At 42.3% G+C, this 144,179-nt stretch overlaps 2 protein-coding genes and 1 pseudogene across 4 annotated transcripts; all 3 read right to left on the reverse strand.

Moving 5' to 3' along the window:
• Positions 1-4,297: 4,297 nt before the first annotated feature.
• Positions 4,298-6,861, reverse strand: LOC123513286. Its single transcript, XM_045270363.1, has 4 exons — positions 6,815-6,861; positions 5,920-6,128; positions 5,450-5,546; positions 4,298-4,720 (listed from the first exon to the last, which is right to left on the reverse strand). Exons 2-4 carry the CDS (start codon positions 6,035-6,037, stop codon positions 4,342-4,344), a joined length of 594 nt encoding a protein of 197 aa, XP_045126298.1. The 5' UTR covers positions 6,038-6,128; positions 6,815-6,861; the 3' UTR covers positions 4,298-4,341.
• Positions 6,862-16,585: 9,724 nt separating this feature from the next.
• Positions 16,586-18,275, reverse strand: LOC123513287 (annotated as a pseudogene).
• Positions 18,276-20,267: 1,992 nt separating this feature from the next.
• Positions 20,268-116,074, reverse strand: LOC123513288 (RNA-binding protein 34-like). 3 transcript variants are annotated; one of them, XM_045270365.1, is made up of 9 exons: positions 115,919-116,074; positions 112,567-112,667; positions 87,113-87,650; positions 49,441-49,511; positions 48,076-48,260; positions 34,570-34,688; positions 26,272-26,358; positions 23,873-24,019; positions 20,268-20,401 (listed from the first exon to the last, which is right to left on the reverse strand). In XM_045270365.1, the coding sequence occupies exons 2-9, from the start codon at positions 112,605-112,607 to the stop codon at positions 20,324-20,326; spliced, it is 1,266 nt and encodes a 421-aa protein (XP_045126300.1). In that variant the 5' UTR covers positions 112,608-112,667; positions 115,919-116,074; the 3' UTR covers positions 20,268-20,323. The 3 variants fall into 3 exon arrangements, with proteins under 3 accessions (XP_045126300.1, XP_045126301.1, XP_045126299.1); XM_045270366.1 differs by having other exon boundaries at positions 115,743-116,022; XM_045270364.1 differs by lacking the exons at positions 112,567-112,667; positions 115,919-116,074 and adding an exon at positions 95,273-95,409.
• Between the last annotated feature and the right edge of the window lie 28,105 nt (positions 116,075-144,179).

Genomic DNA, 144,179 nt, shown 5'->3' on the forward strand with positions numbered 1-144,179 from the left:
GGGTACTAGAGGTCGTGATTCACCATCCAATGTTAGGTCCTCCTTTGGGGAAGGTTTTGGAGGCGCGGGTGGTAAGCCGACCGGATTCTCGCCAAATGCGCATAATTCCCCCTGGTGTACATACTGTAAGAAACCATGTCACACGATCCAGAAATGTAGACACCCAAATTGTAAGGCCTCTCAACGTCAACCTTCTTTTGTGGTCCCTAAACCTAACACCTTTGAGAACAAGAAACCAGTGGCCCTAGCTAACCCTGTCAACTGTCCTCTAGAACTTTATGACTCATATACATATCAAGGTAAAGTGTCCCTGACAAGGCAATAAATGTCAAGGTTCTGCGTGATACAGGTGCTGCCCAATCCATCTTAAGGGAAGATGTCATCCCTAATATCAAACAGGCTTTCACTGGGGAGAAAGTGATCCTTACAGGTCTCGAATCACAGCTCTCCTATCCCTTGGCTAAAATTAGCTTACAGTGCCCTTTCATTTCAGGAGAGGTTGAGGTAGCCATTAAACCTGGTGACCTGCCAGTACCTGGGGTACATCTTGTACTGGGTAATGGTCTTGCGGGTAACTTGGCTGTTCCAAACTTAATTGTTCTTGATTTTCCTTTAACAGAAAGTCCCACTAAGACCCTGGACGAAACATCCCCACATTTCCCAGTGTGTGCAGTCACCAGGTCTCAGTCCAAGTCCCCTGCCCTTTCACCACCTCCTCCACAACTTCTACAATAACATCATTTCAAAGGAGAATTTGATTAATGCTCAGGAACAAGATCTCACTTTGGCTAAGATCAGACATGTTGCCAGTGAGACAAAGGATATGTCTAAATTGCCTTGTCTTTATTATCAGGAAGGAGTCCTGATGCGTGCCTACAGACCTCCTGAACTGAAACAACTAGACACCTGGTCAGAAATACATCAAGTTGTCATCCCCTTGTCTGTAAGACCAGCCATTATAGAACTAGCTCATGATGGATTGTCAGGTCATCTAGGCATCCAAAAAACCTACAAGAAGGCTCTTCAACATTTTTTTGGCCAGGAATGAAAAAGGATGTGTCACACTATGTAAAAACATGTCACATATGTCAAATTGTGGGTAAGCCTAACGAACGCCTTGTGCCAGCTCCTCTGACGCCTATTCCAGTTCAGACGGAGCCCTTCGAAAAGATCGTTCTGAACTGCGTAGGGCCCTTACCCATAACCAAGCGAGGAAATCAGTATTTGTTAACCCTCATGGATCCCACTACCAGGTACCCTGAAGCATTCCCTCTTAAGAACATCACATCAAAGACCATTGTAAAACATCTAATACATTTTTTTCACCTCGGTAGGAATTCCAAAACAAATTCAGTCTGACAAGGGTAGCAATTTCACTAGCAATTTTTCCAACAGATAGTGAATGAGCTAAACATCGACCATGTTACCTCCTCGGCTTACCACCCCAATCCCAAGGCTGTCTGGAGCGGTTTCACCAAACATTAAAATCCATGATGAAGAAGTATTGCTTGGAGCATCAAGGAGACTGGGATGAAAGTATCTCTTTCCTTCTCTTCGCTTTAAGAGAATCTCCTCAAGATTCTTTAGGTTACTCCCTTTGAATTACTCTATGGTAGACAGATCAGGGGCCTCTCAAAATATTAAAGGATCAATGGTTTACTCAAAATACTCCTTCAAGCCCCAGTGTGTCTGACTACATCAGTAACCTTAAGAATAAAATCAGTGAAGTCAGATCTTTTGCTAAATCAAACTTCCTCAAATCTCAAACTAAAATGCAACAGAATTCTCTTCCCAAATCTGTCATGAGAAGTTTCAAACCAGGAGACAAGGTTTTACTTTTTCTCCCCAATCCAGGCAATGCTCTTCACAGTAAGTTCATGGGACCTTATGTTGTGGCTCAAAAACTAAGTCCATTAAACTATGTGGTCCACACTCCTGACCGTCGTAAGGATTCCCAACTAGTTCATATTAACCTAATGAAACCTTACCACTCCAGAGAACCAGAGGACGACTTGTCTGGTAGGGAAGGAGTCTGGTCTTGTGCCTCACGAGGAAGAGTCCGACATCGAATTCCTCTTCTCGTCACCTATAGAACGTCCCTCAAACAGCCAAATCATGTCCAACCTTGATGAGGTTTTTCTTTCCTTAACACCTTCACAACAGTCTGATCTTAAAAAGTTATTGCTATACTTGTCAGAAATCACAGGTGACCTTCCAGGACTTTGTACTACTATCCAACATGATATAACATTAATATCTAATGACATCAAGCCTATCGGCCGATTTCTTAAACAGTGTAATCCTGGGATACCATGTAGAAAGTTAGGTGGACACACAGAATCCGATTTCTTAAAAGCATCTGACGCGGTTCTGTGCCTGGCTAGGATCCCACAATATTGGAACATTCGGGTGTTGACCCAGCACACAACGTCGGACAAGGATACCCACCCGAAAGAGAAAGACGAAATGTAAGAAATGTATTCATGATGTATAAAATCGCTTCAGAATAAACAATATATATGTTATTTTTCTAATTTTGTTAGTATTTCTCTATTCTTTCAAAGCAGTAACCCTATAATCACTAGTAAAATGTTTTAAGACAACATGCATGGTCGCCTGGGATTGCGGCGCGACACAAGCAAAACAAACTTCATCTGCTGAGCTGCACCAAGCTGGGAATTACTTCGTAATAATGGTACGTATAATATATAAATATATGTAAAATAGTCAAAATAAGGAGCATCATGCAAGGAGTGTCCGAATGTTGCAGCATGGTTAGAAGTGAAACCATCAAACCCACCTGCCACTCTCGGAAACAAAAGTTACTACGACGCCTCATCATAGTACTACAATTAATTCCAGTTATTTATTTTGCACTTTCGGCCCTTTTACAAAAGGTTTTAAGCTCACACGTCCCTCTACTATCAGCAGTAGGTATGACAGGTTGATTGTAAACACCACAACCCCACTGATTAGTAGGTTAGCTTGATATGCCGTGGAGGGAGGAGAGGGATTCATCCCCGGTTAAAATTAGGTTATTTTTGTTTAATATAACAGTGGAAAAGCATAACAGATAAACATATGTACATGAGAGAGAGGGAGCGATGTAAACGCTGTTAAAAGTGAAAGAGCTGTGAAGAAGGACCGGGGAAACAAGGTGAATGGGAGGGACGTGGATAATATTAGGTGGAGTTGCGCTTTTTCTATTACCAATATAATATTCTGAAACATATTTTGTCTTGAAGTAGGCACGATTAGGTCAGGTTAGGTCAAAGCAAGGTAAGTTAGGTTAGCTTACGTCAAGATGAGGTTTATAGATTTACCATTACCACATGATAGTCTAATTTACTATTATTATAATCATTTGTTGTTAGGTTAAGGTAATTGTCATTTATTACATATTATTATTATTATTATCATCATTAGTATAATTGCCTGTACATGCCTGTACATGAAGCACATACTTAATGCATTACTTTGTTTTAAATACAGTTAAGTGTATATGTAATCATGTATTACCTATTTCAGGCCTGAGAACTTTTCTGTGGCATTGTTAATCTCCTACAAGAACTTAACTATGAGGAAATAGAAGAAATTCGGCGCTTGAGATTACCACGTACAGTACTACGGGATCGCAGTGACCCAATGGTATACCTCACGGAAGAGGAATTCATCCAAAGGTAATTATCCCATTCGTGGTAGTTATATGTTTCTATCTATTTATAATTATATATTGGCATCTTTTTTTGTGGAACATTTCTGAAAGATTAAAAATTTCAACAGGTATCGACTATCAAAGGATTAGTGATGTGACATCAAGCAGAAACTAAAACTAGTGTCTTCACAGCTACAGCAACGTGCACTGAGAAATTTCAGAAATATGATATCAGAACTGGAAAATGAAGGTAAACAATGTGATCAGTTTAACAGTGGTCGCTATACTGAACAGGTACAATACCTCGCCTCAGATTTTGACGGGTTTTCAAGATAGAGCAGCAATGGAACCTGTTGCAACATATATGTATCATACACAGTCTTACCCTTCCTACCCATATTCTTACCTAATACTTATAGGGAGAACTCTACCAGTTTGTGCTATTTCACAATAGTTTATGATCTTTTATTGATAAACTTTCCATCTCTGTTCTTTCAATGTATATTTGTGTGTATAATTTCTAAGTGGAAGATGACATATACAGAGAAATGTACACCTCAATGGGCAATGTAATGTTTTTATGTTTGGTTGTGTTGTGGAGATACAATTAAAATGTACAAGTATAAAATAAAATAACAATACTACACTTCAAGTTATTCTTTATTTTTATTTTCTTCAGTGGTACCTTATGGTAGTGGTTGGTGTATACCAGCTACCCTTTCAAGGGCTGCAGCAATTCTCTCTGCAGCAGATGCCATTCTGTCTGCCGCCGACCCAATTTTATCGGCAGCAGAAGCTACGCTGTCCAGCGTTGTCGCCACTTTTGCAGCAAGGGCCTCAAATGTTGAGGCCAGTTCATCACGAAAGTGTTTCTGCTGCTTGGCACACCTGCCATAAGCAGCATATTTGCTTTCTGCTGCCTTCCTCTTTCGTCCTGTGAAGGACTGGTTTTGGGTGGCAGCTGTGGCACTACTGCTGTGAGCAGAGCAGGTGCCTTTTTTTAGTACAGGATGAGCGGAGGTTCTAGCACCTGGGAGGTCCACATCATTTCCGCATCTATAAGTTCTGCAAAATAGATAAAACATATAAGTTACACATCTTGAAATATTTTCACTAATCCCCACTTCACCCCATGCTCTATTCATACATACATCTTGTGGGGTATACATACATTATACATACATTCATACATTCATATACATTCATACATACATCCTCTCACTCTTGCCATCTCGAACTCTCTCACATTACCTTATCTAACTGACCAGTCTCAGGCAAAAATTTTAATTACTTGTATATTTTGCCTATCTCTTGTATGAAGTGTCCAGGCTTGACATTCATATAGAACAATCTTTTAAAAGCAGGACTATATGGAATGTTGATTAGCTGTGATAATGGGCATACAGTTAGTTATTCATATTTTAAGTAATAGCAATTAACAATACTTTCTTCTCATTGGTTATTGAAAGTACAATTTATTGGTTGCTTTTCAGTTATAACACCCATCGGGCTAAATAAGTGGATACTAAAATATAGGATTTTATGGAAGAAGTGTTATGATGGCTTGAATGCCTTGAGAACATAACAAATTGATAAATTTCCTCGAAGGCAGTTAGTACTGAAGGCATTCAAGCCATCATAACACTTCTTCCATAAAATCCTACATTTTAGTATCCACTTATTTAGCCTGATGGGTGTTATAACTGAGAAAGCTTAACCAATAAATTGTACTTTCAATAACCAATGAGAAGAAAGTATTGTTAATTGCTATTACTTAAAATATGAATAACTGACATACCACAGTCCTCACTCCTGATGATAAGTGGACTGCCAGGGTTGTCCAAGACCAGATCTTGTGCTGGCTGCTGTCCTGCAGCTTCAGGTGTGTCAGCTGTAAACACAAAATTATATATTTATATTATATTATGATATATTAAGTAAAAAGTTTGTTTTACATATTCCACATGCATGGGAAGCCAGTTCTGTGGCTCAATGTACCTCTGTGATGAACAATTGCACGTTCTTGCTAGCAATTATATTTACTTGAAAAACATTGAAACTACACATCTGGTTAGGTTAGGTAAGGTTAACAAAAATGTGTAATTGTTCATCGTCGTGGTATTGGGGCAGGAGTGTCGGTTGTGGGGCTGGTGTGACAAGGGTGTGGGACCATAATGACTTGAAAGCCATGCATGCACTCCTGTTTTTTTAGTTTTTATTTTAAACATGTTAAAAAGTTCATAAAAAATAGGATTTCAACTCACCACATTCCAGTGCTGTGGAATTGAGTCGGGCCAGTACGCATGCTTCTACAAATTCACTATCAAAGATGTCATCAGGTACTGGCAGCCTATTATTAAGGATCAGCTGTACAATCAGCATTACCTCATCAGCTGGTTTTGGTGGGGCTGGTGGTGGCCCACCACCAGTCTGATGGGTTTCCCGGATGTACCTGCTGTGATCCTTCTTCACTCTGTAAAAACACACCCATTAATTAATTATTTTTTACTTTATTTATTTATGTATTTATTTACTTAGTTTTGTTTTTGCAGACACTACTACATTCAAAGCTACATGAATAATCTTACATTATGTTAGGTTATATCATTTAAGTTTGTGTTATGTTAAGCTAAGTTTCTTAGGGTTGAACATATTGAACAATGATGTAATGAATTAGTGAATTTAGTGATATGACACAAAGTTATCCTAACCTAACCTATTAATAGTTTGAGGAAGAAAATGCATCTGAGAAAAATGTCTAACAAAATGTGCACTTCCTAATATCTAACTAGTTTTCTTCTCACACAGTTTTCCTGTTTTGTAAAATAATACTGTTTGCTTTGGTCTGGTTTGGGTTTCTTTAGGTTAGGCCATGATTTGGTTAGATTGAGGTTAGGTAAGTTTGTTAAGTTATATTTGGTCACCTCTCAATATTTTTCTGGTAGATTTACATGTTTTTGACTGATTTATCCTAACAGATTTCGTTGCAAATCTACCTAGTTTTCATGGGAGGAGGGGGTAATACTAGCCACCTTTACCAATAGTAGTAGAAATACAGTAGTAAACTAATTCCTAAATCATAACAATTACATCAAAGCTTCTCATGTTTTCAACCTTAATTTACCAAATGGTGCATGCTTTTCCTCATTTTATACTTACTTATTCTTTAAGTACTCCCAAGTCTTCTTCAGCTGATGAGTATTCTTGGGCTCCGTGGAGAAACATACATTGAAGTTTTTAGTTATTGTCTCCCACGCGGCTTTTCTCTCCAGTATACTAGTGTAGTTTGAAGGTTTCGTGTGTACCACAGGGTGATCTCTAATTTGTCTCACGAGATACAACTTCTGGGCGTAAGAGAGTGGTGTGCCTTTTAGGTCCCTGGTAGCCATGGTGGTGTTGAGCTGCAAGAAGCGTGTACACTCCAGCATGAACTGGTTGAAAATGGCGCTTTGTTTACATCAGCTGATACACAGGCCTGCCAATCTTCTACGAGGAGGGGTACCAACACTTGCGAATCGTCCGCATTTCTATGGGATGCTAGAGTACGAGTATCGTTGTCTATCTAACAACACACGGGTCGGTGCGCCAGCGTTTAAGAAATCAAAACTTAGGTTTCGGGTGCTACCACACCACAGTGGTGTGCTGACCTACGAAACGAATTTTTAGATGTTTAAGAAAGCGGCCGTATAAGACAACCAGCCTATTGCATTTCACCCATTAAAAGAGACTTGATGAAAAAAGAGGTAGACTATCTGCTCTGTCATCACCTTGCAAAACATAGTATATAACCCTGGGCTTCTCCCTGCCTGTTAACATCTAAGCCAGATGGTAGTAGTCGATTTTGCACCGACTACAGGAAATTAAATAAAGTGATGGTGCCAGACTCCTACCCATTGCCCTTTATAGAGGACCTTATAGATAGCATAGGAGTAGCCAAATTTGTAACCACCATAGATTTACTTAAGGGTTACTACCAGATTCCCCTCTCGGACGAGGCCCGAATAATATCCGCCTTCATCATCCCCTTCGGACTATACCAATACACAGTGATGCCCTTCTACTTGTCAAATGCTCCCGCCACCTTCCAGAGGTCTATAAATTACATCACCCAGGACTTGGAGGGAACATCAGCCTATCTGGACGACCTGGTGGTGACTTCGGACGACTGGGTGACACATCTGACCCGTCTCCGGAGGCTGATGGGTCAGTTGCAGGAAGCCGGTCTTACAATCAACCTGGCCAAGTCCACCTTTGGGAAGTCTACGGTGGTCTACCTGGGACATGTGGTGGGGAATGGCAAGGTTCGCCCCAAGAGAGCCAACATAGGGGCCATCCTTGGCTTCCCTGTCCCTACCACCAGGAAAGCTCTCATGAGGTTCTTGGGGATGGCTGGTTTCTACAGACGATTCTGTAGGAACTTCTCCACCCTGGCCGCCCCCCTGACGGACCTTATCAGCACTTCCGTCCCCTTCCACTTGACCCCGACCTGTGACCAAGCCTTCCAACATCTCAAGGCGTTCCTCTCCTCGGAGCCAGTGGTCTGGACGCCAGATCACTCCCGCCCCTTCCATCTACAAGTGGACGCGAGTGGAGTTGGAGTGGGTGCTGTCCTCCTACAAGCGGACCCCACAAGCGGCATCCTCCATCCCATCGCCTATCACTCCACCAATTTGAAGAAACACCAACTCAACTACTCCACCATCGAGAAGGAGGCTCTGGCACTCGTCCTGGCACTCCAACGTTTTGAGTGCTACCTTCATCCTCGCCAAACTACGAAGGTCTTCACCGATCACAACCCTCTGGCCTTCCTTCACACCATGAAGAACCGAAACCAACGCATACTTAGGTGGGCCTTGTTAACTCAACCCTTCAACTTGGAAGTCCACCATATCAAGGGGGTGGATAACATCATCGCTGACGCCTTATCAAGATCTCCCGTCTCACCTCCTTCATGAGTCCATTACGGAGGTCTTAGGGGGAGGAAATGTTACGGCCCGCCCGTAACATACTCCACTACCATCACCTCCTCTGCTTGCTACCTCGTTCGCCACCTCTCCACCTCCCCTTCCACGTCACAGTCTCATGAACCTTCCACGTCACCGTCTCATGAACCTTCCACATCACTGTCTCATGAAGCCCCGCTACTGTCCCGAAGTTGGATTCACATGGCCCCATTTGACTCAAGCGGAAGTGTTAAGCAAGCTCCCTGCTTTCTGGAAGTCAATCGAGGTCAAGGCCTCTACCAGTGAACACAACACCTCTTGGACTACCGTGGGATCCACCTCACCCAGCACTTCACCACTGCGACACCTCATAAGTATCACTTCCCCTCGTCCGTTTTTTCCACATTGCCTCCATATAGGATTAGTATTATTGTTAGGTATTAAGTTGGGTTCTTTATTGTTGTATTTATTTATGTGTTATATATATATATATATATATATATATATATATATATATATATATATATATATATATATATATATATATATATGTGTGTGTGTGTGTGTGTGTGTGTGTGTGTGTGTGTGTGTGTGTGTGTATGTGTGTGTGTGTGTATTTACCTAATTGTATTTACCTAATTGTAACATACGGGAAAGGAGCTATGCTCGTACTGTCCCGTCTCCATATCTACTAATGTCCAGCTTTTTCTTAAAATCATGAATATTCCTTGCGTTGACCACTTCCACGTCTAAACTATTCCATGCTTCCACCCTTCTATGAGGGAAGCTATATTTTTTCACATCTCTCCTATAAGTGGCCATTTTAGTTTTTCCCATGCCCTCTCGACATTCTCTCATTCCACATACACAGATCTTCCCTATCCATTTTTTCCATGCCAATCATCACTCTGTATATTGCTATCAGGTCTCCCTTTCTCTTCTGTTTTCCAGGGTCAGAAGTTGCATTCTGTTCAGTCTGTCTTCATAAGTCAAATCTCTTAAGTCAGGCACCATTTTTGTTGCAGCCCTCTGTACTTTCTCTAGTTTCCTTATGTGTTTCTTTAAGTTCGGAGCCCACTGTATTGTTGCATATTCAAGCCTTGGTCTTATCATTGCAGTAATTATTTTCTTCATCATTTCTTCATCTAAATATACGAACGCCACTCTTATGTTCCTCAATAAGTTCAATACTTCTCCAATTATTTTGTTTATATGTCTCTCTGGCGATAGGTCATTGGTAATTGTCACCCCAAGGTCTTTTTCTTCATGACTGGTTTTATGTCTTCATTTCCTATCTTGTACATACTCCTGATTCTTCTTTCACTCTTGCCAAACTCTAATTTCTTGCATTTTGTCGTGTTGAACTCCATTTGCCATGTACAGCTCCATTTCCATATTCTGTCCAAGTCTTCCTGGAGTAGTTCGCAATCTTTGTCACATCTCACTTTTCTTAACAATTTTGCATCGTCTGCAAATAGGCTCACATAACTGGACACCCCATCCACCATGTCATTTATGTAGACCGCAAACATTACTGGTGCCAACACTGATCCCTGTGGAACTCCACTCTCCACCAAGCCCCATTCTGATGGTCTGTCCTTAATTATTGTTCTCATTTCTCTTCCTACCAAAAGTCTTCCATCCATTTTAGTAAACTGCCATGCACTCCTCCTACCATTTCAAGTTTCCAGATCAGTCTCCGGTGTGGTACCTTATCAAAGGCCTTTTTTAAATCCAGATATATTCCATCAGCCCAACCATCTCTTTCCTGTATTACATCTATCACCCTCGAATAGTAACATATCAGGTTTGTCGTGCATGAACGCCCTTTTCTAAAACCAAATTGACACTCACAAAGTATGTCATTTTTCTCCAAGAAGTCTGTCCATCTATTCTTCACCACCCTCTCACACATCTTAGCTACCACACTTGTAAGTGACACTGGTCTATAGTTCAATGGGTCTCTCTTGTTACCTGATTTATAAATTGGGACAATGTTAGCTCTTTTCCAGTCTTGGGGCACTACACCTTCCCTTAATGAGGCATCAATTACTTCACAAACTTTTTCTGCCAGTTGCTCCCTGCATTCTCTTAAAATCCATCCTGATACCCCATCAGGTCCCACAGCTTTTCTCACTTCTAAACTCCCCATCATATTCTTGATCTCCTCCACAGTTACTTGAAACTCCTTCATAATCCCTTTCTGTTCCATTACCAGTGGTTTGTCAAAAGCAGTCTCCTTTGTGAATACCTTCCGAAAGCATCCATTCATAGCCTCTGCCATTTCCCTGGGATCCTCACTGCAAACTCCATTTACTTCTAAACTTTCAATACTTTCTCTATTTTTGATGTTGTTGTTCACATGTCTGTAAAAAAGCCTTGGTTGGTCTTTACATTTATCAATTATATCCTTTTCTTGTTTCTTTCTTTCTTCTCTTCTAATCAACACATATTCATTTCTTGCTCTTTTGTAACTTTCCCACTGCTTAATCCGTCTTTTCCTTCTCCACCTCTTCCATGCATCCTCTTTTCTTGTTCTAGCCTTTTCACATCTATCGTTAAACCAGTCCTGCTTTCCAACTTCTCTATGTTGTCTTATTGGTACAAATTTTTCTCACCTTCTTTGTATATTTTTATAAATTCCTTCCACTTTTCATTTGCTCCTTAGCACTCTTGAATTTCATCCAATTTGTCTCTTGAAAGAATTTCTTTAGGTTTCCAAAATCTGTCTTGGCATAATTCCATCTTCCCACTTTATATTCTTCATTTCTTCTAGATTTCTCTTCATCTATCACCTTGAACTCCAAAACTGCATGATCACTCTTTGCTAAAGGGCACTCCACCCTCATCTCCTCAATGACCATTGGCTCTGTACTAAAGACCAAGTCCAGTCTTGACGATGCTCCCTCTCCTCCAAACCTAGTATCTTCTTTGACCCACTGAGTTAACACATTTTCCATTGCCAGTGTCAATAGTGTATTTCCCCATGTTGTCTCTGATCCTCCATTGACCAGTCCTCCCAACACACCTCTTTACAATTAAAATCTCCCATCATTATAGTTCGTTCACAGCCACCCAACATTTCTTCCAGACATGTTCCTGTATCTCTTATCATTTCTTCATATTCCTGTACTGACCATGCATTTGTCTTAGGTGGTACGTACACCACTATGTAGTGCCTCTTTTTCCTTCATTAGTTTCTGCTCTGATCTTTAGCACTTCTGCCTTTCCCATACCTTCTTTCACTTGATCCACCTTTATATCTTTTTTAACCAGCAACATCACTCCTCCTCCCATCTTACCTACTCTATTTCTTTTCCAAACATTATATTTCCCTTCTCCAACCATCATCAGGTCTTCTCCCTCTCAGTTTTGTTTCAGTAAGACCCACAATATCTGGGTTCTTATCCCTCAAGTAATCGTTGAGTTCTAAAATCCCGATATCACTCCATTTATGTTGGAATACATTACATTCCGCTCATACGTAAGTTTCTTTAGTCCTTTCTTACTGTACTTTTCTGGGTTATGAACCACTTCCTCAGTCTCATATCCAAGATTCTCCAGAAAAACTCTTTCTTCTCCTCTTCTGTCCTCTCTTCATTTTTTTCAAAGCCTCCTTTCTCAACTCATTTAACATTTCTCTTTCCTTTTCACCGAGATCTCTTCTCAACCAAATCTTCCTTGTTGTTTCCTGCTGGGCTAACCTCCATGACTTCTCCACCAATTCATCTACATCCTTTTGTGACTTAAATTTGATTCTTACTGGCCTCATACCTTCTCCTGTGAACTTTCCAATTCTATGGAAGTCCTCTATTTCTTGTACTAGGTCTTTTCCCTCCTCCTGCACCACATTAATGATATTATTTATCACCTTTTTTATGTTTTTCTCTCTCCATTTTACTCGGTGTCTTATCCTCCTCCACACCAAATATCACCACACATCTCTTTTTGTCTACAGTTTCCCTCACCAATGTCTCATTTGACTTAATAACCTTCACAACTTTCTCAGCAATCTTCTCTTCTATGATCTGTTGATCTATAATTTCAGCAAGGCCCAAAGTTTTCTCCCAGACTCTTTGATTTCCTTTTCCAGACTTGCAACTTTGTAATTTACCTCCTTTCTTTCCACTTCCTAACTTTTTTCCATTCAGCCTGCTTCTCCATCACTTTTCCTAAAGATTCTCCACATTTGTCGCAATTCACTTTAATTAACTTAACTTCCTCTTTCAGTACTGCATTTTCTGTCTTCATTTCAGCGCACTCTTTCAGCACATTGTTATGACTCTTTTTTCCAGTTCGCCATACTTTTCAAATATTTTTCAATTTTTCCTTCTAATTCCAGAATTTTCTTGACATAGACGCTCTTTTCCATTGTACCTTGGAAGCCTGTGAAGTCTAATTTCTCTTCCGAATATGCGGCCGCCATGTTGCGCAGATGTAAACAACTCCCAGCTGATGGTTCCAACGCAGGTTACAGTTAAAATTCACCTTCCCTGGACATTACTTGCTTCTCAACAGTTAACATATGGAGACGGGACAAACATTACATGCTTCTTACCCACCTTAGTTACTCTTAGGCAACGGCAACAGTAGTAGTAAAGATGATTTCTCCGGAGCTCTTTTCTTGGTGTACATTAACGATTTAGATATAGGAATTAGTAGCAAAGTATCAAAGTTTGCAGATGATACTAAGATAGCATGTGCAGTACAGGGTGAAAAGGACAATTACAGAATACAACGAGACCTGGACAGGCTGATAGCATGGGCAGACAGGTGGCAGATGGAGTTTAATTCTGATAAGTGTCAGGTTATGCATTTAGGTAAAGACAACACAAACTTTAACTATGAGATGGAGGGATGTTGGCTAGAGGCAGTAGAGGAAGGAAAGGATTTAGGAGTAGTGATAGACAGGACTATGAAATTTTCAAAGCAATGTTTAGAAGCAAGAAATAGGGCAAATAGGATCCTGGGTTTTATAAATAGAAATGTTATAAAAGTAAGGAAGTGGTGCGTAGCTTATATAATTCCTATGTTAGGCCCCATTTAGAGTATTGCATACGGGCCTGGTCACCCCACTATAGGCAGGATATCAACATGTTAGAAGCAGTTCAGAGAAGAGCAACTAGGATGATACCAGCATTAAAGCGCCTGGAGTATAGAGATAGATTAAAGGAATTAAACATGTTTTCATTTGAGAGGAGATGTATAAGAGGGATATGATAGAGTTATTTAAAATGTTCTCAGATACAAACTACATAGATGTGAGATCTTTCTTTACCTTAGAGGAGGAAATAGGACTAGAAATCATGGCAGGAAGATTAGAAAGCAAGGCTGCAGGTTAGATATAAGAAAATATTTCTTTAGTCATAGAGTGGTAGACTTCTGGAATGCATTGCCAGAGACGGTTGTAAATAGCACTAGTTTGACAATGTTTAAAAACAGATTAGATAAGCACTTAAATTAATTAGATTTATAATTATGTATAGCACTGCATGATAGTTTTTATAAGAAATTTACTATAGTTAAATAAGACATGATCCCCATGTATGGGGACCACAAATTGTAGAGGATTTCGCTGCAGGACTTAGCCCTGTTAATGGCCCAAATATTTAGAATTAGTATATAATGTATTGTGTACTGTAAGTGTATCTTTAAGTACTGATGACGAGGTCGCTGTGCGACTGATACAGGATAACCTAGATGGGCCCTGGTGGCCCTTTGTTATCCTATTATTTATGTTATGTTATGTTATGTTAGCTCAGCGACCGCGTCTTCTGTGTACCGTACCGTACGTGTGTGTGTGTGTGTGTGTGTCAGTTTCATGTGTTTCCTGTTATATCTATGTGTATGTCAGTTTCATGGTTATTCGGTTATTAAATAGCTTTTTAAGTACCCCCTTTGCATATCCTCACCAGTTGAACCTGCAATGTTTTTTTTTTTATTGTTATTGTTCACCGGCTCCCCAATGCCAATCTTACCCGTTTAACCGGTGAACGTAACACATTACATAGCATTATCTTGGGTTTAATTTTTTTAACAGATTTAGTTGTCAACTTTTTAACATTCTCCAGTTTCTGGGCTGCCTCATTTCTCAGGCTCTCATCGGCAAAATTCATCACTATTTTTTTGCCATCATTAGCAAACTTTGTATCATTAATTTGCATTCCATCCAAAGCATGAGAAACTTCATTCTTCAGATTTGCTTCAGAATCCTGAGTTACCCCTACAACAAGCAGGTTCTTTTTCATCCTCCTCTTCCTCTTCACATCCTGCCAAGGCGTGGAATTTTCCGAATCGGCAGACAGCGACTCAGCAACTCCCGCCAAGCCTTCTGTTGCCTCATCGACCTTGATACATATCTCCTACATTCTTGCCATCTTATTATCAACTATTTCCATCATCTTGTCAGCTTCAGCAGTAATACTCTTCAAATCAGACTTAAATCCCTCACCATCATTGATGAATTTCTTCAGAGCCGACACCTCAATGAAGCAAACATCGCACAGATACCTCACGTTGCAGATATTTTCAGATTTAATCCCTGCCAGATTCACACATTTCGTATGAGCCCACCGGCTACACAGACAACATTTAATGAATTTTGCTGGGTCTCCAGAATCAGAGCTACACTTATAACAGGACGAAGGTAATAATGCTGGAATGGCATATTTCTCCGCCATCTTGGAGTCTTCCACTCCTTTTCACTTATTTTCTATCTACCGGCAACACTTTCCATAAATGTTTTTTTTTTTTTCATCACAGGACATTCATACACTACTGTGCTCACTGAGAAGACATTGGGAGCCTTTTTCATGCAATAATATGCGTGAAAAGCGGAGCACCACTACAGAACTAGCAAGTATATGCGCACGCACCTACTGTGTCTACTGATGTAAATGAAAAAAAAAAAAAAAAAAAATATTAACCTAGTGGACTTATGGTTAGGTTAGGTTAGATTAGCCACTACTGTAGCAGGGAGTAGGTTACTTATAAGGGTTAGAAGTCTCACTTTTTTGTTAGGTATCATTTATGCATCTATATATTATATATAGACCAGGATGATTTACATACCATATAAAGTGAAAAAAATATATTAACCTAGTGCACTTTTGGTTAAGTTAGATTAACCAATACTGTAACAGGGAGTAGCAAATTAATGATACAAAGTTTGCTAATGATGGCAAAAAAATAGTGATGAATTTTGCCGATGAGAGCCTGAGAAATGAGGCAGCCCAGAACTAGCAAGTATATGCGCACGCACCTACTGTGTCTACTGATGTAAATGAAAAAAAAAAAAAAAAAAACTATTAACCTAGTGGACTTATGGTTAGGTTAGGTTAGATTAGCCACTACTGTAGCAGGGAGTAGGTTACTTATAAGGGTTAGAAGTCTCACTTTTTTGTTAGGTATCATTTATGCATCTATATATTATATATAGACCAGGATGATTTACATACCATATAAAGTGAAAAAAATATATTAACCTAGTGCACTTTTGGTTAAGTTAGATTAACCAATACTGTAACAGGGAGTAACCTGAGAACCTAACTTAACAACTAATGTAGCAGGGAGTTGGTTACTTATAATGGGCTAGAAGTCTCACTTTGTTGGCTGTTATTTTTTTTTTTTTTCATTTATCTATTGTTGCTTCATGTTTTGTTGCCTTTCCCAGGCTAACCTAACCTAACTTTTATTTTTAGAAATGGAAGACCTATCAGCATAAGTTCTTGGAGACAAGACAGCATTTGCTTGTTCTCCAAGTGAAACATATGGAAGCAAGACTGGAAGAAGCAGAAGAAAGGAAGGAAGGAGCTAGGATTAGGACATGTATAGCAAAAGTAGAAATTGAACAGTTACAAGAAAGGAAGGAAGAGGTTAAAATTAGAACAGAAATAGCAAAAAAAGAACTTGAAAAGCTAAACAATAGTTAAGCCAGATCCCTTGGAATACGATATTGGGTAATTTAAGGAATGAATCAAACTATGAATTACATTTTGTTTTAATTAACAATGAAGATAAAGGTTTTAAAAGAACATACACACTGAACAGCAGCAAAATAAATTTGGCATTCCATGAGGATGATGAAGCATTGCTGTACTCGAGCCCAAGTGCAGACTGCTGTGTTGCACCCTAAATACATACAATAATGATGGTTTCACAGAATGGATGGTGAGAGTAATCAGAATGTAACTGGAAGATGTTTTATGTCCAGTAAGGGAGAAGAATGAATTGTGGAGTGGTGGAAATGGTGAAGTACAGCACACTGAGATAGTTAGGACATTTGGAAAGAATGGATGAGTGAATGTAAAGGTGAGAGGACTGAAAAATGTGAGAATGAAGTACAAGGACAAGTGCAAAAGGAGAGACTTCTGCCATGGCCATCCCCTTGAAGGAGTTCAAAAGAACCGGTGGAAAGGGTGGTGTCTTAATGATGCTTAAAAGAAATCTCAAATTATTTGCTGCTGCTTCACTCTGCCTTCTACATTTCCTTGTCTGTGTGCCAGAACCTCATTAGGGATGTTATTGACATTTATGTTGATGTCCCTTCCCTCTTGTGGCAAAATCAGCCTAGCTTTTACAGCAATATTGTGCAGTACCACACAAGCAACTACAATAGTTTTAGTTGTATCTAAGTTTGTCCTGACTTTTTTGCCTAAGTACCCAAACCTTCTTTTTAATACACCAAATGCCCGTTCAATAGTGTTTCTGGTTTGGGCATGACTATAGTTATAGGCTCTCTCATGGGCATCACCTGGAAATGATACAGGTGTCATTAGATACCTTTTTAAGGCATATCCTGCATCTCCAAGTAGATGATACCTGGGGTTTAAATTAAGCCTACTGTTTTAAAAAATCCGGCTGTCATGGACACTCCCAGGCCAACGGGCAACAACATTGTGAAATTGTAAGTCTGGCCCATACAGCTTGGACATTTAATGAAAAATACCCTTTCCTACACCTAAACATCTCAGGGTTTTCCACAGATGGTCTCAGTATAGAGATGTGTGTGCAGTCAATTGCCCCTACCACACCAGGCATTCCACTGATATCATGGAATTGCTCCACTGTTCGCCGCAGGTCATTGCCAGAAGGAGGTTTTACGTAACGCTGGCTCAAACCAGCGATTGCTCTTGATACAACCTTCAGACATCTGCTGACTGTTCTTTGTGACACATCATGGCAGTCCCCTAAGGTCATTTGGTGGTCTCCCGTTGCCATGCAACGGACTGCAGTCAGGGTCTGCAGTTGTGGCAGAACAGGACAGCCTGTAAAAAAAGGAAACTTATATGGTGACTGCAAATGTACTCTAACGTACAACTTCATGAAAGGAATCAATTGTTTTTACTTTACATTAAATTATAAGTTACATCTGCTAAATACAAAGCATATATGCCATGAAAATTTCGGCAACATCATTGCATACTATTATAAATTAGAAATTATATTACCTCTTGTGTCAGTTGGGGCAGAAAGTTAGTCTGTAATTTCTTCAATGAGATCATACATTGAAGTTCTGTCCAATCGGAAGCAATCCACAAACTCATCACTCATTGCAGTGAACAGGTTCATCGGATCTGAAAATAAACTGTAGTTACGATTTTTATATCAAATAACATTAAACACAAGAACACAAAAAAGTAAAGGAAGCTAGAAGAGGCCGACAGGCCTAAACTAGGCACTCCCTGTATTAAAACATCCTACCTAGTTTTAGCCATCACTCTCGTCCAGGTATAGGATGTCATAACTATCCCCATTGTCCGCCGCCTCATAAACTTTACGGTAAAAACTCAACAGTTTCGTAAGGGAAGACCTCCCCTTCGTGAAGCATTACTAACAAACAGAAAAAGAAACAGAAGATATAGTTTGTCGCCACATTTTACCTTTAACAATCCTGCGACGTTTACGTCCAATAGCTCCCTCAGCATCTGGCTGATCTTCCAGCTCCTCATCCTCCAATTGATCCAAAAATTCCCAGCCATCCCACAACTCCTGATACTCGTCCATGTTCAAAAATATCTGTATGAAGATATATACAAATTATAACACACAAGAAAACACCAGGTATATTTCCATACCCAACCTACCAGACCTAACCAACTAAATGCTGACTGCCCAGGAATCAAACCCCGGCCCATGGATTTGTAGATAGGCATGGAAACTATTACACCCCCTGTAAGGTTTCCTAGCCTAACCAAACCTAACCTAATGTAAAAATTTGTGGAAACTTTTTGCTGAAATTATCCTATCCTAACATAATAACCTGCTAGCGGAAACCCTCCCTACACTATACTAACCTAACAAAACCTAACCTAATGTAAAAATTAATGGAAAATATTTTCAGCAAGGTTAGGATAATTTCAGTAAAAAAATTTCCATGAATTTTTACAGTAGGTTAGGTTAGGTTTGGTTAGGTTAGGATAGTTTGGGGGAGAGGGGTCCAAGGGTGCAACCCCTCCAGCTAGTAGGTTATTATGTTAGGATAATTTCAGCAAAAATTATAGCATGGATATGTTCTCAGTTGCTCCAATAATGGGATGAAAATAACCTTAGTATGGCCCTCACCTGACATGTTTTTTGGGATGGTCTACTCTGAGCACTGAGGGCCACACTCAACCTTTTTACCTGCTCATGTAGGTACACTCTGCTGTTAAACAGATAAAATCTAACAATAGGATAGAGAAATGCATTCAGCTTCTCCAATAATGGGATGAAAATAACCTTAGTATGGCCCTCACCTAGCATGTCTTTTGGGATGGTCTACACTGAGCAATGCGGGCCACACTCGATCTTTTTACCTGCTCATGTAAGTACACTCTGCTATTAAACTAATAAAATCTAACAATAGGATAGAGAAATGTACTCAGCTGCTCCAATAATGGGATGAAAACAGCCTTCGTATGGGCCTCACCTGGCATGTATTTTGGCAGTCTACTCTGAGCAATGAGGGCCACACTCGAACTTTTTACTTGTTCATATATGTAAACTACATCGTTAAACTGTTAAATACTAATATCATGACAAGGAAGTGGGTTCACCTGGTTCAATAATGCGAAGAAAAACACTGAGGAGAATCAGCGTCAGCAAGCGGGGAAGGGGGAAGAGGCGGGCTGCGCTGCTCCTTCGCCGCTCCCCTTCCCCCGCGCGGCAAAGGATTCTCTCACGGCCCAAAATGCTCTATGTTTACGGTTTGTGTGACGAAGGATCCTCATGCCCGGGGAAGGGGGAAGGGAATGTTTATGTTTGTGGCCGTTAATCTTGCTGCCAACATGGTCCCCGTGCCATCTCGGAGCACCAGTGCTCCCCAGTGATGGTCGCCCCTTACCTGAAGAAGCGATCCCCACCCAAGGGTGCGACACAACGGAGTCCATGAGAGACGAAGATGCGTCACCAACAGCAGTCACTTTGCCAGCACCAGCAGCCACAGCAGTGCAGGCAGCACCAGTTCCCACACTCGCTCCACCATCACCACACACACACACACACACACACAGAGAGAGAGAGAGAGAGAGAGAGAGAGAGAGAGAGTGTGTGTTTGTGTGTGTGAGTGACTGAGTGATCGAGAGAGAAAATTAGGTAAGTTAACACTTGCATATCTATCCAGTATATGATACCCGAGTGTTTTCTGAGGCTCCAGTCTGAAGTGGTTAAAGATAATAAAAATATACCAACACATTTCTTTTATTTTTTATTTACTGTATGTGAAGACATTTTACACCCTCTGCCTTCACTTCACTCCAGCCAACTTGTGAGCAATGGCTTTCTTCTTCCTGTCCTCTCTGGTGAATTTTGCCTTTGCTTTCATCTAGTGGAAGAAAAAGAATCATTACAAATACAGTATACAAAACAGTGTGATACATTGTATTAAACTGATTATTGCTGATTATTTGAAAGTTATCTGCTGTTACTTATATTATGAGAATAAAGAGATAAAGAATGCACTCTTAATTGTAAGTTTTTGGGTACAATGTCATGCTCATCTATCAGTGATCCCAAAAATCATTATCAACTTTCTTGTCTTTTCCTTTCTCTCAAATATATTTTTTGGTACTTGATGTGTACCTTCAGTGTTGTCATAATCCTTACAATTCACTACAAAGAACTTGGCACTGGAGAACTCTGCACTTAAGTATCCCTCAATGAGTATTCACAAGGATATGATTTATCTTACCCATACTTTCATCATTGATATACTCATCAATGATAATAACCTCCAAAATAGAGGATTGTATATGGCTGGGCATATTTGTAACTACTCCCTGAGGTGAGCACCACTACTATTTCATTATTTATTTATTTATTTATTTGTGTGTGCAGGAAGTGAACCAGCAGTGATTAAAAAATAAGTTTAGAATAAAAAAAAGGCCCACTGAGGAGCCAGATCTGTACAAAGACAAAAGCATCAGCCAAAGCCAGAGGATAAGTGTCTTGCAACCTTCTTTTTTAAAGAATTCAAGTCATATAGAGGTAGAAATAAAGAAATAAGCAGGAAGCTCCAGAGTTTACCAAAGAAAGAGTTGAATGACTGGGAATACTGGTTGACTCTTGCATTAGAAAAGTGGAAAAAATATAGGTGAGAACAAGAAGAAAGTCTTGCATAGCAAGGCCATAATGCCTACCTAAACTGAGGTCATCTTATAAGCCATCAAATATGGTAAATAGCCACATAGTTTGAGAAATCAAGAGATAGTTATACAGCATAGATAAATTTAGTATGAGAGTAAATTTGTAGTTAATATTGGTTTTGTGTCCTGTAATCTTTATTTTTACATAATATGTATTTATATCCAATGCTTCTATACTAGTAATATGATAAAGAAGCTGCAATAGTTTTTGTGCAGTGTGTATCTTTGGCAATGAATAAAAATAAAAATCACATTAAAACTTGAAAAATATGAACTATATGGCAATTTGCTCTTAATAAGAAATAATAAATAAAAAAAAAATTGCTGCATTTTCATACACATAGCTGAAATTACAACAATTCATAAAAAATTGAAAATGTTACCTTTTTTCCATCTGAAACTTGAGTTAGGTATATATATGTCTACCATAGATTTATTTGATGAAATTGGTGATTGATCATGCTGTGGTTTGTAAGGTGATGATCATTTTGAAGCAAATTTTTAAAAAATTTGGTTAATTAATAGGATGAATAGTATTATGTAATAGAAATCAGAGAAAGAGGTGGACTGTTATGGAGGACTTGACTCCAGACGCACATAATGATAAAATTGTTAGAGGGATAATGAAGCTATTAATGAGGATAAAGATGACCTTTTCATATCTGAATGAAGAAGACCAAGATTGGAATATGCAGCAGTCTTGTGGTCTTCTTATAAAAAGAGAAACATCACAAAACTGAAAAGACTTCAAAGAGCTGTCACAAAGATGATTCCTGAGTTGAGTACAGTAATACTCCGCTTAACGAACATTCGTCTAACGAATTTCCGGTTTAACGTACTATATAAAGTTAGAACAAAAAGTCCGCATAATGTACAACCACATCCGTTTTAGTGAATTTTCTGGGTTTGAATTTGCCAGGTGAATGCAGCAGCTTCGCTGTGATTGGCTGGCTCCCTGCCTCTGTCTCTAGCGCTCCTGGAGCTGGATCCAAGATTCTTTAACAACGTCAGAGTAACCTCCTGCTGCGAAATGGCTTCCATGAGCGCTTGGAGGGACAGTGACAAGGTTGCTATCAGGTTGCTCTGAGGTTGCTGGGAACACCACCTATGGGGGTGGTGTTACTGTCTTATATATGCATTTATGTTCACAAAACAACATTTCTATTAGCTTTTTACAAACCTTGCTCCCAAGAAAGGATTGTTTTGTAATGCATAAAGTGAAATCTTACATGGAATACCAAAAAATAAAGCAGAGATGCGATCGGCCACAGACGAAGCGGAGACCCATGGCGACTCGGCCGCTTCTTCTTCTTCTTCTTCTTGTGACCCTTTTAGCCTGCGTGTTGTCTTTCACCACAATATTAAATTTATGTTTCCACTCCTCTATTGCCTGCTATAATGGATATCATATCTTAGTATTCATATACGCTCATGCCATGAGGATAACCTTGACTCCGTGGCACTGAGTGAGAATGAATTACTAATGAAATACCACGGTATTTCATTAGTAATTCACTATCACTCAGTGCCACGGAGTCGAGGTTACCCTCATGGCATGAGCATATATGAATACTAAGATATGATATCCATTATAGCAGGCAATAGAGGAGTGGAAACAAATTTAATATCTTGGTGAAAGACAACACGCAAGCTAAAAGGGTCACAAGAAGAAGAAGAAGCGGCCGCGTTGCGTGAGTCTCCGCTTCATCTGTGGCCAATCTCATCTCTGCTTTATTTTTTGGTATTCCATGTAAGATTTCACTTTATGCATTACAAAACAATCCTTTCTTGGGGGCAAGGTTTATAAAAAGCTTATAGAAAAATACATAATTTTTTTTTAACCCATGTGGTATGTTGGGGACCAGCCCAGAACGCATCCCCCCTATTTCCATTATTTCCTATGGGAAAATTACGTCTGCTTAACAAATTTCCACTCTACGAACTACTTTGACACCCTCCTATCCTGTTCGTTAAGATAATTGGAAATTCCTACTAGAGGAGAGAGAGAAATTTGATAAATATCTATAGAATGATAGAGAACTTGCACAGAGAAAACTTAATTACTTTAGACACATGGAATACAATGGGACATACCATGAAATTAAAGAAGGAAAATAGTGGAAGATATATTAAGAAGTATAGTAATTGTTCTTCTCATAGAAATGTGAATAAGTGGAATGAGCTTAGTGAGGAAACTGTGAATGCCAAAACTATCAGTGCTTTTAAGAAGAAATTGGATAAGGGATAAGGAGATGGGATACTATGAGATTACTCCTTCCAATAAACCATAACTAGGTAAATATACACACACACTTTCTTACTATTTTCAATAAAAATAACAAGGGATAGCAACAAAGTAGCAGAAACTTTCGTAAACCTTGTGTGGATGATACTTTGCATATGGAAGTTAGCACAAGACTAATAAAGTGAACGTGTAGAATGGTCAAGAACAAGGCGATGCTGGACAAATAGCAGAACAAGCATATGAATGACAAGTTATATTCTATGTGAAAAAGTTGAATGAATTGCAAGTTGTATGATTAGCAAGGTATATATCACTGCATTATTATCAACGGCATCACTGCTACTACTTACTAATAACACCTACAACGCTACTGCTACACTATACTTGTCCAAGAAAGGGAACTCACCTTTTTAAACTTCTTTGTTTCCATCATTTTTTTTCCAGTAAAATTCAGCTGTTTTTTTGAAGTTTTAGTTGAAGTAGGTTTATTCTTCATAAAGCTGAGTCCTTTCTTTCCTCGAGTCTTAAACATTGGTTTTTGGCCTTTCTTTCCCTGCAAATCAATACACATCAATACTCATAATCTTACAATTTTTGTTCATTACCCATGTTCAACAAACACCATTGCATAAAAGCAATGAATCTTTGGAAGAATAGAAAAAAAATGTAAGTTATAGTTGCTTGTTATCTACATCAGAAAAATAAATCAAACTAGGTATTAGGATTCATCTTTAAGAATAGTAAAAGTAGAAGCCCTAAAGAAATATTGAAACTATATATCATACATCTAAATTATATTGTGCAGTCCTGATTCCCATATTACAGAGAATATTGGTCTCAGTAAAGACAATGACTAAAAAGATACATAGGACAGGAAATATTCCTTTTGAAAGATTGAAGTTCTTAATAGAAGACAAACCAAATTTGTGTGTTGGTTGCCAGATTCACCAGATATTACAATATTTCACAGAAAAGGTGGTCACCTAGATATCGTTTATCTTTGGATATTCTACTATCACATACCAATATATCAAAATAACTAAAGTATTTTTAAACACATATCTATGGCATAAATGCCTTAATAGTAGTAAATTTAAGGTAATAACCATGCATTATGTGTGTAACTGCCCATTGGGTAGTCGTAGGACAGTGAGACTCTCACATTGATATGATATCATATATTTCGGTCTGGCAAGAAGCCAGGTGAAATAAATGGGCCCTTCAACAGGTTGTACCCAAATTCCACCCACATTCCTACCAAATGAAAATGGCTGTGAGACAGGTACATGTTAAATTACGTGAGGCGACTAAAATACAATAAAAATACAATCATAGAGTGGTATGCGGGATAAGCATGTCTGAAGGATGATGAATTTACATGATGGGGTCTACTGTGCACTATGCACAGCACGTTAAGGAGATAACGATGTTACTATATTCTTTATGGTAACTTGATGTGGACTGATCTTTGTGGTAGCCTGCCGTGGTCTGCCATCTGGATTCGGCAAGGGGCATGGAATAGTGACCTCACATGCTAACACAGTCCTTGTCTATCCACACGGCAGGACAGTCAGCATTTCCATCATGTAAACATTCCAGTCACTATTGCTTCTCTCTCTCTCTCTCTCTGCCAGGCAGTAACAATGTGTTTTTTTATACCATATCAATCCCTGGGACAAATATTACCTATTGTATTTGATGGCTCATAACTTCATAAGATGCATGAACTCATAAAACATACCCAATTTTGGCAGACATGATAAATGAGCAGATTTAAGCTCTGAATATAGAGTGAAGAATTTCATCTAACATTTGAAGACTCTCACATGCATTTAGATCATTATTGGATCCGAATAATTTGCATTTAAAAACTTAATAAAAACTTTAATATTTGCTAGTAGCCTTGGTACCAATCCTGTTGTGAGATGTCAATATGTACCTGTCATATGGCATTGCCAGCAACTGAGAGTATGAGAGGCTACACCTGACTTTTGATCTCTGAAATTTCTGATTGGGGTAGAGGAAACACAGTATTGTTCAATGATTCAAGAACTCAATTTCTCCATCTATCAACTCAACACAACTTTTCAGACAACTATCGCCTCTTCTTCAATGACCCTTAACTATCATCCTCTTCTTCTACACTGAAAATCCTTAGTCTATCTTTTATTTATAGTCTAATTGGAAACTTCTCTAGATAAAAACTGTTTCTATGAGGTTAGGCATTCTGAATCATCTCCGCCAGTTTTTTTCATCTCCCAACTGCTAACTATGTATAGGAGCCTTATCCTCCCCCACCCATGTATGGGACGGTTCCACTCATACTGCTTCATTACATAGGGTGGAATGAAAAGGTTTTATCTTATCAATTCCTCTCCTCTGACTGACCCTCTTCAGCCCCTTTATCATTGATGCAATGTTGCATCTCTTGCTATCTATTCTTGTTTTCAAGCTAACTATTCTTCTAATCTTGCTAATTGCATGCCTTCCTCTTGCTGTACCCTCAATGTACTGGACTTTCTTCTTTCTCTCATACTTATTCTGTCCACCTCTCTAATGCAATGTCCTTTTTGTTTGATAGTTTTTGTTGCCCTTAGCTAGTTCTTCCCCTCTTAAAAAAAAAATAATAAGTAATAAAAAGAGTACTTGTTCTGATTCTGATTGAAGGTCAATCAGAATCAGCAATAGCACCTCTCTCATGCAGTATTGTTTATGGTTTCATTTTGCATTCTGATCAGCTCTCTTGTTTCTTTGAAGTGCTACATCACATCTGGGGAGGCCTTATAGACCCACTCCTCTCCTTACCTGTTTAGCACATCGCTGCACACGCAGCTGCCGATGCATGAAAATTTTGCCATCCATCTGCAGTGCCATCTCAACAGCATCCTCAGACTGCAAGAAATAATTAAAGATATCAACATTTGTCATCATTATCCCTTCCCCACAAAAGACAAAAGAAGAAAAGAAAAAGAAAAATGCACATAATAATTATGGCTCAATGTAGAAAATTCCTCCTGGGTCTTGGTACATGCCAGAGCCAGACCTGTGTTGTCATTACAGTCACTGGTGCCATAAGGAGTGACGTTGCCAGTCTGCTCCTCGGTATAGGTACTGTGCTAGTTCTCACAAGTCAGTAAGATGTCTGGACAAGATCAAGGAGGGCACCAAAATCCCTCCTTGCTGCTGCAACTGGAGGGGGGGATGATCACAGCACCCACTTCACTCTCTGCACTGTCAAGCCTTGGTTCCATCTCAATGTGCTTCCTTTTAAGCCACCCTTCTCCTCTAACTTCCACAGAGTGTGTGTGTGTGTGTGTGTGTGTGTGTGTGTGTGTGTGTGTGTGTGTGTGTGTGTGTGTGTGTGTGTGTGTGTGTGTGTGTGTGTGTGTGTGTGTGTGTGTGTGTGTGTGTGTGTGTGTGTGTGTGTGTGTGTGTGTGTGTGTGTGTGTGTGTGTGTGTGTGTGTGTGTGTGTGTGTGTGTGTGTGTGTGTGTGTGTGTGTGTGTGTGTGTGTGTGTGTGTGTGTGTGTGTGTGTGTGTGTGTGTGTGTGTGTGTGTGTGACCAACTTCAGGTATAGGATGATAGTGCATGACAAAGTGCAGATGCCACTGCACCCTCTCCAAGGAAGGCTGCCCCTCCAAGCCAGTCAAGGGAGCCACATGACAACCCTGGGGTTCCTGGGGGATGGCACCTGCTTCTGCTGTGGAGGACGTCACCTAAGGCACCGGTGAATGGATGTTGGCCATCCACACGAAAAGGTGTTGCTCCAGCTAGGTATTGAATTAGGTGCCCAATACCTTGCAGGCTACACCTTATGCAGTCTTGCTATACAGTACTGCCCTATTGCAAACTTACCATAAGGCCACCCTCACAGCCAATCTAAGACAGTAATGTGCAGCATGTACAAGTACAGGTTTCCCTTGTTTTACAATTTTGTTACTTTCCTGAAAGTAGAGAGAAAAATGAACAATTGAATAGTGAATTTAAGGTTCAATAGGATTTAATTTAATGTCAAGAGTAAACTAGGCCTAATTTGTATTGATGGATAGAGAAAAATTTTCTGCACCACCTAAGGAGGTAGTGTTATGGGCTTATTATTTTTTTCCAGTTTTCCTCAACAGGTCTATATTCACTGGCAAGAGGAGAAAAATTAGCTTCAGGTAAGTTAGAAGGTGCCATTTGGTGGCGAGTCCGATCATCAATCCACAGCCTTAAGAGTCTCTCCATTTCCTCCATTATTGGCTCCCTCTTCTTCATTAGCATCTTTGCCATTAATGTAGAAGCTGTCTCACCTGCTTCCTTCAAATTTGTTGCTTGTTTGATGATGGTGGAGAAAGTGGAGTAAGACAACTGTACGGTTCCAGCACTTAAATATTTAAAACATTTCTCTAAAATAAGCTTTTCCTTGGTCTTTTATTCAATACACCAACACTATATATTGCAAGCTGCTTGGAAGACATCATGCTTGTATCACTCGTAATACTTTTGGCAAAACATATTGTGAGAATGATGAAAGAATGAGCACAGTTCATGAAATATCACCTGCTGTGCTAGAAACACATGGATATTGGCTCAGCTGAGGCTGGACCGATGTGCCAACTAGCTGCAGCATCCCACTCACATCTCAAACAAAAAATGGACCAAATCATTGCTTGTATCTCAAAAATTTGTATGTGTGGCTGCTCATATCTCAAGATATTACTGTACTATCCTTGTAATTTGCAAATAATTTTTAATGCTGAAATTAATTTCTTCACTTACCTATTTTTCATACAAAAAACTAGTAGTTCCACTGTTTCACTTCCTTCCGTCCACCGAGATTTAAAAAAAATTCCGCCTGGCGCTATGCCTGCCAGCACGGTGCTCGGCGCTGCCGATGGGATCGGCTATGCTGTCCCTCAGTTAATTCTCATGTGTGTTGAAGCAGACTGGGGGAGGAAGGGAGGGCAGTTGTTTTTGTATGAAAAACAGGTAGGTGAAGAAATTAATTTTAGTATTAAACTAGCAGACTCCAACATTCAAGGAGGTGGGAGTCAACACGATGTGGCAGGCGTAGAGGTTGAAATAACTGTCCATTGTGGAGACACTAACCCGTGGTAGAGGTTGACGTGGAGAAAGAGGGTGCTGGAGAATGCAACCAGGTGCATGGGAGTACTCCTTGATCCATGTGTCTCAAGAATTAGAGCCCTAGGTGACCGGTGGTGAGTGCCCTAGGAGCATGCAGATACTCATGACTGGAGGTGTGAGCTGAGAAGAGCGCTCAGTCCCAGCTACTGACCCTCTATCCCCCGGCTGAAGGTGCCAGGACGGTACGAAAGAGCCCCCAAGAAAAGCAACCTTGAGCATACTTCCTAGGGTTGTGCATGACCAGGTGCAGTAGTTAGTCGACTACGTGTTTAGCAGTGACAACTGGACCCAAGGCGAAGATATCCCCCTCCTGTTTTACTATTTCCCGAAGATAATGGTCAAAAAAGACCGATTGCGTCCTCCAACAGGCTGCCCTTAAGATAGTGGGAACAGAGCAGTTCTTCCACATGAGCATAGAGGTAGCAATGCCACGGACCTTAAGCTCACAGCAGGAAGAGTCAGGGAAAGAAGCGTGGGCTGACTTGATGGTATCCCGGAAGAAGATCGCTGCCTTGTTCATGGGCCTGGAAGGACACTTAACAGCAAGGAAGAGGTTTCGGGGTCTTGTAGGCAAAGACATCCTGTGCAGGTAGTGACAAAGTGCCGGAATGGGATATAGTAGTCTCTCCACGTCCTTGGAACCCACTACGGTAGCAAGGCTCTTAATACGGAATTCCCGCAGTTTACTGTGGCCGTCTGTATCCGTCTTGGCAATAAACTCAGGAAGATAAGAGACCAGAAGATCCTGCCCCTGCTAGCTTGTCTTGTGGGAGAGTGCTTGGATCTCTCCTACCCTCTGTGCTGTAGCAAGAGCAAGCAGAAAGAGGGTCTTCCTAGTCAGGTCTCTGGTGGACGAGAGCCGCAGAGGTTCAAAGGGAGCCTTGGTTAAGTAGCGAAGCACTACATCCAAGTTCCAGAAAGGTCTAAGATCCCTGGTAGGCCTCTGTGGCTGGAAAGAGCAGGCTCTGATAAGAAGCCTCAGCACATGGTTGTTGTTAAGGTCCAACCCTGTGATTGCTAGAATCCCATTACGCATGGCCTTGTAGCCCTTGATAGCAGAGGTGGAAAGATCACAAACCTGTCGCAAATAAACAATAAAATCTGCGACCTTCTGGACCATGGGGTTGGAAACTGTGTGCTTATTGTCCTTGCACCATTTCCTGTAACTCTTCCACTTGTGCTGATTGTTTAAAGAAGTGGAAGGCCTCTTATCATGTGCCAAGAACTGTGCCACCTTAGAGGAGAAGCCTCTGTATCTCAAGTATCGCTTGACAGTCTCCACCCTGTCAGCTGAAGCTCATGGAGACCTTGGTAGAACCTGTGGGTGTGAGGTTGAGTCAGGAGGTCCCTCCGAAGAGAAAGGTGTCGGGGTGGCTCTCGCGACACCTCCAACAAGTCTGGAAACCACTCCCTCTGTAGCCAGAATGGCGCAATCAGGATGAGCCCGGTGTTGCTGGAAGCCTTAAGTTACTTGAGCACCTTCCTGATGAGAGGAAATGGAGGGAAAGCATACAGGTCTTGGTTGTCCCATTTGTAAAGAAAGGCATCTGTGGCAATTGCTTTGAGATCCCGAAATCGAGACAAAGTTTGGGATCCTGTAGTTGAGGCATGTGGCGAAGAGATCGACAGTCGGGTAGCCCCATACCCGCCACAATTGGCAGCACACGTCCATGTGTAGTGTCTACTCCGTGGACAGAATCTGGTGTTTCCTGCTGAGGCAGTCGGCTACTACGTTGTTGGAGCCCCTGAGAATTCCCACCGAATGAACCTCTGCCCAGTCTAGGATCTCCTGAGCCTTGTTGGTGAGGAGGGTGGAGTGGGTATCCCCCTCTTTGCTCAGGTACGCAAGCGCCATGGTGTTGTCAGAGAAAACAGCAACAACAGAATTCCGCAACATGTCCACAAAGTGTTGGAACCTCAGGTGAATCACCCTGAGTTCCAAGATGTTGATATGGAGAGACCTCTCTTGGCTGTCCCAGAGGCCACTCAGAGTCCTGAAGGAGAGAAACCCCCACCCTTCATTCGAAGCATCTGTAAAGAGAAAGATGTCTGGGATAGCCAGTTGGAGGGATTGACCCTGTGCCAACTTCTGGTCCTCCAGCCACCACTCCAGGTCCCGACAAGTGCTGGAGTCCAAGAAGATGGCATGGTCATCTGCCATCGACTGTCTGTCCCACTGCTAGTTCAGCTAGATCTCAACAAGGCACATTCTCCTCCTTGATCCCGGCATTAGATGAATGAGGGAGGACAAGTACCTGAGAAGTCACAACCAGTCCTTTGCCAGTGAGGACAGACAACTGAGGAAGGAGCGAATTGAATTCTGTAGGTTATGTATCCTCCCCTGCTTTGGAAAAATCCTCAAAGAAGGAGAGCAAATGAGCATCCCAAGGAAGATCATCTCCTGTTCTGGAGTCAAGGATGACTTTTCCCAATTTATGCGAATGACCAGATCGGAAAAGATGTCAATGAGACAAGCTGTGGCTCTTCGAGCCTCTTCTGCTGATGAAGCCAGGACTAACCAGTCATCCAGATATCAGAGGATGCGGAAGCCCTGACAATGGAACTCTGCTGAGACAAGAGCCATGAGTTGAGTGAAGACCTGTGAGGCAGTAGAGAGGCCGAAGCAAAGGACTTGACATTGTAACTGGCTGCCCTCCCAGGTAAAGCGTAGGAAACGCTGACTGTCTGAGTGGACGGGCACCTGAAGATAAGCGTCCTTCAGATCGAGGCACCATCCAGTCGTCCCATCGTATTGCGGACATGACGGTCCTGACCGTCTCCATCTTAAATTTAGTGGTGACAACGTACTTGTTTAGGATGGAGAGGTCGATGATGGGTTGGAAACCTCCCAAGGCCTTCGGAACCACAAACCAACAAACATGTGCTTCCTCTATGGCACCCTTGTCCTTCAGTTGTTGGATCTCCAACCGAAGGGCTTGTCCTTTGAGTGATCCTACGGCATATCCTCTGGATTCCTTGAAGTGGGTTGTGAGTGCTGGGGGTGGCAGAGAAGGGAATCCTGTAGCCTTCCCTCAGAATGTCGAGAATCCACGTCTCTGCCCCTATCTTGAGCCACCCCTCCCACCTGTGGGGTGGACAGCCCGCAACTGCCCCCTGGTGAGAGAGGTTGTCACTTCCGAAAGGGCTTGTCCTTCCATCTCCTTCCTTGCCCACCAGGATGAGAAGAGTGAGAGCTGTAAAACCCACCCTGGGAGTCCCTGGCATGAGCAAAGACGAGCAGTCTTTGGGCGGAAGCAGCAGAGGGCCTTACAGCTGTGGTGGTAAAAGACCGGGGACCACATTTCACCAAGGGTGTGCCCGGAGCAGGACGCGGCTGGGCTAGAGCACTGAGCGTGGCCTCATGGAGCATCCTATCAGCATTGCTCTTGGAGGACTGGAGCGCCTCCTGAAGTTAGTCCTAATCGAAAAGGAGAGGGGTAAAGATGGGAGACCTCCAAAGGATGCCCTTTTAGACCTGCAAGGTGGAGGGTCTGAGGCAGCCAAGGTAAGCCTCCCTCCTCCAGGTCCGCATGTTGGCAATGACGTAAGTCGAGTCCCAGCAAGTATCGTTAAGCGCCATATGTACAGCTTTAAAGAGCTGCACCTCCAGGTCTAAGAGCTATGTACGGAGGTTGCGAGTTGCCAGAAGATGCATGGCCCCCAAACACCAAAAGGAGTAGTTTAGGGCATCTCTAGACCTGGTGACCACCCCCTCCATCTTGGCCACCTCCGGGTGCTCACAGAGCACACAAGGCTCTCTGGCACTAGGGTTTAGGGCAGCATGGAGGCTAGGGTTAACCAAGGTAGCTTTTCCATAAACCTCCAGACCCACCACACTGTAAATCTTAGCGAACCTGCCTGAAGGATAGCCAACTGAGGTAGGTTTCTTCTCATTTGCCTTCAAATAAGCACTGTCAGCTTGCTCCATGAAAAACATGACAGGTTGTGCCCTTCCAAGGAGGATGGGTCCCTTTTGTGTAGGTGTGGTGCTGGTACTCGGGCCAACTGGGCGTTCCAGTTCAATCCGCTGGCCCATTGCATCCTCAAGCACCAAGTCAATGAAGTTCATCATACAATGGTACATGGAGGGGGCGTGAGGCGGGAACTCACACCCCCCATCCCCTTATAGTCCTGTTGGGATCCCATCATGCCCCTCTGAGCCGTGTTGTGCCCTGCCACGCCCTGAGGACATCAAGGCACCTGAGTCCTGCCACCCAGAACAAGAAGGGTGAGGAGAGCCAAGCAGGACACACTGATCATACATATCAGCGAGAAAAAGATCACCTCCGGGACAACAGTTGTCTGTGCGTGTTGGGTTGTGGCAGCAGAAACAGAGGCAACATGGCCGCTGTAAGGCCTAGTATGAGCAGGACAGTAGGTTTGTTGGGCGTAGGGGGTCGTCAGACACTGGGCCCCTATTAGCCAAAAGGACAGAGGAGGCAGCCCATGGGTAAGGCGTGAGCATGCCACCCTGTGGGCAGGGAGACAAGGCAAGGGGGCAAGTGTCTCTCCCGGCCAGGCCTTCACTCAAGGCCATGGGGGTGGGGGCAGGCTTATTGCACCAGTCCACCTCCCCCAGTTCCCCCCCCACCAACCAGTCCCGAAAAGTGGGGTTGCCGGACACCAATGAGGTGGGGCAGGACTTCTTAATCCTCCTAGCGTCATCCTTAGGTGGAGGTGAACGTTTAAGAGGCACCTCTAGTCCTCAGACAGCCCCCCCTGGCCCCCTGACTTGGTGTGACTGCACACACCTTTTTGCATCAGGACTCTAGGGGAATGAGACACTGAATTGCATCAGGTTCGTGTCCAAAGATGAGGGCACAGCTGGAAGAGAGAGGTCAGTAGTGGGGGAAGGCACAGAACTACACAAATCTCCTATCTGAGAGGCAACAAGAGAGTTGACAGAAGCAAGCACCTCCTCCTGCCAAGGGTTCAAAAACAAAGAGAGGTCAATAGCTGGGAAGCCGAATCCTCAGCTGTGAGCTTGCCCTGGGAGAAAACACTGCCATCCTGAAACGAAATCTCCGAACCGCCATGAATGTTGGACTAAACAGAGGCAGCCAGTGAATCCCTTGACCCCTGAACAGAATGAGGTGCCTTAACAGACTGCAACATGTTTATGTCACTGGTGACATTACAAAAGGGTTGGGCAACAGACCTATGGGTATGTTTTGCCTTAGCAAACCTCCTGCGCCTCAAACCACACTGGTACTTATAGGCAGCGAGGACTTATCACTGCTCCAAGTAGAACATTTACCATACCTCTTACCTGGGTTGCAGATGTCCCTGCAATTAACACAAACAGAATGAGGGTCCTGGAGGATACTACCCAATACCTTGGTGCAGTCTGGTTTTGAGCAAACACGTCTAGAAGACTCAGAAGATGACTGAGAGCCAGAAGAACCAGGCGTGGAAGCAGCCACGTCTGTCAGCAAACCACCCTTCCGAGCAGCAGCAGGCTGCTCGGGATGAGCATGCTGCCCATTAAGGTCCTCCTCCATGAAAACAGGAAGAAGCCAGCAGAGAAAACACTTGAAAAGTTCAAGAAGCGAAGAAGGGACAGAAGCACAGCGCGTGAGAACACAATGCACGCTGAAAGTTAATTGACGGGCAGTGCAGCCGATCTCATCGGCAGCGCTGGGCACCACACTGGCAAGCGTAGTGCCAGGCAAAATGTTTTGAAATCTCAGCAGACGAAAGTAAGTGAAACAGTGGAACTGTTAGTTTTTGTATGAAAAACAGGTTTCTGTGATAGAAACTCTAATATAATTTGTTCTGCATTCAGTAACATGAAATTTTCTTAAGAGTGGCAACAACTTCTGCACACTTCATGTTTGACTTTCTATTTTGCACTCCTCAAGCACCACAATACAATCTTAGCCATTCTACATGAATTTTTCTCATATCCACTTTTTTGTAGTAGATCAAACATTTTCAGTGCCTTTCCAGATTCTCAAACAGAGATGTACAACTTACCATAAAGTTAACATAGCCGAATCCTTTGCCAGATGACATCTTTTTGTCCCTCACAATGCGGACACTTTCCATCTCTCCACAGCTGGCAAAATGTGAGCGCAGAGCCTCCTCCTCAGCCTCTGTGGATTTCAAGTAGCATAATAATATTTTGGTATCAGAAAATCTTAAAAAATATTTTTGTCCCTATAGTATCTATACAGAACAGAGAAATAAATAGGACACAAGCAGGTTGGAAAAATTGGAGGAAATTATTTGGATTGATGTGATAGAAAGGATATCTTATTTTACAATATGGGATTTTCTGATATAGTGGTACCTCGCCACAATGGCGAGGTATCACTGACATTTGATATGTTAACATCTCACACACTTATTAGCCCAAGACATCCAAGGCAACTGATTCTCCATGAAGCATTAGGTTATGAAGGATCCACTTCAGAAGAGTATCAGTCATTTTGGATGTTTTTCTTGGCCTCCTAGATGTTGGTTTATTTAGAGATATACAGTCTGGAAGGTAAGTGTGAGCAGTAACAACCAGGCAGCAAATGGTGCTTCTGTGTCACCTGTAAACCTTGAAATTTCTTTTGTAGGTACATTTTCAGTTTTTCATGCCAGAATTCTAGCCTTTTTTTCATTGGTGAGGTTGGCTGGAGGAATGCAAATATTGTAGCAAAAAATGAGATGGCTGGGAAAGGAAAGAGGAAACAATGTGTAGTGGAATGGAAACAAATGTGATAAATCCTGTCTCTATAGTAACTCACAGAGGATTAAGGAATGAGTTATCAGTTGACTTACATATCCTCACTCATCCCACAATCATGACAGCAATACCAGGTATGTGAGAAGGCATAACTTTGCTCCACTGTTATGATAACTAAGCACACCATAATTAGGAGTTTTCAGGCAGTAGCATGAAATACTTTCCATGGGCACTGTAAGTATATAAACATGTGCACACACACACTCTCTCTTTTTCAATTATTTTTAGAAGAATGTATAGAACAGTCTAAGGATAATTGGAAGTATTTTTTGGTAATAATACTAATGATAATAAAAAAGAAAGGTAATAATAATACAATATCTATTTGTAATAGCAATCCAAATATGGAAGAGATAATCATATGGGAGAGAGAGAGAGAGAGAGAGAGAGAGAGAGAGAGAGAGAGAGAGAGAGAGAGAGAGAGAGAGAGAGGGGGGGCCCATTTATTAAACATTAGGGTTACTGGCCCGCATTCCGAATCTGGTGAAGTCGATTTATTAAACACTCCTGGAGCCCGAAATGTCAGGCGTCTGCGTCCGAATCCGAAATAATATTGACACATTCGGGGAGAAATCTATCAGGAGCCTGACACCCTCCGAAAGCACCTACGAATTTTGCTTGAGAAAGTATTATCCTCTCATTCATGGCAGAAATGTGTTATGATTGTATGTAAATACGTAATAATGGAGGTTAAACATATTATTACACGAATACAATAATTTTTGTCAGTACTTAAACTTTTTAAAAGAACTTGGTGTTTGGACTTGACATATGCCTAGAGGCCTGTTGCCATGGCGCTAGCTTCTAGCCTGTCTTCACTTCTTATCAACATCTCTACACCTCCTTGGAGCTTCAACCATGGTATGTATAGCACTATTACTTGTCAATATTACATGCAGAGCCCAAATAATATGTGTAGAAGCTGTTTGTCGTTAGAAAAGCTTGCAGAACAACTGCAAGATAGCTGTGGGTCAAGTTGTTTTGGTAAGATTATTTATGGTGAATTAACTTTGTTTTGATTAGTTTATCCATCTCACGCAGGATAATTAATTGTTATTTGTGATGGAGCAGGTCTCTGACAGCCGCCAGCTAGCCACACAGCCAGTGAGCTGTTCAGGCCAGCAGACTTTAGCTCTGCTTCCCATATATGTTGACATTTAATTTTGTGGCATTGTTATTGATAAATCATACAGGTAAAAATGTACATTATCTGGATAGCTTATTTCTTAACTAACGAGATATAACTGTAGCGAGGCATAGTAAATCAGGAGTCTGCACCAAAACCAAAACCAGCCCCAGCCCAATGCAATCTCATCATTTGAGGATCCCAGAGAATTACTTGGATAAGTTTTTGGGATCCATTTCTGATCATATGGCATATCTGTTAATAGTAAATGTTAATAGTGGAGTTAAAATTAGGTTAGGTTAGGTCAGAGTAGCATATTTTTAGGAGAGGTTAGATTAGGTTTAGGTAAGGCCTAACCTAATCTAACCTTACATAACCTATATATCTACATATACCTACATAGTATAAAATGTAACCTAACCTAACATATCCTAATCTAACTTATTCTAACCAAATCTAAGCTAACCTAACCTAACTTGAACTCCACTTATAACCATGAAGTCTGCGGCCATTAACATTAATTTTGCTAGTATTTTTTGTGAGGGAGGACTTAAGAAGATGAATTTCTTTTTAGGCTGGCATTCTTGCTCTTGTGCACCTTCAACATGCTGATCGTGCTGATGAAGCAAGGTTGCCAAGGAGACTGGTGAAGGATCACCAAAACCCTTTTGCTGCCTACTCTGAGGAGGAGTTCATTCGGAGGTACCAGCTGTCAAAGGAGTGCATTCACACCCTTCTTGGCCAAGTGGAACCAGATTTACTAAGAGCCAAGGATGGACAAGGTAAAGTAAATTGCATTTTATTTTTTGCTTCCGTTCCTCATTTTTCTCGTGACTTCAACATTTTTCTCTAAACCAATGTATACCTTTGTTCTCAGGTGCATATTTCATACTTCTTTAATTGCTTGTAGACAATGATTTTATCTTGAATGATACATTATTCTAGTCCCATTAATTTCTCATTCCTAGGAATTGTTCTTGATGAGAAATTAACAATTTTTCTTTTGCCATGTCTACAGGTTGTAGTATTCCAGCATACCTCCAGCTCCTCACAGCAATGATGTATTTTTCTACAGGAAGCTTCCAGATATGTATGGCAGACTGCCTGGGGATGTCTGCTGCCTCTCTATGTAAAATTGTTAGAAGTATCTCAACCATTTTATGTACTCTAGCTCAGACTTACATAAAATTTCTCTCTATGTAAAATTGTTAGAAGTATCTCAACCATTTTATGTACTCTAGCTCAGACTTACATAAAATTTCCAGAGCCAACTGACATTCCTGACCTTGCCTCCAATTTCTTCAATATTGCTGGCATGCCAGGTTGTATTGGTTCTATTGATGGCTCGTACATCAATATAATAAGCCCTGGAGGTGATCATGCGGAACTCTATAGATCACGAAAGGGCCGCTTTGCCATCAATCTTATGGGGATTTGTGATTATAACCTAGTATTTAGAAACATAATATGTAGCTGGCCAGGTAGTGTGCATGACAGCAGAGTATTTGATAATTCAAGAGTGTGCCATCTGTTAGAGGAGGGAAATTATAGTGGGTATCTCCTCGGTGACTCTGGGTACCCATGCAGGAAATATTTGATGATTCCGGTTCTTTCACCAACAACTGAGAAAGAACGGAGGTATAACATAGCTCACATTAAAACCCGAAATGTTATTGAAAGAGCTTTTGGTGTGCTGAAACGCAGGTTTGCCATCCTTAATAAAGAGGTGCGGACAAAACTTAGCACAACTAAGCAAATAATTATGTCATGTGTCATTTTGCACAATATTGCTAGATTACACAATGTTCCCATGCCTGATGAGATGGATGAGGATGAGGTACTTGGAAATGCAATCCCAAACATAAATGCTGAGCAAGCAGTACCCATTGAGAATGCTGCCAGTGGCTTGGTATTACGGAGCCGCATAATTGATAACTGGTTTTAAAATGTGCCAAATTACACGTGCTTTCCTCTATCCCAAAATTGTAATGCATATCATTTCAATCTTAAAATCATTTCCATCTGTCATTTGATACATTGTTATGTGACTCAATACAAGATACAAGTACCATGTAGGATGTAATTATATGATATTTTCCTGTGAAGGACAAGACATGAAAGAAATGTTTTATATATTTATATATTAACCTCAAAGTGTAGGTCATAAAAATAAATGGAGGTCAAGATTTGTTTGTTTTATTTATTTGTTTTCACTCAAATATACAACACACCACACACACACACACAAATAGCGAACTATAAGAAATTGATGGAAGGACTCGGTAAAGCCGAGAAAGAAAAAGAAAAGCTAAAAGATCTAGTTAACAAAGAAGAAGAAAGAGTACAAGACGTGATTAAAAAAGAAGTACAAGCATGGAGAATCCAAGATAAGAAAGACAAGGAATCATTTCAAGAAGTATTTCAAGAACAGTTAAAAGAAAGAGATGAAAATATGACAAGCAAAATGATAGGAGTCCTCAAGAAAAAGAAAATTTAGTAAGAGAAATTGCAGAAAAAAGAAGAGTGTAATTATTTTTGGACTGAAAGAAAAAATGTTAAATATAGACCAAGAAGGGAAAAAGACGAAATGAAATCAGTAAAAGACCTACTAAAACATCTGAATGACGAGGATAGACAGAACTTAGAAGAGGAAGTAGAAGAAATCCATAGAATGGGACCATATCAAGAAGGAACAGTGAGACCAATTAAGATATTACTAAAATCACAAGCAGCAGCAGAAGAAGTACTATATAGAAAAACGAAACTCAGAGAAACAGAAGGTTGCAAAGATATATATATAAAGAAAAATAGAAACGAGGAGGAAAGGAAGAGACACAATGAACTGGTGGCAGAAGCAAGAGAAAAAATAATGAAAGGTCAGAGGAGGAAGAAGGCATTTTTGGAGAATTATAGGAGACAGGATAAGGAAATGGTATATAAAAGAGAAAGAAGAGAAAAGAATGGAGCAAGTTTAACTAAAATGATAAGAACAAGAGATTAAAAATGATGTATACAAACATAGATGGGATTTTATCTAGTAAATTAGAATTAAGAGATTACATAAAGAAAGAAGAACCAGATATTGTATGCCTGGTGGAAACAAAGTTAAATGAGGCAATAAAATAGACATAGATAAAAGGTATAATATATGGAGGAGAGACAGAGTGGGTAAAGGAGGAGGAGGAGTCATGATGATGTTAAGGAAGGAGATAGTGGTAAATCAAGTGGAGTTTGGGAAGGAAAATCAGAAATACTGTATGTTAAGATGCATATTAACAAAAGGAGTTAACAATCATTGGAACATATGTGCCACCAAAACAAACTCATGGACTAACCAAGAATATAGAGACATGATAGATGACACAATAAGGAGTCTTACAAGAATCATTAAGGAAAGGAGAAAAGTGATATTGATAGGAGATTTCAACTGTAAGGAGGTAGACTGGGAAAATTATGAAAGTGGTATGGGGAAGATGCCTGGGGAGATAGATTCCTGAACCTAATGATAGATAATTTGATGGTCCAAAGAGTAAAGGAAAACACAAGATTCAGAGGAAACGATGAGCCGGCAAGATTAGACCTAGTTTTTACAAGGGATATACCAATTAACGATGATATAAGATACAAGTGCCCATTGGGAAAGAGTGACCATGTAATATTAGAGATGGATATAGAAGAAGGAATCATACAAAGGAGACCGATTAAATTACAGAAAGGCTGATATTGAGAATCTCAAGAACTATTTTAAAAACGTAAACTGGGAGGAGATGGAAAACTCATTAACGGTTCAAGAGAAATATAACTTATTTTTGGAAATATACAAAACTGGGGTCAGGAATATGTTCGAAATATAGACCTAAAGAAGAAGGAAAGAAAGATTGGTTTAATGCAAGATGTGCTAGGGCAAAGGAGAAACGAGATGGAGCATGGAAAAGGTGGAGAAGAAACAGAAATCCAGAAAATAAGGAAAACTTCAAAACAGCAAGAAATGAATATGCTAAGGTGAGAAAGGAAGAAGAAAAGAACTATGAAAAGGACATTGTCGAAAAATGTAAGGAACAACCAAAATTGTTCTACAGATTCATAAATGGAAAAATAAGACAAAAAGAAACAATAGAAAGGTTAAAAGGAGAAAACGGAATGGTGGAAGACCCAAAAAGTATGGCAGAACTGTTAAATAGTAAATTTCATGAGGTCTTTACTAAGGAATCCAAATTTGAAAGACCACAGGGTAATAGAGACTGTCTATATGAAAGAGATTAAAGTAACCAAGCTTGAAATAAAAAGTTGATGACGGAATTGGATGAGGAAAAGGCAATGGGACCGGATGAAGTCTCAGGCAGAATACTGAAAGAATGTAGGGAAGAACTAGCAAGTCCAATATACAACATCATAAAATGCTCAATAGAAAATGGAACAGTGCCAGTGGAGTGGAAAAGAGCTGAGGTGGTTCCCATATATAAGAGCGGAAGGAAGGAAGAACCTTTAAATTACAGACCGGTATCACTAACTAGTGTAATATGCAAGATGTGTGAAAAAGTAATAAAGAAGCAATGGATCGAGTTTCTTGAAGACAACAAAATATTATCAAATAGCCAATTTGGTTTTAGAAAAGGTCGGTCATGTGTGACAAATTTATTGAGTTTCTACTCTAGAATAGTTGATAAAGTACAAGAGAGAGAGGATGGGTTGACTGTATTTATTTAGATCTAAAAAGGCTTTTGATAAAGTGCCACATGAAAGATTACTATGGAAGTTAGAGGAGAAGGGTGGCTTAAAAGGAAGCACATTGAGATGGATGAAGAATTACTTAAGGGGAGAGAAATAAGGACGATAGTTAAAGATATGAAGTCCAAGTGGAGAACAGTAGACAGCGGAGTGCCACAGGGGTCAGTATTGGCACCAATACTTTTCTCGTATATATAAATGACATGCCAGAGGAGTGAACAGCTACATAAATCTGTTTGCGGACGATGCGAAACTGTGCAGAGTCATTAAACAAAAGAGGATTGTGAAATACTACAGGAAGACTTAAACAAGATCTGGAAATGGAGCAAAAAATGGGAGATGGAATTCAATGTGGACAAAAGCCATGTCATGGAAATGGGAAAAAGTGAAAGACGACCAGTGGGAATCTATAAGATGGGAGATGGAGTAGAACTAGAAAAAGTAAAAAAGGAAAAGGACTTGGGAGTGACAATGGAAGAAAATAATCAACCGGTTAGCCATATTGATAGAATTTTCAGAGAGACATATAATTTGCTAAGGAATATTGGAGTAGCATTTCACTATATGGACAAGGAAATGATGAAGAAATTGATAAGTACTAAAATAAGACCTAGATTGGAATATGCAGGAGTTGTGTGGACTCCCCATAAAAGAAACACATAAGAAAATTAGAGACTACAAAAATGGCTACAAGAATGGTTCCAGAATTTAAAGGGATGGCATATGAGGAGAGACTAAAGGCAATGGATCTACCAACCTTGGAGCAGAGAAGAGAGAGGGATCTGATACAAGTTTATAAATTGATTAACGGAATGGATGAAGTGGATAATGAGAAACTGATCCTGAGAGAAGAATATGACTTTAGAAGCACAAGATCGCATAGTAAGAAACTAAGGAAGGGACGATGTCTGAGAGATGTTAAAAATTTAGTTTCCAAAGATGTGTTGAGACTTGGAACAGTTTGAGTGAGGAAGTGGTATCAGCAAAGAGTGTACATAGTTTTAAAGAAAAATTGGATAAGTGTAGATATGGAGATGGGACCACACGAGCATAAAGCCCAGGCCCTGTAAAACTACAACTAGGTAAATACAACTAGGTAAATACACACACACACACACACACACACACACACACACACACACACACACACACACACACACACACACACTCGAGAGACACGGTTGAGAGTGGACACACTGGCGCAGTTCCAACGATCAGCTGATCTTCACTACACCTGTTGTATAGTATTTACAGTGGCCTGGGCAGGTAGTGTGGACTCATTTTTTTTTTTTTCATGAAATCAATTATTAAGGAATAATGAGTGAAAAGATATTCCATCAAATGCAGACATGAGAATAGAGAAGGGGATGATGACTATGTTGGTGAGGGAGAAGCGTATTCGAAGGGTTCGATCGACGACAACTTCACTACTTAAGAGAGTGTTCAATATTGAATGTAAACTAGATAAACTGATAAAGGAGAAGATGGAAATGAAAGAGAATAAAGAACAGGAAATGGAGTTTATAAGACTGAGAGAAAGGATAAGAAAAGTGGAAGAAAATGAAGCTAGGCTAAGAGCGGAAAACGAAGAACTAAAAAAGGAAGTAGCTAACTACAAGAAGCAGATGGAAGAAGGACTCGGTAAAGCCGAGAAAGAAAAGGAGAAGCTGAAAGATCTAGTAAACAAGGAAGAGGAAAGAGTACAGAACGTGATTAAAAAAGAAGTACAAGCATGGAGAGTCCAAGATAAGAAAGATAAGGCCGATTTTCAGGAGGTGATTCAAGAACAACTTAAAGAAAAGAAGAAAATATGACAAACAAAATGATAGGAGTCCTCAAGACAAAAGAAAATCTAGTTAGAGAAATTGCAGAAAAAAGAAGAGTGTAGTCGTATTTGGAATAAAAGAAAAAATATAAAATATAGACCAAAAGAGAAAAGAAGAAATGAAATCAGTCAAAGACCTACTGAAGAATCTTAATGACGAAGATAGGCAGAACTTGGAAGAGGAAGTAGAAGAAATAAACAGAATGGGACCATATCAAGAAGGAAAAACGAGACCAATTAAAATACTACTAAAATCACAAGCAGCAACAGAAGAAATATTATATAGAACAACAAAACTTAGAGAAACAGAAGGCTGCAAGGATATCTATATAAAGAAAAATAGAAATGAGGAAGAAAGGAAGAGATACAATGAACTGGCAGCAGCAGTAAGGAAAAGAATAATGAAAGGTCAGAAGAGGAGAAGAAGGCATTTTTGGAGAATTCTAGGAGACAGGATAAGGAAATGGTATATAAACGAGAAGGAAGAGAAAAAGTGGAACAAGTTTAACTAAAAATGATAAAGGCAAAAGACTAAAAATGATGTATACGAACATAGACGGGTTTTATCAAGTAAATTAGAATTAAGAGATTACATAAGGAAAGAAAATCCAGATATTGTATGCCTGGCTGAAACAAAACTAAATGAGGCAATCAAAATAGATTTGGATAATAGGTATAATGTATGGAGAAGAGACAGAGTGGGTAAAGGAGGAGGAGGAGTCATGATAATGTTAAGGAAGGAGATAGTGATCAACCAAGTGGAATGTGGGAAGGAAAAGCAGAAGTATTGTATATTAAGATGCATATTAATAAAAAAGAGTTAACAATCATTGTAACATATGTGCCACCAAAAACAAATTCATGGACCAATCAAGAATATAAAGACATGATAGATGACACAATAAGGAGTCTAATGAGAATCGTTAAAGAAAGGAGAAAAGTGATATTAGTAGGAGATTTCAACTGTAAAGAAGTGGACTGGGAAAATTATGAAAGTGGTATGGGGAAGAAGCCTGGGAGAAAGATTCTTGAACCTAATGATAGACAATATGATGGACCAGAGAGTAAAGGAATGCACAAGATTCAGAGGAAACGACGAGCCGGCGAGATTGGACCTAGTTTTACAAGGGGTATACAAATGAATGACGATATAAGATATAAGTGCCCATTGGGAAAGAGTGACCATGCAATATTAGAAATAGATATAGAAGAAGGAAAGGAAGATAGAGACGATTCATACAAAGGAGACCGATTAAATTACAGAAAGGCTGATATTGAGAATCTCAAGAACTATTTTAAAACGTAGACTGGGAGGAGATGGAAAACTCAGAGACAATGCAAGACAAATATAACTTATTTTTGGAAATATACAAAACAGGAGTCAGGAATATGTCCCAAAATATAGACCAAAAGAAGAAGGAAAGAAAGATTGGTTTAATGCAAGGTGTGCTAGGGCAAAGGAGAAAAGAGATGGAGCATGGAAAAGGTGGAGGAGAAATAGAATCCAACAAACAAGGAAAACTTCAAGGCAGCGAGAAATGAATATGTTAAGGTGAGGAAGGAAGAGGAAAAGAACTTGAAAAGATATTGTCGAAAAATGTAAGGAGCAACCAAAATTGTTCTATAGATTCATAAATGGAAAAATTAGGCAAAAAGAAACAATAGAAAGGTTAAAAGGAGAGAACAGGATGGTGGAAGACCCAAAAGTATGGCAGAACTATTAAATAAAAATTCCAGGAGGTCTTTACTAAAGAATCCAAATTTGAGAGGCCACAGGGTAATAGAGACAATCTATATGAAAGAGATTAAAGTAACCAAGCTTGAAATAAAAGAGTTAATGAAGGAACTGGATGAAGAGAAGGCAATGGGACCGGATGAAGTCTCAGGCAGAATACTGAAAGAATGTAGGGAAGAACTAGCAAGTCCTATATACAACATCATAAAATGCTCAATAGAAAATGGAACAGTGCCAGTAGAATGGAAAAGAGCTGAGGTGGTTCCCATATATAAGAGCGGAAGGAAGAAGAACCTTTAAATTACAGACCGGTATCACTAACTAGTGTAATATGCAAGATGTGTGAAAGAATAATAAAGAAACAATGGATCGAGTTCCTTGAAGACAACAAATTAATATCAAATAGCCAATTTGGTTTTAGAAAAGGACGGTCTTGTGTAACTAATTTATTGAGTTTCTATTCTAGAATAGTTGATAGAGTACAAGAGAGAGAGGATGGGTTGACTGCATCTATTTGGATTTAAAAAGGCGTTTGACAAAGTGCCACATGCAAGATTACTGTGGAAGTTAGAGGAGAAGGGTGGCTTAAAAGGAAGCACATTGAGATGGATAGAAAATTATTTGAGGGGGAGAGAAATAAGGACGGTAGTTAAAGATATGAAGTCCAAGTGGAGAGCAGTAGAAAGCGGAGTGCCACAGGGGTCAGTATTGGCACCAATACTTTTCCTCATTTATATTAACGACATGCCAGAAGGAGTGAACAGCTACATAAATTTGTTTGCGGATGATACGAAACTGTGCAGAGTTATAAAGCAAAAGGAGGATTGTGAAATACTGCAAGAAGACCTAAATAAGATCTGGGAATGGAGTAAGAAGTGGGAAATGGAATTCAATGTGAACAAAAGCCATGTCATGGAAATGGGAAAGAGTGAAAGACGACCTGTGGGAATCTATAAGATGGGAGATGGAGTAGAACTGGAGAAAGTCAAAAAGGAAAAGGACTTAGGAGTGACGATGGAAGAAAACAATCAACCAGTAAGCCATATTGATAGAATTTTTAGAGAAACATATAATTTGCTAAGGAATATTGGAGTAGCATTTCACTACATGGACAAAGAAATGATGAAGAAATTGATAAATACTATAATAAGACCCAGATTGGAATATGCAGGAGTAGTGTGGACCCCTCATAAAAGAAACACATAAGAAAATTGGAGAGGCTACAAAAATGGCTACAAGAATGGTCCCAGAACTTGAAGGGATGACATATGAGGAGAGACTAAAGGCTATGGATCTACCAACCTTGGAACAAAGAAGGAGAGAGGAGACCTGATACAAGTCTATAAATTGATCAACGGAATGGACCAAGTGGATAATGAGAAACTGATCCTGAGAGAAGAATATGACATCCTGAAGCACAAGATCGCATAGTAAAAAGCTGAGAAAGGAAGATGTCTGAGAGATATAAAAATATAGTTTCCATGAGATGTATTGAGACGTGGAACAGTTTAAATGAAGAAGTAGTGTCTGCAACGAGTGTGCACACTTTTAAAGTGAGATTGGATAAGTGTAGATATGGAGACGGGGCCACACGAGCATAAAGCCCAGGCCCTGTAAAACTACAACTAGGTAAATACAACTAGGTAAACTAGGTAAATACACACACACAGGAGACTTACAGACTGCTGGGTCTCCCAGAAGCTGGGCTGTAGTACTTGCGTACTTGTTCCATTGTGCAATCAACATTGTGCATAGTCTGAACAAATACATTTGTTGATGTTTGCATTGCCTGAGCAAATGCATTTGCTGCCAGCTCAGCTTGATTGCCAAGCTTCTCACATAGAGCAGAGAAGTTTTGCAATGACACTCTCAAGTCGTCATTCAAGGTCTCTGCACCTTCTCGAATGGAGCGGAAACATTCCTCCCTCTCACTGCATAGTTAGGAATGATTTGGACAAATATAATAATATTCATTTATTGTCTGTGTACTTTATTTCTTAATTCCATTTCTTATAATTCCAAGTAAAAAAATAACCTGAACTTAACCTAATATTGCTGTTTACCATGGAGCTTTTTTTAATATTTGCTAAAGAAAAAAATATTAATAATCCATTAATCATAAAAAGGGTAGGTAAGAAATGGTATATGCTACTTGTGAGAGACCAGCAAGCTAAAAACACCCCCCTTAGACCAGCAAGCTTAAAACACCCCCTTTAGATCAGCAAGCTAAAAACACCCCCCTTAGACCAGGAAGCTTAGAACACCCCCTCTAGACCAGCAAGCTAAAAAACACCCCCTTTACAGTAAACCAGCAAGCTAAAAAAACCCTTTAGATCAGCAAGATAAACACACTCCTTTGTGAGAGGTACACCTGAGTGTTACTTTAATTAATGAGACACACTCAGCTTGCCCATACGGATGCAGCATGATGCAATATGTTATTGCTCTGCTACACACAAAAATTCACCTGCTATACACTAAACATAGAGAATATTTATATCCACTTACCGTTTCCTTATGTACTCCCAAGCCCGTTTGAGCTGGGTTACTGTCCTGGGACATTCAGCAGGGTAGCTGAGGTTGAACTCAGCAGCTACTTCCTCCAAAGCTTTCTGTTTTTTTCTTATCCCGTTGAAGCCTGTAGAATGATCCAACAGGACTTTCTTTGAAGTTATCACTTCAGACAGTCTCTTGTGCTGAGTATTCGTGAGTGCAACAGCTTTTTCTCGTGGAGAGAGGAGGAGAACAGAAGAGGCAGGCACACTCATGATAGCGGTGAAGCTGTGGGCGAACTAAAGGTAGCGCGTGGATTTGTTTATATGTGCTCAGGTCTACCAATATCGGGAGCAAAGGCTGCCAACTCTTTCGATAACCTCGCACGAACGTCGGGTTGCTGTTTTCTGTTTAAAAAATCAGCGCGCCAGTTTCGTAGTAGGATGCCCGACGTTGGGGATTCGGATTGCGGCCCAGTAACCCTAATGTTTAATGAATGGGCTCAGAGAGAGAGAGAGAGAGAGAGAGAGAGAGAGAGAGAGAGAGAGAGAGAGAGAGAGAGAGAGAGAGAGAGAGAGAGAGAGAGAGAGAGAGAGAGAGAAACACGTATGCATAACCAAGTCTCACAGCATGTGCCACTTATGCAATAATTTAATATGCAATAACTTTACTCTCAGTTATGATTGTGCTAAGAAATACATAATTACAATCAGTACTAAAAAGAGACTTAGTTTTTTGGCATTTCAAAAATGTATGAATTTTACCTGGAAGTGGAGATGGATAACTAAGTGAGCATCCTGTCATTTAAAGGTTATCAGACTTAATACACAAACACCCACCAAATGCCAAGTTGCCAATAAACACAGCCAGCTTGGTGTTCCTGTTAGATCCTTGGCTGCGGTCAATATGTAGATGCTTCTCGTCCAGCTCAGCACCATTAGCCTTGAGAGCTGCCTCCACCATGGCTCTCTCAGTGAAGCGCACATATGCAGACAGAGACGTTCGTTTTTCATGAAAGTTGTTCCTGTGGACATGTAAATAATCAAATCACAAAAACATACGGACCTGAATATTATGTTGATTTCCATTCATAATATATGTAATGTATCTAATACAATAAGAAATTAGGTGCAAGTAACATAACCTAACCATAAATTTTACAACAATGAACAAGAAATTAAGAAGTTATGCTCTTATTTTGATACACTATTTCTCAATGACACAAAAGAGTATGGGATGTAGTACAGTGGTCTATGAGGTGACCCTACTCATTAGGGGGCTAACATGACAAGGAGTGTGAATGGTATGTGTGTATTTAACTAGTTGTTGTATAGCACAGGATTTAAAGTTCATTTGTCCTATCTCCATATCTATAGTAACCACATTTCTCTCTAAATTTGCTCATACTAACAGTTGTAACAACCTACTCACTTAACCATTCCAGAGTTCAATGGATCAATATGAGAAATTATAATTCTTAATGTCACTAAGACATTTACTCTTCTTAATCTTTTTTGTATATCCTCAAGTAAATCTTGTTCCCTCATCCATATGCACTTCCAAAACTTATCCGTCTATCTTTTCCTAAAGGTTAACTATGTAATTTGTACATTATCATTTCTTTCAGTTGTTCATCATAAATCTTATTATTTAGAGGATGGAGATGAGAATGTAGACGGTGCAGTCGGCACTGCCGTCTATGTAAACAAGGGACAGGGAGCCAGATCAAGAGAAATCAGGAGTGAGATTATTGAAACACCTCTGGGATTAAGACAGCTGGGCGATTGGAGTTAAAGAAAGGGAGTTTTCCAGATTTAAGGAGGAAAGATCAACATGAGAAGGATTATCACAATGGATAGAAAACTTGAGAGTTTTGAGAGAGATGGTTACTGGGATTTTCAAAAAACAGAATCAGCTGATTGCAGAAAACCTAGAGCTTAGAGAAAGATGTGACAAGTTAGAGAGTACGGTTAGAGTGAACAATGATGTGAAGAAATCTCTACATGAAATAAAAAGGGAAAACAGCACCCTTAAGGGTAAATGAATCAACTATAAAAGCATTACTGCAGAAAAAGCTAGATCCTTATGTGGAAACAGGAATTTTCATGGTATCACAACAAAAATATATTACAAGTTAATAAAGTATCAAGTCAATACAAGGAAAAATGAGGAAACATTTTCAATGCAGCAGTAAAAACACTCACATGATGACAGCCTGCCTCTTGGTGGTGCCTGGAGTAGGCACAGCAGCACATCGTAGTCTGACCGCGTCCACCTATAAAACACATTTTCTTAATTTCAAAGTAAAGCACCTCAGTAACTTCTGGAAAAAAAACTTACCTCAATACCATCATTGAATTTCTTCCTTAATTTTAATCTTAGACAATTATGCTTGTTCACAAAAAAGTTTTTTAAAGTAAAAACTTATTTTGTGAATATTTACCCATATGTAAATTACATGCCTATATGCCATAATTCCCACACTTAGCACAGAAAATCAACCAGCACCTCTATATAGAGATCGTACCTATAACAGTACAACGTCACCACCATGCACTCCTAACTCCCAACCTCAGACCTTTTCTGCCAAAATTGACAGAAACACAGAGGGGAGGGAAGAAGGGAACCTCTTCCTATGTAATTACATATGGGTAAGTATATTCATAAAAAAAGTTTTTACTTTAAAAAACTATTTTGTTGCTACATATACTAATTACCCATAAGTAATTACATATGCCAGATTCCCAAGTACAGCAATAATACTCCACTTAACGAACAGGATAGGGGATGTCAAAGCTGTTCGTAGAGCGGAAATTTGTTAAGCGGACGTAATTTTACTTCGGCAAATCAGCCTCTGCTGAGGTGAGCTAACCCATGAGATATGCTATGCCGCACCGCATCGTCAGTTGCTTGTGTGTTCCAGCACCGGTCGGACGTTTCCTCCACTCGCTCGACTCGCTCTGCCAGTTTTTGCCGCGTCACCTGTTCCCCAGGTATTTCTGCAGGTTGGATATGTGGTATGGGATAGGCCTGCCACTGGACTATGGTATGGGTATGGGCCTGCCATATGATATGGTATGGGTTGGGCCAACCATGATACTGCCTTTGCCGTGTTTGGGGGACCGAAGTTTCCATTTTTGTGCAGGGCGGCAGTCATGTCCAGCTCTGATGACCAGCCTGCCCCTCTTCCTGAGGCTTCCCGTCGTGTTGAGGACCGGCAGAATGACAGCAGTTCTTCGAGGGAGAGTTCTGGGGGATCTTCACATCGTGGAAGTGGCACCAGCGGCTCCGGAGCGCATTGACATCGCCGGTGCGCCGCTCCTCGGCGCTCGGTGGGCACGTCACATGTAAACATGCAGATTCGGTCCATTGTTACTGCCCGTTCCCAGTCCTCTCCTATTACAGCGACGGTGTCTGAGCCTTCCTTGCGCCATATCTTGGATGAACTGGCGGTGTTGAGAGGTGAGGTGGTGAAACCGCGCCAGTGCCCCGCCTGCTCCCCAGCCTGATGTGGACAGTCAGCCCGGCTCTTCTTGGGGCCCAACACACTCAGGGTTGCGTCTGACGCCCGGACGTGGCTCTGCTGATTCACGTGTACTGTTACTCCTAACTTTTCTGGATTTGATTCTTCCAGTGGTGAGGATAGTGAGTTACGGCCCACTTCCCCTCGGGGTAGTGTGTTGCTACAAAATGCTAAGGGTTTGGGGCCTCCTGACAGTGTTTCAGAGGACATTGACCAGCAGGAGGTGAGCATGGTGAATTTCCTGTTTGAAAAAGGCATGCAGGACGAGGACTACAAAGCCGTCTCCGAGGATGTGGTTACCAGACGCCCCGGCAACTGTCCTGCTCTCGCCCTTGTGGAATGTAAGCTGCAGATTTTGGGGGCCTTGAAAACTGACGCCAAGAAGGCTGACTTCCGGCTCAAGGACGTAAGTGGTGACATACAGATGGCAGGTACTATTCTCACTAAATCACTCCTAGCTCTGGACCAACTTGCTCAACTGGAAGGTAACCCGGTGGTAGAACGGGAGGTTACTCTTCTTAATGGTGCCTTGGCCCTGCTGGGTCATGCGAACCATCGCACCAACTTGGCTAGGCAGTGTGTAATGACATTGCGATTCAGATCTGGGATTGGTGTGTAGCTAATGATGCCTGGGTCACCTGCTCTCATATACCTGGAAAGGAGAACACGGCGGCGGACACCGCGTCGCGTATTGTCAATGATAGGCATGAGTGGCAGCTCAATGTGCATATTTTCAGGCAGCTATGTGGCGTCTTCGGCACCCCTGTTATAGATTTATTCGCGTCTAGGGTTAACAACCAAGTGCCTTTGTTCTGCTCCTGGAGGCCAAACCCGGGGGCGGCACACTTTTTTTTATTTATAACATGTGGCCTTTTCACGGGAATTTATGGGCTAAAGGGGATACTTTTTGGGGTACCTCCTATCTCAAAGCCCACCCGCTAGGAAACCGTTGCCCTGAGTGAGGAAGCCCAACCTACACTTGGACTATGGACAGGATTCGAACCCGTGCGCTTGGAGACCCCTCGGACCCCAAAGCACGCATGGTTCCAATGTACCATGGCGGCCCCCTTTGATGCGTTCTCTCCAAACTGGGCACAATATGAGCTATCTTATATCTTCCCTCCATTTGCCTCAATTACTAGGTGCCTGCAGAAGTTGAAGGCAGAGCCGTGTGTGCATGGATGGTTCTGCCGTTGTGGATGTCGCAACCCTGGATGGGCCAGCTGCTTTGCCTGCTGGTGGCTCCTCCCCATCTTATTATACTGGGGGTTCTGAGTCACCCGTCCTCCACGGGGATGCACCCGGTCATGAAGCACACTCGGCTGATGGTGTGCTTGCTGTCGGGCAACAATTGCGAGCACGAGGCATTTCTGAGGTGGGTGCAGAGATCATCCTGGCCTCTTGGAAACCTGCTACAGCCAGGCAATACAAGCCACATATCATGTGGTGATCGCAATTTTGTGGTAGATGGGACGTCAATCCCCTTGCTCCCTCTCTATCAGACGTTATAAACTTTTTGTCTGCCACTTTCCACAGGGACCTGGGTTATGAGGTGGTCAACACTGCGAGGAGCGCTCTCTCTTCACTGGGCATTGTGGTAGATGGTTGCCGAGCTGGTAGCCTTCTGTTGGTTATGCGCTTTATGAAAGGGGTTTTTAACCTTAGGCCCCCTATGACCAGGTATACTGCCACTTGGGATGTTCAGCCGGTTCTTGCGTAACTTAAATCTATGTACCCCTTGCACACTTTGTCCCTTAAGGATTTTACCCTTAAGCTTGTTATGTTGATGGCGCTGACCCATGCAGCGAGGGTGCAGACTTTGCATTTAATTCTTACTGACACTAGTGTTGCGCAGTCCTATATTACTCTGAGATTGTGTGGTACTCTTAAGCAAGCCAGGCTGGGTTTCAATGTGTGTGCGGTTCGGTTTCAGGCTTATTCTCAGGATGCTAGTTTACGTATGTGTGTGTGCCACTTTACGACATTATCTGGAGAGGACTGAGGTCCTTAGAGGAGGGATTTTGCATGGGGTGGAAAGTTTGTTGCTCAGTTTTATTAGGCCACACAAACCAGTTGGTATGGATACTATTGCTAGTTGGATTAAGATAATGCTGCGTAGGTCAGGGGTGGATATGAGCAGGTTCACGGCTGGCAGTGTTAGGTCGACAGCTGTGTCAAAGGCTAAGGCTATGGCAGTCCCCATTGCCTGCATTATGGCAACAGCAGGGTGGTCTCAAGAGAGTACATTTGCTCATTATTATGATAGGCCTCTTACTGAGGTGGGGGACATTCAGGAGGCGGTTTTGGCATAAGTGGCTGTTGCCTTTATGTTCCTATATGATTCATGGTTTGTAACGAGGTATATGGTGTTATGGATTATAAAGGGGGTTTTACATATGTATGTATGTCTGTACAAGCACCATCCGAGTTACGACCTAGATCGGTTATGACCAACCAGTCGTAAGTCAACCCGGTCGTAAATCGGATATACTTGCACTCAAAATATATATATGTTTATTTTAAGATCTATCTTTCTCATCCACTTTAAGTGTGAGATACTGTATAGGTACAATAACATTTATTTTTGTATACAGCATTGTTTTCAGTTGCTTAGTTGATAATATATTAATATGGTAGATTAAAGAAAGAAAAGACTTTTATGCCATTGGGTGGTGTGGAAATAAAGTCAAAATTTTAATACAGTAATCACTCGCGTATCCGGATTATAGCAGCCAAGGCCCTGGCGGATACGCAAAATATCCGGACACGCGGAATTTCCTCTCCCAACCCCTTACACATTGAGAAAAAAACATGTACATAACCCAAATGGGTAAGAAAACAATGAATGAAAGCACATTAAATGATTGTGTATACAATAGTGACTTCCTGGAGAATGAAAGAATGATAACATATTAGATACCTGCTTCTCTAGAATATGTGAGGGTTGGGAAGGTGCCATCAGCAGTGTCATGGCAATCTGCTGTTTCACTGCTGAACTGGACACTACCCGAGTCATTATTAGTGTGTTGAAGTGAGATAATGATAGTGAAGTATTTATTGTTTGTCTGATACAGCTTTCTACCTTTGTCTCAACATAATTTTTTGCAATAGTGTTATTGTGAGAGCTATGTCATGTAAAGTTGTGATGATGAGGGAAGTAAGAAAAAAAAAAGTGTTTGAAAAGATCATAACAGTCTTATGATATAGAGAGATGATGGAGAAGCCTGGCAGTGAGGCATGGGGTGAGGCAAGCGTCTTGGAGAAGATAACAGGCATGACGGAGGGGAGAGGGAAGGCCAGAATTGAAAGTCCAGCAGTCTCACAACACAACGATACATTTGTTTGTTTGTTTCTAGTTGTCTTCTCTTCTTGATGTTTCTCATTCTAATTCTTGTCAACTTATACCTGTCAGGCAAAAATTAGAGAGCTAAATGACACACCTCCCTACTTGACTCCTGGCCAAGTACTGTGTAACACAATCACACAAGACATTTAAAAATGGCTTCCTGACGGAAAGGTTATTTAATTATAAAAAATAAATAAAAAACTCATAAACGACGGAGCAGCTCATCTTGGCCATTTGATACTTGGAAGTTCTGCCTTGGAGCGTCTCACAGAGATATGTAAAACAAACTCAACCATTTTTTGCTGCTAGGCTGGTGAAAAGTAACATCCAGGAAGCAGAGAGAGAGAGAGAGAGAGAGAGAGAGAGAGAGAGAGAGAGAGAGAGAGAGAGAGAGAGAGAGAGAGAGAGAGAGAGAGAGAGAGAGAGAGAGAGAGAGAGAGAGAGAGAGAGATGGAGAGATGGGAGAGAAGGAAAAAAAAAAAGGAGTTGGAGGAGTCATAGCAACCTCTGACAGAAACATGGCAACGCTGTAAACAGGTGCAGTCAGGTACCTGACCCCACTCTGACCTTTAATTTAGGATGGTACTACTATATCCACGATGGTATCTAGTCAACAAGTGAAGTGGTAGGATGCTGTGAGTGTGAGTCTGTGAGATACTGTGCTGCCGTAACTGTCGTACGCGATGCTGGGCACCGCCACAACTATCTTACATCCTACATTGCCCACCTCAGACCCACCTTCTCTCAAGTGGAGAAGGGCATCCTTAGACGGTCCCCCATCTTTTCCCCTCTCCTCTTTGATGAGGCCAAGCTGCAGGAGGCAATCCAGTCTTCCAAGAGTAATGCTGCCATGACTCTCCATGAGACTGCTCTCAGGGCCCTGGCTCGTCCACATCCGGCCACCGGTGGTGGAGCGCGGTTCTCATCTTCCTGCCCCCTCAGCCTCGAGGTCTCCAGCTGCTCCTCCCCGGCGAACACAAGTTCGCCCTCGTCCTGGGAATCCTCGGGGTGGATCTTCTGGACCGCTCTCTGCCCATCCTAGTGGGTAGTCAGAAGGACGGAGGGGTAAGCCCTTTCGGAAATGACAGTCTATCTCACCATGGGGTGGTGGGGGGCTGTCTGGCCCTTTGCTGGGAAGGTTGGCTCAAGATCAGGGCAGAGGAGTGGGTCCTCGGCATTCTGCGGGAAGGCTACCAGATCCCCTTCTCTTCCCCCCCACCCCTGACCACTCTCTTCGAGAATCACAGGGGTTATGCCCCAGGGTCGCCCAAGGGTCTCACCCTCGCGATGGAGCTCCAGCGTCTCTGGACAAAAGGGGCTATAGAGGAAGCGCCTCCCTCCCCAGGTTTCTACAGCTATGTGTTTGTCGTTCCAAAGGCCACAGGCGGGTTCCGCCCCTCCTCAACATGTACGTCGTCACCACCAAATTCAAGATGGAGACTGTCCGGACGGTAATGTCGGCCATCCAACAGGACGACTGGATGGTGTCACTGGACCTTCAGGACGCATATCTTCAGGTGCCCATTCATCCCCATAGCCGTTAGTTCCTGCGCTTTGTGTGGGAGGGGTACTACTTTCAGTTTCGAGTTATCTGCTTCGGTTTCTCCACTGCTCCGCATCCTTCACTACCTCGACGACTGGCTGGTACTGGCCTCTTCAGCGGTAGAAGCTCGACATGCCACAGCTTGTCTGCTCTGGCTCTGCTCGGACCTGGGCATCCGAGTAAATTGGGAGAAGTCATCCCTGACCCCAGCACAGGAGAAGACCTTCCTCGGGATGGTGATTCGCTCCCCTCTTTTGAGGGTTTTCCCGACCCAGGGGAGGATACGAGGCCTCCAGGATTTACTCCGCTCCTTCCTCAGTTGTCCGTCCCCCCAGCGGAGCACTGGTTGAGACTTCTGGGGCACATGTCTTCCCTTATACATCTAGTGCCGGGATCCAGGAGGCGGACGCGTCTCCTGCAGATCCAACTGAACCAGCAATGGGTCAGGTGGTCGATGCTAGACGACCATCCGGTCAGCTGGGACAGTGCTTCACGTCAGGACCTGGAATGGTGGCTGGAGGACGAGAACTTGGGGCAGGGTCAGCCTCTTTAGGTTGCCATTCCGGACCACCTTCTCTACACAGATGCCTCTACTTTTTTTTTTTTTTTACATTACAAGGGCACTGGCCAAGGGAAAACAGTGTTGGAAAAAAAAAAAATCCCGCTGGTTGCCAGGCCCTGTTTAGAGGAAAGTAGGAGAAAGAAAAAACAAAAAAATCTAAAAGGAGGGTCCAGTTAACGTAAGAGGTGTCTTGACACTCCTCTTTTGAAAGAGTTTAAGTCATAGGCAGGTGGAAATACAGACACAGGTAGAGAGTTCCAGAGTTTACCAGTGTAGGGAATGAAGGAGTGAAGATACTGGTTAACTCTTGCATTAGGAAGATGGACAGAATAGGGATGAGAAGAAGTAGAGAGTCTTGTGCAGCGAGGCCGCAGGAGGGGGGAAGGCAAGCAGTTAGCAAGTTCAGAAGAGCAGACAGCATGAAAACAGCGGTAGAAGACAGATAAAGATGCAACATTGCGGCGGTGACTTAAAGAATCAAGACAGTCAGTTAGAGGAGAAGAGTTGATAAGACGAAAAGCTTTAGATTCCACCTTGTTTAGTAAAGCTGTGTGTGTGGATCCCCCCCAGACATGAGAGCCATACTCCATACATGGGCGGATGAGGCCTTTGTACATAGCAAGCAGCTGGGAGGGAGAGAAAAATGGACGAAGACGCCACAGGACACCTAACTTCTTGGAAGCTGATTTAGCAAGAGTAGAGATGTGAAATTTCCAGTTTAGATTTTTAGTGAAGGATAGACCGAGTGTGTTTAATGTAGAGGAGAGGGGAAGTTGAGTGTTATTGAAGAAGAGAGGATAGTTGTCTGGAAGGTTATGTCGAGTAGATAGTTGTAGAAATTGAGTTTTTGAGGCATTGAACAAAACCAGGTTTTCTCTGCCCCAATCAGAAACAAGTGAAAGATCAGAAGTTAGGCGTCCTATAGCATCTCGCCTTGAGTCATTTAATTGTTGTTGGGTTGGGCGTCTGTTGAACGCTGTTGAATAATGCAAGGTGGTATCATCAGCATAGGAGTGGATAGGGCATTGAGTCAGATTTAGGAGATCATTGATGAATAATAGAAAGAGAGTGGGTGATAGGACAGAACCCTGTGGAACACCACTGTTGATAGTTTTAGGGAAGAACAGTGACCGTCTACTACAGCAGCAATAGAACGATCGGAAAGGAAACTGGAGATGAAGGTACAGAGAGAAGGATAGAATCCGTAGGAGGGTAGTTTAGAAATTAAAGATTTGTGCCAGACTCTATCGAAGGCTTTCGATATGTCAAGGCCGACAGCAAAGGTTTCACCGAAGTCCCTAAAGAGGATGACCAAGATTCAGTTAGGAAAGTAAGAAGATCACCAGTAGATCTGCCTTTACGGAAACCATACTGGCAATCAGAGAGAAGGTTGTGAGCTGATAGATGCCTCATTATCTTCCTATTAAGGATAGACTCAAAGGCTTTAGAAAGGCAGGAAATCAAAGCTATAGGGCGGTAGTTAGAAGGATTGGAGTGGTCACCTTTTTAGGGACAGGTTGAATGTGAGCAAACTTCCAGCAAGAAGGATAAATAGAAGTAGAGACACAGATGAAAGAGTTTGACCAGGCAGTGAGCGAGTTCGGAAGCACAGTTTTGAGAACAACAGGAGGGACTCCATCCGGACCGTAAGCCTTCCGAGAATCAAGGCCAGAGAGGGCCAGGAAAACGTCTTTATAAAGAATTTTAATTTTAGGGATGAAGTAGTCAGAGGGTGGAGGAGTAGGAGGAATATGCCCAGAATCATCCAAAGTTGAGTTGGTAGCAAAGGTTTGAGCGAAGAGTTCAGCTTTAGAAAAAGAAGAGACAGCTGTAGAGCCATCTGGATGAAGTAAAGGAGGGAAAGACGAAGAAGTAAAGTTGTTACATATGGATGTTTGTCACCTGCTGTGGCGGGTCTGGGGCTACCCAACAGTCGACCTGTTCGCCACTTGTCTCAATTACCGGATTCCGAACTTTGTGTCCCCCTTTCAGGATCCGGCGGCCATCGCCACAGATGCCTTCCTCTACAATTGGAACGACCAGGATCTGTACGCCTTTCCACCCTTCCCCCTCATCAGGAGAGTTCTCAACAAGCTCCGGGCTTCCCAGAACATGCGTCTCATCCTCATAGCCCCTTACTGGCCTCAGAAGGAATGGTTTCCAGATCTGTTGGCGGCGTCGGTGGAGCCTCCCCACCGCCTCCCTCTTCGCAAAGATCTATTGAGACAGCCACACATCCACAAGTTCCACACCGGTCTCCCCGGGCTTCAGCTGACAGGGTGGAGACTATCCAGCGCTTTCTGAGGCACAGGGGTTTCTCCTCTAAGATCACGGCCACACTGTCTCCAATCCCACGGTTCAAAAGGTCGCAGATTTTCTCGTTCACCTGCACCAGGATTGCAATCTTTCTACCTCTACCATTAAGGGTTATAAGGCCATGCTGATTGGAGTCTTTGCAATCAGGGGCGTGGACCTCAACAATGACTGGGTGTTGAGTGCTATTTTCAAGGCGTGCTCTTCTCAACCCCACAGACCTACTAGGAATCTTAGTCCTTCCTGGAACTTGGATGTAGTTCTTTGCTACCTGTCCAAGGCCCCCTTCGGCTCTCGTCTTCCAGGGACCTGACCAGGAAGACTCTTTTTCTCCTGGCATTAGCTACAGCGCAGAGGGTAGGGGAGATCCAGGCCCTCTCCTCCCGGACTAGCTGGCAAGGACAGGATCTTATGGTCTGCTATCTCCCTGAGTTCATTGCTAAGACGGATACGGGAGTTCACAGCACGCCCTGGGAATTCCGTATTGAGAACCTTACTTCCATTCTCGGTTCCATGGATGAGGAGCGCTTTATGTGCCCTGTTCGGGCTCTCTGCCACTACTTACAACGGACTGCTTCAGAGACAAGGCCCAGGAATCTGTTCGTTGCAGTTAAACGCCCTTCTTGACCTATGTCGAAAGCGGCCATCTCATACTTCCTCAGGGATACCATCAAGTCTGCCCATGAGGCTATTTCTGACTCTGTCTGCCTCAAGGTCAATGCCCGAGCCCATGACATCCGTGGCATTGCTGCCTCCACGCTCCTCTGGGAAAACTGCTCGGTTCCAACCATCCCGAAGGCAGCACGCTGGAGGACCCACTCGGTCTTTGCCAACCATTATCTCCGCGATATAGTGCGGAAGGAAGGCGACGTTTTTTTCCCTGGGTCCAGTTGTTGCAGCCAGTCACATTGTGGGCTGACAACTACCACAAGGTCCTCCTTGCTCTGGGGTAACACTTCGGCTCCCTCAGGTGAATACTCCAGTGCTCCCTTACATTGCTCGTCTTAGTTGATTGGGTCAGTAGCCGGGGTTCTCTCCTCTGCGTCAGGGTATTGAGCACGCTCCTGGAACACTCATCCCCTGACCCCTAAGGTCTGCTCCCTTTTAGACACACGGGTTAGGAGGACCTCCCAAACCCTTAGCCGAGCCCGCTGGCATCCCTACGCTGCCCGGCCTCAGCCAAGAGGTTAGTGTCTACATATGGACAGTTTGTTTTCACCCTCTACGCCTGGCACATTCTTCTGACTCCCGCCTCCTTCAGTGTTGGAGTCTGCTATATTTTGTATGAAAAACAGGTGTCTGTGACAGAAATCTAATTTTTAATGCTAAAATTAATTTCTTCACTTACCTGTTTTTCATACAAAACTTCACTGCCCTCCCTTCCTCCCCCAGTCAGGTTCTCTCCCTTGAGAAATAACTGACTGGTTGTCCACGCAGTGTGCTGGCGGCAGCAATGAGCGCCGCGCTGCCAGGCATAGCGCTTAAGCAGGCGGTTTCTCGGCAAAGGGTAATGTGGAGCAGTGGAACTCCTATATTTTGTATGAAAAACAGGTAAGTGAAGAAATTAATTTTAGCATTAAAAATTAGATGTCTCTCGGTGAGGCTGTCCGCAAGGGCTCATAAGGAGGATATAACAAGGACCGAAGGACCGGAGAAAGGTCCCAGGCAGGTAACCGAAGCAAACGAGGTGGACAAGAGACCACAAAGGAGCGGAATTGAGAAGAAAGGCCTGGATGGGTGGAAAGGTCTATCCCTGACTGATGCAGAACAGGAGCTAAGGCACAACGATAACCCGTAATCGCTGACACTGACAAGCGCTTCGCCTCAAAAAAGGAAAAGGAAAAAGTCTGTCAGCTGCACAACAGAGGCAGAGCATGGATCCAAATCCCTCGATTCACACCAACCACAAAACACTCTCCACTTCGCCTGGTAAACTGAGGCGGAGGACTGCCTGACTGGATGAGACATGAACTTAGCAGCTCTGAGCGAAAAACCTCCCGCTCGGAAGAGATGCTGGAAAGTCACCAGTGTGTGAAGATGGAGCTTCTCCAGAGAACCGTGTAAGAGGGGACAGTAAGATTGTCAAATGAGAGACGGCCACATGGGAAGAACCCGAGGACTATCCACGAGCAGGTCCAGCAACATGGGAAACCAGTCTGCCAGAGGTCAAAGAGAAGCCACTACTGTCATACGCACAGCCCGCAACTCGCAAACCCTCACCAGAACACGGCGGGTCAGAGTGAACGGTGGAAAGGCGTATAGATCTAGACAGTCCCACGGAAAAGAGAACGCATCCTGTCACCAGGCTCCCTGATCCGGAAGAGGAGATACATACAGGGGCAGATGACGAGTCAGTGCTGTAGCAAACAGATCTACCAGAGGAGACCCCCACACCTGGAAGACTTTCCTGCAAATTTCAGGACGTAGGGTCCACTCTGAACTGACAGATTCCCGACTGAGCACATCCGCAATTACATTGTGGCATCCTGGAACGAAAACTGGGCACAGAGAGATAGAATGGCTCTTGCGCCACCGGAGAACTGTCCTTGTTAGGCTGACAGAGGTTCGGAAAGAGTGCCCCCGGACTTCCTGAGATAGACGACCACTGTTGAGTTGTCGGACATCATAGACACCACTGAACCCGACAAGGCCTGCTGAAAACTCTGGAGAGCCCAAAAGACTGCCAAAAGCTCCAGATAATTTATGTGGAGCCCCTGCTCCTCCACAGTCCCAACTCCTGAAGCCAGAGAATCTCCAGGTGAGCTCCCCACCCGAGCTGGGAAGCATCTGAGAATAGGTATTGTTCCGGGGGCACCAATACAAATGGGGCGCCTTTCAGAAGTTGATCCGGAACCAAACCTCAAGCAAGGTCTTGCAAACACTGACGGCTTGGAGCTACCTGCAACCAATCTGGGTCAGAAGCAGCCCGCCAATGCCTCTTTAGGCACCACTGCAGAACCCGCATCCGCAGGAGCCCACCTAGCACACAGAAGCAGAAGAGACCAGGCATTGTTGAGGCATGAAACCCAAGAAGGACCAGAAACCAGCCAATCGTCCAAATAGCGACACAAGGGTATGCCGAGGCAATGGGCCCAAGCCAACATGGGAGCCATTACCTAGTAAAGACCTGAGGACTCGTGGCATGGCTAAAGTACAGAGCCCGAAACTGGTAAACTCTGCCCTGCCAGACGAACTGCATGTAGAGGCAAGCCCCGCTTAACGAATGGGTTATGTTCCTAAAAAAATGTTTGTTAAGTGAATTTTCGTTAAAGGAACCAATTATAACAAGTTTAACCCCTGACTTGAACTTCCATTGAGAGTAAACAAAGCGAGAGTGCTTCATAGTACAGTAAAAGGTTTAATGAAAGTAAAAATTATGAAGTTAAACATTTAAGCACTTTAATTTAAGACTAAGTCATTATAATGTACACTAATGTATGTAAGTAACTTTATAATGTTGATGATCTTAAACTTATGAAGGGAGTGAGTGGAGCGGGAAAAATGCTAGCTGGCAACCTGTGGAATGTAAACAAAGGACACATCATTGTACTGCATACAAAACTTATATACCACATTTCCATAAGGCTTTCCATTTTATCCATTGCAGAGTCACAAGTTCAGGTGATTCTTTTAACTTGCAAGGAAGATACGGTCTCACCAGCCTTCTTAATAGAGTCTGCTGACTTGAAAATAATAGAGACAGTAGTTGGAGTCAAGCCATTGTGGCAAGCAATGCTATTAGTTTTCTCGCCTCTCTTGTGTCTGTGAATAATATCCAGCTTCAGTTAGAGATTTAGAGACTTCCTGGTCTTAGCAACGCTAGGCGACATTGCAGGGCGTTTTGGAGGTATGTTGAGCAAGGGAAGACGAACTGCTATTGTTTTAAAGCTGTTATTGTTTTAAAGTAAAAGTGGGAAAGGGTAAGGGAGTGAGTGGTTCGCGTTTTGTACATGAGAGGTGCTGGTGTATTCAAAAGTCTATCGGCTTGCATGATACGGCAGGGGTTCCAAACTTGAAAAAAATTACCTGGATAAAATTTCGTTAAAGCGAGTTTGGTGTTCGTTAAACGAGCAAATGGTAGTAAAAGGAACTGTTCGTTGTAGCAAAATTTTGTTGTGTGAACCTTCGTTAAGCAGGGGTTGCCTGTACAGGTAACCCCCACTTAACAAAGGTTCACACAACAAAATTTCACTACAATGAAGGTTTCCTTTTACTACCATCTGCTTGTTTAACGAACACCAAACTCGCTTTAACAAAATTTTATCCAGGTAATTTTTTCCAAGTTTGAAAGCCCCACCGTATCATGCAAGCCGACTGGCTTTTGAATATGCCAGCGCCTCTCGTGGACAAAATGCACACCACTCATTCCCCTAGTTCAAAACAATAACAGCGTCGAAGTGAAGCTGGATATTATTCACAGACACGAGAGGCAAGAAAACTAATAGCATTGCTTCCCACCATGGCTTGACCATCTGCTGTCTACCATTTTCAAGTCAGCAGACTTTATTAAGAAGGCTGGTGAGATCATATCTTCCTTGCAAGCTAAAAAAAAAAAACTGAAGAAGTGGTACTTACAGAAGAAAGAGGAGGTTGTGGAGAAGGCAAGAAATTAAGAGTGACTTATACTAATATAGATGGGTTGTTATCAAAACATGTTAGAGGTTAGGGATTATTTGAAAGAGAAAAAGCCAGATGTAATGTGCATTGTTGAAACAAAATTAAGAGAGCAGATCCATGTTAACTATAAAGAGAAGGGATATAATACCTGGAGGAGAGACAGGAAGGATAAATGGGGAGGAGTGCTAATAATGGTTCGTGAGGATATATGTGTGGAGGATGTGCAATACATCTACATTGCCTCCATATAGGATTAGTATTATTGTTAGGTATTGTTAAGTTGGGTTCTTTAAGATTATATTTATTCGTGTTCTATCTATATGCATGTCAGTTTCTTGTGTGTTTTGTTATTAGGTTATTAAATAGCTTCTTACGTGCCCCTCTGCATATCCTCACCAGTTGAACCTGGTGTTTTTTTATTATTATTGTTCACCGGCTCCTCGATGCCAATCTTACCCATTTAACTGGTGAACGTAACAATTGGCGACTGTGACAGGACCCTTATAACCCTTGTTCATTGTTCCATTTTTCCAGTGACTTTTTCTGTGATTACATTATTTTCTTTTATGTGTGTCTGTGGTGTTGTGACTTTGATGTGTTTTTTTTTCTGTGACTTACTCTGCGTGTGGTTTAAATTTACCTTTGTGCGATCTAGTGGCTCCCTTTGGGTTAAAAGTGCTTCGTGATTTTCATTGGTATCACATAGCAGTGGTAGAGCAGGAAACCAGGTAGAAAGGCGTGTTCACCAATAGCACTTATCTCTATTTTTTGCATATAGGTAGGTGTGTAATAAGTGTTATCCAAGTGTTGGGATCATCATATGTTCATGCAAACCCTCAATCCCCTCACTTCGCGGATCATTTTTCTCGCTAGTTAGAATTGGCCCTTTTAACTAGTCCCTCAGACTAATCCGCCTCCTTATCAATAACAAGTCTCAGTACAATTCACTCCTCATCCTCTCAAGTCTCGTAACTAGAGTAATCCGGATCCTTTTAATGCCGTAATTCTCTAGTTTACCCCCATTAGTGATTGTACTCATAAGTGTTTACTTAAGTATAATCTAGGTAATTTCCAAGGTTGCCTTTATTATCCCTCTGCCAAGTTCCTCACTTAAGTAATTTACTTATCATTTTTTGTTGTTGTTTGTTTAACATCTATTTAATATGGCTTCCGCTCAGTTTAACGTTGAAGATTTTTGTGCTGACCCTTCTCTGGAACAACTTAAAGATGCTAACATAAAAAAGACCAATGGAAAGCCATCGCTAAACATTTTGATGTTCCCATCACGTCTCAGATGACTAAAGAGGTCGTTAAGAATGTAGTTGTTGAACATCTAGTGCAAGAAGGTCAGTTGCTAGGAAATGCCATAGAAGAGTTAACTCCCATGTCAGCAGCCTCTACGAGGACTATAATACACAGTCCCCAGGAAGAACAGGATAAGAGTAGGATAAGTCAGTGGGAAATTGAGAAGCTTAGACTAGAATACCAGATGCAAGAAAGACAAATGCAACTACAAGAAAGACAAATGCAACTACAGGCAGAAAAAGAAGAGAGAGAATTTCAGTTACAAGAGAAGAAAGGAAGAAGAAAAGAAGGTTCAGCAAGTGTGGGTTGGGCTTCCTCAGAAAGAAGCAGAAGAAGAGAAGAGAAAAAGAAGATCAATTCCGTGAAAAACATGGTATAAAGGCAGGAGAAAGAGTTAGAAATTCAGGAGTTAACCCTATGAAATAACGGTAAGTTTAGACGGGAAGAAATAGATTTTAAGAAAAATTGGCAAGCTTTAATCCTGCTACAGCTGCTCCTCTAGTTCCCCCTTTTGATGAATCTGATGTTGACGGGTCATTTCGCGCCTTTGACAGCATTGCTAATAGGAATAAATGGCCCAAGGATCAGTGGGTGTCTCTCCTTGTCTCCAAGCTAGTAGGAAAAGCTTACAGGGTATACAACGGCCTTAGTGATGAGGCAGAGTATGAAGAGATCAAAGGTAACATTCTAGATGCCTACTCTATCACTTCCAATGGATACAGACAAGTTCTGAAAGTATGTGAAACCAGACTCTCACACCTATGTTGAATTTGCTAGTGATACAGACAACAGTTCTGAAAGTATGTGAAACCAGACTCTTACACCTATGTTGAATTTGCTAGTGAGAAACTAAGACAATTTAAATTCAAGAAGTGGTTAGCCGCCCTTAACATTACCACCTTTTCGGAGTTGCTCAATCTAATGGTCCTGGAAGAATGGAAGAACAAGTTACCCTTTAATATTCTGAGGCATGTGGAAGAAAGGGGAGAGTGAGCTTATGTCTGCCGCTAAAGTGGCTGATGCCTTTGCTTTGTTGATGGGATCCCTGGGTAGTAGAGGTCGTGGTTCACCATCTAATGTTAGGTCCTCCTTTGGGGAAGGTTTTGGGGCCGCGGGTGGTAAGCCAACCGGATTCTCGCCAAATGCGTATAATTCCCACTGGTGTACATACTGTGAGAAACCAGGTCACACAATCCAAAAATGTAGACACCCAAATTGCAAGGCCTCTCAACGTCAACTTTCTTTTGTGGCCCCTAAACCTAACACATTCGAGAACAAGAAACCAATGGCCCTAGCTAACCCTGTCAACTCTCCTCTAGAACTTTATGACTCATACATATCAAGGTAAAGTGTCCCTGACTGATGGTAAAGACAAGGCAATAAATGTCAAGGTTCTGCGTGATACAGGTGCTGCCCAATCCATCTTAAGGGAAGATGTCATCCCTAACATCAAACAGGCTTTCACTGGGAGAAGGTGATCCTTACAGGTCTCGAATCACAGCTCTCCTATCCCTTGGCTAACATTAGCTTACAGTGCCCCTTCATTTCAGCAGAGGTTGAAGTAGCCATTAAACCTGGTGAACTGCCAGTACTGGGGTTAAATCTTGTACTGGGTAACGATCTTGCGGGTAATTTGGCTGTTCCAAACTTAATTGTTCTTGATTCCCCTTAAAAGAAAGTCCCACTAAGACCCTGGACGAAACATCCCCTCACTTCTTCCCAGTGTGTGCAGTCACCAGGTCTTAGTCTAAGTCCCCCTGCCCCTTCACCACCTCCTCCACCAATGACTGCCTCTACTGACAACTTGTATAATAACATCATTTCAAAGGAGAATTTGATTAATGCTCAGGAACAGGATCTCACTTTGGCTAAGATCAGACATGTTGCCAGTGAGACAAAGGATATGTCTAAATTGCCTTGTTTTTATTATCAGGAAGGAGTCCTGATGCGTGCCTACAGACCTCCTGAACTGAAACAACTAGACACCTGGTCAGAAACACATCAAGTTGTCATCCCTTGTCTGTAAGACCAGCCATTCCAAAAAACCTACAAGAAGGCTCTTCAACATTTTTTTTGGCCAGGAATGAAAAGGATGTGTCACACTACGTAAAACATGTCATATATGTCAAATTGTGGGTAAGCCTAACGAACGCCTTGTGCCAGCTCCTCTGACGCCTATTCCAGTTCATATGAAGCCCTTCGAAAAGATCATTCTGGACTGCGTAGGGCCCTTACCCAAAACCAAACGAGGGAATCAGTATTTGTTAACCCTCATGGATCCCACTACCAGGTACCCTGAAGCATTCCTCTTAAGAACATCACATCAAAGACCATTGTAAAACATCTAATACATTTTTCACCTCGGTAGGAATTCCAAAACAAATTCAGTCTGACAAGGGTAGCAATTTCACTAGCAATTTTTTCCAACAGATAGTGAATGAGCTAAACATCGACCATGTAACCTCCTCGCTTACCACCCCAATCCCAAGGCTGTCTGGAGCGGTTTCACCAAACATTAAAATCCATGATGAAGAAGTATTGCTTGGAGCATCAAGGAGACTGGGATGAAAGTATCTCTTTCTTCTCTTCGCTTTAAGAGAATCTCCTCAAGATTCTTTAGGTTACTCCCTTTGAATTACTCTATGGTAGACAGATCAGGGGGCCTCTCAAAATATTAAAGGATCAATGGTTTACTCAAAATACTCCTTCAAGCCCCAGTGTGTCTGACTACATCAGTAACCTTAAGAATAAAATCAGTGAAGTCAGATCTTTTGCTAAATCAAACATCCTCAAATCTCAAACTAAAATGCAACAAAATTCTCTCCCCAAATCTGTCATGAGAAGTTTCAAACCAGGAGACAAGGTTTTACTTTTTCTCCCCACTCCAGGCAATGCTCTTCACAGTAAGTTCATGGGGCCTTATGTTATGGCTCAAAAACTAAGTCCATTAAACTGTGGTCCGCACTCCTGACCGTCGTAAGGATTCCCAACTAGTTCATATTAACCTTAGGATGTTAAAAAGCCCGCCTGTATGATATACTGGTAATGCCACCACCAGCTGAAACTCGTCAAGCTTGTCATGCTTGTCGTCTTTGTGTATTATGCTGCTATTTTTAGTCACTATATCGCCTTGAAGAGGAGTGGTCTTCTCTCTTAAAAGAGAGAGAGAGAGAGAGAGAGAGAGAGAGAGAGAGAGAGAGAGAGAGAGAGAGAGAGAGAGAGAGAGAGAGAGAGAGAGAGTGACATTTGCTAATATTTTAGACACAAGCAGGACATGTAGCTTATCTTTCAGAGGAAGAGTAAAAGAGGAAGAGAAGAGAGAGAGAGAGAGAGAGAGAGAGAGAGAGAGAGAGAGAGAGAGAGAGAGAGAGAGAGATTAGAAATTTGTGTGTGTGTGTGTGTGTGTGTGTGTGTGTGTGTGTGTGTGTGTGTGTGTGTGTGTGTGTGTGTGTGTGTGTGTGTGTGTGTGTGTGTGTGTGTGTGTTCACAATGTTACAAGGCCTCGCATGTAACTTATCTTCAGAAGAAAAAAAAATAAAAAAAGATAAAAAGAGAGAGAGAGAGAGAGAGAGAGAGAGAGAGAGAGAGAGAGAGAGAGAGAGAGAGAGAGAGAGATGAGAACAGTCTATGCCATTGGGTAATTTTAGACACAAGGCAGGACATGTAGCTTATCTTTAGTGATTGGTGGAGACAAGGATGGTGGGAGGAGCACTAGGATTTCAAGGACAGCATACAGCATGTGTAGTTGGTATCCAACACACTATATGGGACAACTGAACTGAAGAAAGCTCAGAAAAGAAATATGACATCTACGTAGGCGTCACCGTATTTGCTACTGGGGCTTCATGACGCCCACATAGGCGTCACTGTATTGAAGGGGTTAACCTAATGAAACCTTACCACTCCAGAGAACCAGAGGACGACATGTCTCGCACTGTACCTGTATGTCTGGTAGGGAAGGAGTCTGGTCCTATGCCCCCCGAGGAAGAGTCCGACATCGAATTCCTCTTCTCATCACCTAAAGGATGCCCCTCAAACAGTCAAATCATGTCCAACCTTGATGAGGTTTTTTTTCCTTAACACCTTCACAACAGTCTCATCTTAAAAAGTTATTGCTAGACTTTTTGGAAATCACGGGTGACCTTCCAGGGCTTTGTACTACTATCCAATATGCTATAACATTAATATCTAATGACATCAAGCCTATAAGACAACCAGCCTATCGCATTTCACCCATTAAAAGAGACTTGATGAAAAGGAGAGGTAGACTATCTGCTCTGTCATCACCTTGCAGAACCTAGTATATCCCCTTGGGCTTCTCCCTGCCTCTTAACATCTAAGCCAGATGGTAGTAGTCGATTTTGCACTGACTACAGGAAATTAAATAAAGTGATGGTACCAGACTCCTACCCATTGCCCTTGATAGACGACCTTATAGACAGCATAGGAGTAGCCAAATTTGTAACCACCATAGATTTACTTAGGGGGGTTACTACCAGGTTCCCCTCTCGGACGAGGCCCGAATAATATCCGCCTTCATCACCCCCTTCAGGCTATACCAATACAGTGATGCCCTTCGGCTTGTCTAATACTCCCGCCACCTTCCAGAGGGCTATAAATTACATCACCCAGGACTTGGAGGGAACATCTGCATATCTGGACGACCTGGTGGTGACTTCGGACAACTGGGTGACACATCTGACCCGTCTCCGGAGGCTGATGGGTTGGTTGCAGGAAGCTGGTCTTACGATCAACCTAGCCAAGTCCACGGTGGTCTACCTGGGACATGTGGTGGGGAACGGCAAGGTTTGCCCCAAGAGAGCAAACGTGGAGGCCATCCTTGGCTTCCCTGTCCCTACCACCAGGACAGCTCTCATGTGGTTCTTGGGGATGGCCGGTTTCTACAGACGGTTCTGTAGGAACTTCTCCATCCTGGCCGCCCCCTTGACAAACCTTATCAGCACTTCCGTCCCTTTCCACTAGACCCTGACCTGTGATGAAGCCTTCCAACATCTTAAGGCGTTCCTCTCCTCGGAACCAGTGGTCTGGACGCCAAATCACTCCCGCCCCTTCCATCTACAAGTGAACACGAGTGGAGTTGGAGTGGGTGCTGTCCTCCTGCAAGCAGACCCCACAAGCAGCATTCTCCATCCCATCGCCTATCACTCCGCCAAGCTGAAGAAACACCAACTCAACTACTCCACCATCGAGAAGAAGGCTCTGGCACTCATCCTGGCACTCCAACGTTTTGAGTGTTACCTTCATCCTGGCCCTCAAACTAGGAAGGTCTTCACCAATCACAATCCTTTGGCCTTCCTTCACGCCATGAAGAACCGAAACCAACGCATACTTAGGTGGGCCTTGTTAACTCAACCCTTCAACTTGGAAGTCCACCATATCAAGGGGGTGGACAACATCATCGCCGACGCCTTATCAAGATCTCTCGTTTCACCTCCTTCATGAGCCCATTACGGAGGTCTTAGGGAGGAGGAAATGTTATGGCCTGCCCGTAACATGCTCCACTACCATCACCTCCTCCGCTTGCTACCCCGTTTGCCACCTCTCCACCTCCCCTCCACGTCACCGTCTCATGAAGCCCACCTCCTGTCCCGAAGTAGGATTCGCGCAGCCCCATTCAACTTAAGCGGAAGTGTTAAGTGAGCTCCCTGATTTTTGGAAGGCAGTCGAGGTCAAGGCCTCAACCAGTGAACACAACGCCTTTTGGAATACCGTGGGATCCACATCAACCAGCACTTCACCACTGCGACACCTCATAAGTATCACTTCCCCTCGTCCCGTTTTTCCACATTGCCTCCATATAGGATTGGTATTATTGTTAGGTATTGTTAAGTTGGGTTCTTTAGGGTTATATTTATTTGTGTTCTATCTATATGTGTATGTCAGTTTCCTGTGTGTTTTGTTATTAGGTTATTAAATAGCTTCTTAAGTGCCCCTTTGCATATCCTCACCAGTTGAACCTGCAGTGTTTTTTTTAATTATTATTGTTCACCGGCTCCCCGATGCCAATCTTATCCATTTAACCGGTGAACGTAACAATGGGAAACTGAAGAACATAAAGATATGCAAAGAGAGGTGATAAAGTGCCTAGATTACATGATAAGAAGAGGTAGATGAATACTTTTAGCTTGAGACTTTAACTGCAAAAAAGTAAACTGGAGAGAGATGAAAGTAATGGATGATCCTGGGCAGTGGAGCGAGGAAGTGTTACAGTTGACTATGGTTATTGCAATGGATCAGTGGGTGGAGGAGTCAAAAAGGTACAGGGGGGGGAGAAGAACCATCGTTGCTTGAACTAGTATTCACAAAGAAACCACAGCCCCTCCAATCATACAATATGGGAAGAAGTGATCATGTGACATTAGAGATGCAAATTCAGGAGGAATATGGGATAAATTACAAAGATGACTACAAAAGAGAGAGATTAAATTATGCAAGAGCAGATTTTGAAAAATTAAGGATCTACTTTGCTGATATTGAGTGGAGAAATATCATGTACAGAAAGGGAAATATGATATATTCTTACAGAAATATAATGAAAGAGTAAAAACATTTGTACCTGTTTATAGAGTTAAGAAAATAATACATACTTGGTACAATGCTACATGCATACAAGCTAAAAAGGCAGAAGAAAAAGCATGGAAGAAACTCATAAAACAGAGACACGACTATAAGAGACAGCAGTACAAAGATGCCAGAAATGAATATATTTGAGTCAGGAGAAAGGAAGAAAGAAACTTTGAGAAAGATGTGGTGAATAAAAGCAAAGAAGAACCCAAACTTTTCTACAAGTTTAAAAATAGCAAAACAAAGAACAAGGAAACAATTGATAAAATAATTAAAGAAGGGAAGACATACCAAACAGAGAAAGAAATGTGTGAAATAATGAATGAGAGATTCAAAATGGTGCTCACTGCAGAAGATTTCACAGAACCTAGTAGGACATTGCACTGCCAAGGATTATAGGAGATCACAGTGCACAAAGAGGATATTGGAAGATAACTGGATAAGTTGGATGTCAGAAAAGCAATGGGGCCAGATGGTGTATCAGGCTAGGTGTTAAAAAGAATGTAAAAAGGAATTACTGGATCCAATTTGGGAAATAATTACAGTAAGTCCTCGTTATACGGTAGTTCTTTATCCAGTAAACTCACAGTTACGGTATTTGGAAATTACTACCCTCAACTCGATATAAGGTAAGAAAAATTCACAGATACGGTATTCACTCATGTCATCCCAGGGCCCCAGCGCGGGGGAGCAGGGGTGATAACATCATCCATGCCACACCTCCCCGCCACTCACTGTACTGACTTTAACTTGACCATCCTTGGAGCCTGTTATCTCTTCTTCTCGCCCCCCTTTTTTTTTTTAACTGCATTAAATATTACTTACATGCATTACTAATTAGATGAATAAATGGAATATTAAACGGTCTACTGTAAGCATAAATATATTCATAATAATTATGGCAAACAGTAGTCAAAATACAAAGAAAAATTAAGTTCACACCATTCATAATGTTCGCATAAATATTCAATATTTGTTATTGAATATAAACCACTTAATCATAACATAAACAAGAAAGAAAAACAGGTAATATAGTCCTAATGAAAAAATAAACTACATATCATTCATGTGGTCAGTTTCATTAGCTTTATGTTTTGACTTTGCATGACATGTTTTTTTTTATTTGTCTTAATGTTATTATTTAGATTCCTAAATTTAAAGTACACATAATTTGGCAAAAAATTATATGACATTAGTGAAAACGAGCTGGGGCTGAAACTGAAGTAGGCTATATAGCACTATAATATAAGCAGTACAGAGGCATACAATAATCATTTAGAAAATTCATCAATTTAATCTACCTTGAGGTAAATTAAGGGATGGAACTGCGGTATCTGTCAGTCGCTTGTAACTCTTGGGGGCTTCAGTGCGATACTTTAAATCATCCTTGTAGTCAGAACGTCCCACCAAGTCAGCTGTCAGTGAGCACTGAGCTAGGGTGGCGCGAAAAGCGTGACATGGATGATGTCACAATAACAATCAGTCTCTTCCCACATTTCCCATTGAACACAAGTGAAATCCTTACATGTTTTTTGTGGATATTATCACGACGCACAGTGATGCACCGATAATGGCCCCAACACATTCTGCAGACACTGCTGGAGTTGACAAGGCAAAGCAAAAAAGAAGTAGTCTGACATTGGAGGTAAAATTAGATATTTTGAAGAGGAAACATAAGGGAGAAGGTACATCTGCCATAGGTAGAAACTTGGGCCTAGCCCAGTCGACAGTCTGGATGGTGTTAAAGAATCATGAGGCTATAAAAAAAGCTGCGGGAAATGCAAAGGATTTGCAGAGCAAATTGCTAACAAAACACCGTGAGCCAACAATGGATAAGATGGAAAGATTGCTCAAAATTTGGGTTGACAACCAGAATCGTCAAAATATTGATCTGTCTTTGAATTTAATCTGTTAGAAAGCGCTGTCCATTATTGAAAGACTGAAGGTAGAAATGGGAGTGGAAGACTTTGAATTTAAAGCAAGCAAAGGATGGTTTGATAAATTCAGGCGACGTTCAACTCTCCATAATATCAAGATAACAGGTGAGGCTACTAGTTCTGACAAAGAAGCTGCAGACAAATTCAAGCCAGAATTAGAAAAGTGCATTGAAGAGAAAGGCTACAGCAAGAAACATGTTATAAATTATGATGAAACAGGACTTTATTGGAAGAGGATGACCAGTAAGACTTATATTGACAAGGAAGAAAAAAGTGCGAAGGGGTTTAAAGCTTCCAAGGACCGCTTAACACTGTTACTTGGAGGCAATGCAGAAGGGAATTTGAAGGTAAAGCCACTCCTCATATACCATTCTGAAAACCCTAGAGCATTCAAGGGGTTAATGAAGCAATATTTACCTGTGGTATTGAAATCAAATCCAAAGGCATGGCTGACCACTTCAGTGCACCAGGACTATTTCACATCATATCTGTCTCCAGCTCTTAAGGAGTATGCATCAGCTAACAACATTGCCAACCAAATCTTACTGATAGTTGACACTGCTCCCAGCCACAAGGGCCATGGAAGACTGGGCGGAGAATATTGAGGTGATGTTCCTCCCCCCCAAACACCACAGCTCTGATCCAAACGACAGTCATCAAGACATTTAAAGTCATCTTGGGATGAAGTGAAGACGTCTACCATGAACATGGCGTGGAATAAAGTATGGCCAGAATGCGTGCATGACTTCCCAGGCTTTGCTGAAGACGACATCAGTGTGATCAGAAATGACATAGTAAATCTGTGCCATAGGGCTGGCTTTGATGAATATGATGATGATGATGTTCAAGGTCTTTTGGAAAGCCATGCTAAACCTCTCTAAAATGATGAACTTATAGAGCAAGACAAGGCATCACAGGAGACAGAAAAAGAGGGAGGCGAGGAAGAACCTGTGCATGGCCTGGACATCAAAACTCTTAGAGAATGTCTCGGTGGTATCGAAAAATTCTGGAAACTGAAGGAACGTGACCCAAATCTTGCCAGGAGTAGCAAAGTGGCTCATGACGTAGAGAAAAGCGTCAAGATTTATCAAGAAATCTATGATGAAAAAACAAAGAAAAACCAGTCCTCCACCTACTCGTTCTTCAAGCCAGTCAGACACACCATCCCTGTCACACCTGCCGACCCTGCTACAGCTGGCCATTCCTCATCCACTACCGATGGTTCTACAGCTGGCCCTTCCTCCATATCCTCTTTCTTCAAACCAGTGAAATGTGCCGACCCTGCTACAGCTGGCCCTTCCACATCTGCTCCCGACAGTGCAGACGACGACATCTTACCCTCGTCTGCCCACACAGTAGAAGATGAGTAAGGGCTGAAATCTCTACTGTCCCTTAGCCTCAGGAGGGACATCATCTGATAGAATACATGGCGAGTGAAAGGTAAATAAAAACGTTTTCTGTTTATTTCTTTTGTGCAGTACTTTACATTTTTTTTTTTTTTTTAATGACAATTTTCATGTATTTTCATTTCTGTATGGGTGACTTTTGATGTGCTGGAACGCATTTCCTGTTATTACATGTTATAATGGGTTCGGTATACGGTAAATTCGATTTTCGGTAAGGTTTCCAGGTACGCATATATACAGTATAACGAGGACTTACTGTACAAGTTCAATAAATGAAGAGAAAGTTCCACTAGAATGGAAAAGGGCCAATGTAATTCCAATATTTAAAAGAAGAAAGGCAACCGAACCACTAAACTACAAACCAGTGTTACTTACAAGTATCTTGGGGAAGTTCTGTGAAATAATTACCAAAGAAAATGGGTTAAATTTCTAGAAGAGGAGCAAGTCTTATCAAACAGACAATTTGGGTTCAGAACAGGGAGGTCATGTGTGTCAAACTTATTAAGCTTCTACTTGAGAGTTATTGCAGGACTTGAAAACAGAGACGGATGGGTGGACACATCATACCTGGATATTAAAAAGGCTTTTGATAAAGTCCCTCATGAAAGACTACTTTGGAAACAAGAGAGCATAGGAGGACTTTGCTAGAATGGACAAGAGATTACTTGAAGGATAGAAAAATGAGAACTGTAACTAGCGGAGTGCCACAAGGATCAGTGTTAGCCCCTATTATGTTTCAGATTTATGTAAATGACATTCACATTGGGGTAAACAGTTACATAAATTTATTTGCTGATGATGCAAAGCTCCTACGAGTTATCAAAACCAGAGAGGACTGTCAGCTATTGCAGGAAGATATAAACAAGATCTATGAGTGAAGCAGGAAGTGAAAATTGGAGTTTAATGCCAAGAAATGTCACATAATGGAACTAGCAAAGAGTAAGAGAAGACCAGTATGGAACTATTTGATGGAAGAGGAACAAATAATGAAGAATAAAGAGGAAAAAGATCTGGGAGTGATCATACAGGAAAATCTGAGCCCTGAAAAACATATATGCGATTTTTTTTTTATGAGGGAAAAGTGCCAGCCAAGGGAAAAAAAGCTCACTTGAGTGCTGACTCTCTACAAAGGGAAAAACGTCAGCCAAAATTAAGGAGCAAATGCCTCGATACCTCCCTCTTAAAAGAAGACAAGTCGTTGGAAGTTGGAAATACAGATACAGGGAGGGAGTTCCAGAGTTTACCAGTGAAAGGTATGAATGATTGAGAGTACTGGTTAACTCTTGCGTTAGGGAGTTGGACAAAATAGGGACAAGAGGAAGAAAAAACCCTTGTGCAGTGAGATCGCAGGAGGAGGGGAGCCATACAGTTAACAAGATCAGTAGAACAGTTAGCATGAAAATAGCGATAAAAGATAGAAAGAAATGCAACATTTCAGTGGTGAGAGAGAGGCTAAAGAAAGTTAGTCACAAGAGGGGAGTTGATGAAACGAAAAGCTTTTGATTCCACCTTATCTAGTAAAACTAACCCCTCAAACACGCGAAGAGTACTCCATACAGGGGCAGATAAGGCCCTTATATAGAGTAAGCAGTTGGAGAGGTAAGAAAAACTGCCGGAGATGCCTCAGAATGCCTAAGTTCATAGAAGCTGTTTTAGCAAGAGATAAGATGTGAAGTTTCCGGTTAAAACTGTCAACTTTTGTTGCCGTGAATTACTAATGAAATACGGCGGTATTTCATTAGTAATTGACTATCACTCACTGCCACGGAGTCCAGGATATTCTCATGGCATGAGCGTATATGAATACTAAGACATGATATCCATTATAGCAGGCAATAGAGGAGTGAAAACAAATTTAATATTGTGGTGAAAGACAACACGCCAAACTAAAAAGGTCACAAGAAGAGGAAGTGTCCAAGTCGCCGGAATCTCCGCCGTCTGTGGCCGATCTCATTATCTCTGCTTTATTTTTTGGTATTCCATATAAGATTTCACTTTATGCATTACAAAACAATCCTTTCTTGGGGGCAAGGTTTGTAAAAAGCTAATAGAAATGTTGTTTTGTGAACATATATGCATATACGTATAAGACAGTAACGTGTTGCCAGCAACTTCAGAGCAACCTTGTCACTGTCCCTCCAAGCGTTCATGGAAGCCGTTTCGCGGCAGGAGGTTGCTCTGAGGTTGTTAAAGAATCTTGGATCCAGCTCCAGGAGCGCTAGAGACAGGCAGGGAGCCAGACAATCACAGTGAAGCTGCCGTGTTCGGTCCCTAACCCAGCAAATTCAAACCAAGAAAATTCGTTAAAACGGATGTGGTTGTGCGTTATGCAGACTTTTTGGTCTAACTTTTTATAGTATGTTAAACCGGAAATTCGTTAGACAAATGTTCGTTAAGCGGAGTATTACTGTATGTATATGTATACAGTAAGGTCCCGGGTTATGTCGGTCTCGAGTTACGTCAAACTCGTAGTTACGTCAGTCCACTAAAAGGCAATTGAAGATTAAAAAAAATTTTTAATTTAAAAATCGTACAGCGCAAGATTTATTGTTATTGTTGGCCGCCAGGCGTCACTAGTGGTAACCCGCCACGCCACCCACCTCACACTTGAATACAATGACACCCTGCCTCAGTTCCACCACACCATCGCCCCTGGCAAGAGTGATATCCTACTTCTGCGTTTACTGACTCAAGTTCTTAGTATCTTGCTCAATGGCACCAAAGAGAAAACTCCTTAGTGACAGCAGTGATGCTAAGAAAAGGAAAACCAATACGCTACAAGAAAAAGTGGACATAATTCAAAGACATGAGAAGGGAGGCAGCAGCTGTGTGTGAGGGAGTGAAGAAGAAAATGGGAAGCCCGTTACCATGACAACGGGGAGGTTGATGACCTTGAGGGCTCGCGCACCCACCATCGCAACAATAACAACTCCGGAGCCTTCGCCTGGGCCACACGACACTCGCAGCTCACTAGCACCGTCTGCACCTGTCTGCTGATCCCTATTGCCCTTTCCTATTGCATTTCCTGCTCCACTGCCCACGCTTCTACTCCCACCGCACTGCACTACGCTCCCAGCTGTCCGCCCTGGGCGTCACAACATTCGACCTGCCCACCCTCCTGGCGGCCTCAGGCGTCCACCCCTCTCGGCAACCTGCAGTCCTAAGCGTTCACGGCCCTAATCAACAACAAAAACAAGCTTGTGTTTCATATTCCTACATAGTTGTAAATAATATAACAATATAACCTTTTACTTACCTGAATGACCATAAACAATAATTGGTTGAAAACTCGATAATATGCTTTGAAATGTACAGAAATTCGAGTTACGTATAAAATCAACTTATGTCATGTTTCAGGAACGTAACTGACATAAACCGAGACCTTACTGTATATGTATATGTAGTAATACTCCGCTTAACGACAGGATGATGAGATCGGCCACAGACGGCGGAGACTCTGGCGACTTGGTCACTACTTCTTCTTGTGACCCTTTTAGCTTGGCGTGTTGTCTTTCACCATGATATTAAATTTGTTTTCACTCCTCTATTGCCTGCTATAATGGATGTCATATCTTAGTATTCATATATGCTCATGCCATGAGGATAACCTGGACTCCGTGACAGTGAGTGATAGTGAATTACTAATGAAATACTGCGGTATTTCATTAGTAATTCACGGTGATAAAAATTGACGGAAAAGTACTAGTGTGATGCCGCCTTTACTGTTGGGTGTACATCCCACCACCCCTTGTACTGCTTATGTACTATTTTTTGTTCCAAATTATACATTTAATGTGCTTTCATTCATTGTTTACTTACCCATTTGGGTTTGGGTTATGTACAAGTTTTTTCTCAATTTATAAGGGGTTGGGAGAGGAAATTCTGCGTATCCGGATATTTCGCATATCCACCATGGTCTTGGCTGCTATAATCTGAATATGCGGGCGATTACTGTATATGCAACTCACTCTATAAGTTACCAAGTTATCTTAATAGTAAAACGGATTTTTCAAAGTAAAAATTTTTTTTGTGAATATACTTACCCATATGTAATTACATATGCCTATATGCCATTACTCCCACATTCAACACTGAAAATCAACCAGCACCTTTATAAAGAGATTGTGCCTATAAAAGTACAACATCACCTCCGTGCGCATGCGCACCAGGAACCACCAGCCCAGCTGGCCATCAACCTCAGATCCTTTCTGCCAGAATTGACAGAAACACAGAGTGGAGGGAGGAAGGTAACCTCTTAATATGTAATTACATATGGGTAAGTATATTCACAAAATAAGTTTTTACTTTGAAATACTATTTTGTTGTTACATATACTAATTACCCATATGTGCAGAAGTCCTCGTTTTATGACAGTTTGGTTTACGATAAATTCGCAGATATGATAGTTGATAATTACTACCATTTTTTTTCAATTTACGATAAAAAATTCAGTTAAGATATCTAAAATTCCCACCAAACCTGTTGCTGTGATTGTGGCATCGCACCGCAGCCAACTACAAACTAGTCGCTTTCGCGCCGCCACTACAAATACAGTGAAACCTCATGCTCGGTGATATACTTACACTATTCTCCGCATTTAAAACCAATCCCTGTCCAAAATGTCACAGAAACGTAATTTAGATTGTGGTGAAGACATCAAGACTCTACAAAAAGTTTTCAGTTTTATTGACTCTGCAATGGAATTGCTGCAAGAACATGACCCTAACCCCAAAAGAAGTAGCAATGTGGTTAATCAGATGGAACAGGCGATGAAAATCTACAGAGAATCATATGACAAGAAACGTAAAAAGGCAAAACAGTCCACAATCACAGCTTTTTTTCAAACCTGTAGCTAGACTATCCACTTCACCCACTGGACCTTCAACTTCATCAATTAAGCCTAGGTTATCAACTTCAAGTGACCAGTTTGAAGGATATGATTCACTTGCTTCACATTCGGCCGGTGTGTCACCCACTTCATCTGCCACATCAGCTGATGATTCTCCCGTGAACCCTCCTTCCGAGTAAGGCAGGCGAGGTCCCTGCTGTCCCTTAGCCTTGGGAGGGACAGAGGAAGGGCACAAATAGTCCTCTAGCCTTGAAGAGGACCTATACAGAAGATTAACATTATGAAAGCTAAGCAAAACAGTATTCTTGTTATTCAATTTTTTTCTGGTAATACATAGCTTGTCCAATTGGTTTACTTTTTTCAATTGACTTCCGTACTGAGCTGGAACGTATTCCTATCTAATACATGTAAAAACGGTTTCAGTTTACGCTAATTTCGCTTTACGATAAGGTTTTAAGGGCAGCGTCTGGTTTAGAGACCGAAAATATGTTAAAAATAACGTTTTTTGTGTAAAAAATATATGTGGTAGGTACACATGTTAGCTATTATTTCACGAAGTTTGATGGCAAAACACGCATTGATTTCCGTTTAAATGCCATTTAAATGTCCTGTACTCAACCACGTGCATTTGTTAACATAAGCAGAATAAGTTGTTTTTTTCTCAAAAATATTAAAAAAAAGGCAAAAATCTTAACTATTTTGATGGACATGATACGGCAACACTGAAAGTCTATGAGTGGCATCAACCAAGGCACAGCGAGATTCAGTAGTGGGAAAGCTATCAGAGAGAGACGTTGTTGCTGCGTCTCTCGCTACCTGCCCTTCACTCTACTAAACAGCACGTAATTTAGTTACTGCATCCTGCTTTTCACTTATTGCCAACCATGGGACAGGTGTTGAAGAAGAATAAGGAAAGTAAGGATGCCTGGAATATGAGTATGGAAGCACAAAGAATAGAATAAAGTGTGTTGAACCTGACACCTCAGATGCTCCAGTACATATTCTCACGTCACCCACCACCATCACCCTCACCACCGCCACACCACATCTCACGCAGAACAAAGACAAGGAAATAAATAAGAAAAGGCCTCATAACTCACAATTAGAAAAGCTCTTCTACAAAATAATGAGAAAGGAAATGAAGATGCGGATAGTGACAACGAGCTTGTCATGTTGACGAAAAGGAGGCTGAAAAATCTTCTTTCCTTGCGTTCTTCATGCCCAAATCCTGCCTTTGACTACAGTTTCGAGCCTGATGTATATGAGAACACCATAACTATGCACTGCACAACATGCAACTTCAAGAACACATCACAACCAGAAAAAGTGAGAGCTGGACACCGGATGAAAAGCCTCTTCACGACCAACATATCACTGACAGGAGGGGACTAAGAGCCTCATACACATCTAATTGTATTATGAGATTGTAGATAATAAAAAAGAACATAGAGTAAACCTGAATAAACTTCCTAATGTGTTATAACAGGATCGAGATCGATCGATAAACTTTATATCATGTTATTCCCCTTCTAAAATCTATTTTGCAGCCAATTTTAGCCTGATTTCAATTAAATAATAACTAAAAAGGAGAGGAATACTTCTTCTTTCAATTCACGTTGCTATTTTTTAATGTATGTGACCTGTAATTTTGTATAAATATTTTTTGGTCAAAAAAAAAGTTTAAAAAAATAGATTTTGAAGAAAAATTCATAAAACAAAAACAAAAGATGATATAAAAAATCTAATGACGTAGAAACATTTCATAAGATAATGCATCTTTGCCATAAGAAAATGAAGGTTATGGAGCAAATAATAAGGCCAGAATAACACTCATAAGTTTTAGTTGAAATTGTAATTGCATGGCGGGATTGAGGACTAAAATGGGGATGAATGTCTAATATTGATGAACATGTTCCCAATACTTCACAACATAAAAATCAGAGTGTTTCATGAATATTTACTGGAGATATGACAACACCGATCTAAACCGGACGCTCCCCTTAATGAACGTATTTCTATCGTAAATCGGGGACTTACTGTAATTACATATGCCAGATTCCCAAGTATAGGTGGGAGGGTGTAACAGAAACCCGAAGATGGAAGACATGATCTCCAAAATTGCCAAAACCCTGAAAATTGAAAAATAATGTATCCGTAAATCTTATTGCTGACAACAAGGAAAATCCAGAAAGAAAACTGAACCAGCATCAGTGAACAATCCTCAGTGCCAAAACTAATGACCCAAGGGAAAAAGTATATAAATACTTATGAGTATCATACTGTAGGTAAAAGGAGGCAAAGGTGGTCATACTCTACCATGTACCAGCCTTGAGAACCAAGTCTAGACTCTTAACTTTTCTAAAGAAAACACTGGTCGCAATAGCCCGAACCTCATGGGCGTTCACTTTCAAAAGGCGCAACTCCTCCTCAGAGACACTCACATAGGCCCTCTGAATTACCTGACAAATCCACTTAGACAAGGTACAAGGGTGGACAGCTCGTCTGGGAAATGAAACCGTGATCAACAACCTATAGCAGGCCGGCCAACAATCCCTAGTCCTGCAAAGGTACTCACAGACCATCTGAACCGGAAAAAGAAGGTGGTCTACCTCGTCCTCCCAGACAAAATCAAGAAGAGCAGGAATAGTGAACTCATTGAAGGAATGCTGGCTCGGACACTGAGTCTTAGCCAGGAAATCAGGGGCAAAGGAAAAGGTCATGGACATCCAGCCTTTGGAGTGACACACCTCAGCCGACAGGCCGTGAAGCCCACTAACCCAACAAGCCGAAGCGATTGTCAAAAGAAACATGGTCTTAAGTGAGACACCTCTCAGCGAGGCTGTCCGCAAGGACTCATAAGGAGGACGTAACAAGGACCGAAGGACCAGAGAAAGGTCCCAAGCAGGTAATTGAGGCAAACGAGGTGGACAAGAGACCACAAAGGAGCGGAAGAGAAGAAAGGTCTGAATCAGTGGAAAGGTCTATGCCTGAGTGACACAGAACAGGAACTATGGCACAACAATAACCCCTAATCGCTAACATTGACAGGCGCTTAGACTCAAAAAGGAAAAGGAAAAAATCTGCCAGCTGCACTAGAGGCAGAGCATGGGTCCAAACCCCTCGACTCACACCAATCACAAAAGACTCTCTACTTTGCCTGGTAAACTGAGGCGGAGGACTGTCTGACTGGTCGAGACATGAACTTAGCAGCCTTGCACAAAAACCCTCAAGCTTGGAAGAGAATCTGGAGAGTTGCCACAAGTGAAGATGGAGCTTCTCCAGAGAACCGTGGAAGAGAAGACGGTGAGGTTGTCAAAGGAGAGACTGCCACATGGGAAGAACCCATACACACAGCCCGTGACTCACAAACCCTCACTAGAACACGGCGGGTCAGAGTGAACGGCGGAAAGGCGTGCAGATTCAGACCGTCCCATGGAAAAGAGAACGCATCCTGTCTCCAGGCTCCCTGATCCAGAGGAGGAGATACATACAGGGGCAGACGACGAGTCAGTGCTGTAGCAAACAGATCTACCAGAGGAGACCCCCACACCTAGAAGACTTTCTTGCAAATTTCGGGATGTAGGGTCCACTCTGACCTGACGCACTCCCGACTAAGTACATCCGCAATCACATTGTGGCGTCCTGGAACGAAAACCAGGCACAGAGAGATGGAACGGTTCTCGCACCACTGGAGAACTGTCGCTGCTAAGGCTGACAGAGGTTCAGAATGAGCGCCCCAGAACTTCCTGAGAGTTCTCATACATCACAGACACCACCGACCCCGGTGGCATGCTGAAAACTCTGGAGAGCCCAAAAGACCACCAAAAGCTCTAAATTATCTATGTGGAGCCCCTACTCCTCCACAGTCCAAACTCCCAAAGCCAGAGAATCCCCCAAGTGAGCACCCCACCCAAGCTGGGAAGCATCCAAGAATAGGGTCTGTTCCAAGGACGTCCCCACAAATAGGGCGCCTTTCAGAAGTTGATCTGGAACCAACCACCAAGCAAGGTCTTGCAAACACTGATGATTTGGAGCCACCTGCCACCAAACTGGGTCGGAAGCAGACCGCCAATGCCTCTTTAGACACTACTGCAGAGCTTGCATCCGCAGGAGCTCACCTGGCACTAACCGTGCTAGGGATGCAAGATGTCCCAGCAAAGACCTCCAGAGGGACACTGGTGGAGCCTTGGCTAGCAGAAACTGTTGGGCCACTGCCTGAAAACAGCTGACCCAATATGGCAACGGGAAGACTCGGACTCTGACAGTGTCGAGAACCATAACGAAAAATTGCTTCCTCTGGCTGAGAGACAAATTGGATTTGGCCCAGTTGACCAGAATCCCCACCCGATAACACAAAAACAGAAGAGACTGGGCATAGTGGAGGCATGAAGCCCAAGGAGGACTGGAAATTAGCCAATCGCCCAGATAGCAACGCAAGGGTATGCCAAGGTGATGGGTCCAAGCTGACACAGAAGCCATCACCTTGGTAAAGACCTGAGAAGCCGTGGCAAGGCTAAAGCACAGAACTCGAAACTTGTAAACTTTCCCCTGACAGACGAACCACATGTACTTGTGTGACCGAGGGTGGACAGGAACCTGATAGTAAGCGTCCCGCAGGTCCAAGGACACCATCCACTCGCCCTTGGCCATTAACTCTAGCACTGACAAAACTGTCTCCATGCAGAAGTGGGTCACCACCAGGAAACGATTTAAGACCGAAAGGTTGTAAATCGGCTTCCAGCCCCTTGTGGTCTTGGGCACAAGGAAGACGTGAGAATAGAACCCAGTCTGAGGGTCTACCACCAGTTCTATAGCTCCCTTTACCACCATCTTATAAACCGCCGCCTCCAGAGCCAAGTGATGGTCCGAGCCCTCCCTGTACGCCGGAAACTCCACAGGCGCGCTCAAGAGGGGAGGATCCCTAAGGAAGGGGAAAATGTAACCATACCGAAGGGTCTTGACCACCCACTTCCAGGCCCCGATGCTCTCCCACTCTTGCCAGTGCTGCTGCATACAAGCCGCAACTTGCAGTGGTACCTCCACAGCGTCCCTAGCGAGACCCCCAATGGCCCCTAGAGCAGCCACGGAAAAATCCTCGAGAACAAAAGGAACCACTCGCCTTAGGTGCAGGAGGGGGTAGAACCAAAGAAGGAGCAACCGGCGCAAGGTGTCGGGAACCAACAGCAAGACCAGCCTTAGCCCTGACGTCCTGTGGAAGCCAGACCATGAGCAATCTGGGATACGAGGGATCGTTGCGAGGACTCAAGATTCCTGTGCTCCACTGCCACCAAACTCTGACCATCAAAAAGGTGGGAGCCAACGGGGGAAGACATCATTTGCCGTCTCTCCCGGTTACCGTAGGTATTAGGGAGGTTTCTCACCACAGCCTATCTGTGTAACATCATCATCCTCAAACGGAGCATTTCACAGGGCTGCATAATGTCTAAATTTGTCCTGGCAAGAGCTCCCAGGTAGTCCAAGCTCCTCTGGGGGGGCAGCACTGGAAAAGGCCAGCATGGGCCCGCAGAACCTGATCTGTCCAGGAAGTGATATCAAAAACTACTCAAAATACCATCTAATTGAGTAGCCATATGCCAGGGAAGACTCACAGACAGATCTTTACTCTCCACCAAATGAAGAAGCTCATCACTGAGACGAGGAGCCCCACAGGAATCTCCTAGCATGTACAACCTCTCCGCCCTTGAAGCCTACCTCCTGGGCAAGGTTAACTTTGCTGAAGCCAGATTAGGGATCCACAGGGAACATCCCAGGCCATGAAGTCCCCAAGGTGCACTCAACCCCAGTCTGAAGAGTGGAAGCAATAGAAGAGGGAACGAGGAGACCCAAGGACTCTCTCACTGAGGTAGTAAGCTCACGAAAAGAGGCCACACCCTCCTCATCTGCAGTGCCAGCCTCCCTCAAGGGAACATCATCAAAAACCTCATCCACATCTTCAGAAAACGAAGGCCAACCCGTGGCAGCAGCCTGACTAACTACTGCGCCACCAGGGCCTGCACCTGCATCAACTGGACAGGGCGGGACCTGCAAGGACATTGACCCATGCAGCAAATCAACATGAGGCAGGCCCATGGAAGACACACCTGCCAAGCCTGCAAAATTACCATCACCCGGCAACCCACCAAAGACTGGTGTGGCATGAAGTCTCGTTTCTCCACCACCAACAAGGCCCAAGGAGGAGACTGGCATGGCGGGAGCTGGCTCCCCACAAACGCCCAAGGCCTTACCAGAGAGAGGAGCTGTGCGTAGACTCAATCCACTGACCCCAGGACCGGCCACAGAAGAAACAGGATCAGCGGGACCCTGCAAACCACTCAATGCCAGAGCCACACCGGAGAGTGGGGCTGCACGCAAGCTCATTCCACCGAGACCTGAAAACTCCCTGGAAGCACCTGACACAGCAGGAGTCTGCACCATACTCACTTCTAGGGCCACGATAGGGAGTGAGGCTGCACTGGACCTCACACCCCCAAAATCAGAGAAGTCCACGGAAGAGCCTGAAAAAGTGAGGGACTGGACCCCCCTCACTCCCAGAGCCAGACTAGGGAGAGGGGCCACACACATGCTAACTTCACTGAGCCCCAAAAACTCTGTGGAAGGGCCAGGAACAGCAGGAGAAGGCACCCCACTCGTTACCAGCGGCAGGGCAGAGTGCAGGGCCGCACACAAACTCACTCCCCCGACCGCCAACTCCGGGGCAGGATTTGGAACAGAGGAAGCCTGTCCCCCACTCACTCCCAGAGCCAAACCAGGGAGAGGGGTCACACTGAGACTCGCTCCACCACTACCAGCAGCCACCACCAAAGGGCCTAGCCGGGGTGAGACCAGTGTCCCCCTACACCTGGCACCAACCTGGGTGGTGGACGCACACTCGCTCCACTGTCTGCAAACCCTGAAAACACAGAACCAGAGGCAGGAGGCAACAAGACTGCTGACAACTGAGCTATAGAAGCCTTCATGGCAGCAAGATCAGACTCTATAGTGACAAACCTGCTGGCCTGAGGGGCCTCAGAAGCCGGCTCCTGCTGGCAAGAACACTTCTCACTGGAACTGCCAGATGACTTGGACCGTTTCTTCTCCTTAGCAGAACGCCTCTAAGCATCCTTCACATATGCTTGGAACTGGAGAAGGGAGAGGTGAGAACACTCACTACACCAGTCCTCAGCCAAACACATGGCAGGCCGACAAGACACACAGTGGGAATGCAGCTCTAAAGCCTCACCCGGCAATCACCTCTTGCATCCAACACAACAACGAGTGGCCATGGTAACTCAAGGAGAAGTAGAAATGGAAGTGGCAAGGAAGTGGGCACCAAAAAAGGCAGGAAGAAGCAAGAAGAGGAGCAGGTGAACACTATGCCGAGCAAAGAAGGGATCTGAGGTTGGTGGCCAGCTGGGCTGGTGGTTTGTGGTGCACATGCACGCGGAGGTGACATGGTACTTTTATAGGTATGATCTCTATGTAGAGGTGCTGGTTGATTTTCTGTGCTGAGTGTGGGAATAATGGCATATAAGCATATAGGCATATGTAATTACAAATGGGTAATTAGTATATGTAGCAACAAAATAAATGGTCCTCAAATGTACTACAAAAAGGAAACAAAGACCTATTTGACAATTCCATGTGGTAATCTAGTGATCACGTTTATCTCTGAATATCAAGAACACTTTCATACCTTACATGATGTGTTTGCAATACATAATTTGCTCAACTCAACTAATTCTTACCACATCCACACCCACACACAGACCACTCAAGTGCACCCACACACCAGACAGTCAATCACAGCCATTTTGACACACTCCTTAATAACTAAAGGCTACAAAGAACACACACACTCTTCTGCTTTGTTACTTTCCATGCTCAACCCACCTTGCCATATTTATTGAAAAAACGTGTCAGGCTCTTCCTCGTCGTCTTGGTGTTCACATTGCCCACAAATATTGTCCTCTGCTCCTTTTCATCATTACTTTCTGGCATCCCAAACACATTCATCTTGGCTTTCTTATGCTTCTTATTCTTCTTGTTGGCACCACTTGAGTTCTCTGTCAGTGCTTGCAAGTTGGCTTGATTATTTTTCAGCACTTTCTTGGTCTTGGGTAATACTTCACTGAGGCTGGTGTCTGCAGGCATATGTGTGATGTCTGGATAATTTTTTACATCAACATTGCCATTCTTCATCTGCAATTCCATGACATTTGATAAATCACTGGTGGCACTGTCAGCAAGCTTTTCTGAATTTTTCATTTTGCTCTTCTTTTGTTTGTTGCTCTTAGGATATAAAGATGACATGGCAACAGCAGAGCCTGCCTCCATGGCTTCTATCACTTCATTGCAACTAGACATATTCTGAGCCAAAAACTTCATTTTCTTCTTGTTGGTCTTTTTTACAATTCCACTACTGTCAATACTGAAATAATATAAAATTCATAATCAAGAATAGCAACCAATAATAATGTTCAAAATACACAACATCTATATATATATATATATATATATATATATATATATATATATATATATATATATATATATATATATATATATATATATATATATATATACATAAATATATAAATATAAATATATAAATATATAAATATAAATATAAATAAATATATATATAAATATATATATATATATATATATATATATATATATATATATATATATATATATATATATATATATATATATATATATATATATATTCTGTTAAGAGTCTACAGCAATAATTGCATTGTTTACTTTGTAGGATGTTTTTTCAATGCTTCTTACTAGTGAACGGATATTCTCATTAAGATATCTTCGAGAGATTTCCGTGGTCCATTTTCTCTATTTTGATCGGCTGGAGTGTTTGTTGTTTGTTTTCTTTCAAGGTACCTTTCAGCCTTCTCAGACCATCTTCAGGAAAGAAGTGAACCATGGTGCTAAGTGAGCTGGTATTTACTGGCAGCGGTGAGGCAGAAACCTAAATCTGTGGGCTTGACATAGACTTCAGTAGAGAAACTATGTCAAACCCACAAATTTAGCTTTCTGCCTCAATACTGCTAGTGAATGCCTTGAGAAATACTGTCAGTGTCATCAACACTTTCATCAAGCATGCCTTCACCCACTGCTCATCATCGTCCACCATCAACAGGGAACTCACAAGAGTATCCCAAATGCTCGCCAACAACAGATATAGTAAAGCAGAAATCAACTAAGTAGTACGACAACACTGAACAGCTACTTCGATGAGAAAGAAAAACAAGACTCCCCTCAAGAAATTCACCTATACTACAAAAACTACGTGACCTCCACCTACAACGCAAAAGCAAAAGCATTGAAGAAAATCATTCACAACATCAAGCCCATCAACACTAACTCACAAATTAAGCTCATAATTTACTACAAAACTAAGTGCACATCCAGCAACACTTCAAGAGGTAAATGTGGTGTACCAACACACATGCCATGATGGTGACTGCAGTCGCTGACCCTCTACGTATATTGGTTCAATCACCACCACCTTATCCAAGCGCATCACAGCCCACACAAGACGGTGTCATCAACCATGCAGACACTACTTTCAACCGCAAGAAATTAGAAGAGAACACAGTCATCCTGCACAAAGAACTATGCAAAGCCTGCCTACGGATGATAAGCAGTCTACATTCACACCAGGACTACTAGCATCAACATCCAGCTAATTCCTGAGTCCTCCCTACCGTCCACAAGGATACAGAATGACATGTGCTGATTGGCTGACATAGCCCACCAGCCAGCCAAGCATGCACCACACAGATATATACCAGCTCACCCAGCACCACGGTTCATTTCTTTCTTGAAGATGGTCAGAGAAGGCTAAAAGGTACCCTGAAAGAAAACAAACAAACACACCAGCCGATCAAAAAAAAGAATATGGACTTCGGAAATCTCTAAGATATCTTAATGAGAATATCCGTTCACTAGTAAGAAGCATTGAAAAAACATCCTACAAAGTAAACAATGCAATTACTGCTGTAAACTTTAACAGAACATGCATTCAAAATGGCCTCTTACCAAAATATACATACAGTAAGTCCTCGTTATACAATACACATGTATTCCAGAAAACCTTACCGCAAATCAAAATTACCACATACCGAACCCATTATAACATGTAATAATAGGGGGATGTGTTCCAGGATGTCGAAAGTCACTCCTACAGACATGAAAATACATGAAAATAGTCATAAAAAAAATGTAAAGTACTGCACAAAAGAAATAAACTAAAAATGTTTTTATCTACCTTTCATTCGCCACATATTCTATCAGGTGATGTCCCTCCCAAGACTAAGAGACAGTAGGGATTTCAACCCTTACCCATAATATCCACAAAAACACGCCGTAGGGATTTCACTTGTGTTCAACGCGGGAAGAGACTGATTGTTGTGGTGGCTGTGCGGCGTGGTGGCTCTACGGCATGGTGTAAACAAAACACAAGCGGATACCGTATCTGTGAATTTTTCTTACCGTAAATAGAATCATGGGTAGTAATTACCAAACACTGTAACTGTGAATTTACTGGATAACGAAGTACCGTATAAGGATTTACTATATATACATATGTGAATATATATACATATATATATATATATATATATATATATATATATATATATATATATATATATATATATATATATATATATATATATATATATATATATATATATATATATATATATATATATATATATATATATATATATATATATTATCAAGTATAAAAATATTTTTGCACACTTACCTGTTTCACATGACTAGGAAGAGAGGTGGACTTTCTCTTTCCCTGATGCAGAATATATAAGAACCCCCTAAAACTTCCTCATAGTGGAGGAAGAGGAGGTAGGGTTTATAGAAAATGAGAAGCCCTCATACCCCCCTTCCTCCACCCACCCCCACTACCTGCTCAGCAACCGCTCCATTGCTTTCTGCGTACAGAACATGCAGAGGGGAGGAGGGTGGGTATGTGTCATGTGAAACAGGTACGTGTGCAAAAATATTTTTTATACTTGAAAAATAATTTGTTGCACATCCCAGTTTCACATGACTAGGAAGATTCCCACATTAAAAGGTGGTGAGTGCATGTATAACCGAGACCCCAAAAAAACAAAAAAAAAAAATAATTGCCTCAGTACTTACATCCAGACTTGGAGCAAAGGAAGAGGAGCAAGGCAAGGCTAAGGCAGTGTGCTCTCCCCCACAAAGCTCTGGTGAAGCATAGCGAGGCATAGCATGCCACCTTAAGATAGTGTTCATGTCACAATACCACCTGCTGTGACTATCAGGCCGAGAGAAGAGGTGTCCCCATCTGAACGCTCGATGTCATGAAGATGTTTTGCAAAGACGGAAGGTGTCCTCCAAGAAGCTGCATTGAGAACAGCCTCCACTGATTTATTCCTCCATAAACTAAGGAAGGTGGCAATCCCTCAGATATCATGTGCTATAACTCTCAGAGGTATCAGTAGGTTCTCGGGCAGTGAGCGGTGGACCTGCAGAATAGTTTCTCTCAGGAGATAGGCCAAAGCATTCTTTGAAGGTGGTTTGGATTTGTCTGCAGGAGAGACAAAGAGGTTTCTAGGTCTTCTTGCCACATTCCCCATCCTTTCCCTAAAGATAAGCAGAGCCCAAACTGGGCACAGAAGGCATTCTTCATCATCAAGGCACACGGCCACTGCCAAATCTTTTATCCTAAATTCCCTAGGAAGAGGATTGCTGGATGTTTCTGTCTTTGCGACAATTTCTGGAAGATAAGACAGGATGATGTCTTTGCCTTGCTGAGTAAGCTTGTATGACAAGACTTGTAACTCACCAACCCTCTTAGCCGATGCTAGCGAGACAAGGAAAAGAGTCTTCTTCATAAGATCTCTGAACGAAGAGGCTCTGAGAGGTTTGAAGGGAGCCAGCAACAGTGCCTTTAGCACTACATCCAGGTTCCATGGTGGTGGTCTTACTACCCATTTTTGGAACTTGTGTTTCAAAGGATTTAATAAGGTTCTTCAAAACTGGGTCCTCTATCAGGTTGAAGCCCTTTAGGGAGAAAACACTATTCAGCATGGCTTTATAGCCTTTAATAGCTGAGACAGAAAGGTGACAAGACTCGTGTAAGTACAGGAGAAAGTCTGCAAGCTTCTGGCTGGAGGGGTAGGAGAGTGTTGTGACACCATTGCCAAAACCTCTTCCACTTATGTTGGTAAATCAAAGTAGTGGAAGGTCGTCTAGCCTTTGCCACTCTCCTAGAATATCCTCTGTACCAGAGAAGTCGCTCCATAGTCTCCACCCTACTAGCTGCAGCACGTGGAGATCGTGGTGAAACCTGTGGAAGTGAGGTTGACGTAGCAGGTCCTTCCTGATGGGGAGCTTCTTTGGTGTGTCGATGGAGAGTTCCACTAGATCCGTAAACCATTCCCTCTGAGGCCAGAATGGGGCCACTAGTGTAAGCTTGACTCCCTCTGAACCTGATGACATGGAAAGGGGGAAATGCATACAGTTCCTTGTGTTCCCAAGGAAAGAGAAAGGCATCCGTTGCTATCGCCATCGGGTCGGGAAATGGTGAGACGAAATTGGCTAGCCTGTCATTCATCCGTGTGGCAAACAGGTCCACCATCGGACAACCCCAGAGTCTCCACAGGTTGTCGCACACCTGCTGATGCATCCATTCTGTGGAAATAACCTGGTTCCTCCTGCTGGGGCAGTCCGCTACCAAGTTGTTCTCCCCTCTCATGAACTGAATATGAAGGGTCACTGCATTGTCCTCCGCCCACTGCAAAGTCAGTTGGACTTCGTGGTTGAGCTTTGCTGACCATGTCCCTCCTGCTTTCTGGACGTACGAGACAGCTGTGGTGTTGTCTGACAGGACTGCTACCGTTCGTCCTTGAAATACATCCTCGAATGCCTGAAGCCCAAGACGTATCGCTCTCAGCTACAGGAGAGTTATGTGCTCTTGTTGTTCGGGAGGTGACCAAACGTCACATGCCTCATCGTCCAGAATAGATGCTCCCAAGCCTTCTAATGAAGCATCTGTGAACAGAAGTAGTTCCGGGTTCCGCACCTCCAGTGACTGACCTTGAAGCAAGTTCACAGGGTCTGACCACCACTGAAGGTCGTCTAGAACCTCCCGAGACATAGGTACCTGATGGGAGCTGCTGTCCCTCCTCTCCCAGTGATTGGCAAGCTGAAACTCCTCATCCTACGTCGTCCTCCTGGAACTAGGTGTGATAGTGACGAGAGGTGGCCAAGAAGTACTAGCCATGCTTGTGCTGAGGGTTGTGGCTGAGTCTTGAAAACTCGTATAGACTCCAGCAAAATGAGAATCCGTCTTTGTGCTGGGAAAACCTTCAAAACTGTTGAATGGATGTCCATTCCTAAAAAGGTTATGACCTGTTTGGGTTCGAGATCTGACTTCTCCCAATTTATCCAGATATTGAGTGTGTCGCACAAATCTAGGAGCGTCTCCCTTGACCTCATTGCTCCCTTACTGGTGGTGGAGAGAAGTAACCAGTCGTCCAAGTAGCGGATCAAACGAATCCCTTGTTGGTGTAAATCCGCTGAAACCAGAGCCATCACTCTTGTGAAGACCTGAGGTGCCGTCAACAGTCTGAAGCAGAGAGTTCTGAACTGAAAAACTTGCCCCCACCAGGTGAATCTAAGGTACTTCCTGCTCCCCTGATGGATGGGAATCTGGAGGTAGGCATCCAGCAGGTCGACTGACAGCATCCAGCCCTCCTTTCAGATGGCCGACATCACGGATGCACTTGTTTCCATCTGGAATCTGGTTTTGCAGATGTACTGGTTGAGGGTGGAGAGATCAATAATGAGGCAAACCCACCTGTAAGTTTGGGCACCACGAAGACTCTGCTGTAGAACCCTAGGCCAGCGGTTGCCTGTTCTATCGCCCCTTTTGTATAAGGGATTGTATCTCCTGTTCTAAAGCCTTGCCTTTCACTGAGTTGGGAAAATAACTCCCAAATTGTATTGGGAACCTTGAAAGCGGAGGTTGACTGACAAAGGGAATGTGGTAATCGTCTCTGAGGACATCCACTACCCATGGTTCGGCTCCCTTCTCTTGCCACTTTTCCCAACTCTGTGAAAGGCATGCCGCTACCTGAGAGGTCAAGGGAACAGGCTCCTATTTTCGAAAACCCTTCTTGCCTTGGGCCGAAGAATTATGGTCCTTGTGTGGATGAGAAGACAAGACAGGACGTTCTGGCTTCTTAAAAGGATAGGCCTGCCTTCGTTGTTGCCTGTACCCAGACGTAGAGGGTTTAGTCGCCAGAGGTCTGACCAAGGGTGACTCGACTTGCTGAGGCCAAGGGCAAAAAAAAGAAAGTTAGAAAAAAGCCCACTTGAGCGCTGGCTCTCCATAGAGTAAAAAGTGCCAAAACCGTCAGCCAGAATTAGGGGAGCAAATGCCTCGATACCTCCCTCTTAAAAGAAGACAAGTTGTAGGAATTCAGAAATACAGATGCAGGGAGGGAGTTCCAGAGTTTACAAGTGAAAGAGATGAATGACTGAGCGTACTGGTTAACTCTTGCATTAGAGAGTTGGACAGAATAGGGATGAGAGGAAGAAGAAAGCCTTGTGCAGCGTGGCCACAGGAGGAGGGGAGGCATGCAGTTAGCAAGATCAGTAGAACAGTTACCATGAAAATAGCGATTAAATATAGAAAGGGATGCAACATTTCGGCGGTGAGAAAGAGACTGAAGACAGTTAATCAGAGGAGGGGAGTTGATGAGACGAAGAGCTTTTGATTCCACCCTATCAAGCAAAGCTGTGTGACTGGAACCCCCCCAAACATGCGAAGAGTACTCCATACAGGGTCGGATAAGGCCCTTATACAGAGTAAGCAGTTGGAGGTGCGAGAAAAACTGTTGGAGACGCCTCAGAACACCTAATTTCATAGAAGCTGTTTTAGCAAGAGATGAGATGTGAAGTTTCTAGTTAAGATTATGAGCAAAGGACAGACCGAGGATATTCATTGTGGAAGAGGGAGACAGATGAGTGTCATTGAAGAAGAGAGGATAGTTGTCTGGAAGGTTGTGTCGAGTTGATAGATGGAGGAATTGAGTTTTTGAGGCATTGAAAACTACTAGATTTTCTCTGCCCCAATCGGAAATCTTAGAAAGATCAGAAGTCAGGCATTCCATGGCGTCCCCGCGTGATCTGTTGATTTCCTGAAGGGTTGGACGTCTCTGAAAGAACGTGGAAAGATGTAGGGTGGTATCATCAGCGTAGGAGTGGATAGGGCAAGAAGTCTGAGTGCTGCAGCGGCAACTTCATTTAAGGATTTGGTAGAGAAGGCATCAGCATTCTTCCTAGCCTGGGTCACCTTGTCCTCCTCAAACAAGAAAGCTGAGTCCACTGCTGACTGCATGAGGATACGTTTATCCAAAATGGAGAATGAAGAGGGGAGATTCCTCAACACAGCTTGTCTCCTGAAGGTCAATAGGTTAGCCAAAACTGTAGTGGTCTCTTTTGAAGCAGTCTGCATAGCCTGTTGCATGCTAGAGACTGCTTGTGCCATCAAGGTATCCTTATTAGGTACAGAATCTCCCAGTTTAACCAGTCTTGAGACTGCCCCAAACATCCAGAACTGGAAGTTCTGCACTTCTCTTATGCCACGTACTGCTTCCTCTAAGTGGAGTAAGTTGGTGGCAGACATTTCTGGGCAGGAAGTGAGCGAGGGAAGGGTTAACCACAGAACCCTTTCCCTTTGAGTCATCACTGACCACATACCACTTTCTCTTTGGCCTGCGTATATAAGGTAGGGCAGCTGTGTTGCCATCGCGCAAGCGACCAGCAACCCACTGATCCACAAGGCAGGCTGAATTCGTCATGGGGCGCGACCAGCGAAAGGGTATGAAGGTGTGTCTCTCTTGCGGTAACACAGTCTTCCTTTCCCGGCCAAGGTGCGCGGTCGTGTCGTGTCTCACGAACACCTTTGGCCCTACCAAACTGGTCATAGATAAAGTTTGCCAGCTTTAAGAAGTCTGAGGGCTCACTCACCGTGTGTTGTTCCTCCTCTTCAGATGTTTGGTGTAGGTCTTCATGGGTGGCGTGCCAAGGGTCGCAAGTCTGATGCAAGGGGTCTGGATCATCATCCAAGCGACTGGCAGGAGGGTGTGGGCGCACCGACTCACCTATGTTGGGATGCCACGGAGCCATTGAACCCTGGGCAGCCCAGTTTCCTGCCTCCAAGGCTGGAATGGAAGGGTGGAATGGGTGGGCACTGATCATATGTTATGGCAGGAACCCATATGACAGTCAGCCGAAGCTTGCCCGTCTACCAAACAGTGAGGAGCGTGGGTAACTTGGACTGCCGCCACCTCAGCTGATCTTTCCCGTGCTGGCGGTGTGGCTGAAGCCTATCCGCCGTCGCAACGGGGCGGGTGAGGTTGCGTGGTAATATGGACCAGACTCGCAACGACACCTCTGTCACTAGATGAGCACTCAGCTCGTGAGCGCTTAATTCATCCTGTAAGATCCTTAGCCACTCTCTTGGCTTTCTTGGCGGGAGAAGATGCAATATTGTCTCCCAGACGGCTGTCGTTCTCACGAAACTTACCACCCAGTGAGATGTCAGTCGTGACCTGTACAGGAACACCGTCATGGCAGCTACCTGAACCCTGGAACCCTAAGCATTCAGCACTAGGGGAATGGGGAAGTCCTGTATAATCCACTGGCGACCGTCCCTCACTGACCGACCTGACTTGTCTCACCAGCGTGAGCTCTCTGTCGCCGGGGGTGGGTGGGGCGTCGGACGTGACCGCAGTCACCAGGGGGGGAGCTGCAACCGAAAGATAGTTAGGAACTGCCTCCTCAACTACCTCTTTAACAACCTCTCTGAGGGTGGTAGGCTTGTTAACACCAGCCATACCAAGAAAGTTAGTGAACTGAGACATCATATTCAGCATATGAGACATCTGTGTATGGAAATCCTGGGCAGGAGGCCCTACCTGAGAGGCTGACAGCCCTGGGTCCATGCTGGAAGGTGACGAAACCACAGAATCATCTAGAACTTCACCTCCTACCTCGGAATCCACAAACCTGGGGGAAGAGCATTACGAGTGTAATGCAGAAGAACGCTTCTTGCTATAAGACTTGCGTTTAGCCTCCAGTTGACGTTGGTGTTTGCAAGCCTTTAGCAGCGTCACGTTGTCCCACGTCTGACACTCCTCACACCTGTTGTCCAGAGCACAAACATGGCCCCTACACTTCACACAGAGATTGTGGGGATCCAGAGATGCACAACTTATCTGCCTGTTGCAATCCTTGCCCTTGCAAGTCCTGTGTGTACGCTGGGGGGGTGAAGGATCCACAGCCGGCCCATGACTGCCCAAAGTAGACATGCTGCACCAAAAGCCGGTTAGTAGGAGCGCAGGGTCAGAGGTCCAGTCCTCACGGACGCAGAAAAAGCAATGGAGAGGTTGCTGAGCAGGTAGTGGGGGTGGGTGGACGAAGGGGGTTATGAGGGCTTCCCATTTTTTATGAACCCTACCTCCTCTTCCTCCACTATGAGGAAGTTTTAGGGCGTTCTTATATATTCTGCGTCAGGGAAAGAGAGAGTCCACCTTTCTAGTCATTTGAAACAGGGGTGGGTAACAAATATATACAGGCAACCCTCGTTTAACGAAGGTTCACACAACGAAATTTCGCTACAACGAAGGTTTCATTTTACTACCATCTGCTCGTTTAACGAACACCAAACTCGCTTTAACGAAGTTTTATCCAGGGAATTTTTTTCCAAATCTGAAAGCCCCACCATATCACGCAAGCTGACAGGCTTTTGAATACACCAGGAGCTGCTGGTACTAAGGCTTGTCTCAGGAAAAATCCTGGGATCCCTATAGAATATAGATCAAGATCAAGATCAAGTCTCTCGTGGACAACACGCGCAACATTCACTCCCCAGTCAAAACATAACAGCGTCAGCAGCAGCTTGTCTTCCCTAGCTCAACTTACCACCAAAATGCCCTGCAATTGGTCTAGTGTTCGTAAGAAGACCAGGAAGTCTCTTACTCTCCAAATGAAGCTAGATATTATTCACAGACACAAGAGGCCAGAAAACTATAGCAGTGCTGGCCTCTATCTTGACTCCATATTATACTGTCTCTATTTTCAAGTCAGCAGACTCTATTAAGAAGGCTGGTGAGACCGTATCTTCCTTGCAAGCTAAATGAACCACCTGAACTCGTGACTCTACTATGGATAAAATGGAAAGCCTTGTGGAAATGTGGTACATAAGATTTGTATGCAGTACAATGATGCGCACTTTGTTTACATTCCACAAGTTGCCGGTTAGTGTCTTTCCCGTTTCACTCTTCCTCCCTTCATAAAGTTAAGATCATCAACATTATAAAGTTACATACATACATACATACATTAGTGCACATTATAATGACTTAAATTAAACTACCTAAATGTTTAACTTCATAATTTTTACTTTCATTAAACCTTTTACTGTACTATGATGCACTCTCACTTTGCTTACTCTCAATGGAAGTTCAAATCAGGGGTTAAACTTGTTATATCGGTTCGCTTAACGAAGTTTCGCTTAACGAAGTGTTTTTTAGGAACGTAACCCCTTCGTTAAACGGGGATTGCCTGTATATATATATATATATATATATATATATATATATATATATATATATATATATATATATATATATATATATCAGGGGCAGGCAACCTTTAGAGTGAGTGCCAGATGAGACTCTTGGAAGGAGGTCGCGGGCCGGAGTGAAAAACGAAATCTCAGACAAATGCATGGAATACTATAGTAATAAAAGAAAACGTATGCACACACGACTACTACTACAACTACTACTAATAATAATAATAATAATCATAATAATAATAATAATAATGAAATGTAAAGTAATTCAATAGTATAATTTATTCATTTAAAAACTTAAAATTTATTAGAGTTTCTTCTCTACTTTTAGTGGGAGGTCCGCGGGCCGGATTGCATTAATAAAGCCTAGCAGGGTGGCGGGCTGGACGCTAAGCCTTCGGGCCGGATGTGGCCCGCGGGCGGAGGTTGCCCGCCTCTGATATATATATATATATATATATATATATATATATATATATATATATATATATATATATATATATATATATATATATATATATATATATATATATATATATATATATATATATATATATATATATATATATTTATATGAGGAAGAAATCAGGGATACCAGTAGGACTTCAATTCCTTCATTTATTCTCAACATTTCACCTTAACATGGAAGATGTCTTGAGGATCTACAAAATTTTTATAAACTAAATACACTTCTAAAATATTTTCTCTGGGAAACCCTGGAACTTCCTGCCTGCTGCTGTATTTCCATCTTTCTATGACTTGACTTCTTTAAAGAGGGAGGTTTCAAGACATTTATCCCACATTTTTGGATAACTTTTTTATTTTCTAAGGGAGTTGGTAATCAATAGAGCCTTTTCCCCCATTGGCCAGCTTCCCCTCTTCCATTAAAAAAAAATTAATTAAATAAAAAATAAATAAATAATCAACAAGCCTCAGCAAAGCTTCACATTTAACAATAGGCTTGGGAGCTTTACCTTCCCTTCTTCTCCTAGTTCAACTTGTACTTTGCTTCTAATATTTTTGTCAGTCCTTCTCCTACCACTCCGTGATGCACACACAGATCAATCCCCAAATATGGTTTTCTTCTCAATTTATTTCTATTTCTTGTGTGTCTTGTTATTGTAATTGTTATTTTCTTTTATTTTTCAGTGCATTGCAAGCCATTTGGTCTGTTTTACATTTTTTTTATCCTTTTAAATGTTTTTACAAAGTCAGTGTAAGACTTGTCTTTTTTATATGTGCACTTAGTTTATAAAAATTTTGTAGATCCTATGCTTTCCATGTCAAGGCTAAATATTGAGAATAAATGTAGAAATTGAAGTCCTGCTGGTATCCATGTTTTCCTACTTATCTACATGTTCTACTATCAACAACGTTTATTCATATATATATATATATATATATATATATATATATATATATATATATATATATATATATATATATATATATATATACAGGCAACCCCCGTTTAATGAAGATTCACACAACGAAATTTCGCCACAACGAAGGTTTCATTTTACTACCATCTGCTCGTTTAATGAACACCAAACTCACTTTAACGAAGTTTTATCCAGGTAATCTTTTCCAAGTTTGAAAGCCCCGCTGTATCACGCAAGCCGACAAGCTTTTGAATACACCAGGAGCTGCAAATACTAAGGCCTGCCTCAGGAGAAATCCTGGGACACCTGTAGAATCAAGATCAAGATCAAGATCAAGCCTCTCATGGACAACACACTCCCATGACAGCGTCAGCAGCAGCTCGTCTTCACTCACTCAACTTACCACCAAAATGCTCTGCAATGTGGCCTAGCGTTCCTAAGAAGACCAGGAAGTCTCTTACTCTCGAAGTGAAGCTGCATATTATTCACAGACACGAGAGAGGCGAGAAAACTATAGCATTGCTGGCCACCATCTTGACTCAATATACTGTCTCTACTATTTTCAAGTCAGCAGACTACTAAGAAGGCTGGTGAGACTGTATCTTCCTTGCAAGCTAAAAGAACCACAACTCGTGACTCTACAATGGATAAAATGGAAAGCCTTGTGGAAATATGGTACATAAGTTTTGTATGCGGTACAATGATGCGCCCTTTGTTTACATTCCACAGGTTGCCGGTTAGTGTTTTTCTCGTTTCACTCTCTCTCCCTTCATAAATTCAAGATCAACATTATAAAGTTACGTACATACATACATTAGTGTACATTATAATGACTTAAATTAAATTTAACTGCCTAAATGTTAAACTTCATAATTTTTACTTTCATTAAACCTTTCACTGTACTATGATGCACTCTCGCTTTGCTTACTCTCAATGGAAGTTCAAATCAGGGGTTAACCCCTTCACTACGGTGACGCCTATGTGGGCGTCATGAAGCCCCAGTAGCAAATACGGTGACGCTTACGTAGACGTCATATTTCTTTTCTGAACTTTCTTCAGTTCAGTTGTCCCGTATAGTGTGTTGGATACCAACTACACACGCCATATGCTGTCCTTGAAATCCTAGTGCTCTTCCCACCATCCTTGTCTCCACCAATCACTAAAGATAAGTTACATGCGTCCCGCCTTGTAACATTCGTGAAAACACACACACACACACACACACACACACACACACACACACACACACTCATTAACGGTTCAAGAGAAATATAACTTATTTTTGGAAATATACAAAACTGGGGTCAGGGAATATGTTCCGAAATATAGACCTAAAGAAGAAGGAAAGAAAGATTGGTTTAATGCAAGATGTGCTAGGGCAGGGCTACTCAACTATTATAAGCAAAGGTCCAGTTAGACAAGCTCCAATGTACGCATAGGTCCGGAAATTTTTATTACATGAAATATAAAAAAGAAAACAATCTCATAATTTTCCCTGAAAAAAAGACCCTGGCTGTTGTGGCGCCTTCCTTCAAATCACTCACTCACTCATTCATAACTTTCCTTGAAAAAAAGACATTGGCTGTTGCGGCGCCTTCCTTCAAATCACTCACTCACTCACTCATTCATAATTTTCCTCGAAAAAAAAAGACATTGGCTGTTGTGGCGCCTTCCTTCAAATCACTCACTCACTCACTCATTCATAACTTCCCTGAAAAAAAGACATTGACTGTTGTGGTGCCTTCCTTCAAATCACTCACTCACTCATAACTTTCCTCTTAGAAAAAAAATAAAATTTACAAATTCCTCTTCCCGTGTTCTTCCTTATCAGTCACACCCAACAAGTCCTGGCAAGATTCTTTCTTGCTTGCATCGTGATATAGATAAAAGTTATCCTCAGTGAACACTCCACTGCTCTCTTGGGCTGTCATGTTATTGGCAAGAACTATGACCTCTCAAAAAAAAATCTCAAAACTTTTAGAAACCTCTCAAGACTTTTTGAAAATGAAATTAAGAACTTAGAAATGAAAAAAAATCAACACTACAGCAAGGATTTCAAAGCTGTTGTGTTGATTTTTTGTCATTTTAAAAAGTCGTTTTTCTCAATTAAGCTTAGTGAGAAAAATTACACTTCTTGTTCCTTATCAACTCGCTGAATCTCGGTACTAATTTGGTGACGGCCAGTCGAATACAGTGGTGGAGGTGTTCACTGGTCATGCATGAGCGAAACTTGTTCTTCACAAAGTTCATGGTAGAGAAAGCAGACGCAAAATCGACGTACATGTGCCACATAATGAGAGCCAAAAGTATTTTATAACTTCCAGCCATGGCTGGTTGTGCTGCTCAACCAGCAATGAGCGCTGGCTGGTTGAGCAGCACACCCAACCCCATATTTTAAGCAGGCTAGCACACCCTGAATATACGCCCCTGCTACCAACGTACTCCTGAATTATTCCTGAACAAATGCAACTAAGATAAATTCAGACTTGTCCAGAACATCTCACGTCAAAGTTTACCCTTGCCTCGCCAGCCATGTATGTAAACAACAGAAGCCAGCTGATTTTTCTCATTTTCTGTTAATGCAAAAGCAATAACAGAAAATGTAATATCATAGGAAAACTATTCTAAATATATATAGTCATAGTCGACCAAAAAAAAAACTTGCAAGATACTTTCACCAGGACCTTCATGCTATTTAACTAGAATTTTCTCTTCCTGGGGTCTGAGGTCCAACTGCAACACTCAGAAGGTCCGGATCCGGACCGCGGTCCGCCAGTTGAGTACCCCTGTGCTAGGGCAAAGGAGAAACGAGATGGAGCATGGAAAAGGTGGAGAAGAAACAGAAATCCAGAAAATAAGGAAAACTTCAAAACAGCAAGAAATTAATATGCTAAGGTGAAAAAGGAAGAAGAAAGGAACTATGAAAAGGACATTGTCGAAAAATGTAAGGAACAACCAAAATTGTTCTACAGATTCATAAATGGAAAAATAAGATAAAAAGAAACAATAGAAAGGTTAACAGGAGAAAACGGAATGGTGGAAGACCCAAAAAGCATGGCAGAACTGTTAAATAGTAAATTTCATGAGGTCTTTACTGAGGAATCCAAATTTGAAAGACCACAGGGTAATAGAGAGACTGTCTATATGAAAGAGATTAAAGTAACCAAGCTTGAAATAAAAAAGTTGATGACGAAATTGGATGAGGAAAAGGCAATGGGACCGGATGAAGTCTCAGGCAGAATACTGAAAGAATGTAGGGAAGAACTAGCAAGTCCAATATACATCATAAAATGCTCAATAGAAAATGGAACAGTGCCAGTGGAGTGGAAAAGAGCTGAGGTGGTTCCCATATATAAGAGCGGAAGGAAGGAAGAACCTTTAAATTACAGACCGGTATCACTAACTAGTGTAATATGCAAGATGTGTGAAAAGTAATAAAGAAGCAATGGATCGAGTTTCTTGAAGACAACAAAATATTATCAAATAGCCAATTTGGTTTTAGAAAAGGTCGGTCATGTGTGACAAATTTATTGAGTTTCTACTCTAGAATAGTTGATAAAGTACAAGAGAGAGAGGATGGGTTGACTGTATTTATTTAGATCTAAAAAGGCTTTTGATAAAGTGCCACATGAAAGATTACTATGGAAGTTAGAGGAGAAGGGTGGCTTAAAAGGAAGCACATTGAGATGGATGAAGAATTACTTAAGGGGAGAGAAATAAGGACGATAGTTAAAGATATGAAGTCCAAGTGGAGAACAGTAGACAGCGGAGTGCCACAGGGGTCAGTATTGGCAACAATACTTTTCTCGTATATATAAATGACATGCCAGAGGGAGTGAACAGCTACATAAATCTGTTTATGGATGATGCGAAACTATGCAGACTCATTAAACAAAAGAGGATTGTGAAATACTACAGGAAGACTTAAACAAGATCTGGAAATGGAGCAAAAATGGGAGATGGAATTCAATGTGGACAAAAGCCATGTCATGGAAATGGGAAAAAGTGAAAGACGACCAGTGGGAATCTATAAGATGGGAGATGGAGTAGAACTAGAAAAAGTAAAAAGGAAAAGGACTTGGGAGTGACAATGGAAGAAAATAATCAACCGTAAGCCATATTGATAGAATTTTCAGAGAGACGATAATTTGCTAAGGAATATTGGAGTAGCATTTCACTATATGGACAAGGAAATGATGAAGAAATTGATAAGTACTAAAATAAGACCTAGATTGGAATATGCAGGAGTTGTGTGGACTCCCCATAAAAGAAACATAAGAAAATTAGAGAGACTACAAAAATGGCTACAAGAATGGTTCCAGAATTTAAAGGGATGGCATATGAGGAGAGACTAAAGGCAATGGATCTACCAACCTTGGAGCAGAGAAGAGAGAGGGGATCTGATACAAGTTTATAAATTGATTAACGGAATGGATGAAGTGGATAATGAGAAACTGATCCTGAGAGAAGAATATGACTTTAGAAGCACAAGATCGCATAGTAAGAAACTAAGGAAGGGACGATGTCTGAGAGATGTTAAAAATTTAGTTTCCAAAGATGTGTTGAGACTTGGAACAGTTTGAGTGAGGAAGTGGTATCAGCAAAGAGTGTACATAGTTTTAAAGAAAAATTGGATAAGTGTAGATATGGAGATGGGACCACACGAGCATAAAGCCCAGGCCCTGTAAAACTACTAGGTAAATACAACTAGGTAAATACACACACACACACGGCCCAGTAGCTCAGTGGTTAGGGCGCTGGCTTCACAAGCCAGAGGACTTTCGATTCAAGGAGATATTTGGGTGTGTCTCCTTTCACGTATTGTTCACCTAGCAGTGAGTAGGTACGGGATGTAAGTCGAGGAGTTGTGACCTTGTTGTCCCGGTGTGTGGTGTGTGCCTGGTCTCAGGCCTATCCGAAGATCGGAAATAATGAGCTCTGAGCTCGTTCCATAGGGTAACGTCTGGCTGTCTCGTCAGAGACTGCAACAGATCAAACAGTGAATTACACACACACACACACACACACACACACACACACACTCATACACACACACACACACACACACGAGAGACACGGTCGAGGGCGAACGCACTGGCACAGTTCCGACGATCAGCTGATATTCACTACATACCTGTTGTATAGTATTTACAGTGGCCTGGGCAGGTAGTGTGGACTCATTTTTTTTCTTCTTCATGAAATCAAATATTAAGGAATGATGAGTGAAAAAGAGATTCCATCCAAATGCAGACATGAGAATAGAGAAGGGGCTGATGATGACTATGTTGGTGAAGGAGAACGCGTATTCGAAGGGTTTGATACGACGACTACTTCACTACTTAAGAGTGTGTTGAATATTGAATGTAAACTAAATAAACTGATAAAGGAGAAGATGGAAATGAAAGAGAATGAAGAACAGGAAAAGGAGTTTATAAGACTGAGAGAAAGGATAAGAAAAGTGGAAGAAAACGAAGCTAGGCTAAGAGCGGAAAACGAAGAACTAAAAAAGGAAGTAGCTAACTACAAAAAGCAGATGGAAGAAGGACTCGGTAAAGTCGAGAAAGAAAAGGAGAAGCTGAAAGATCTAGTAAACAAGGAAGAGGAAAGAGTGCAGAACATGATTAAAAAAGAAGTACAAGCATGGAGAGTCCAAGATAAGAAAGATAAGGCCAATTTTCAGGAGGTGATTCAAGAACAACTTAAAGAAAAAGAAAATATGACAAACAAAATGATAGGAGTCCTCAAGACAAAAGAAAATCTAGTTAGAGAAATTGCAGAAAAAAGAAGAGTGTAGTCGATTTGGAATAAAAGAAAAAATATAAAATATAGACCAAAAAGAGAAAAAGAAGAAATGAAATCAGTCAAAGATCTACTGAAGAATCTAAACGACGAAGATAGGCAGAACTTAGAAGAGGAAGTAGAAAAAATAAACAGAATGGGACCATATCAAGAAGGAAAAACGAGACCAATTAAAATACTACTAAAATCACAAGCAGCAACAGAAGAAATATTATTTAGAACAACAAAACTTAGAGAAACAGAAGGCTGCAAGGATATCTATATAAAGAAAAATAGAAATGAGGAGGAAAGGAAGAGATACAATGAACTCGCAGCAGCAGTAGGGGAGAAAAAAATAATGAAAGGTCAGAAGAGGAAAAAAAGGCATTTTTTTGGAGAATTCTAGGAGACAGGATAAGGAAATGGTATATAAACGAGAAGGAAGAAAAAAAAGTGGAACAAGTTTAACTAAAAATGATAAAGGCAAGAGACTAAAAATGATGTATACGAACATAGACGGGGGTTTTATCAAGTATATTAGAATTAAGAGATTACATAAAGAAAGAAAATCCAGATATTGTATGCCTGGCTGAAACAAAACTAAATGAGGCAATCAAAATAGACTTGGATAATAGGTATAATGTATGGAGAAGAGACAGAGTGGGTAAAAGGAGGAGTCATGATAATGTTAAGGAAGGAGATAGTGATCAACCAAATGGAATGTGGGGAAGGAAAAGCAGAAGTATTGTATGTTAAGATGCATATTAATAAAAAAAGAGTTAACAATCATTGTAACATATGTGCCACCAAAAACAAATTCATGGACCAATCAAGACTATAGAGACATGATAGATGACACAATAAGGAGTCTAACGAGAATCGTTAAAGAAAGGAAAAAAGTTATATTAGTAGGAGATTTCAACTGTAAAGAAGTGGACTGGGAAAATTATGAAAGTGATATGGGGGAAGAAGCCTGGGGAGAAAGATTCTTGAACCTAATGATAAACCAGAGAGTAAAGGAATGCACAAGATTCAGAGGAAACCATGAGCCGGCAAGATTGGACCTAATTTTTACAAGGGCTATACAAATGAATGATGATATAAGATATAAGTGCCCATTGGGAAAGAGTGACCATGTAATATTATAAATAGATATAGAAGAGGGAAAGGAAGATAGAGACGATTCATACAAAGGAGACCGATTAAACTACAGAAAGGCTGATATTGAGAATCTCAGGAACTATTTTAAAAATGTAAACTGGGAGGAGATGGAAAACTCAGAGACGATGCAAGAGAATATAACTTATTTTTGGAAATATATAAAACAGGAGTCAGGAATATGTCCCAAAATATAGACCTAAAGAAGAAAGAAAGAAAGATTGGTTTAATGCAAGGTGTGCTAGGGCAAAGGAGAAAAGAGATGGAGCATGGAAAAGGTGGAGAAGAAATAGAAATCCAACAAGTAAGGAAAACTTCAAGGCAGCGAGAAATGAATATGTTAAGGTGAGGAAGGAAGAGGAAAAGAACTTTGAAAAGGACATTGTCGAAAAATGTAAGGAGCAACCAAAATTGTTCTATAGATTCATAAATGGAAAAATTAGACAAAGAGAAACAATAGAAAGGTTAAAAGGAGAGAACGGATGGTGGAAGACCCAAAAGTATGGCAGAACTATTAAATAATAAATTCCAGGAGGTCTTTACTAAGGAATCCAAATTTGAAAGGCCACAGGGTAATAGAGAGACAGTCTATATGAAAGAGATTAAAGTAACCAAGCTTGAAATAAAAGAATTAATGAAGGAACTGGATGAAGACAAGGCAATGGGACCAGATGAAGTCTCAGGCAGAATACTGAAAGAATGTAGGAAGAACTAGCAAGTCCTATATACAACATCATAAAATGCTCAATAGAAAATGGAACAGTACCAGTAGAATGGAAAAGAGCTGAGGTGGTTCCCATATATAAGAGTGGAAGGAAGGAAGAACCTTTAAATTACAGACCGGTATCACTAACTAGTGTAATATGCAAGATGTGTGAAAGAATAATAAAGAAACAATGGATCGAGTTCCTTGAAGACAACAAATTAATATCAAATAGCCAATTTGGTTTTAGAAAAGACGGTCTTGTGTAACTAATTTATTGAGTTTCTATTCTAGAATAGTTGATAGAGTACAAGAGAGAGGGATGGGTTGACTGTATTTATTTGGATTTAAAAAGGCGTTTGACAAAGTGCCACATGCAAGATTACTATGGAAGTTAGAGGAGAAGGGTGGCTTAAAAGGAAGCACATTGAGATGGATAGAAAATTATTTGAGAGGGAGAGAAATAAGGACAGTAGAGTTAAAGATATGAAGTCCAAGTGGAGAGCAGTAGAAAGCGGAGTGCCACAGGGTCAGTATTGGCACCAATACTTTTCCTCATTTATATTAACGACATGCCAGAAGGAGTGAACAGCTACATAAATCTGTTTGCAGATGATACGAAACTGTGCAGAGTTATAAAGCAAAAAAAGGATTGTGAAATACTGCAAGAAGACCTAAATAAGATCTGGGAATGGAGTAAGAAGTGGAAATGGAATTCAATGTGAACAAAAGCCTGTCATGGAAATGGGAAAAAGTGAAAGACGACCCGTGGGAATCTATAAGATGGGAGATGGAGTAGAACTGGAGAAAGTAAAAAAGGAAAAGGACTTAGGAGTGACGATGGAAGAAAACAATCAACCAGTAAGCCATATTGATAGAATTTTTAGAGAAACATAATTTGCTAAGAAATATTGGAGTAGCATTTCACCACATGGACAAAGAAATGATGAAGAAATTGATAAGTACTTTAATAAGACCCAGATTGGAATATGCAGGAGTAGTGTGGACCCCTCATAAAAAGAAACACATAAGGAAATTGGAGACTACAAAAAATGGCTACAAGAATGGTTCCAGAATTTGAAGGGATGACATATGAGGAGAGACTAAATGCTATGGATCTACCAACCCTGGAACAAAGAAGGGAGAGAGGAGACCTGATACAAGTTTTTAAATTGATCAATGGAATGGACCAAGTGGATAATGAGAAACTGATCCTGAGAGAAGAATATGACATTCGAAGCACAAGATCGCATAGTAAAAAGCTGAGAAAAGGAAGATGTCTGAGAGATGTTAAAAATATAGTTTCCAAAGATGTATTGAGACGTGGAACAGTTTAAATGAAGAAGTAGTGTCTGCAACGAGTGTGCACACTTTTAAAGAAGATTGGATATGTGTAGATATGGAGACGGGGCCACACGAGCATAAAGCCCAGGCCCTGTAAAACTACAACTAGGTAAATACAACTAGGTAAATACACACAAATACAAAAACAACAAATTTTCTAATCTCTCTCTCTCTCTCTCCTTCGTTTCCTCTCCTTCCTCCCTCCCCTCTTCCTCTCGAAAGATAAGCTACATGCGTCCCGCTTGTGTCTAAAATATAAGCAAATGTCTTTCTCTCTCTCTCTCTCTCTTTTTCTCCGAAGAGAGAAGCGTCCACTTTCCTCTTCAAGGCGATATAGTAACTAAAAATAGCAGCATAATACACAAAGACGACAAGTATGACAAGCTTGCACAAGTTTCCAGGCTCAAGGGCACTACCACCCGTATATCATACAGGCGGGCTTTTTAACATCCGAAGGGGTTAAACTTAACAAGTTTCAACGAAGTGTTTTTTTAGAACGTAATTCGTTAAGCGGGGCTTACCTGTATATATATATATATATATATATATATATATATATATATATATATATATATATATATAGGCAACCCCCGCTTAACAAACGTTCACTCAATGAAATTTCACTACAACAAACGTTTCCTTTTACTACCATCTGCTCATATAACAAATACCAAACTCGCTTTAACGAAATATTATCCAGGTAATTTTTTCCAAGCTTGAAAGCCCCGTTGTATCACACAAGCCGACAGGCTTTTGAATACACCAGCACCTCTCGTGGAAAAAACACGCACCACTCACTTCCTTACCCTTCCCTACTCTTAATTCACAACAAAAACAAGGTCCAGCACCAGCTCATCATCTCACGCTCAACATGCCACCAACACGCCCTGCAACCAGTCCTGCAATGTCGCCTAGCGTTGCTAAGAAGAAAAAGGAAGTCTCTTACTCTCGAAGTGAAGCTGAATATTATTCACAGACACGAGAGGCAAGAAAACTAATAGCGTTGCTTGCCACCATCTTGGCTTCATCTACTGTCTCTACTACTTTCAAGTCAGCAGACTCTATTAACTCTTAAAGTACGAGGGATTGATTTACTTTCCGTCTGTTACAGCGGGAAAAAATCGCACCTGTCAAAAATGCTAAAAATATTTTTTCCCTTATACGAGCATATAACTTTGTGTTATTCGGAGTACAACGATGTAGTTTTCAACATGTTATGACCTCTGAGACCAAAGTTATTGCATATAAAAAAATTCATGGCAGAACCCACCACTAAGAAATACCCCCCACGCTCCGATAACACGGCGCTCTCTCTCTCTCTCTCTCTCTCTCTCTCTCTATCTATCTCTCTCTCCTTTCGGGCATTTGAATTTGATATAAAAGTAGGAACTTTTGCACTTTCATGTCATGAAAATGCAAACTCAGATATATGAAATGATGTGCAAAACAGGAAAAGAAAAAGTAACCACATATTACAAGTATTGTGGATTTCTACAATAACTGGAATCTGGCAACTCTTATAAGCAATAGGATTCACATGACTTGGCCAACAAGCACAGTCCTGTAGAGGCAACCATGGGTGACATACACCAGCGCATTGCTCGTAGGGAGTAAGTGAAGAAGTTTATGAACATTGCTGTGAGGGTTGGTCTCTGTCTCCCAGATCACTACAGTAGAATCTCAAATCTCAATCATAATTGGGACCAAAAATACTGATCGAGATTTGAAATATTGAGATGTAAAGTTAACTTCTTATAGAGAAAAATGTAATTGGGACCAAAGCTTTGGCAACTAACCTATATTAACTACATTAACCTTGAATCTGTGAATAATTTTTTTTTTGCCAATTGTCACTGATTTCTTCACTTCATCCTTCTTGCTTTTTAATGCACGGGGTTTGAATGTCTGGGGGAGGCCGCTGGTGACTGGTACACACTACACTCCACAAGTTGCCGCTAGGTGGGAGAGCAATCGAAACAATCGCATCGCCATGTGCGATACAATAAAATGAAAAATGTGGGACATAACATTCCAGTGGGTGCCCTCCCACTCAGGCATACGAGGCAACGAGGTTGTCGATGCTGCTGCCAAGATGGCCCTGATGGACTATAACATTACCCCGCTCACCCTGCCACTCTCCACCTCCAAATGCCTCATCGCCCACACCTGTCAGTCCATATGGAATGAATCCCTCACCCCTGTCTTACAAACCACCTCAATAGGCCAGTACCGCAGTGATTCTTCCCCGCAACCATGGGTTAGAAAAACGTCCCGCAAGCTGGACGTCGTCCTCACTCGTCTCCTCCGTGGCGACACACGACTCACCTCTCATCTCCACCGCATGAGCCTTGCCCCAGACCCGTACTGCCCTTGGTGCATCAGCATCCCTGAAACTATCAACCACTTCATGCTGGAGTGTCCGTGCTTCCACTCACATCGTGTGAGTGCCCCGGGAGTAACAACATTTGACTTGCCCACCCTGCTTGGGGCGACAGGCATCGACTCACCTGTGCCTTCCTCAACACAACTAACCAACTGCAATGCTTGTGAGAACACCACAGGCATCTCTCCAGGGCTCATAAGATCGTAACAGATTGTCGCAGCCCTTAACAACAACAAAATGAAAAATAGCAATCGAGATTCATGTAATTTGATCGAGATATATGAATCATGGGTTTTTGATGGTACAATCGAGATGTGAAGTATCGAGATGAGATTGATCGAGATTCGAGATTCTACTGTATCAGAATCACTACTGGAGTCTTCACTTTCTTCTGTCTCAATAAAAAAATCACTGTCTTCATTTTCATCACTGTCCTCAATGTCATTACAGAGTAACACTGACATAACATCACTTGGAGTACCGTTTCCTACCTACGGGTCACAGGGGTTGTCAGATGTCGCCACGAAATGGGAAAAGATTACCTATTGTGAGGGAACATATGTCTCAAGGTTCAAGGAGGCGAGCAAGAAAAGATATATATATATGTATATATATATATATATATATATATATATATATATATATATATATATATATATATATACAGTAAGGTCTCGGTTTACGTCAGAGTTACGTTCCTGAAACATGACGTAAGTCGATTTTGTACGTAACTCGAGTTTCCGTACATTTCAAAGCATATTATGGAGTTTTCAACCAATCATTGTTTATGGTCATTCAGGTAAGTTAAAGGTTATATTGTTATATTATTTACAAGTATGTCGGAATATGAAACACAAGCTTGTTTTTGTTGTTGATTAGGGCCACGAATGCGAAGGACTGCAGGTTGCAGAGAGGGATGGACGCCTGAGGCCGCCAGAAGGGTGAGCAGGTCGAATGTTGTGACGCCCAGGGTGGACAGCTGGGAGCGTAGTGCAGTGCGGTGGGAATAGAAGCGTGGGCAGCGGGGCAGGAAATGCAATAGGAAAGGGCAATAGGGATCAGCAGACAGGCGCAGACGGTGCAAGTCAGCTGCGAGTGTCGTGTGGCCCAGGCGAAGGCTCCAGAGTTGTTATTGTTGTGATGGGTGTGCGAGCCCTAAAGGTCGTCAACCTCCCCGTTGTCATGGTAACGGGCTTCCCATTTTCTTCTTCCCTCCCTCACACACAGCTGCTGCCTTCCTTCTCATGTCTTTTAATTATGTCCTCTTTTTTCTTGTATCGTAATGGTTTTCCTTTTCTTAACATCACTGCTGTCACTAAGAAGTTTTCTCTTTGGTGCCATTGAGCAAGATACTAAGAACTTGAGTCAGTAAACGCAGAAGTAGGATAACACTCTTGCCAGGGGCGACAGTGTGGTGGAAGTGATGCAGGGTGTTATTGTATTCAAGCGTGAGGCGGGCGGTGTGGCGGGCAACCACCAACAATAATAATGAATCCCGCACTTTACGATTTATAAATTTTCAATTTTTTTAATCTTAAATTGCCTTATAGTGGACTGGCGTAATTTGACGTAGTTTGACGTAACTCGAGACCGGCGTAACCTGGGACTTTACTGTATATATAAATATATATATATATATATATATATATATATATATATATATATATATATATAGATAGAGAGAGAGAGAGAGAGAGAGAGAGAGAGAGAGAGAGAGAGAGAGAGAGAGAGAGAGAGAGAGAGAGAGAGAGAAGGGAGCAAGGTTGGTGAATAGGCCAGTGAACTGTGATGTGTTAACAATGGAAAAATGGCTATCAAACAAGGGACGGCACCTATATGACCAGTTTAGAGTGCATCTAGTATAAGAGATAAGCATTTGGTCTCGAGGCCAATATGTTTGGCTATTTAAAGAATTATTTTTTCCCTCCCTCTTACCTGGACTGGCCAGGGCATTTGGATGCTTTCTTTGTCTTCATTGTGTGTTACTGGAAGGCTGACTGGGTAGTGTCTTTCCTTAACCAATTTGATGAACAACTCTGCAACACAAGATTACAAGGTGAATAACTTGCTTCGAAACTGAAAGGTTTAAGGAACTAATATTCTACAAGAGGTCAACTTAACAATGTCAGCAGTTTAAAATATAAATTTCCAAGAAAATTACTCACTTAATATTCTGTTACAAGCTTGAGAATGAAAACCTATGAACAAAAAATGAGAAAAATAAAAGCAAACTTCAATGGGCTTATTGAGCTACATCATCATTAATCTAGTCACCATTTTGTGAGAGAGAGAGAGAGAGAGAGAGAGAGAGAGAGAGAGAGAGAGAGAGAGAGAGAGAGAGAGAGAGAGAGAGAGAGAGAGAGAGAGAGAAACAACAGATGGAGTAATACTCTAGAAAGATATGCTGACCTGTTAGTTGTCTCTGAAGGTGCTAATGATGATCAGATAAGCAATATCAAAAACTATACACAAAAAATGTGTGGTTCCCTTGCTAAGCCACAAAACAGAAACCTTTGTACTGTTATATGAAATATATATATATATATATATATATATATATATATATATATATATATATATATATATATATATATATATACAGGTAAATCGATTTACGCGATAGATGTGTTCCAAGAGGCATCGCATATATCAAAATTCGCGTAAAATAAACATGTAATTCTCATAAGAAACATAACATAACATAACATAACATAAATAATAGGATAACAAAGGGCCACCAGGGCCCATCTAGGTTATCCTGTATCAGTCGCACAGCGACCTCGTCATCAGTACTTAAAGATACACTTACAAGTACACAATACATTATATACTAATTCTAAATATTTGGCCCATTAACAGGGCTAAGTCCTGCATCGAATTCCTCTACAATCTGTAATCCCCATACATGGGGATCATGTCTTGTTTAACTATAGTAAATTTCTTATAAAACTATCATGCAGCGCTATACATAATTATAAATCTAATAAATTTAAGTGCTTATCTAATCTGTTTTTAAACATTGTCAAACTAGTGCTATTTACAACCGTCTCTGGCAATGCATTCCAGAAGTCTACCACCCTATGACTAAAGAAATATTTTCTTATATCTAACCTGCAGCCTTGCTTTCTAATCTTCCTGCCATGATTTCTAGTCCTACTTCCCTCCTCTAAGGTAAAGAAAGATCTCACATCTATGTAGTTTGTATCTGAGAACATTTTAAATAACTCTATCATATCCTCTTATACATCTCCTCTCAAATGAAAACATGTTTAATGCCTTTAATCTATCTCTATACTCCAGGCGCTTCAAAGCTGGTATCATCCTAGTTGCTCTTCTCTGAACTGCTTCTAACATGTTGATATCCTGCCTATAGTGGGGTGACCAGGCCTGTATGCAATACTCTAAATGGGGCCTAACATAGGAATTATACAAGCTACGCACCACTTCCTTACTTTTATAACTAACATTTCTATTTATAAAACCCAGGATCCTATTTGCCCTATTTCTTGCTTCTAAACATTGCTTTGAAAATTTCATAGTCCTGTCTATCACTACTCCTAAATCCTTTCCTTCATCTACTGCCTCTAGCCAACATCCCTCCATCTCATAGTTAAAGTTTGTGTTGTCTTTACCTAAATGCATAACCTGACACTTTTTAGAATTAAACTCCATCTGCCACCTGTCTGCCCATGCTATCAGCCTGTCCAGGTCTCGTTGTATTCTGTAATTGTCCTTTTCACCCTGTACTGCACATGCTATCTTAGTATCATCTGCAAACTTTGATACTTTGCTACTAATTCCTATATCTAAATCGTTAATGTACACCAAGAAAAGAATAGATAATAGGGGGGATGCGGGATGTGGTCCAAAAAAATTCATACAAAATACTCTATTTATTTGGCTAAATTAACATATTTTTATTATTTACCATTCTAAATACTAGAAGTGTATTCAAAGTAAAGGGAAAAGCAAGAAATAATAAGAGAAAGCAAAATATAATAAGAGAAAATAACAAAACAAAGAATAAGTAAACACAACACTCACTGCGTCACTGCCTACACCACTCACACCACAATTAGTCAGGTATTGCTCTCCCTGCTGAATTACCTGAAACAGACAACCTTAGTATATCTAATAGGGGAATCAGTGACTTTTTAGGTGATGAACTACTCAACTATAGTGAGAGTCACTGCCATCATATTTTCCTTGTCTTAGTATATGGGCTTATAGCACACTTTCCAGTCATGTTTTCATCCATTTTATACTTTGGTTGGTGTTCCTTTTAGACTGGCGTGCTAGCCACTGTGGGGTTCCCTCCAAGGGAGACCAACCAGCTAAGATTCAACATCTGGGTGAAACTGCAAACTGAAAAAAAAAAATCCAAATCCAGGGATTTTTTTTTTTTTTTTAAATTTCCAGTTTCACCACATTCTCTTTTCTGGACAAAACTAATTTTTACTGGTAGATTTCGGCTTGCTTTTAATTAATTTACCACTTGTTTTTGGCGCAAATCACCCAGTTTTTTTTTTTTTATCACCCCCTTTAAACCTAACCCAACCCAACCCAACCTAACCTAACTGAATTCAAATTCATACCGCGAGCCTCAAGGCCACCGTGATTGGTTGAATAAATTATGATTTTTTTTCATTGGCCGCCGGTTCACTTTCAAACGGAAGTAACCAATCAGCGGAAACAATAGGTCAAACAAAACGAGTCACTAATGTTGGCCGGCACGGTAGCCGCTGCCCTGGGTCGAGCAGCTCTCGCGCCAATCTGCCTCTATTCTATTGACTCGGGAGTGAGATCACCAAAAATACGATTAAATCTTTTAAATTCGGTATCGCCATTACAAACAGGTTGCGCCTTATAAATATGGGATTCAAAATACTTGTAATGAGGAACTCTATCTCATGAGGTGGGTAAAAATCATCTAGTGGAATGTGGTAAAACACTGGGAATACCTTTTTTTTTTTCGGTCAGGAGTGCCCATTTCGGGCATTAAATTACAACCAATGATGCCTTCCTTAATAATGTCAGAATGACGTTTATCTCCATATTTACGTCATGATTTGATAAGGGAGAGGAATTGAATGAAGAGCCACGGCACTTACCAGCGTTAGTCAATGAGCCACTGGCAGTGTGGACTGTTAATGTGGTGCGTAACTAGCAAGGAGGCAAACACAGACCAGGAGCAGGACCAGTGCAGTTCACAACACACCACAAATCTTGCGGGTAATTGGATAAGCACCACAAGGCCACAGGCAGTTTAACAGCAGTATGATAGTACCTGTTTTTTGTTGTTAGTCTTAGGACCGCGAAGCTCTTTAGATCCTTCCGGGCCCAATGTACCAGTTTTACTCCGAGAGTCAACACTTAACAGCCCATGTCCCACGGGCCACGTGTGATCTTGATCTTGATCTTGATACTACAGGCGACTCGGGATCACTCCTGAGCCGGGCCTTTGGATCGGCACCTCCTGTAGATGACAAAAAAAGGCACACAGAAAAAAAGGAAAAAAAAAAAGAAGAAAAAGGAAACAGGGTCCTTTGCTCTAACCGTCTGTACATCTGGCACGCCACATTCTCTCCAGAAACTCCTTCACCGCCTCAATCTTCCTTTCATTCGTTTCTCTACTCAGTCCCAGCAGCACCACCATCCACTCCCTCCCTGTCTTTTCCACTCTTTCGTTCCTGTTATGCCCTAACTCAGTCAATACCACTTGCATCATCTCATACCTGTCTCTGGCATACTTTACACACTCCAGCATCACATGCTCCACCGTCTCGTCCTCTCCCGAGTCACACATCTGGCACACTTTGCTGCGGGACTCAGACCACCTGTAACTCCTTGCATTCACATCCATACACTGTGCCCTAGCTCTGAAGAGGAGATCACCACCCAGGCTTCCATCGTACCACCTCTCATACATCGGGGCCTCTTTCATCTTGTACCATTCCAGAGTAGTCTTTCGTTCCATCCCATTCCTCCACTCATTCAGTCCCATACTCTTCGCATCTCTGTCTATCTCACTCTTCCACTTCCTCGCATCCCATTCTGTTTCCACTCTGCCTCCTCTTGTCACGACCCATTCCAGCTCATTCTGATTCACTTCAGCCATTCTCACTGCCCACCCAACCTGTAGACCATTCCTCTCTGTCATTCTCATACACCTTTTCCTCCATTTGTTTCCACTTTCACTCCACAGATACACCTTCCTTGCTATTTTTGCATCATCCATTCTCTCAAGCCTCATCTTGTACCTAAGTGTCGCTTTTATAAGTCTTTCCCTAAAAGAGCTCCATCCCATATCCACTCTTAAGGCTTCTACTGCCGTGTACCTCGGTGCATTCAGTGCCAGCCTAGCTACTCTACACTGCCCCACTTCTAACTTGTCAATTTCACTCTTGTTCCATGCAATCCCATCCATACCATACATTATACTAGGGACAGCCACACTCTTCCACACTTCTCTCAGCACGTCATACTTACTTGCTTTCATCCTTGCCGCGCTTCCTAAACGGCCCACCCACTGGTTCACCAAGCTTATTTTTTCATTCTTTGACTTTTCACACCCATTCAGACGCATCCACATCCATAAGTACTTGTATTCTTGTGCCTGCTTCAACTCATTCTCTCCCAACCTCCATGCTGCATTACATTCATCCTCCGACCTATTCACAATCATCACCTTACTCTTCTTACTACTAAACCTAACTCCAAAATCTCTTCCATACCCATCAACCACATCCAGCAGACTTTGCAGCTCCTCTGCTGACTCATTCATAACCACTACGTCATCTGCATAAAGAAGCACACCTATCTTATTATTCCCTACACTCACTCCTGCATTCATCCTTCTCATTCTTGCTGCTAACTCCTCTGTGTACAGGCTGAAAAGGGTTGGTGACAAAATACATCCTTGCCTAACTCCTCTCTCACTCCTCACCCAGTCTGTTTCTATATCTCCTAAATTGTACTTAGCTCTGGTATCAACATACATGCTATGCAGTATGTTGACTATCTTGGCACTCAACCCAATCTTTTCTAGGACTCTACCTAGCATTTCTCTATTCACCCTATCATAAGCTTTCTCTATATCCAGGAAACCCAAATACAATTTACCTCCATCCCTCTTTTTTTTTCTCAATCATTTCATTCACCACAAACATGTTATCCTCAGCTCTCCTGTCCGCACGGAAACCATTCTGCTCCTTACCTAATACTCCCTGCAGCTCTTTCAATCCACTTACACAATCTGGCATTCAACACCGCACTGAACACTTTGCCTACTGTATTGACTAATGCGATCGGCCTGTAATTTTTCAACTCATTTTTACTCTTGTGTCCGCCCTTATGCAGCAGAGTCACCTTTCACTCATTCCACATTCTTGGCACCCTCTCCTCCTCCCACACCTGGTTAAAAAGCTCAGTCATCCTGTCAATCACAACATCACCTCCATTCTTATACAGCTCATATGGTATTTCGTCCGGCCCTGCTGCCTTCCCATTCTTCTGCCTTTTCACACACTTCTCTACCTCTTCCCTGCTGATCCTTTTATCCAGTTCATCTGCATTCCTTCTTTCCAGTGTCACACATCCTTCTCTCGCACCAAACACCTCACCTACACCACCCACTTCTTCCCAGAACTGTCTGATTGCCTCTCTCATTCCTTCCTTCTCTGTTACAACTTCACCATTCAGCTTCAAACTCTCCACTCCAACACTGTCTGACATATTCTCACCTCTCAAGAACTTGTACCATTCACGGCCACCTTCCATGCCTTTCTCTCTTAAAGATTCAATCACACTCCTTTCACACTTTACTTTGGCCTTCACTATCGTTCACTTTGTCATTCTCTGCTGCTTTACATACATTTCCCATGCATTCTGGTACTCATTTTCTGCCTCATCACTTTCATGCCTCTTTTTCCTCAGCCACCTACATTGTTTACTCCTTCTCTTTCGCTCCTTTCTAGTCTCTCTGATTTCATCATTCCACCATGGTTTACGTACTTTCTTCTTCCTACTCTCACAGACCTTACCTTGCTCTCTGCAGCACTCCGCACATCCTCTACTAGTCTCTCATTCACGTGCTCCACATCATGTATACCTCCATCATCCTAGCTTCTTGCACTCAGGTCCACCTGGAAGTTTTCCCACCCTACATCTCTCAGTCTCCACTTTCTCTTCTTCCTCGCCACTTTCACTTCTTTCCTACCATGCAACAGGCACTCCACAACCGGCATATTGTGATCAGACACAATATCCACCATACCATCCTCATCTATCCACATGTGTGACACAATTTCACGCATTCTTCCATTCACCAACACATAGTCTATCGCTGACTCCTGCTCCCTTGCACTCCAAGTCACACGTCCCTCAGCCAAAGTTACATTCAGATTCTCTAACTCCATTTCATCCACAAAATCCCCAAGCATTTCACCATTCCTGTTCACACGTTCTCCCAGAATTCCTACATGTGCATTCATATCACCCATCACCAGCACTCTCTCCCCTCCATGTTCTCTCACAACTCTCTTCAGTATGTCATACTTCCTCCTGTTCTCCCTCTCAGCTCTTTCATCCATGACAGTCATGTACACCACCACCAGAACCATCCTCTCCACTCTGCCCCGACCATCTGTGCACTCCACTCTCACTGCCAACACATCCTCACTGCTCTCACACGTTCCCACACCAAGCTCCTCTACTTTCAGTCCACTTTCTTTCCTATAGAGAAAGGCCATGCCTCCTCTGTGTGTCTATTCTTATGGCACCGTAATCCTTCCTACCATGGTTATTTTTGCAACACTCTCTTTATGTCTGGAATGCCTCGTCTTGCTTATATGTAAACGTGTCACAAAGCCAAATTACGCTATGTAGAGTAGGGAAGGGCTGGGTAGATTGCGTTGTGTAGGTTAGATTAGATTAGGTTTACCAGTGAAATTCATTGATCGACAACTCTAACATGACAGACGCCCCTGTTTTAACAACCTAAGCTAATCTACCTATCCTAATCTAATGTAACCTAACTTCGTGAAACGTTCAAGTATGAGCAAGACGAGACATTCCAGATGTAAAGCGAGTATCGTAAAAATAGCCACGCGAGGAAGGATTGTGGCATCGTAAGAATAGCCACTTCTAATTTTATGATTGCTTTTTTTAATGGTTGTCATTTTGTAGGAAACTTATATTGCCCAAAGAAGATGCAAGTTATGCTTTAACAAAGCCATTGTTTGCTTCGTCTCAGATTGGATTATAAGGTGACGATGGAGTTGACAGAAGATGATCCAGTCTTGAACTCCACTCCTCAAGCTCTGCCACCACCTCCTCAGTGTAATGTAGGCTCAGCTAGTGTAGCTCTTCCTATTGAATTGTCCACATTGGCAAGCAGAGGGCCTCCTCCTCAACCTCCTTCTCAACCACCCATGAACCCTATATTTGAAGCAGGACTTCACAGTGAGCAGCATGCAGAGGCAGTGAGGAAAGTGCTGCATCAAATGGAAGAAGCTTACAGGGCTCAAACAATTGCTTGGCAGAACATTGCCAAATACTTTTCTAAAGATTAAGCAAGTGTGATTGAGAAAATAAAAGGCTGCAATAGTATTATGTTTTTAATTATCCAGATTTCCCCATCCCTTTCTCATATCCATCCACTTCCATGTGAAACAACAGGTGAATGTGTGCTCCAAACTGCATGCATCAATCTTCTTGGCTGTTGAAAAGAATAAGATGGAAGCATTAAAAGTGGAAATTCTCTCTCTCTCTCTCTCTCTCTCTCTCTCTCTCTCTCTCTCTCTTTCTCTGTGACACTGATCGATCCGAAGAACCAAACAAGTTCTTTGTTCAGCAATGATATAGAATTTAAACTTGTAAAGAAAAGTGTACATTACATAATAATGTAGACTTCATGGTTTATGAGAAAAATAAATACATAAAAAGGTAACTTCATGCTACTGATGACAAATCCAATTGTCAATTTCAATACTGAATCAAAATACAACTTACTTAAAGTGAATGTTCACAATGTAATCCCTGAATCTGAGACCGTCTCTGGCTCGTCCAGGCTGCATTGGCTCATCATGACCAATGGCATGTTGTATTTCTTCCTCCACCACTGGTCCATCTTGCACAGGTATATCCAAATTTCTTTCCTTGCACAAGTTATGCAGTGCAGCACAGGCCATGATGATCTTGCAAGTTTTCTTAGGATTGACTCTAATATCTTGGTGTAGAACATTAAACCTGTGCTTCCACTGCCCAATGCCATGTTCCACAACACACCTGGTCTGCTTGTGTGCCCTGAAAGAACATTAACCATAATGATGTAAGTAAAACTTGGGTAAATTTACAGTTTAAGACAATATTTTCTATCTCTACCCACACTCCTCCAAAACCCCCAGCAAGCTTGGGGGCCTGTGGGGGAATCATGGGTTATGGGTGGGGGAGGCAAATTTAGGTGATTTTGACCCCCAAAAAAGTCTACGGGATTTTTTAAAATACCCTAAAAAATACCGTTTTTTTTAATTACCCTAAAAATCCCTACATATAGGGATATTTTACCTACATCATCATATTTCCCCTAAACTAGCCAGGGGGCTGCATCCCCCAGACCCCATAAAGTAACCAATCCTAACCAACACCTAACGAAAAATATGAAGAATTAATTACTCAACGTAACAACACACATATATGGTTTCCCAAAAGTAGTACAATCATTGGAAAGATGCCACCACCAGCAATAATAACCAGATAATATCAAAAGGATTAACAAATAAAGAAATGATGAGACACATCCGGGGTGTGACAGTATGGGGCGGTGACGGGACTCGATGGGCACCACCAGTCGTTTTCCCATGTTTTTATCCTATGGCTTTGTTTTCCATTTTTATCTTTTTTATTTATTTAGGCTGTGCCTCGTGGCCACTTGTCGTCCGCGCCGCTTTCGCTGACTACCTCGAAGAGAAGTAAGGGAGGCACGGAACGGGTAACGCTGAGTCCAAGGACTCAGGTCAGTGAGACCAGTGTCTCGGGCACATAATGAACAATGCCTTGCACCTGAGTTAACCAGGTGTAATGGGACAGTGGGGTCAGTGCCTTGGGAACATAATGGACAGATCAGGCACCTGGGACAGTGGGGTCAGTGCTTTGGCACATAACGAACAACGTCGGGTGCTGGGTCTCGGAGTCAGTTCCTCCTTACTCTAAGTTACAAAGTTATTAATATCCAATTTAAGTATCCACAGATTGGCCCGGATCTGCGAGTGAGCAACTCTGCCCGGACCTTCGAGAGAGCAACTCTGCCTGTCTATCCTTTCCTTCTAACTTCAGTTATATCCTTATTCCTTATCCTTATCTCTATCTCTATCCTTATCCTCATCATTATCACCCATCTTCCATATGTATCACAAATAACATATTGTTTATGTTATTTTATACATACAGTTTTATATGCATACTGAACAAATAGAGGTATTAAGTTGTATGTGCCCACCAGGGGACAATGTCACTGTGCCGGCAGTCTGTTCAAGTAGGGACTTAGCTATGTTTCTCTTGGGGACTGATTGCCCCATAATGATACCAAGGAAAGCAAGAATTCTCTCTCTCTTTCCCCATTCCTGCCTAAGAAATGGGGTAGGGTAAGGTCCCCAAGAGTCCGGATTGATAGGGACAGATGTGTTTCTGCCGGCAAACCCGAGTGACTGGAGTCTGTTTTTGCCTGTGTGTGTGTGCGAGTGAATGAGCCAGTGTGATTCAGTAATGTTATTTTAAAAAAATAAATAAATAAAAAATAAATAAATAAAAAAAAATAATAATAATAATAAAAATTAAATAAAAAAAAAATAAATAAATAAAATAAATAAATAAATAATGAAATAAATAATGAAATAATGAAATATTAATAATTAATTAAATGAATAATTAAATAAATAAATAAAAGACAAACAATAGCAACATGGTCAAGCCCACAATCTGTCTTATCTCCCACTGTTTTTCACCCCTTCTCTTCCCATTCACTTTTTCTTTAGCTAGCTTTTTTCACCCCTCTTCTTTGTAAAAAAAGAAAAAAAAAAAGTCAATTCCACTAAACTCTTAGCTACCCTGACCAATATTGAGGGCTCCCAACCAAATGACGATGAAATGACAGATAATACCAACCAAGCCACCACCGTTATGGGCACCAAGGATAACGAACAAATCGCACATAAAATACCAACAAAAGACTTGCAACTTACATTCTACACAAAAGAATCTAACAAATGGCCTATAAAACTCACAAAACATAGTCTCATCCAGGGTATAGAAGACGGGATCTACAAATACTCATACACAGAGTCTACAATGGATTCCACGGAATTATTTCAACTCATCAAGAGTGGGAAAATTAAAATGGAAGATTGCTATGCCACAGTTGATGAAGGAACATTCAGGAGAATAAGATCTGGAAGAACAATCGACAGAACACCACCTCCAAGCGACCAAAGGAGAGCTAGAAAAATCTCCAAGTAACCCTCTCCCACTCATACTAACAAAACTCACACTCGACATGGACCTACACACAATTAAAATTATACAACACAATGTCCAACATTGGCCTAACAGAAAATCAACACTATACAACATCTATAGAGTAATAGACCCTGACATTATACTAATTAACAGCCACTGCCTTACAGAAGATATACCATTAAAAATCTTTGCTTGTAACACACACACAAAAAAAACACTCTTAACAGCCAAGTGGACGGAACAGCAATAGCCATCAAGAAAAACATAAAACATAAAATCATAGATGACTTCCACTCTGACTTAATAGCAACAGAAATAACAACATCCACCGGGAAAATAATAATAGCTACGCTGTACCAACCACCATCCAGAGACTACTTACCAAACCCTGATTTCATAACACTATTCAGAAGGAATACACCTGTATATTTGTTAGCAGATTTGAATGCAAACCACCCTGTACTCGGATACCAACACACAAACACCAAGGGAAGACAGATAAACAGACTAATACAGAACAGAACAGTGCAGCACATCGATCCAAACTTCCCCACATTTTACACACACAATCGTGGCACCACACCAGATATAATACAAAGCAACTACAACACCTACCACAATACACACGTAACGCAAGGCCCCCTAACAACAATCGATCACATACCAATTATATTCACCATTTCATTGTCCCCCATACTGATACAATTCCCTCCCAGACCTGCATACAAAAATGCAAAGTGGGAAAAATTTCAAGAACACATCTGCAATAATTTACAGCAAAATAATTTAAATAACGCAACAATAGAGAGCATTGATGAGGCAGTGGATAACTGGCACCACACTATACACACCGCCACACAGCATAACATACCCAAAACAACATTCAAACAACTTCCCGCACCGAAACACAGCAACATGACTAAACTACTCATGACAATCTTCTCAGAAACGCTGATATACGCCAGGCTACATGGGTGGAATATCGATACATACAGACACTACAAAGATATTCAAGCACTTCTACAAGAATCCTTAAAAACTGAAAGCAATGATAACTGGCTTAACCTCATCACCAACATCTCAAACACATATAAGAATTGAAAAATATTCTGGGAGAAAATAAAATTAATAACAGGCAACAACATTCCAGAACCACATTACTTACTCGAAGAAAACCAGAGAAAAGTATACACACACGAAGGTAAAGAAATTCTACATAGAGAACACTGGAGTGAGATCTTCAAAGAAAACAACGATGATGAAGAGGAGGACAATGACAACACCGAACGGATACTAGAACAACTCCAAAGCAACTTAAATAAAACCATTCCTTATGACAACACAAACCTGGGAAGACTAGGGACTGAGATAATAGACAGCATCATCACTACTGACGAAGTCAAACACATCATAAAAAAACTTAAGAATACAAGGCCAGGGGAAAGTGGGGTAAACAAAACAATACTATCTAAATTACCAGATTCAGCAATAGAAAGGTTAACTGATATTTTTAACAACTCTCTTTCTGCCAGTTACTTCCCTGATAGATGGAAAAAAGCACTCATAACACTAATACCCAAAGATGGAAAATCTCCCCACCATGTAAAGAATTACAGACCTATATCTCTCCTCGAAATCTCTGGGAAAATATTTGAAAGAATTATCAACACAAGACTGAAAGCATCCTCCACGTATCTCCTGACTGGTCTCCTCTCTCTCCTGTATCTAACTACATCCTCCTCTCCTTCACCCTCGGGGTCCGAGTTTTCTTCCATTTCCACCTCATCCTCAGGCCTATTCCCTCTTGCCATCCCTGGTTCATCATCTCTGTACCTCAGGGGTAACCTCCTCTCTCTTCTGGGCCTTGGTGAATCGTTTTCTTCCTCCTGTTCCATATTGTCTTCTGTGGGGAGATATAGCTCTCTCTCCCGCAACAGAATGTCTTCATGACCAATGTACAGCTTTACCTTATCGGCTGCCAACGCACGGTAGTTCCATTGAAAGTGTTCTTTAGCAGATAAGCACTGCCTTGTCTGATCACTTCCTTTACTCGGTAAGGCCCTAGCCATTTTACTCCTAACTTCTTATCACTCACCAATGTAGTGTAATCACGCTTGATCCATACTAACTATCCTAGCTACCTCTACTTGTTGCGTCTTCCTCCCAATGTTGGCTCTGTCGTGCCACTTCTTCGCTCTCCTGCGGTGAGTCTCTTGCACCACTTCTATTGCGCGTGCCAGGTCACTATCTTCTAACTGCGGTAGCTCCACTCCTATGAATCGTAGCTGACGACGACTAAACATTAAGAAATGAGGTTGCTCACCTGTGGTCTCATGGACTGAGCTATTGAGTACTCTCTGGCATGCCTTTAGAAACTATGGCCATATATGTGGGTGTCCCTTACATAACATTATTAATACCGCCTTCATCGTTCTATGCATCCGTTCACATATCAAATTTCCTTGGGGATGATATGGTGTAGAGTGTACGAGCTAGATCCGGTTTTCTTGGCACCACTTTCTCTTCTCATAGGCTTTGAACAAAATTCTCGGGCGTTATCAGATACCAATATTCGGGGAGTACCAAATAATTCAACAAGCGTGTCTAATTTCTTGATCACATTCTCGGTAGTTCTTGCTTTGAGGGGGTAAGAGGTCACAAAGCGGGAATAATGATCGATGTTTATCAGCACATATTTCTGACCTACTACATCTCCTCCAATGTCCATTACATCAATGCTATTTCTTTCCATGGGTTGTTTTACTGGTGGTAGTTCTTGCCATGGCTGTTGTAATCCTCTCGCTGATTTGAATTGCTGGCATGTGATACATTCTTTTACATTGTTTGACGTCTTGTTTGAGGTTCGGCCAGTAGAAATACTCTTCAGCTTTCAATATTGATTTATGCTGTCCTAGATGTCCAGATTCTTTCTCGTGGATTAATTGCATAGCTGTCTTTCTTAATTCTCTTGGTACAACTAGTAAGTATAAGAAAGTACCATAGTTTTTTGGCTTGCTTAGATAAAGAATTTCATCCTCCAGGGTAAACTGATCTATGGTTAACCTGGGGTACTTGTTTCTCGGTATTCTTCCTCCTTGTAAGTATTCAATCATTTCACGCCATCTGGCTTCTTGCCTTTGCATCACCATCAATTCTTCTTTGCTCTTACCCAGCCATTGATTCTCTTCTATCACTCGAATGCGTCTCACTGGTCGGCTAAGTTGATCTGTGACCCAGTTATCTTTTCCTGCTTTATACTCTATTTTGTAGTGGTAATCTTTCATTTCCAAGATCCAACGGTTCATACGTGGAGATTTGGTGCGCTGTTTGAAGACAGATACAATGGGTTGATGATTCGTGCGAATTATGCATTCGGTTCCCCATAAGTAATGATGGAATTGCCTGCATGCTAGTACAACTGCTAATGCTTCCTTATCTGTGGTGGAATATCTGGTCTCTGCTGGTCTTAATTTCTTTGAAAAATAGACAATTACTTGAGGTAGCCATTCATCATTGTACTGCATGAGTACGGCACCGACATGGCTTTGACTTGCGTCTGCTTCCACTATAAATCGATGGCTGAGGTCCGCTTTAACTAGAATCGGTACCTTCATTAACCTTGCTTTCAACTCAACTCTTCAAATGCCTCCTGACAGTCTTGCGTCCACATGAATTGTTGGTCTTTCTTAGTGAGGTTGGCGAGTGGCGCTGCTGTTTGAAAAATGCGCTATGTGTTTTCGATAGAATCCACACATCCCTACGAATCTTCTAACTTCCTTAACATTTCGCGTCGCTTTCATATCCATTATGGCTTCGATGTTACTAGGGTCAGGTTTATATCCTTCTTGCGAGATTATATGACCTAAGAATTTGATTTCCCGGTGTCCTATATGAAACACTGTTAGATTCAGTTTGATGCTTTTTTCCATCATATACGTATATGTTGCCATTTGCTATGCCTGGAGCCACCACTCCCCACCACTCAATGCAAGACACCTCTGCCCACCCTCACCACCACCAGGCCACAGCCCTCCACCTCCGGCTTCACCGCACTCCCCTCCACCTCCGCCTTTCCGTCACAGCCCTCCACCTCCGGCTTCACTGCACTCCCCTCCACCTCCGCCTTTCCCTCACAGCCCTCCACCTCCGGCTTCACCGCACTCCCCTCCACCTCAGCCTTTCCCTCACAGCCCTCCACCTCCGCCATCACAGCACCACCACCCAAGAGATTCAGGGAGAAATCTCCCGAACTGTAAAAAAAAAACGTAATAAAATATAAAAAGTAAAATTTTGTATTGTTTTCCTTTTTAGCATAGCAATGGGAAGTGTATTGTAACATACAAATATTTCTAAACATCCTAATATATAGTATATGATGAATATATTGAATTTATGGCTAAAACATTGATTATTCAATACTGAAGCTTCAAATCTTGGCGCGCGCGAGCTGCCCAGATGGAGCGCGGCGCGTGTTTTTTTTTAACTTCCGGGGCAAATGGGTTAAAGGGGACATTATCATCCTTAAATAGCTGTAACCTCTCACAACTGTCTCTTGGTAGTCCTTGCATTAGCTTGTTTTTTATAGTTTTGATTACATCGGGAATCTCTGCCCTATTAGTTCTTACTTCCAATGAGGCGAATCTACACTTCAGGTTAGCTGCAAGTTCTGCGGGGCCTTCCTGTAGCTGATACTGCATGGCACTGATGGCATCAAATAAGTTATCCTTACTTCGGTCCGTGAGTTCTTCCGTTAGTAGTTCTTTAAATCTATCCCACTTCCTGTTTTGATGTTTCTTTTGTAAGGTTTGTACAAACACGCCGATCTGGGGTTCAACTCGGGTCGTAACTATACGTTGCCGTTCTTCATTGTTATCCGAGCAGTTTTTCACCTGTGTATGGAATACAGACAGGTTCCCTTCTCCTTCTACTCCTTTCAAACTATGCAGCTTTAATACAGGTATGTCTTGGGGTTTTAACAAGGGTTTTCTGCTGAGTGTGCTTCTGTTATCCCTTAACTGGCAATTTATGGCAAGTAAATCTGCACATATTCCTTTTAGATGTTGAACTTCATCTTCTAATCGTGCTATTACTAGCCCACTAATTGCGTCTTCCTTTGATTCAACTTCAACCTCCTGGTCATATAGTTCTTCCTTACTATAATCTTCCATTTTTACAGCCTGGTCTGGAGAAGGTAGTAACTTCGGTTCCGCCTCAAACACTTCCCAGTCACTCTGCATGTTATAATCCCTACTTAATTGTCAAGGTACCATAACCATGCGGTTACACTACTTGCCTTTATATATATATATATATATATATATATATATATATATATATATATATATATATATATATATATATATATATATAAAACAGGGTTGGCCACGCTGAGGGATGATCCGTGTCCTGTGAATCCGGTCCTCTCGGGTGTTCGTTCACCACCGAGTCTGGACCAGAACCAGCAAGTGGGGTCATGCTGTCAGGATGTGAGCTGATGCCACCCTGAAAATAAATATAATAAAAAAAAACTCCTATTAGTAGCAGAGTGCAACTACCTAAACTTCCCAAGGCCCACCGAGAGCTTGCACCGTGCGCCAGCGTTGTGCCGCGTACTCCACATAGCTGCCAATCTTCTGTCTCACCCAGGACCTTCCACGAGCATTGAAGTGTACTCCATCCTCACTCAGGTCCTCGATGAATGGTCTAGCATTGAAGTGCAGGATTGTTCGGCCTTTCAGGGTGTGACATGGCAGCTTTCTGTTCACCGTCCTAGCAATACTATCATAGGTGTCTTGGCATACACCTTGTCGCTCCCACCGGTCTATCCGCCGTGGCTCCAGCATACACACTCCCACTCGGGCACGACAATCTTCCTTGATCTTCACCACCACCTTCTTGATGTCTTCTGCTATAGCTCGCGGGCTTGAGTACTCACGCATATCGTTACTGCCCAACCACAGTATGACCAGGTCGAACTGGTGGCGGAGGACACGATGCAGTTCTTGGTTCTCCAGGAAGGAAGCAGCATGGGCTCCAGGCGAGCGGTAGACGCGTAGCCTGACGTCTGGCACTACTTCAAGGTGTTGAGGTACTTGGCTATTGCCAACCAGGGCCACACGAAATTTAGCTGGGTCCACTGGAGGAGAAGCCTGTAATTGATCAACACTGAATGGTTAATCGTTTAACTAGCGGGTCACCACTGCCTGCCCTACCTAGCAGTAACTATAGCTCGAGTGGCTAGTTCAACATGGATACGTGATTATTAAAGAACGATCTAACACCGCTGCCACCAAAAATGTACTGTCACCTTTTCTTTACCCTTCTGATTTAGCTGCCACCACCCAATTTTTGAGATGGCAAAAACTGGGAAAACTATCTAGGATGAATGACCCACTGAGATTCATACTATGTACAGTTGCGACCAGTAAACTCCTTGCCATCTTAGCCCATATATTTTCCAGTAGCAATACCTGGCAGATCCACACCAGGTGAAGGCTTCAGGTTCCCTTGGATTGGTTAAACTCCCTCAAAAACTAAGCCTTAAAGCTCCACCCACTTGACCCTCCCCTCCTGGTCTATGCCCTGTCCCTCCCCATGACCTCAGAATGTGTGTGTGTGTGTGTGTGTGTGTGTGTATTCACCTAGTTGTAATTTTACAGGGCCTGGGTATCATACTCATGTGGCCCCGTCTCCATATCTACACACATCCAACTTTCCTTTAAAACTATGCACTTTCCTCGCTGACACCACCTCCTCACTCAAACTATTCCACACCTCCACACATCTTTGTGGGAAACTATATTTCTTCACATTCTTCAAACATATTCCCTTGACTATCTTTTTACTATGCGATCTCGTAGTTCTATTTAAATTTTCCTCTCTCAACATCATTTGCTCATTATCCACTTCATCCAGACTGTTCAACAGTTTATAAACCTGTATCAAATCTCCTCTTTCTCTTCTTTGTTCCAAGGTAAGAAAATTAATTTCTTTTAATCTCTCCTCATAGGTCATTTCTGCCAATTCCGGAACCATTTTTGTTGCCATTCTCTCCAATCTCTCCAACTTCCTTATATGCTTCTTTTTATAAGGGGACCAAACCACCCCAGCATATTCCAATCTTGGTCTAATTACCGTAATAATGTCTTCATCATATCTTTATCCATATAATGAAAGGCTAATCCAATATTTCTAATCAAATTATATGTTTCTCCAAACATCTTGTCAATATGAGCCTCAAACTGCCCATGGTCTTGTATTATCACTCCCAAATCCTTTTCCTTTTCCACCTTTTTCAACACTACTCCTTCACCCATCTTATATGACCCTCTTGGCTGTCTTCCACTCTTCCCCATCTCCATCACATGACTTTTGCTCAGATTAAATTCCATCTCCCACCTCTTGCTCCACTCACAAATCCTATCCAGATCTGCCTGTAAAATTTCACAATCTTCTTCACTCTTCACACACCTACACAACTTCATATCATCCACAAACAAATTAATATAACTGTTTACTCCCTACGGCATATCATTAATACTCGTATAGACAAGGAAAAGTATTGGTGCCAGCACTGAACCTTGTGGGACTCCACTCTCCACCACTAACCAGTCCGACTTTGCATCCCTTATTACCGTTCTCATCTCCCTCCATCTCAAGTAGTTTTCCATCCACTTTAACACTTTTCCCTTCAGTGCTCCACAAATCTCTAATTTCCATAGCAGTCTCATGTGAGGTACCTTGTCAAAAGCTTTTTTTATAAAATTCAAATATACACAGTCCATCCATCCCCTCTCTCTCCTGTATTTTGTCAACCACTCTTGAATAAAAGCTCAGTAGATTTGTTACACATGACCTCCCTTTCCTAAAGCCAAATTGATGATCCAATAATAACTTATGATCCTCCAGGAACCGTATCCAAAATTTCTTTATCACCCTCTCACAAATCTTACCGACCACACTTGTTAAAGACACAGGTCTATAGTTAAGAGGCTCTTCCTTACTGCCTCCCTTATAAATGGGCACCACTTCAGCTCTTTTCCACTCTACTGGTACTTCCCGGTTTCTAATGAGCACCTTATAATATCATATAATGGATCTATCAATTCTTCTCTACATTCCTTCAATAATTTTCCTGAAACTTCATCTGGTCCCATCGCTTTATCATCTTTAAGTTCCTCCAACATTTTATATAACTCCTTTTTAGGTATCTTAATGTCATCCATGTGCACATTTCCTTCTACATTCTGAGGCTTTACAAACATTGTTTCTTTAGTAAATACTTGTTGAAACCTATTATTTAGCAATTCCGCAATATTCTTAGGGTCATCTACTATCCTTGCTCTCCTTTTAACCTTTCAATGGACTCTCTCTTTTTAAGTTTACCATTTATGAACCTGTAAAACAATTTTGGATGTTCCTTACTCTTGTCTACAATATCTTTTTCAAATTTTCTTTCTTCCTCCCTCCTTACCCTCACATACTCATTTCTCACCACTCTATAATTCTCCTTATTTAGAATATTCCTGCTCTTTTTCCATCTTTTCCAAGCCACATCTCTCTTTTCTTTAGCCTTAACACAAGTTGCATTAAACCAATCCTTTCTTCCTTCCTCTCTCGGTTTATACTTTGGTACAAATTTCATAACTCCTTCTTTACAATATTTCATAAAAATCTCATATTTTTTTTTGCACTTCTCTGATTTATAACATCTCCCAATCTAATGTTCTGAAATAATTTTTCAAACTTTCTGTGTCCATCTTTCTATAATTCAATCTACCACTCCTGTATGTCTCATCTTTCCTTCGCTGTGTTATTGCCATCTGCATTTCCATAACTACATGATCACTCTTCCCCAATGGACATTTGTATTGTATATCCCCACATAGGTACACTTCTCATGTTAACACCAAATCCAGTCTAGTCGGTTCATCATCTCTTCTATATCTAGTATTTTCTTTCACCCTCTGTTTCATCATTAGATTAAGGAATCTCTCTCCCCATGCTTCCTCTCCAACACCACTTACTAGATTTTCCCAATCCACCTCCTTACAATTAAAATCTCCTACTAGTATCACCTTTCTTTTTCCAGTTAATACACTTTCCAAACTCTGTAAAGTATCCTTGATCATATTGTCATATTCCCTTAATATCCAAGAATTTGTTTTAGGAGGTACATAGGTCACCATGATTATTAATTTTTTTCCATCACTTTTTAACCTTATGCTTATCACTTCTGCGTTGTTCTTCCCATACCAAACCTTATCCACATTTATCTCCTTCTTCGTCATAATCATAACTCCTCCTCCACCTTTACCCTCTCTATCCTTTCTCTATATATTATATTTATTATCCAAATTTACCTTTGTTTTTTCATGCAATTTTGTCTCAGTCAAACGCACTATATCAGGCTTCTCCACCATCATATAGTCTTGCAATTCCAATCTACTTGACAGTATTCCATCTATATTAGTATACATTACGGTCCACCCACTGCTCCCTCTAGGGATTCCTCCGCATTCCTTCTCTCCACATACCACTTTCTGACTCTCTCTCCTATAACTCTCCAAAAAAACTTTTCTTTTTCCTCTTCAGACCGTTCATCATTTTTCCTTCTCGCCTCTTCCAACAATTCCTTATATCATATCTTCTCCTCTCTTCCTCATTTCTATTTTTTCTTACGTACACCTCTTTACAACCTTCTACCTCTCTTAATTTTTATGTTCTATATAAGATGTCCTCCGCAGATTGTTGTGACTTCAGTACTACTTTAATCGGTCTCCTTACTCCCTCCTTATACGGACCCAGTCTATGGATCTCTTCCACTTCTTGTAGGTCTTTTATTTCATCATCATTTAGATTTTTTAACAGATCTCTTACCGTTTTTAATTCTTCCTTAATTCTCTTAGGCTTATATGTTATATTTTGTTCTTTCATCTCAAATATAAATACACTCTTCTTCTTTTCTGCTATTTCTCTTAACAATGTTTCCTTCTTCTTCATAACATTAACCAGTTCCTTAGACCTTTCTTTTTTGTCTTCCTTCAACTGATCTTTAATTATTTCTTGCAATCCAACCATCTCTGCTTCCCTCGACTCAGTCCATTGTGTTTTCTTCAGTTCCCACTCCCTTTCAAACCTTTCATTCTGCTCACTGATCATTTCCTTAAAGTCATCTTTCTCCTTTCCTACTCTCTCCATTTTCTCCTCCAACCGTCTCTTGTATTTTTCAACCTCCACTCTCAAGTGTGCATTCTCATCCACCAATCATTTTTCATTTTCCTCCAGTCTCTTAACTCTTTCCTTCAAAGCCTTGCGGAATTCTCTATCCCGCTCCTCCTCACTCCTCTGAACTTTAATTCCTTTACCAACTCCTCAAATCTCTTCTCCAACATTACCAATCTACCCTGCATTGTTGCTCCTGTTGAAGATGGACTCATGTTTTGACTGGCCACTTTCCGTTTTGGACTCTCTCCCGGGACACCGCGCCAACCACACTTCTTCCCCGCTCTCCTGTACAAGGCAACAGCTCGCCGGTTCGCCCGCTGCTTGAGCTGCTCTGCCTTCCCTTGTGTCCCGGTGTGAGACGGTTACTCTCTTGAGACAACACAGGAGAAGAAGACGACACAGAGAGTTCCCGCGATGGAAGCGGACATAGACATGCGGGACTCCATCTCTCCGGCAGCGGGCCAGCCTGACACGCCCCTGATGACAGCCCGGAAAGGTCCCGTTGCTGTACTGCCCAGGATCACCCCCAAGCCCCGGACGAGTACGTCAAGGCCTTGTTCCTGCTCCGAGTACGGAAGGGGCGTCTTCGCCAACCCAGCCAAGGTTTCCCGTGTCCTCCACGACTCCGGCTTCGGGAAATACATACTCGAGGGGAAGACCCGATCCCTAGGCAATGGCTCGTCCCTGGTAGTGGCGGTATGGGCCCACAACCTCCCCAAGATCTCCATGCTCCAGCTGTCCTCCTTCACCCTAGGTGAGTGGCCTGTTACCTGCCGTAGAGCAGACCGGGACAGCGGTACTTACCACTACGCCAAGGTGGGGCCCCTGGCGGATGACACCATTCTTGAGGAGGTCCGGAACGGATTCCGTGTCCTGGAGGGCAATGAGGTGGTGGAACTCACCTGGCTTCCACCCCATAGCCTGCCATGCTTCGCCACTGGGAAGTGGCTTAGACTTAAGGTGAGAGGTTCCCCACCCAGCAAGGTAGCCATTGACCAGCTGGTGTACTACCCATGCTCCATCCTCCTCCCCCTCCTGCGCTGCCCAGGGTGCCTTATGTTAGGGCACTCCATCAATACCTGCAGGTCCTCGGTCCGTTGTGCCCGCTGTAGTGGGCCCCACCCCTCCCAGAAAGGCGACAAGGGTGAGGTATGTGAAAAGCCCTTCCACTGTTTCCAGTGTCGGGGTTCCCATGGGCCCCGGTCACTCCATTGTCCCCACAACCTCCATGCCCAGCAGCTCTACACCCGCCTGGCGAATGAAGGCAAACTCCTACCTGAAATCAACAAGCAGCTGAGGGCCCTCCAGTTGCCTCGACCACAGCGACAGACTCCTACACCAGCCACTCCTGTTCCTACCATCCCAACCCGCTCGGCTGCTCGGGTTGTTGAGCCAGGGTGTTCCTTCGCCTCTGTTGCCACAGGGAACAGGTATGCCGCTCTACAAGACACACCCAATGAAGCTGCTACTGTCGCCCAGGAAGAGGACACCATACCCACTCCTCACATCCCTATACCACCTGCTACCCATGTTGCTCACCATCGGAGGAAGCCAGGTAGGCGTTCAGGTGTACAGCCTCCTCCACCTACCCCGATACCTGATGCTGAGTCCGGGCTCCTGCCTGTAACAGTTGAGGCCAAGGTCCACCACCCCCCCAGAAATGCTCGTCACCCAGAGACGCCCCACCATCACACTCATCAAGCACCAGGCCAGTGTTATAACTCACCTCCACCTTCTCGACCCTCCTCTCCACCCCAGGACTCCACCAAGCCTACAGCCACTGACAGTACTTCTTCCTCTGTATCTGAGCTCCTCCCCAGCATCCTCGACCTCATTTGGCATGGCTACCACCTCTACCGGAAAGGAGTGTCTTTCCCGGACATCATCACCAGCCTCTGGCCCTCTGTCTCCACAATCCTGAGTACTCTCTTCCTGTAATGGCCCTCTCCTTTCTGTTGTGGAACGCCCGATCCCTTCTCCGCAAAACGCAGGAACTCCTAACCTATTTAGGTGACACCCTCCCGTCTGTGGTCGGCATATGCGAGACCTGGCTTCCTCTCATCTTTCCCTCTCCTTTCCGGGCTACAACATCATCCGCAAAGATCGTGGTCAAGGACGTGGAGGAGGAGTCCTTCTCGCCATCCATGACTCCCTCGTCTCATCGCTTCTCCCTATCCCTCAGTCTCAAGATGGGCGTCTGGAGGTTGTTGCTGCCAAGGTTGGACTTGGTGGTGGCTGGCTCACGGTGGCAGTCTGCTACAATCCTGGGGGTGCAGCTGGCTACCGAGAGTTTATGCGCTACTTCTCCACCCTGCAGCCTCCAGTGCTTATAATGGGGGACTTTAATGCCCATCACACATGTTGGGAGCCTGACCTGCCACCTCACCATCACAACACCTCTGGCAACGCTCTCTTCCAAGCCTTGCTAGATCTAACACATGTCTCCCTCCTCAGCCCTCCCGGACTAGCGACCAGGTTTCATCCCCATACTGGTGCCGCCTCGGTGCTCGACCTGTTCCTTGGAGACCCTACCTTCAAGGACTCCACCTTCCGCACTGGACCTTACATGGGCAGCGACCACCTCCCTCTCCTCGCCTCCCTCCCACAAGTATCCCCACAGCCCCAACCTGGCTGCATGCCCCGCTGGAGGCTCAATTCTTCTGGCTGGCCCCAGTACGTGGCTGCGCTTACCCCCTCACTGGACACCCAACATCTTCCCCTGGATGAAGCCGCAACAACCATTGCTGGGGTGCTGAGTGAGGCTGGCACAGCTGCCTTCCCACTCATCACCCGTCGTCGTCCACGCCGCCCTGGGAAGCCCTGGTGGGATGCAGCCTGTGCGCAGGTAGTACAGGACCGTCGCCAGGCTTGGAATCAGTGGCGTAGGACCCCCACTATCCAGGCTGGCCGTGCTTACTGCCGCCTGGACGCCATCTGTGCCAAGACCATCCTCATGGCAAAGCGAAATCCATGGGACCTGCACTGCTCCACTCTCTCCTTCCGCTCCTCTCCCAAGAGTACCATGTCCTTTCTCCGCTCCATGGAGGGCAAGTTGGTATCTCAAAACATCCCATTTTCTGATGATGATTCTACCCCACTGGCTGATCCTGAAAAGGCAAAAATCTTGTCAGAACACTTCCACCTCAAGATTGGTTTACCTCTTCCTCTTTGTCCGCCTCCAACCCTTACTTCAGTTATTGAAACTGCTGTCTCCTCTCCAGCTCTCCCATCCCTTGCTCAACCATTCAAGCCTCATGAACTCTCCTCAGCCTTAGCTACATTAAAACCCAGTAAGGCGCCAGGCTTTGATAAAGTCCCATACGACTTCATCCGCCACCTCACCCCACCCCTACGTGCCTGCCTCCTTCAACTAGACAACAGCAGCTGGCAGTCGGGGCAGTTTCCATCCACCTGGAAACCCGCCATCCTCATCCCCATCCACAAGCCCGGAAAGGACCCTACACTCCCTTCAGCATACAGGCCCATCAGCCTCCTCTCCTGCATCGGAAGCTGCTGGAGAGGTTAATCAACACCCACGTCACCTGGTGGTTAGAAGCTAACAACAAGCTAGCAGAGGAGCAATGTGGCTTCCACCCTCACCGGAGTACCCTGGATGTGCTGGGGCAAATTGAGTATCACATCTGTGACACTTACCGCCAGCGTCAGGTCATGACGGCCTTCTTCCTTGACCTGGAGGGAGCATTTGATTCGGCACCACACGAGGGCATCCTGTACAAGCTGGCACTCCTGGGCATCACTGGCACCACCCTTGCCTGGGTGCACGACTTCCTCACCGGTCGCTCATTCCAAGTGGCTGTTGCTGCATCACTGTCACCTTCCCAAGGAATTCATCGTGGCATACCTCAGGGATCCATTCTTAGCCCCCTTCTATTCAATGTTCTTCTCTCTGACCTACAGGTTCCTACCCACTCTCACCTTCTCCTCTATGCTGATGACATTACCATCGTCAGTCGAGCACCCACACTCTCCGAGGCTCAGGACCACCTGCAGGAGGCTGCCACCGCCGTGGGTGCATGGATGACAACCTGGGGGCTACAAGTCAGTGCCTCAAAGAGCTCTCTCATGTGTTTTACCATGAAAAAGCTTCCAACTCCACCTACCGTCAACTTAAGTGGGGAGGCTGTTACATACTCAACCTCACACACCCTCCTCGGACTGCGACTGGATGGCCCTCGCCTCTCCTGGGTAAATCACATCAGTTATCTCCGCACCTCCTGCAACAAACGCCTGGATGTGATGAAGCGAATAGCTGGCATCCGCTGGGGAGCCAGTCGTGACCTGCTCCTCCACTACTATAAGATCACCATCAGGGCCAAAATGCAGTATGCCAGCTGCTTCTATGGGTCAGCTGCCTACTCTAACCTCCTCAAGCTTGACCCCATTCAGAACGCTGCCTTCAGGATCTCTATGGGGGCCATGAGATCCTCCCCAGTTGTTTCTCTACAAGCAGAGAGTGGTATTCCTCCACTGTCCACCCACAGATGGATGACCTTGTGCCAACAATACTATAGGATACTGGGCCTGCCTGCTTCCCACCCCCTCTCTACCCTCCACTCCAACTCAGGGGTGGATCAGCAAGCTCCTGCATGGCTCCCCGCTGCCCGTCAGCCACTAATAGTGCGTGCCCTGCTCAGCCTAACCATTCTCCACTTACCACCACCACCTCCACAGCCTGTCAACCCCTACTCACCTTTTCCTTCATGGCTGGACGTCACCCATAATTTTGCTCTCCACGTTCCTGGGCTTCCTCCCAAACCATCTGTGAATGGATTAGCAGCAGCCCACTTCCAACAGCTGGACCGGTCCATTTATCACCACCACCTTAAGATCTACAGGACGGCTCCAGAGATGCTTCCCTGCCCTCCTCGGCAGCAGCTATATCGACGCCAGTACAGCTATCTGTAAGACATGGAGGCTTCCTGAGTACACAGATGTCCTTACCACGGAGCTCTTTGCCCTTCTCCAGGCCCTCATCTACCTCCGCACCTCTCACCCGAAGTCCATGGTGGTAATTTACACGGACTCCCGCTCATCTCTCTCTCTCTTGTCCCGGCAGCCATCCTCCGCCACAACCCTCGTCCACTCCATCCAGAACACCTTCCTCCATCTCCTGAACACTGGGTGGGATATCACCTTCCAGTGGGTGCCTTCCCACAGCGGCATCCGGGGGAATGAGGTGGTGGATGCTGCTGCCAAGATGGCCTTAACCCATGTAAACATTACCTCCCTACCCCTCCAGCTTCATTCTGCCAAACGGCTCTTATCTCGCCTCTGCCACTCATCCTGGGACTCTTCACTCAACAACGCACTCCGAGTCACCTCTATGGGCCTTTACCGTAGCGACTCATCTCCACAGCCTTGGGTCAGGAAACAGTCCCGCATCCTAGATGTAGCACTCACCCGCCTCCGTTTGGGCCACACAAGACTCATAGCACACCTGCATCGCCTTGGTCTATCACCGGACCCCTACTGCCCCTGGTGCATGACGGTCGAGGAAACCATTGAACACTTCCTCTTACACTGCCCCCGCTTCCACTCCCACCGTGTTGTGCTTCGTGATCACCTTGCTGCCTTGGGTGTGTCTACCTTTGACCTGCCCACCCTGCTGGCGGCGGCAGGCGTCTACTCCTCACACCAAGCTGCGGTTATCCGCCTCACCTGCGTCTTCCTGAAGAAGTGTGGACAACTACCCCGCCTGTGATTACCTCACAGGCCGCCACCAGGGCTCATAGGATCTGTGGGATCGTCGAAGCCCGAAAACAACAACAACAACTTTCCGTTTTGCTCCCTGGGCCTCATCGGCATATTTTGAATTTGTTAACTTATTTCTTACCGGTCTATCCATTTTATTTCACTCTTCCTGGGAGCATGTGGGTGTGTGGTGGTGTGCACTGGGGGCCAGGCCTGGTAGCTACGTGTGTGTGGTGGGATGCGTTGGCGGCTGTTTGACTGGCCTTTGTGTGGTTCCTGCTCTGTCGTTTGGAGTGCGGAGGTTCTCACACCTCCGATCACTTATGTACATGCCACCAGGCTGCGTTCACTCTGTACACTCGCTCTGGTCGCCCTTTAGTACCAATAACGGTTCTCACTCCAAGCACATTGCTTAGCGTGTGGAGTCTGGAGTGTGTGTGTGTGTGTGTGATCTTTGTTTTCATTTCATTTTCTCAGTTCACATAACATAACATATAACATAACATAACATAAATAATAGGATAACAAAGGGCCACCAGGGCCCATCTAGGTTATCCTGTATCAGTCGCACAGCGACCTCGTCATCAGTACTTAAAGATACACTTACAAGTACACAATACATTATATACTAATTCTAAATATTTGGCCCATTAACAGGGCTAAGTACTGCAGCGAATTCCTCTACAATCTGTAATCCCCATAAATGGGGATCATGTCTTGTTTAACTATAGTAAATTTCTTATAAAAACTATCATGCAGCGCTATACATAATTATAAATCTAATAAATTTAAGTGCTTATCTAATCTGTTTTTAAACATTGTCAAACTAGTGCTATTTACAACCGTCTCTGGCAATGCATTCCAGAAGTCTACCACCCTATGACTAAAGAAATATTTTCTTATATCTAACCTGCAGCCTTGCTTTCTAATCTTCCTGCCATGATTTCTAGTCCTACTTCCCTCCTCTAAGGTAAAGAAAGATCTCACATCTATGTAGTTTGTATCTGAGAACATTTTAAATAACTCTATCATATCCCTCTTATACATCTCCTCTCAAATGAAAACATGTTTAATGCCTTTAATCTATCTCTATACTCCAGGCACTTCAAAGCTGGTATCATCCTAGTTGCTCTTCTCTGAACTGCTTCTAACATGTTGATATCCTGCCTATAGTGGGGTGACCAGGCCTGTATGCAATACTCTAAATGGGGCCTAACATAGGAATTATATAAGCTACACCACTTCCTTACTTTTATAACTAACATTTCTATTTATAAAACCCAGGATCCTATTTGCCCTATTTCTTGCTTCTAAACATTGCTTTGAAAATTTCATAGTCCTGTCTATCACTACTCCTAAATCCTTTCCTTCCTCTGCTGCCTCTAGCCAACATCCCTCCATCTCATAGTTAAAGTTTGTGTTGTCTTTACCTAAATGCATAACCTGACACTTTTTAGAATTAAACTCCATCTGCCACCTGTCTGCCCATGCTATCAGCCTGTCCAGGTCTCTTATTCTGTAATTGTCCTTTTCACCCTGTACTGCACATGCTATCTTAGTATCATCTGCAAACTTTGATACTTTGCTACTAATTCCTATATCTAAATCGTTAATGTACACCAAGAAAAGAAGAGGTCCTAGCACTGATCCTTGGGGTACCCCACTAACCACTTCCTTCCACTCAGACATTGCCCCATTTAATACTACTCTCTGTTTCCTATCAGAAAGCCATTCACTAATCCAATCAACTAACCTACCCCTATCCCATGTAGTCTCAATTTGTACACTAGCCTCCTATGCGTACCTTATCAAACGCCTTGCTAAAATCTAGATATATAACATCTATGCTATTTCCATCATCTAACTCCTTGGTAATATATTCTAAGATATCGAGCAAATTTGTAAGACAGGACCTCCCTGATCTAAAGCCATGTTGGGTATCTCTAATTAATCTATTCTCATTTAAATGCTCCCAAATACTACCCTTAATGATTTTCTCTAGTATCTTACATACTATACTAGTTAAACTGATCGGTCTATAATTATTCGCATCATCCTTCCTACCTTTTTAAATATTGGAGTAACATTAGCTAACTTCCAGTCCTGAGGTATCTCAGCAAACCTAAGTGATCTTTCAAAGATTAACTTAAGTGCTTCAGAAATACTGTCTACACCCTCCCTAAGTACTCTGGCATGTAGCTCATCAGGACCACTAGCTTTCCTATCGTCTAGTTCAAGAATAAATTTCCTAATAATTCCGGTTTTATATCAATATTTTCTAAAGCTCTTAAACTACTCGTCGCACTGTTTGTAACAGGATTTCCTATTCTTTCCTAGTAAATACTGAAGAAAATTGTTCATTCAATAATTCTACTATGTCTTCATTTTGATCCACTACTACACCATCTTTTCTGAGTGGTCCAATCCTATCCTTATTTCTTTTATCACTGACCTTGTAATAACTATATAATTTTTGGGATCTTTACTCCCAGCTCTAGCTAGTTTTATCTCTGCCTGCCTTTTACTTTTTTATAACCTTACTCAAATCATCTCTGACCTGTCTGTACCTAATCAAATCTACATCTTCCCACTTTTCTGCAACTCTCTGTATGCCCTCTTCTTCTCTCTGATCTGGCTACCTATCTCATGAGTCCACCATAATGGCTTCCTGTTTCTCTGCCTTATATCTTTGTAAGGGATACACTGCATCACTATACCCTTTACTACAACCTTAAAAATATCCCACATCTCCTGTGCAGTTTTATTTCCAAAACTATCTTCCCAGTTTACCTCTCCTAATAACTGACGTAACCTACCATAATTGCCTTTCTGATAGTTTGGGACTCTAGTCTTATTCACTATATTATCCCTACTGGAATTAATGATAAATCTAATTATATGATGGTCACTGTTTGCTAAAGTCTCTCCTACCTCAACTTCCTTTAAACAATGCTCAATATTTGTTAGTACTATGTCTAAAACCTTCCTCCCCTAGTAGGTTTATCTACCATCTGCACTAAATAGTTATCCTGAAAACTTTCCATAAACTTATTTTCACTAGCATCTCCTACCATCCTCTCCCAGTTTACTGACTTAAGATTAAAATCCCTAAGATAATTGTCTGACTAGTACACCCCTATTTATCTCATCTACCATAAGGTTGTCTACCTCTGCTGACTGGTTAGGTGGTCTATAAAAGCTCCTACTCTAATAACCTTACTTTTGTTTACTCTAACATCCAGCCATAAGGACTCTACTCTGTGATCTACCTTAATACCATTAACCTGACTGGAAATGAAGGATTTTTTACATAAATAACTACTCCTCCACCTATCCTACCAATTCTCTGGTGTAAATACATAATGTATCCATATACTTCATATTCTTTCCTATTTTCCCTAAACTTTTCCTCATTTACCCATGCCTCTGTGACACATACAACATCTAAGTCCTCCTCAACTATATAACTAGATAACTCTTCCTTCTTGTTCCTAAGACTCCTGGCATTTACATAAAAACATTTAAGTCCAGCTACCTTCCTAGATGCTGTCTCCTTATTTGGAATCCTAATCTTATTCTCTCCTATTTGCACCTGGAAATCTTTCCTAATCTTTTCACTATCTCTGTTTATCCTATCTAATTTATGTCTAGCATCTTTCTTCTGGAATGCATTTGCTACCTCACCCCCTACACTCCATCCCAACTCCCCCCTCCAGACATCCACTCAGCACATCCACACCCTTCCTACTCAGATGCACACCATCCCTAGCATACAAATCCCTTCGCCCATAGAACCTATCCCATACATCCACAAAGCTGACACCCACATCCTTACACATCCCTTTTACCCAATCATTCACACCAATGGCTCTTGACAACCATTCCCTGCTAACATACACACGAGGCAAGATTCCTGACACTACACACCTCCAAGGCCGTTTCTAGTTCATCAGGCGCCCCAGGCAAGAATTCGTTATGGCGCCCCCCCCCCCCTCCGGGCTGGAAATAATAACCTAAACAATTTCGAACACAACTAGCATCACAAGTTCCACAACAAAAACAATATACTTTATTGATAAATTATCTTCACGTATATGCATACACAATAAGGAAAAGTATATATAGACTCAAAAGTATACTAATGATTTTTGTAAATTTTAATAGAATAACACCATTATCTTATTATCTTTTATCTTGATTGGCTTATTTTTGGCTTTTTCGACAAGGATTTTTTGTGATCTACACTCTACAGAGCCACATACATTAAATCAATTCAAAGCATGTATCACAGTTTCATGTTATAAAGCATTTCCATCAATTCACAGCATGTATCACAGTTTCATGTTATAAAACATTTCCATCAGTTCACAGCATGTATCACATTTTCATGTTATAAAGCATTTCCATAAATCTTCTATTTCTTATAAGGCATAGTGTTCATTAATACACATCTCATCTAAATCATAGCAATCCATAAAATAAAAGTTTTAGCCTCTTCTTTAAAGTAACAATATTATCACTACACTTAACATTATTTGGAAGCTCATTAAATAATCTCGGAGCACTATATTTGAACATTCTTTAGCCAAGTTCAGAATTGCACATAGGTTCATTATACATTTTATTGCAAATCCTACCTAAGGTAAACTGAAAAGGTAATCTTGCCAATCTAAAACCAAAGAACTCAATGTATAAATGTTGAGGTCTATGCTAAAACTATTAAATAAAACTTTCCTTCACTTCTTTTCATATTTAAAACCTGATTCTTCTTGACTTCCTTGCAGCAAAATCATCTATAGTGTCATCATACGAAATCTGTTTGGATATTTCTCTATTAATACTAATTATTGCCAGCCCATTTAGGCGCTCCTGTGACATAGTAGACCTTAAATATGTTTTAATGAGCTTAAGTTTAGAAAGCTTCCTCTGCAGATGCCACAGTCACAGGTGTAGTGACAGCAATTCTTAATGCCACCCACATGTTTGGATAAATCTCTTTCAGGCCTTTCTCCTCCAGAAAAACAAGAAGGTCTAATGTTGTCATATTTTGCTTTGGCCATTGTTTTGGAAATGACTGCATCTCTACAATCAGTTCA

The sequence above is a fragment of the Portunus trituberculatus genome, chromosome 35 (genome assembly GCF_017591435.1).
Source record: "Portunus trituberculatus isolate SZX2019 chromosome 35, ASM1759143v1, whole genome shotgun sequence".
Classification (NCBI taxonomy): domain Eukaryota; kingdom Metazoa; phylum Arthropoda; class Malacostraca; order Decapoda; family Portunidae; genus Portunus; species Portunus trituberculatus.

What these genes read in the sequence shown, in the direction of transcription:
- LOC123513288 (XM_045270364.1), bottom strand. Translation starts at nt 95,367, where the DNA reads ATGATGATCCAGACCCCTTGCATCAGACTTGCGACCCTTGGCACGCCA. An exon ending in TTTTCAATAAATATGGCAAG is followed by an intron (nt 49,512 to 87,112) that starts GTGGGTTGAGCA and finishes TGTGTTTTATAG; the next exon opens with GTGGACGCGGTCAGACTACG. An exon ending in AAACAAAGAAGTTTAAAAAG is followed by an intron (nt 20,402 to 23,872) that starts GTGAGTTCCCTT and finishes TTCTTCCACTAG; the next exon opens with ATGAAAGCAAAGGCAAAATT.
- LOC123513286 (XM_045270363.1), bottom strand. Translation starts at nt 6,037, where the DNA reads ATGCTGATTGTACAGCTGATCCTTAATAATAGGCTGCCAGTACCTGAT. An exon ending in TTCCACAGCACTGGAATGTG is followed by an intron (nt 5,547 to 5,919) that starts GTGAGTTGAAAT and finishes TTGTGTTTACAG; the next exon opens with CTGACACACCTGAAGCTGCA. An exon ending in AGGAGTGAGGACTGTGGTAT is followed by an intron (nt 4,721 to 5,449) that starts GTCAGTTATTCA and finishes TCTATTTTGCAG; the next exon opens with AACTTATAGATGCGGAAATG.